This window comes from Hakea prostrata, chromosome 3 (genome assembly GCF_041222555.1).
Source record: "Hakea prostrata isolate BN-2017 chromosome 3, UWA_Hpros_2, whole genome shotgun sequence".
Lineage (NCBI taxonomy): Eukaryota > Viridiplantae > Streptophyta > Magnoliopsida > Proteales > Proteaceae > Hakea > Hakea prostrata.
Window position 1 is genome coordinate 22,913,318 of NC_142602.1, and position 112,212 is coordinate 23,025,529.

At 37.1% G+C, this 112,212-nt stretch overlaps 8 protein-coding genes and 1 long non-coding RNA gene across 10 annotated transcripts; 5 read left to right on the plus strand and 4 right to left on the minus strand.

The window, feature by feature from the left end:
* The first annotated feature begins 4,292 nt into the window (after positions 1–4,292).
* LOC149021661 (uncharacterized) lies at positions 4,293–8,452 on the plus strand. The gene is made up of 3 exons (XM_089149887.1): positions 4,293–4,453; positions 5,114–5,314; positions 8,027–8,452. The coding sequence occupies exons 2-3, from the start codon at positions 5,133–5,135 to the stop codon at positions 8,211–8,213; spliced, it is 369 nt and encodes a 122-aa protein (XP_089006013.1). The 5' UTR covers positions 4,293–4,453; positions 5,114–5,132; the 3' UTR covers positions 8,214–8,452.
* Positions 8,453–9,367: 915 nt separating this feature from the next.
* Positions 9,368–23,232, minus strand: LOC149021662 (ferrochelatase-1, chloroplastic-like). Its single transcript, XM_089149885.1, has 10 exons — positions 22,835–23,232; positions 22,297–22,421; positions 13,072–13,378; positions 12,811–12,954; positions 12,507–12,608; positions 11,624–11,727; positions 11,391–11,517; positions 11,067–11,219; positions 10,798–10,898; positions 9,368–10,219 (listed from the first exon to the last, which is right to left on the minus strand). Exons 2-10 carry the CDS (start codon positions 22,389–22,391, stop codon positions 9,901–9,903), a joined length of 1,452 nt encoding a protein of 483 aa, XP_089006011.1. The 5' UTR covers positions 22,392–22,421; positions 22,835–23,232; the 3' UTR covers positions 9,368–9,900.
* Positions 23,233–24,982: 1,750 nt separating this feature from the next.
* On the plus strand, positions 24,983–29,371 carry LOC149021663 (uncharacterized). Its single transcript, XR_016172351.1, has 3 exons — positions 24,983–25,400; positions 28,043–28,083; positions 28,156–29,371. It is a non-coding gene; the product is annotated as an uncharacterized LOC149021663 (long non-coding RNA).
* Positions 29,372–31,620: 2,249 nt separating this feature from the next.
* LOC149021664 (dof zinc finger protein DOF1.7-like) lies at positions 31,621–33,294 on the plus strand. The gene has a single exon (XM_089147157.1). It carries the CDS (start codon positions 32,151–32,153, stop codon positions 32,778–32,780), a length of 630 nt encoding a protein of 209 aa, XP_089003283.1. The 5' UTR covers positions 31,621–32,150; the 3' UTR covers positions 32,781–33,294.
* Positions 33,295–37,358: 4,064 nt separating this feature from the next.
* On the minus strand, positions 37,359–50,272 carry LOC149021665 (ubiquitin carboxyl-terminal hydrolase 7-like). The gene is made up of 18 exons (XM_089149888.1): positions 50,159–50,272; positions 46,881–47,026; positions 46,666–46,701; positions 46,467–46,574; positions 46,203–46,303; positions 45,912–46,038; positions 43,180–43,239; positions 43,023–43,090; positions 41,816–41,866; positions 40,347–40,455; positions 39,389–39,477; positions 39,150–39,219; positions 38,853–38,933; positions 38,607–38,702; positions 38,444–38,489; positions 37,856–37,963; positions 37,690–37,764; positions 37,359–37,615 (listed from the first exon to the last, which is right to left on the minus strand). Exons 1-18 carry the CDS (start codon positions 50,166–50,168, stop codon positions 37,506–37,508), a joined length of 1,491 nt encoding a protein of 496 aa, XP_089006014.1. The 5' UTR covers positions 50,169–50,272; the 3' UTR covers positions 37,359–37,505.
* Positions 50,273–53,803: 3,531 nt separating this feature from the next.
* Positions 53,804–63,815, plus strand: LOC149021666 (CDP-diacylglycerol--inositol 3-phosphatidyltransferase 1-like). Its single transcript, XM_089149889.1, has 11 exons — positions 53,804–54,024; positions 54,330–54,451; positions 54,629–54,713; positions 54,794–54,843; positions 60,536–60,575; positions 60,720–60,764; positions 60,879–60,944; positions 61,985–62,099; positions 62,188–62,244; positions 62,345–62,443; positions 63,622–63,815. The coding sequence occupies exons 2-11, from the start codon at positions 54,391–54,393 to the stop codon at positions 63,673–63,675; spliced, it is 672 nt and encodes a 223-aa protein (XP_089006015.1). The 5' UTR covers positions 53,804–54,024; positions 54,330–54,390; the 3' UTR covers positions 63,676–63,815.
* Positions 63,816–64,184: 369 nt separating this feature from the next.
* On the minus strand, positions 64,185–70,706 carry LOC149021667 (small ribosomal subunit protein uS8my-like). Its single transcript, XM_089149891.1, has 3 exons — positions 70,504–70,706; positions 67,373–67,533; positions 64,185–65,938 (listed from the first exon to the last, which is right to left on the minus strand). Exons 1-3 carry the CDS (start codon positions 70,631–70,633, stop codon positions 65,840–65,842), a joined length of 390 nt encoding a protein of 129 aa, XP_089006017.1. The 5' UTR covers positions 70,634–70,706; the 3' UTR covers positions 64,185–65,839.
* Positions 70,707–72,166: 1,460 nt separating this feature from the next.
* On the plus strand, positions 72,167–89,539 carry LOC149021668 (Amino acid dehydrogenase family protein). Of its 2 annotated transcripts, XM_089149892.1 has the most exons (16): positions 72,167–72,602; positions 72,738–73,393; positions 75,397–75,526; positions 75,642–75,843; positions 76,601–76,687; positions 76,802–76,861; positions 76,966–77,052; positions 77,843–77,914; positions 78,039–78,094; positions 81,750–81,835; positions 83,636–83,726; positions 83,838–83,995; positions 84,088–84,179; positions 86,560–86,640; positions 87,607–87,680; positions 88,782–89,539. In XM_089149892.1, the coding sequence occupies exons 2-16, from the start codon at positions 72,853–72,855 to the stop codon at positions 88,855–88,857; spliced, it is 1,893 nt and encodes a 630-aa protein (XP_089006018.1). In that variant the 5' UTR covers positions 72,167–72,602; positions 72,738–72,852; the 3' UTR covers positions 88,858–89,539. The 2 variants fall into 2 exon arrangements, with proteins under 2 accessions (XP_089006018.1, XP_089006019.1); XM_089149893.1 differs by having other exon boundaries at positions 72,167–73,393.
* A 300-nt stretch (positions 89,540–89,839) lies between these two features.
* Positions 89,840–110,432, minus strand: LOC149021669 (uncharacterized). Its single transcript, XM_089149894.1, has 11 exons — positions 110,301–110,432; positions 109,503–109,568; positions 109,319–109,386; positions 107,556–107,589; positions 107,316–107,385; positions 97,639–97,696; positions 95,936–96,064; positions 94,426–94,517; positions 90,912–90,996; positions 90,603–90,681; positions 89,840–90,471 (listed from the first exon to the last, which is right to left on the minus strand). Exons 1-11 carry the CDS (start codon positions 110,305–110,307, stop codon positions 90,431–90,433), a joined length of 729 nt encoding a protein of 242 aa, XP_089006020.1. The 5' UTR covers positions 110,308–110,432; the 3' UTR covers positions 89,840–90,430.
* Positions 110,433–112,212: the final 1,780 nt, after the last annotated feature.

Sequence of the window (112,212 nt, forward strand, 5' to 3'; positions counted from 1 at the left end):
ACTGCCTTTATGCAGGAAATTTCCTATTCATCAAGAGGTGCTTGATGTTGTCATATCCATAACTAGAATTAGCTTTGTTCTTATAATGAGCTTTAATTAGAAATAAACTCACAATTGGTCATAAATTATAGATATATTTTATATAGATAGCCTATGATGTAAGATTGACTCACAAAGTGCACTAGAAAAACAACTTTTCTGATCATTTTTTTGGGTTAGAATTTATCTTATTCTTCTATGATTATATATTATCTGTTCTTGTTCAAGTGGGGTTGGGTTTAATTGTTTAAAAGAACAAATCCAGCTCTGTGCCAACCCACTAAGCAAGCTAGGTTTAATTATCATTTATCACCACCAGGAGTTGCAGAAGCATCAAGATCACCCCTTCAACCACCACCATCTTGCATTGGAACTCATGAAAACAGCTAGTTATATATTCAAATATGCTGGAGGCAGATTGCCTCGGAAACAAACTAAAATACATATTCCTTCTCTAAATAATCTTTGTAGAGAGAGAAAGAGAGAGATCATATGAGGACAACAGCAGTAGCAGATGCAAGTTGATCAAATCATGTCACTTGTTTCATTATGAGATGTGAAGGTTTAAGATCACTAGCTTACGGAGAAGTCAGTAACTGTAAATGAATACTCAACTGCAACAATTTCTGGGCTCATGCAGTAGAGAATTAAGATGGGTAGAAATACATAAATTTTGTTAAAATTCCACTGCAAACAGGATGGAATGGTGGAAGGAACAGTATGAAATCAAGAACTTCAATGGATACAGAAAAGAACGGAATTTGAATCCACACAAGAGTTTTTGCGGTTAAAATGGATTGTTTATCTTTAGGGTTTGGTGAAATCTGTGTTTCCATGTCAATAGGTTATTGTTATGCATTACTCAAATTTTTGTATTCTGCTTCAAAGATAGACTCAAGCTGACATACTATATATGGTGGCCACCCCAAATACTCTAATTTGTGAGATCAAAGATGGACTCGGACTTGGGCCAACCCAACTAAAGTCTATGAATATGTACCCCTATTGTTGACTTGTTTACCCGATTAAAGTCTATGACTATGTACCCTATTGTTGACTTGCTTACCCGATTAAAGTCTATGAATATGTACCCTATTGTTGACTTGTTTACCCGATTAAAGTCATTGTGAGATCTGTTTTCGCATAAAGGTTTTGGGTAAAAGTTTTTGTAACGTTGTTCTGACAATTGGTTGACCATATCTCGATTGTAGTATTCTTCTTATAGAATGAAGGTTCTTCTTTGTCCGTTGATAGCATCATGTTGAGTTTTAAACCATGTTAAATCTCTATACTATACTTAATTCTTGATTTCTTAGGGTTTGTTTTAACCATTACAGTTGTTTATCCTCCTATCAATCATATTGACTAAGGAAAAAAAAGGTCATTGGAACAAATATATAGGAAAAACCCTATGTAGATAATTTACTAAATTATCATATGGCAAACTACTATAATCTTCTCGTATGAAAGACTCAATATAGATAATTGACTAAGCTACCATATGGGCAACACTTGTGACCTCTTATAGAAAACACTAACCCATATAATTTACTGGAATATAAAATGGTTAGCTACTATGATCTCTTGTAGTCCTTTGAAAATCAAACTCATTTATGCAACTTGTGGAATGAGAATGAATACACACTAACATGATGTGTTATGTTTATTGGAAATAATTTTTTTTACTATGTACGAAAGAAGATTACGACAAAGATTAAGATTTTTTTTTTTACTATGAACGAAAGAAGATTTCGACAAAGATTGTTAGAATAATGTTACAAAACTCACTCAAAACCTTAAGGTGAAAATTCTCAAATTTCATAGTAAAAACTCTACAAAAGAGTGAATAAGGTAACTATTACATTGCAATAAGCAGACTTCGTCCCAACTCTTGCAATCTAAAGGAGAAGTCCATTTGAAGGTTGAAGGTTTTGAACATCAAAACTGCCCAAGCCCAACCTTGGTTTGGGCCGGGATTAGGTTTTTGAGGTGGGCTGGGCTGGGTGGGCTGAGAATTGAACGACTAATCCTTTTGAAAAGATTTTTCTTTTTTTTTGATAAAGCATTTTGAAAAGATTTGCTACCCAAGCAATTAAAGTCTGGATTACCTCCCCGTCAGTCATAGGAGAACACCGGCTGCTTTGAACGTTTTTTACTCCATTATAGTGGTCGGCCCACCTGTAAATATAAAAAACAATAGAAATTGGAAACCACAGTGGGTCCCATGTAAGGCCTACCCACTATTAGGTGGTTCAAAACCGTCAAGGAAACACGTTGTCCTCCCTTAAACGAGAGGCAATCCAAACTGATCTAATATGATTTTTGACTGAAAGACTGAGACCTTCACTTCCTTTTTTTGCCATTGCCTTCAACCAAACATGGCCCATGACGCATGCGAATCAAGTTTACATATATCATCATTACACAGCCAAAGTCCATAGATGACGCTAGCCCATGGATCTGCTGCGTCCAATCCATCCAACGACTAAATGGAGACAAGTGGACGGATTTAATCGCAACCGTCACCAAACATGGTAGTCGTGGTGCGCGCAAGCTGGCCCGGATGAACCTCATTCAAAAAAAAAAAAAAAAAAAACCCATCACCTAACATGTGTTCAAATCCGACAATTGCAATTAAATTTGTCCGCTTGTCTTGTCATCCATCCAATGGTTGGAAGAACTAGAGGCATGGAGGGCTGGATGCAGAGGATTTGGATCTATGACCATATTGGTAATGATGACCATGCGAATTGGGCCATACAAATATAGAATTTTATCAGGTCTATTTATGACAAGGAAATGAATCATCAATTTTTCTTTGGATGAAGGACACTTGTTCATCAATCACATTCAAAGGTTGAGATTAATTTTTTTTTATTTTTTATTTTTTAAATCTTAACTTAACCTTTGGATATAATTGATGGATAGGTGTCATTCATCTGCAGGAAATAAATGGGTCCATTTCTAACATACAAGATACAATGTTGATATCAATCAGATTTAGTGATTTACAAGCATAGTGGGAGTTCTCGCCGAGATTTCACGAGATATCTCGTTTTTTTACATAAGCGAGACGAAAAGGAGGTCGAGACTTGAGAGCAAAGAGTTGGGATATCTTGCCATCTCTCTTTTTTTTTTTTTTTTTTTTTTTAGATTTTGACTGGATGTTCACTTGCAACTACTCTAAGCACATCTATAACATCGAAGGAAGATCAATCATTCTCTGCTTGTCTTATGAACTTATGATTTAATGACTTATATAGAACTTCTATTGGTTGTATAATTTTATAATTCTATTCTTGAAAATTGAGATCCTGATCAAATCTCTGGATTCACAAATGGGAGATTTATACCCGTTTGGTTGTATGAATCTCTGAATTCATGAAATCTAAAGATTCACATTTTTACACTAAAAACGTGAATATGTAGATTTATAAGGATAATGTGAAATCCAGAGATTTCATCTCTACAATAAAAATGTTAAACATTTGAACCATGACCTCATAAATGTTTTTTTTTACGATGAATCTATAGATTTCATTCTAACTATTCAAGCTAACCAAACAGTTAATTTTATGAACCATGACTCCATCGATTTGAAATTTATAGATTTGAAATCTATAGAGTTTTAGGTTATTTGATGCATTTGATACACTTGCTATTCATTTATATGCCTTAAAAGTTATATATTACATGTCATATAATCTTGCATTCCCTAATTTTACAACATTTCGGTTTCACACTATGGGTAGACTTAGAAATCATGTACACGGTTGTTTTCTGTCAAATCCAAGACAACTAGTGTGTTTTAAATGCCTTAAATAGAGTAAATACCAAGTTTCAGCCCAATTGGGACCCTAAAACCCACCGAGATGGGTCACCGAGTTGATACCAAAAAATTGTATATCTCGACGAAGATCTCGCTTTCGAGATCTCGCTCGAAAGCGAGATCTTCTACCATGTTTACAAGTGCATCTGCCCAAGCCCAAGCCAAGGGTAAAACTGTCCAATACAGATGATCTTTGCAGCAGCAGAAATCCGAATGCTGATCCATATATAGTATATCGGTATTTATCGGTTTCGTGGGGCACCCAATCGTGGGGGAAAGAGGACTAGGAACTTATTAGTAATTTCCTTGGATGAAAGACTGAACTGAAGGGTAGACAGTGGACTAGGCACTGCAGTTTCGTTAGGTTTGTAGCTGAATTGACAATAAAGCCCCTCCTCAGAAATGAAATCGCAAAGGAAGGATAAAGTCAGCCATCTTCGCCATTCCTCTCAAGACTTGCTGCTTCGAGCCTTCAACGAAGGGTGTATGTGGTGAGAAGCTTAAGGCACTTTTTCCTAATTGACGTCGCTGCATCTCTCAAATCATCTTCCATTCCTCCGATTGGTGCAGGAAGAACAAGGCAAGGTACCCTCATTCTTCCTCTTGTCAGATTTGGAATGCGTTTCTCATGTTTTCTGTATTGGATTTACGATTACTTCTAATCTAGGGCTCTTCTTATGATTTTGAAAATTTTAATGGGTTCTGATACAGTTACATTTACTTTGATCCAAGCGCTTGATGTTGGTATTCCACCGATTTGATTTTGAGATTTCTTTGATCTGCTTCTTTTGACCATCTCGATTGGGTTTAACTGAGCTAGGGTTTTTTGTTTGATGGATGGATCTTATATTACGATATTTATTTGTTATGCGGTGAAGTTTCATCAGCATATTCACTGATATATGAATTATATTAGCTTATAAACTCATCATCCGTTTTGTCTCTAGATTGATTGCTAAAGGGTGTATAACGTGATTATGTTGGGGGGGTAAACTTTTTATATCTAATTCTGTAGGTATTCATAGCCTTTTCAATATCTGCGTTGATAAATTGACCATTCAAGAGGTGCAGCAAAGTTTCATTGGTGGAAATTCTTAAGTACCTGCCAATGCTGACCAACTCACTTAGAGAACTTTTGTGTGTGGGGGAGGGTTGTGTGTCTGACTGCTGAAATACTGGCAGTTTGTAGTATGATTTTGCTGAACTGTTGATTTGGCAATTACAATGTTTATTTAAAATTTTCAGGTTAGCTTTAGAGGAGGTCATGGCGTCGAAGTTTCAACAAATACAGTCTAAGGTTGTTGAAGCTTCAAAATTTGTGGCCAAGCATGGGTGTGCTTACCAAAAGCAGTTATTGGAGCAGAACAAGAAGTATGTCCAAGAGCCACCTACCATTGAGAAATGTAACGAGCTGTCGAAACAGCTCTTCTACACCCGCCTTGCAAGGTTACTATCTATTTCTGCTTGAGCAAGGTTTTATTTATGCTTTAGGGCTGCATGTTTTACTTTGTTATGACATTATATGTCTCTAACACAGTGCAACAATAGTTGTTCAATTATTTATAATACATTTTGTCACCAGTGCCGCCTCTTAATTCATATAATTTTAACAACAAGAATCATGTTTGATTCAACCTATGCACTTTTTCGTTTCTTTTCTTTTTCTCTTTTTTTTTTTTTGTTGTGGGTTTGGGGGGGGGGTTGTGGAGTGCAGTTGGTAAAAATAATAATGAATAGATGAACCTATACTTGCAGCTTCTTATAAAAACTCTGTAGCTTTTTGTGTTACTGTTTTCATTCATCAACAAAATTTATGCACTCTATTGCTATTTGTGTTATTTAATTAGTTACTACAGACATCTTTGTCTACTGCTTTCTGCTGAGTCATTTCTCTTTTGCATAATTTGTTCTGTAAAAGAGTGACTTCTGCATTATAGGTGCACATCTGAACTCTGGTGTTTTCCATATTGTTATTGAAAATTGACAATTTCTTTTATTGACACTTCCAACATGTTACCACGAATCAGTGTATATTGGTTTTCATCATTATTTACGACAACATCATAATCGGTTTCAGGTCCTGCTTATTCTGTGTGGATCCCATATACTGTTCTATTATATTTGTTGCTTTTTAATGTATTATTATATGATTAGCATGTAAATCTGCATTAGATTTTATTGCCAATGTTACACATCATACTACTAAAAAGTGGTTCTTCTTATTAAGGCTAAATTTTTTCCCTGTTCTCAAATGAACAATGAAGTACGTTATTTAAATAGTAAGTATTTATGCATGTTTTTTTTTTTTGGTAAAACAAGTATTTATGCATTTCTGTGGATAGTCTTGGAGAGAAGAGACTTGGGAAGCATGTGAGTTTCCATCGATGGTATGATTTACCATGTTCTTTGTGGAGCATGATACACATTTTATAAATACTATAATGAGGGGTTATGCATATTAATGGACTTTCTTGGAGAACTTTTCTCCTAAGGTAGCATGGTAAGGAGCTCTGGCTTGGGAGCACTTAAGTTTCCATGGATTGTAGAATTTGTGATCTATGGAATGGTGATGCATGTGAAAGACACAATTAACCATGAACCACGAGTTGGTCATTTGTAGAAGCAGAATCACAATATCTGGACCTTCAAAGGCCCACAGGAAAGTTATTACCCCCTCCCTTTCAAACCCAACTAGTTAAGCATCAATTTCTTCTAACATTTCTCAACCCCCTTCACTTGTGTAACTGAAATTTCATTGTTCATCCTACCTTATAGTATATTTTGAAGATACCCCCTAAATAGACCAAGAGAACTCAAAAACATTCCCAAGCTTCCATTACAACTGTTAGGAGTGATCATTACAACTGTCAAGAGTGATCAATCCACTTTAATTTTCAACTTTCTTGTCCTAACATTTTTCACAATACTAAAATTTTATAAATCTTAACATGGTAAACATTGCTAGAAACCAAAATACTGGTAAAATATTCATTTTTTTGGTTATCTAAATAAATATTTGCATTAGGAGTGTCTTTTGACTACATTCACATTGACCAAATATACTTTGACAAGAGTATAATATAGTAATACAAGTCAAATTTGAGCAATCTAAGAAGTGTTGGAAGATCTGGTTCTACGCTCTACCTAATATTAAAGGTATCATAAAAATAAAATCATATGACTAGTTGAACCTCTTAGAGAACAACAGCATTCATCTAAGTTGAGAGTGGTTTAGTGTTGATTTTTATTGGGGCGACCATGGCGCAATGGTTGGAGGTTAGTGTAGATTTTTTTATGAATTGATTTGCTATATTGATTTATAATGACCAGATATGGCTTAATGTTGATTTATTATGATATAAGATACATATTATAGCATATTAGATAATGTTAGAAAAGGTGATATGGCTAAAAACATTGAGTGTTTCTTGCAAAGGTGATATGGCAGACAATGTAATATTTGTTGGTATTTGGGCACTTAGGCTTTATATTGCATCCATGAATGTGAGAGAATCGTTATTACCATGTTTGCAGTAGTTCTTCAAATGTGGACTCAGCGTCTTTCTGTTCAGATTCTAATATTAGAACTGTATATAGATCTGTTAATGTACTTTGTTATGGGACATTATTTTGCCTGTGTTGGTTGTTTTTGGCTAGATAGGAATAGATTAATTTTGATAGTTTATATGTAATTTTTTAGTTATCAGTTGAAACTACTCCTTTATGTGCTACTGTCATAAATATGTGACCAAGTTGCTAATGGAGCAAGCTATTCTTGTTAAACCAGAGCTCGCCAATAGATTGCAATTGTTGAATCAACGGAGCTGATGCTCTGCTTTCTGTTAGAATGGCCAACCATAAAGATACCATAATCCATGCTAGAGATGTATGCAGTGAATATGTTGTGCCAACTTTGACTCCTTTTTTCTAGTGAAACTAAATTTCTTGCTTCATGCCTGAGATAAGTTTAATCTCAGTGATTTGTTGGTTTAAGAGTACAACCATGCAACCTTATAAGCTGTTAATACGGTTCATTGCAATATGACATACTGCGTTAGAGCACCCCAGGACTTTGAACATTCTCAACAGATAGTCAAAGTCCATGTTTTTTCCTGTGCTAGTTTTTATGCTGATAAACCTTCTGCTTAATTTTGACAGTCTTCCTGTTCGTTACGAGTCTTTCTGGAAAGAACTTGATTATGTCAAGCAACTTTGGAAGATTAGGCCAGAACTGAAGGTTGAGGATGCTGGCATTGCTGCTCTGTTCGGGCTGGAGTGCTATGCCTGGTATTGTGCTGGTGAAATCGTTGGAAGAGGATTCACATTCACTGGCTACTATGTCTAAGCACGGCAATCTTGACAAGAACTACTTGTTGCTTTGATTCATAAATTTCTCATTGAGAATGATTCTTGTCACTTGCCCAAATTCTAAAGCCAAATTTTGTTTTCCCTGCAAAAATTTGAGGCTGACGAGTCAGCTTGACAAGTGTGGTAGCATCAATGATCCACCAAGATGGCTATTTTCTTTTCTATGAAGTTGCTGGGTATAGACCTTCAATTAAATTTTACCTGTCAGTTTCTGCCGAGATTTATACTGCTGCTATTTGTGAATAAACTTGGTGAATTTTTTTTTTTTTTTTTTGTGGATCAACTTGAGTTGTCAATAAAATAGTTGTGGATGCATCTGCCAGGAAGTTGGAGTCTTTTTAATTAAGCATGATGATACGGCTTCTCAATTGCATATATATTGAGGGAAAAAAAGAAGGGAATTTCTTAGATTAGCTCATGCCGGGATGTTGAAGGTCGGCAGGATACAAACGTGCAATTGGATCAGTTGCAGGTTACCTATAGAGGTAGACATATTGAAACCGTAAGAAGGCTTGAGAATTTTATAGATGCAGTGACAACGATGATACTTTATTGAAGTAATGAAAAACTAAAATATGAAACCGTAAGAAGGCTTGAGAATTTTGAATAATGAAAACCGAATTCCAGTTCAACAATGAAACCATGAAACTAAGAAAGCTCAATGAGATTCAGTATGAATGGAACCCCGAATTAATTATGGCCCATGGGATTTTCTTTCATTTACCCAAAAAAGGATGGCTAGCTTGCCAAGTCACTGACCCACCACGCATGACACATACCATAAACCTCATAAACCTCAGATTGATGAGGATGGGTGTGGTTACCTCATCTGAACATTAGGTATTCAGAAAAACTAACGATCCCATGAACCTCAGATTTCAGACAACCAACGATTCCGTAAACCTGATTTTGACATTGGCAATGGCTTTACAAACAGAAGTTCAAAATCATACCAAATCCCCATAACTGGTGACTTGACCAACGTTGGCAGAATCGAATTGGGATTTATCTTTATGTACAACCTGACCTTTTTCAACTTGACCACACATTCTGTGTGGTTGCATTTCTGAATTATTTTATCAATTTCAAATATGAATTCCACACAAAATGTGTGGCAAAAAAAATCCTCAAGAGTGCTCAGCCAACGGGAGGTGATGGAATCACAGTAACCAATTATTTATCCAATTTTCACAGAAAAAATCAGTATCCAATTTTCTTGACACCTATTGCTACCATGCGTTTAGGTTTTCAGTATCAGAAGCATTCATCCTAGGCCATTGAGGAATTGAGAACCGGAGGGCCTTTAAGTCCTTCACTGGACTTCTTTAGAATTTGAGGATCCTGAAAGCAGGCGACCTTTAAATCCTTCAGTAGTCTTCACAAGAATTTGGGTTCCTTCAAGGGCAGCCACAGCAGGACCGAGCGGGACAATTTAACCCAGAAGACCATGCTGTAATCCAAAAACTGGAGTCATTGTACACGTATGTAACACAAATTGCACCTGTAAAGCATTGCAGGAGAACTACCAAAAGAAGGCAATTTTATTTCTCTGAATTCATCCTGGGTTCAGATCACCATAAATTTCTCTATCCATCACTGTTTTGCATACTCGCTCTATCTAAATTTTAATACGTACAAAACCAATCTAGGTATCTTATGTTCCCTCACACAAGGTAATTCCTGCATGCTGAGATCAGCTTTGGTGACAAAAGCAAAAAGAAACCTAAAATTGAACCAAAGAACAAATTAATCGCATATCTCACTATATCGGTTTCAGCTTCTTTGGTTGTGCTTTCTTTGGTAGGCATCATGGCAGTTGCTGAAGGCAGGGCTTCAAGCACAGCATCTGCAAGATCAGAGATGAAGGAAGAAGTGCAACCAAGGGCAGGTACACGGCCCCAATTCTCAATTCCGGATTCAAGAGCCAATTCCCTGTACTCCATATCAATCTCTTCCAAAGTCTCAATGTGCTCACTTATAAAGCTGAAATTGAAATTAGCTTGTCAGAATCTTTTTTATTCTTTCATCAACCAAACAAGGTTTACAATCAAAGAAAACTTCCTTTTTGCCTGAATAACACAACAGACCATCAACTGAGGTCCACAATAGGATGAGGATGAACCAAACATTTTACAAAATTTTGTCTAAAAGGCAAAATCTAAATAGAAATCATTGAACCTAATTTTGGAAAACAGTTGACTAGCGAGTAAGCCAGCGAACAAGTTGTCAAGTATCGACATGTATCAACCATATTGGCATGATACACAATGGTGGTGGCATGACGGAATTGGTTGGAACTTCTTATTGGATTCTATCAACCCATACTCGTTCACACAACTTGAAACAAGTTGATACTTCTTGATACAGGTTGGGACAGACTTGCAAAACAGTACAAAACCTAGTGTTGGGGGTGAGTATCTTCTTGGAGCTTAGATCTGCTCAATTTGAGCGAGAAGCCTTCTAGTAGGACTAGAGGAAACAAAAATGTTGAGCAGCATGAATCACAAACCCCAAAGTAAATTATAGGTTCAATGTAATGGTTTATGACCTAAATATAATACCTTATTGGGATTGCTAAGAGACTCTTCACGCCTTTCTGGCCAAGCTCAACAAGAACTTTATCAGTATAGGGCTTCAACCATTGCACAGGTCCAACTCGGCTCTGGCATATCATAAAAGTGAGAATTACAAAGCTGAAAGAAGCTGGTCACAGTCTAGCAACATATGGGAAAAAAAAGGAAAAACAGAAAAGGCATGGCCAAGTATGCCAGTAAAGTGTGAGTAACTGAAGAAAGATGACAGAAAACGAGAAGTCATATTTCAAACTGACCTGGTAAGCAAGAGTGTGTTCATTGTTAATTCCTCTGGCTTTCAGTTCTTTCATGATCAAGGAAACACATTCTTCCATCTGATCTCTGTATGGATCTCCAGCATCCTCAACATAGGTAACTGGTACACCATGTGCACTGAAGAAAACCATCACCTGCCATTTCACTGTAAACATAATGAACCCATCTAGAGCAGCACCAAAAGAATAACCCAAAAACTAATAATTTCCATTTCCGCAAACTGGCAATACAATATCAAAGACAAATGAATAAGATCAAACTAACGCACTACAATAGCAAAGACAAATGAATAAGAGCAAACTAACCTCCCCAGGATTGGAGAACTTATATAGTTCCTTCTCTATCAAATTGGCCATTGACTTGATATAACCCTTTCGCTGATACCATGACTCTATTATAGCTACTGGCAGTCTTGAAAGATATGAATCCTCACTAACAAACAACTAAAATTCAGTGGAAGTTGATCACAGTGATCAAGCATAAATCTTCAATTATAAGGACAGAAAGATGGGAGTTTATAAATTGGAAGTCCAACTACCTGAAAATACTTTGGAGAAGACGAATGCTTGATCCAGTTGTGGAGATGGAGTACTGAGGATAAAGTGGTAATATAACAAGCCTTGTTATCCTGTCCTTCTTAATCTGACACAGAACAAACCTTGTCAGTAATGATGATCCAACTTGTTCTGAGACTATATAGCACTTGTTAAATGCAAGCCTGCTATCCCAGACAGAACCTCAAATTCCACATGAAAGTAGTCATTATTTGTTTCTTCTCAATATCACAAACAGAAATAGAATCCTCTGTATAGTTTCCAAATCAAGTATCTCTGTTGGAATCTAATGAATTGATTTTACATTGCAGACCAACCTAACAGCCAAAAAAGATAACCTACAGTATTAGTAAAAATGTAAGTGCTTTTACAAACACAGCCAAAAAAGATAAACTACAGTATTAGTAAAAATGGAAGTGCTTCTACAAACATATTTAGCTTGTCATTGACCACCCTCCTGGCTGAGGTACTATATGTTAAAAACAACATAAGATCTCAAATAAGGTTAGATGATTCATGCAATCAGGTATCCACAATAATTTGCATCCAACTTGTTAATGATTAGAAGAACCAACTGACTTTAGAACCCACAAAGAGCCTCATTGTTCAAGAAGCTTATTATGCAACTGACTTGATTGACCTTTTTAAATTTAATTTCTTCAATTATAACATGAAACTTAGATGTCTTTGGATGCTAGACACATAGAGCTAGTTATTGTTTTGGTGCTTAAGAAAACACATTTACCACACCTATGCTTAAGAAAATGCATTTTACCACACTATCAAGGTAAATCAGAAACCAGATACAAATATTTTGCAGTATAGCTTAGTTATATATATATCACCGAGAGAGATAAAAGACCACACCTGAAAAACTGCCTCCTTGGTAAATGGGTGCCAATACCGCATTGCAACATATACATTTGCAGGCATTTGCTTTGATTCCAGAGCAATTTTCAGTGCTTCTGCCTGAGATATATTTAGAATTTTCAGTCCTACAAACAAGAAAAACCACACAAGCAGGACAACAAAATAATCTCCTAATGCAACTCAACTATACATTATTTGATTTGCCTACAAAGTAACTACCACTTTAACAACTGACATCAAGCAATGGTTGTGAACTTTCATTCACTGAGCTATCTGATCACATAACAGGAAAACGACTCACTTGCTCATCCGTAATTTTTCGCAAAGGTGATCCTCCTCCTATGGCAGCATAACCTTCTTTACTTTTTGGAGCCCTGAGAACTGAAATCAGTTGAGCCAGTGGACGTTGGAGAAAACGGAACAACCTGGGAAGTCTAATAATATCCTGCCATTAAGCATTATTGGATTAACATTCATCGTTATTCTTGAGACTTATAACCAATTTATTATCTCTATCTTTGTTGTCATCTAAGTATATTGCAAAGAGGATCAAGCAACATACAGGATCTGCAAATAAATTGAACAAAAATGGCTGAACATCATGAAGTGTCTCCGGTCCCCCAAGATTCAAAAGCAGCACCCCAACCTTGTCATTTGTGGCATAGGAAGGAGTTTCCAAAGCATTATCACCTAAGGTATAGATCCCTGTACCTACAGAACAAAATGTTTGCGCAAATGGGTTTTTGTGTCCATTTGTTTTCTCAACTGAATTGCAATATGAGAGCCGACCAACTCGAATTAAAGACTTATTGAGGTGTCCCAATCCATCAGCTCTTGCAGATATAAATGACTTCAATCTTCGACATGCTCTGCAGATACAAGCACCATTAGGTTAAACCTTATAGGGAAGATGAGCAAAGTCACCCGTCAGATAAACAGTCAGAAATTCATGTCACTGTCTCCATAGACTGGTTTCATTGAGAAAAAGAGAAAAAGGAAGGGGGATGGGGGATGGGGGGAGCAGCTCGTGAAGATATTAGGGGAAAAAAAGAGAGCAAGTTACTCCGGCACCTCAAAGCAAAGGCCTTTAAATACTAACACCCCACTTTATCTTTGAAAAGCAAAAGACACCCAAAGTTGGACGTTCATTGAACACAATAATCCAATCCGATACTAAATGTTGTTAAACCATCACTAGTTTTTTAAATCCCAAAACAAGCCTTTTGTATTATATGAGATCAACTAAATACCTTTATGAAAAGAGAGGAAAGGAAAGAGAATGGGGTGAGAAGGAAATCATAAAGAGATGTTGGAGAATAAGTCTAATAGAGAAGGGTAGATGAGGAATTTTCATCCCATTACACATAACGGTATAATGGTCTTTACAATTCTAGCACTAACTATTACAACACAACTCTGAGCCGTATGCTTTTCAAAGATAACTTGAAGTGTCAGGGTTTAAAGGCCTCCATTTTTGGGTGCCGGAGCCACTTGCTCTAGAAAAAATTGGAATAAATTAAACTGTTGCCAAATACAACAGCATATGTAGTCAGAATAAAACATATGGTTAGTAACAGACTAACATTTGATTTCAAATACGCTGAATTAACAATTCTTTGGGGATAAAATAAGAAGCTACAACAAAATGTACCATTAAGCTACTAAAAGTAATAAAATCATAACAACGACAAGAACATATCACATTATGAAGCCTAAATAAATATACATCAAATCAACCCAATAACCAGCTAAGTAACACGATCCAATTTTGATTAACCTAAAAAAAATTTGATACTGAGATTAGAGAACCAAAAGGAAACAACACAAAAGGGATAGCATGGGCTCACAAGGTGCCATCACGATTCGCACTACGATGACGCGAAACAAGAGAGTTTTGTAGCCATGGTGGGCGCAAAGGAGGTCAAGACCAATACTTCTTCAGATTGGTGCTTATGAAATTCATTGACAATTTATAGGAAATGACGAAAATGGAGGAGAGCATCTTAATCTGGAGCTCGACGAGGATGATTTACTTGATGAGTAAAATCGTTCAAGGCTAGAAGGAACTATTAATTGTCCATACAAATTAAATAGTTTATGTAGAACCTTAATTTGGTTTAGATTTATTCTAAAACTCATGATTCTGGTTTAAAGTATTCATTTGAATTAATTGGATATTATTCAATTTTGGAAAGTTATGAATGATTCTGTATTGAGTTTAAACATTACATTTCTGGGACTAATGCTAGAGCCATATGTAGAACATAAGAGGAGATTATTGAGGTATTTGAGTCATACCCAACTTATGTTGAGGTACTCAAGTTATACCCAACTTATTGTTGAGGTATTTGAGTCATACTCAACTTATGTTCTAATATGGGCCATCAGATTAGTTACGATCTAACGGTGTAATGGGCCTTAGTAGGAGAGTCCAACTAACCGTAGAACTTAGTGTTAGTCTATAAATACTACTGGATGCAACGGTCTGGGTATTCCAATCTAGATACTCAGGGTGTAATGCTTTAAGCAACCTCGTGCTTAAACCCTAACCCTAACAATCTTAAAGCATTAGCTTTTCTTGAGAAGTTCTTATTCGGAAAAGGTGATCGAACGCTGCTTGAAGTTTTTCGTGATTCAAGTAATCAGTGAGTAACTCTTCCATACAAGTAAGTGACTCTCTTCATCCTTACTGATTTTCGTTTTGAATAAATTACTTCGTTCTTAAGGTTCGAACGTCGAACGAAATTGTAAGCGTAACAATTGGTAACACGCTTATCTCGTTTTTTCGAGAATTAAATGTTCGATTCTGTGCTTTGATCGAAACATGAAGTCGATGAAGTTTTTCTTTGACTCGTTTATCGAGACGCTTAGAATCACGTTGGCCATGACTCATTATTTTTTGAGAAGATAATAAGGTTTGAAAATTCTGCCTTTTAAAATCGTGAAGTCACGTTAATGTCATCTTTGATTTTTGTTTTATCCTTTGCATTGAATTCTGATAAGGAAAGGTAGAGTGTAATCATCATCTTTGTCCTTTTGTTTTATTCATTGTTTTTGGAAACGGAAGTCATAGAAGTATGTTAATTTTGTTTCGGTACATTTGTTTACTTTATCTGACGATAAATAGTGATAGAAAAAAGCAAAAATAGACATTGCTTTATTTCCATCTCTGGAGAAGTATTGGTCTTGACCTCCTTTGCGCCCACCATGGCTACAAAATGTCTAGGCTCAGTGTTATCAGTCATCATGTTGACTTCTTTCTTTTTAATGTGTCAATCACTCCTGTTTGGCATAGTTGTTAAGGCGTTGCCTAATTGTCGCCTCGGCGTCCAAGTGCCTTCGGAGCACCTCAAATCGGCGTCGCCTTATTTTTAGCCATATAGCTTTTTTTTTCTTTTTTAAATCACATGAAAGATGCCAAATTGAAGGCATATATTGAATTACTTATTAGATTCCGATTGTAAAGTATCTATTGTTTGAACCTATATGCATATTTATAATGACACTACATGGAATCAAAATAAAAAAATAAAAACAAACAAAATCGAAAGAGAATAAGTTAGTGACTCGAATCTCACACTCACTCTCACTCTAATCCTAATCTCTTTCTCTTTTCCTCTCTTCTTCTCTTCGATTCCTGCGACGACACTCCTGGAGCAATGTGGCACCCCAAATAGCGACTTCTTCTCTTGGTTTCTTCCCGCGACTTTTTATTTGGGACCTACTATGTGTGGTTTGTAGTATGTTGGATGACTTGAGGTAGGGTAATATTAATTTTTTTTATTATATAAGATATGATAGATTTATAATGGATTAGAGTGAATGAGATGTACACTAAAAATTTCACTTAAAACGCCTCAACCACCTTAAACATGCCTCGGAGAGCGCCTCGTCGACTCATCGCCTCAACTAGCCTAAACCGCCTAGTATCGCCTCGTCGCAGTGATAACTATGTTGTTTGGTAGTCTACAGTCAACCGCATAGTGTCCCCATTTTTCACAGTTGTGGCACTTGCCCTTCTTCTTGTGTAAGATGGTCTTTTTGGCCTCCAACTTCTTGGGTTCGCTATTGTGTGGTTTGGTTTGCTTAGAATTATGCTTGGGATGAGTGACCATATTCGCAGTAGATTTTTGTCTATTCACCATCTCCAAGTTATTTCTATGTCTATTCTCATCTTCGATTCGTATGAACCGTTTGAGATCATCCAGCCCCACCTGTACCTTTTTCCTATACATCTCAGTTTTAAATGAGTGTCAGGTCGATGGTAACTTATAAATAATTGCCCCAATAAGAAATTGATCACAAACATTTATTTTTTCTGTGATTAGTTTGGATCTTAGGTTTTCAAGATCTTTAACTTGAGAGAGTATTTCTTTGTCTTCAACAAATTTGAAGTCCATGAATTTGTCCACTAAATGAGTTTTGGACAATTCTTCCTCCTTATATTGAGCATCCAGGTTGTTTCATATTTATTTAGCATTTTTAAACCTACTATAGGTTTCTGCAAGTCTGTCTGACAAGACATTCAACAAATAGTCTCTGCAGAAATCTTCATATCTTTTCCAATCTGATTCATCGATTTCTTAAACAGTATCTTCAAAAGAGGTTTGTACCGTATAAAACACATTCAGATACTTTAATCCAAATTGTGTTTTCCTTTTCCAAGTATTAAACTCAAATCCATTATGATCCTGGATATAATAAATACAATTAATCAAAGAAGATACAAATAAAAATTATTAATGATCGGACTTATCGAATCATAATCGAACTTCCATTAAATTATCGAATTACAAAATTAAACATCATCAAATCTTGCTTTTCCTAGTTATGATGTACGGCCAGAGAAGAGAAAGAAATAAAGCAATGTCTATTTTTGCTTTTTTCTATCACTATTTATCGTCAAATAAAGTAAACAAATATACCGAAACAAAATTAACATACTTTTGTGACTTTTGTTTCCAAAAAAAATGAATAAAACAAAAGGACCAAGATGATGATTACACTTTACCTTTCCTTATTAGAATTCAATGCAAAGGATAAAACAAAAATCAAAGATGACATTAACGTGACTTCACGATTTAAAAAGGCAGAATTTTCAAACCTTTTTATCTTCTTAAAAAATAATGAGTCATGGCCAGCGTGATTCTAAGCGTCTCGATAAACGAGTCAAAGAAAAACTTCCTCGACTTCATGTTTCGATCAAAGCACAGAATCGAACATTTAATTCTCGAAAAAACGAGATAAGCGTGTTACCAATTGTTACGCCTACAATTTCGTTCGACGTTCGAACCTTAAGAATGAAGTAATTTATTCAAAACAAAAATCAGTAAGGATGAAGAGAGTCATTTACTTGTATGGAAGAGTTACTCACTGATTACTTGAATCGCAGAAAACTTCAAGCAGCGTTCGATCACCTTTTCCGAACAAGAACATCTCAAGAAAAGCTAATGCTTTAAGATTGTTAGAGTTAGGGTTTAAGCACGAGGTTGCTTAAAGCATTACACTCTGAGTATCTAGATTGGAATACCCAAACCGTTGCTTCTAGCAGTATTTATAGACTAACACTAGGTTCTACGGTTAGTTGGACTCTCCTACTAAGACCCATTACACCGTTAGATCGTAACTGATCCAATGGCTTATATTAGAACATACATTGGGTATAACTCAAATACCTCAACCTTATTTGAGTATGACTTAGATACCTCAACAATCTCCTCCTATGTTCTACATATGGCTTTAGCGTTAGTCCCAGAAATGTAATGTTCAAACTCAATATAGAATCATTCATAACTTTCCAAAAGATAATAGTATTCAATAAAATCCAAAAGAACATTTTGAATAAAAACATGAGTTTTAGAACAAATCTAAACCCAATCTAATTAGAAGTTCTTCTTGGAATTGAATTACTTATTCTCACAAAGAACAATACAATTGTTCCTTGCATCCTTGAACGATTTACTCATAAAGTGAATCATCCTTATCGAGATCCATCCTGACAGCATTGAGTGATTTTTCTTGTCAAGTAAATCTTCCACTAAGCCAAAGGATTGGATTCGCTCCTCCATTTTTGTCATCCATTGCAAATTTACCAAAATATGAATTTTATAATATATGAATTCAATTATTTGCATAAGTATCTAGTTCAATCAAAAGAACTTAGTACAACCCACATGATGACTGAAGATCATTCGCATTCTCACAAGTTTCTATATAAGAACAAGATCTAAATGGTTTATTTTACAAAGAACTATTCCATGTTTCTATTTGGAATGTTAAAGTTATCATGTCCAACATAGTTTGCATTCTCATCAAGTTTCTATACAAGAACAAGATCTAAATGGTTTCTTTTACAAAGAATCATTCTATGTTTCTATTTGGAATGTTAGCGTCATCATGTCCAACATAGTTATTGGTTATATCATCAAATTTGGAATGATAAACCTTTCTATGGAAAACATATCATCAGATGTGAAATGATATAAAGATAACAATAACATCATCGAAACATATTAACAATTTTGATATCCTTGAATGGAATAATAAGGTAATCAAGCTTCATACAAAGGTTGATATATCATCAATGTGGAATGATTTCACAAACCTCTATACTCCACAATCTTGCCAAATTATCTGAAATATGTAAAAGCCATAAATGCTAACTATGGTTAGATGAAATTCAAACAATTCAAAATAACATAGAATTGGATTAAGACCTATCCATACCTATCCATCTATATGGTCTTTAACCCCATCTCCCCCACAATTTTGAATGTTCGGTTTGTATTTCAATCCCTTTGTAAGGGCATCTGCCATGTTCTATATTGATCACACATCAACTAAAGTGATCACTTCTTGTTTTATTAGATAATTTAGCACAACCTGCATTAGCCTAATTTGTCTCCTCTTACCATTAAAGAGTGAGGTATTAGCTATCATTGTTGTTGTTTGATTATCACAAAACAAATCTTTAAGTTAATCAAAGGAATATCCAGGATCAGATCTTTTATCCACTCTCTGCCTTATCTCCTCTTGAGGCTAGAGAATATAATTCTAATCCCATAAAAGATAGAACTCAAAACAATATATAGTTCATCTTGGATTTCCTTTCAACAACCACTTCACCTAATGTAAAAATAATCACTAGTAAATTTGTTGTTTCTATTTTTGAGCAATAAAATGCATCAGAATTATCCTTCCAAAATTTGAGAATGTCCAATTTAGAGAAGAGCATAATTTAAAGTTCCATTAAGGTATCTCATTAGCCTTATAAAGGCAAACCAATGCTCTCTACTAGGATTACTAGTGAATCAACTCAGCATGCTTACTGTATAGGCTATGTCCGGCATAATGCAACTTATTACATACAAGAGACTACCAATCAGTTTAGAATAATCTAACTAATTCATAGCTTTACCATCATTCGGTACAAGCTTTTGTTATAATCATATGATGTCTCTACTAGTTTGCATTCACTGTATCCTCATCTAGAAAGTAGTTTTTCAATATAGCTAAATTGACTAAAGGTAATTCCTTGCCTAGAAAAACTTACTTTCATGCCAAGAATGGTATCTACAACACCACGATCCGTCATGTCAAATTCTTTAGCTAAGGTTTCTCTAATATCACTCACTACAGAATGATCAGAACCAAGAATCAACATGTCATCTACATATAAGCAAATAATTATGACCTTATACAATATAGACTTATAGTAAAGGCATTTATCAGAGTTATTCATTTGAAACCCAAAGCTCTTTACTTATTTTATCAAATTTTTGTGCCATAATTTAGGTGCTTATCTTAGATTAAAAGACTAAATTAAGTTATAGTCTTTATGTTCAAAACCCCTTCATGACATACCCTTCAAGTTTGTTCATGTAGGTTGTATAATAAATACTCTTTGTCCATATCATTCACTATCAGAATTCACAAAATTTAAAACCAATATGAATAACTTGATATGAAACAAAAACTTAGAGATATGTCCTTTTATTTACAAGACCAAGAATTGATGAGACAAGAATCATAAGACTGAATCAAAAACACATTAGTGTTCAATAGAACAAATTTAGACTCTTTCATCCAAATTTTGTTTCTCTTTCTTGCATTGATTTTAGACCCAATGAAGGTCTCTAACTTGGTCAAGTTAATTGGACGCATATCTCCATTCAGGTGTTCTCTCTCTTTTGCCCTCCTTTCTTTTTTTTTTTTTCAAAAAAAAATGTTAAAAAAAATCTTGACAAAGAGAGTAAGTGGCAATTTCATCCTAGATTTCGACAGTGACAAAGCCATCACTTTGTTCACTTTAATCGAATCCTTTCTTTTTGTATACTAACATAGAATACATAGCAACCCAACAGGATGGGTCTGCTATTTCAGCTTTCATGGCTTTAGGGTCTATGTAAATATTTACCATCTAATGCCATGCAAAACAGAAAATGTTTTTGATCAACAAAAAAATCAACTACTAAAAGAAACCATGTTCTAGATTTCATAATCAATTTTCCCTATATAAAAGAAATTGAAGGAGAAAAAAACAAAAGAAGCTAAGCAATTTTCTAGAGTAAGCTTCACTGCAAACTGCAGATCTTTTCCACTTGAGACTTAACTATAGGTCCACAAAGTCCAAACCTAGATGGAAACCCAGTGGCCACTATAGAAACGTTAAGCAGTCGATGGTGTGGCATCTTTTAGCCATCACCCCTTTTCTTTTCCTTTATTATTATTCTGTATCAAATTCCTTTTCAATATAGCTAAATTGGCTAAGGGTAATTCCTTGTCCCAGAAAAACTTAATTTCATGCCAAGAATGGTATCTACAACACCACGATCCGTCATGTCAAATTCTTTAGCTAAGGTTTCCCTAATATCACTCACTACAGAATGATCAGAACCAAGAATCAACATATCGTCTACATATAAGCAAATAATTATGACCTTATTCGACATAGACTTATAGTAAAGGCATTTATCAAAGTTACTCATTTGAAACCCAAAGCTCTTTATTTATTTTGTCCAATTTTTGTGCCATAATTTAGGTGCTTATCTAAGATCAAAAGACAAAATTAAGTTATAGTCTTTGTGTTCAAAACCCCTTCATGACATACCCTTCAAGTTTGTTCATGTAGGTTGTATAATAAAATACTCTTTGTCCATATCATTCACTCTAAAAGAATAAGTCTAATAGAGAAGGGTAGATGAGGAATTTTCATGCCATTACACATAACGGTATAATGGTCTTTACAATTCTAGCACTAACTATTACAACACATCTTTGAGCCGTATGCTTTTCAAAGATAACTTGGGGTGTCAGGGTTTAAAGGCCTCCATTTTTGGGTGCCGGAGCCACTTGCTCTAGAAAAAATTGGAATACATTAAACTACTTGGGGTGTCAGGGTTTAAAGGCCTCCATTTTTGGGTGCAGGAGCCACTTGCTCTAGAAAAAATTGGAATAAATTAAACTGTTGCCAAATACAACAGCATATGTACTCAGAATAAAACATATGGTTAGTAACAGACTAACATTTGATTTCAAATACACTGAATTAACAATTCTTTGGGGATAAAATAAGAAGCTACAACAAAATGTACCATTAAGCTACTAAAACTAATAAAATCATAACAACGACAAGAACATATCACATTATGAAGCCTAAATAAATATACATCAAATCAACCCAATAACCAGCTAAGTAACACGATCCAAATTTGATTAACCTAAAAAAATTGATAGTGAGATTAGAGAGCCAAAAGAAAACAACACAAAAGGGATAGCATGGGCTCACAGGGTGCCATCACGATTCGCACTACGATGACGCGAAACAGAGAGTTCCCGGCAGGGAAGTATCACAGTGTTTGTTGTAGCAGACATGGCTTCCATCTCGAAAAGATCAAATCAATAATTTCGTACCTGCAATGGGATGATTATTCAGAGGAGACTACTGAGAGAAGAGGTAGATCGATAAAAATCCCATGAAAATATGTAAAAGAGTTACTTAGAGAGCAGTTTGGGAGGAAGAACCGTTTAAGGTTCAGGAAAGAAAGAAATGAGGTTCAGAAAGGTAGGATTAAGCTAGTAAGTTCGGGAATAGAAATCAAACGCGTGAGGAAACACAACAAATTGCATACATTGTTACAGGTGCTGGAAATTCTGACGACGCAGAAATTTCAAAATTTTATTCAGAAAACTCATGACACCTAGGTATGTTTGTTATTGAAGTTGGATTTCAGAAAAACATTTCCTCACGGTTACTATATCTGACAAAAAACTTGCAGGAGAGAGGCGCTGGTTGAATCAACGAAAAGGAGAAGAAAGAGGCTCACCAGAGAAGAGGACCAATGAATCGCTTTCTGCCGCTGCAACAATCGATGGAGTTCTGCAATCTGGAGCTTCGATTACCGCCAATGACTGAAATCACACGGAATCGAAGCCGGATTACAAGGGGAAAAAGGCTAGGTTCCAAAATCTAACTCGAAAATTATCTGCTTCAACGCTTGATTTCGTATTGCGAACGAACCAGAATAGGGTTTAGGGGTATAAGTAATAAGGCAGTACTTTCATTCCTTTTCTTCCAAGACAAAGAAGAGGTGAAGCTGGGGCAGATGGAGAGAGAAATAGTCAATATAGAGAGAGGTTCGTTCAATTCTTCAGACAGGTTGGCTACCAAACTCTTCAGTCTTCTCTACGAACGAACTGCGAATTTTCTCTCTCCCCTGAAATGTCCTGCCTATCCCTGAAATTTTCGTTCTCCTCTTCTTGACCCGTTTATGAATCCGATAACCGAACCTAAACCAGCTTTTTTCTTTTTTTTTTTTGTAAAAATCTAGGCAGTCGTTGCCTCGTTGGATGGTTTTAATTTTTTCTTTTGTCCAAATCCAAATAAATATTTATTTTCGGTATAATTTATATTTATTTAACTTATTTTTATTTATAAAAATATTAAAATATGTTTGAAATCTGTTTTAAATTTTCTATATGATGAGACTAAAAATCGTTCAACCCTCAAATTCCTGCAAAACAACGTCATATGTAGGCCGATTCAGCAGTCGAGAAACCACCTCCGAAGGTTGAGTCCGTAGTTGGAACACCACAGAGTCCTGGCTAGTTGCAGAACTTAATTGAGAGAAAGAATGAAAAAAAAACGATTTAATTACCTCTATTAGGCATAAAGTTTTAGTTTATAAAGGATTTACCTCTCTTCCTTGACCTTCAGATTAATCATTGAGTCTTGTTTGTGACCGTATGATCTTAGGATTTTACTTCCTTAATCCGTGTTATTCCACATTCTTTCATCGGCACGATCGTCTATCCAGATTTTGGTGGGATTATATCTCTTACCATAGTAGTTTGATATTCCATAATGGTTAAGTTTTTTCATGTTAAACTAACATTTGGGTTAACTATTCGCTTTGATCCTTACTAGGATGAATCGATTGACCATGGTTCGACTCAGCTGGTCTATTATTATTATTTTTACTCATCACTATGAAAATTAAATCCAATTACATTAGTATTTAAAACGCATGTGTTTCCAATAGATACAAGTATATAATAGTAAATTCCTCATTTTTTATTTTTATAAACTTACAATGTAAATTTCTCTCTTCGGTCTTTATTTCTCCATAAAACTCTTTTATAATTTTAAGAAAGAAATATCAAATCAAATGTGCTAGAGTGGAGTTTGATTCTGAATCTTTTGAAGTTTATTACATTAAAAAAAAAATTAGGTATTCTTAGAGGAGTCGAGATCAAAGTGCTCCCTGACGTTTTCCACCCCAAAATATAGGGGGGCCAGGGGTGGGTGATGGAATTTTTTTTTTAATATTTTTATTGTGGAGCTACCGTTTTGTGGGGACCGTAGCGCGAGTGCTCCCGCGGAGGTGATGATCCGAATTCTTCTTAGTGATCATCTTTTGATGAGTCCTTGAGAGATGTCAAGGCGACCAAAGATAAAGGACAAAAGGTGTATTGCCTCCGTTGGTGACTCCAACCATATTGATTACCAAATGGTTTTTATATCTAGACTTAAAATGATTTTTAAACATTTTTAAGTATTAATAATAATTGTCAAAAAAAAAAAAGCATAAACTAAAAATGAAAACCATAACAAAGAAGTGTTCAAATCAGCGGATCCTGGGACTGTTTGGACGTTCTTTCAGTATGCTTTCCTAGAATTAAAAGAGGTCTTTCAGACAGGCAGATCATGTTTTGTGTATGGCTTAGTTTTTCCTTTTCTTCTGATCTTTACGACTTTACCCCGTTTTCTTTGTATCGAAGAAAGAAAAAAAAAAAAAAGGTGAGTGAAGCCCCTGATCGGGTCGGGTTAGGAAGGAAATGGTTGGCACGTTCGCGGGGGCAGATGTGGAATAATGCGTTACGATTTGTCTCATCCCTCAACTGAAATTGAGGGAAAAGTCATAGAAGGAGAATCGGAACGAAATCACGGCCGACGCGGCAGCTTTGGAGAGAAGATGAGGTGGCAGCGCTGGGTTTAGATCTCTGGAGGAATAGCAGCCGACGTGGCAGATTCGGAGAGGTGCTGCGTGTGGATCTCTCTGAGTGGCCACGTTATTGAGTCACTGAAGCTGTCGTCTCCACACGCTTCGCCGTTGCCAATGTTCTCCACCCATGTCGGAATTCACAGGTTCACCACGCTCTCGCTTCGATCCCTAACTTCTGCATTTGTTCGATTTTGCCATTGTTCTCCAGCCCATTTGGTTTCTGAAACCCTAATGTTCCGCGGATTTATGAATTGGAGGTCAAAAGCAGTAAAAACTTTTGTTGTCGTGAGCTGAGGAAGGTCCATAGGATGCCCCTCAAGCTCAGCTTTTGGTATTCGTTACAGCAAATTTTGTGGAGTACGATGGAGTGGTTGTCAGCGGAGAAGAGGTAAAATTTTCTGCACGAGATATCCAGGGAGATCATATTCGCAAAATTCGTTATGTGATACTCTTTCTCTTTCTTCAATCTTCATCATGGCTTTTAGAATTTTCTTAGATTCGTCATTGGATGACGGGTAAGATAACTGGATTAAGTGGACGAAATAGTACTTTTAATTCTTTTGTTGTATCGTTAGCTGCTTCAAGACATCTTTGTGGTATCGATCTGCTATTTGATCGTTATATTGGCTTGTGCGAATTTCTCCTTTTCTTTCTGTATTACCTTTAGGAGCTTCTAAAGCAAGAGTCGTCAGACACGGATGTAAAGCTTAACTGATTTAATGGAGCTAATCGGAGTCTTCAATAGTTTGAATGTTCTTTGAAAATCCTTGACCATTATATTTATACTCTAGATTTGGTTGCTTCGATTTTGTTTGTTGGGCCTATTCTTGTTAGTTTCAATTTCGAAAATGATAAATAAAAAAATTAAAAAGGGGGGGGCTATGATAAAGACTCCAAAGATTTTAATTTTGAATGCAGTGAAGCCTCAATATATGAGTCTTTCTACATGAAATGTGTTCTGCATTTCATTCTGCTGCATATGATAAAACGAAAAGGTGTTCGTATAATAAATGGGATTATGAACACCAAATTGTATGTGGATGTGAAATGTTTTTTTGCTTAGAGTTTATTTCGACACAACTTTATAACTAAGCGTTGTCCCTAGTGTTCAAGGTTGCTTAGATAAATCTTGTTGAGCCATCATATCCTATAGGAGACCAAGTCCTCTGTCAAGATAACTTGAAGTGATTCCACCAGAATATTTTTAAATTTTCATATATTTATCGATGATCTGATTCTGATAGTGACCCCAGTTGCAATTATCATGAACTGAATCATTAGTTTTATAATTTGTAATAATTGAGGAACTTGATTCCTCAATAGTTTTGTGGCACATTAGATTATCAGTTTCAAAGATGTACTAAACTGGCAAGGTTGCCTGTTTAACTGAGTAGGCAGCCTTAGTGAGGTAATTATTTCTAATATTTTAGATATTAGTGTGGGGCACATTGATCGTGGGTTTCATTGTTGGCAACTTGTGTGAGGTGGTTGAGCGGTTCAATAGAAAGGTTCAAATCAAATTGGACTAATGCCAGTTCAATGATCCAAGAAGGAGTTTACAAGCTGAACAGCAACTTGGAATAGAGCAGTTTAACTAGTAATGAGTTTTTTTATTTAAATATAGTTTGATATGTGAACTAGGATCTAAATTGTTGAGTTCCCTAAAACAGATTGACATTGAGAAATGAAGTAGCAAGAGAAAAAAGCTGAGACCAATTAGAAGAAGGGAATGAAGATGGGAACCTTTTTTGGGGTTGCTTAGGTAAATCTTGTCGAGCCATCATATAACGAGCAATAAGTTTTATTTTATTTGAAAGGTTCAACTTGAGTTGGGTTGAAGCCGGTTCAATGGTCCAAGCTGGAGTTTACAAGTTGGACACCAACTTGGAATAGAGGAGTTTAACGAGCAGTAAGTTTTATTTTATTTTATTTTATTTAAACATGGTTCTATACGTGAACTAGGATTCCAATTGCTAAGTGGATCCCTAAAACAGATTGACATTGAAAAGTGGGGCAGCAAAGAGAAAAGACTGAGACCATTTAGAGGAAGGGAATGAAGATGGGAACCACGAATCTCTTTTATTAAGGGCAGTGATTCACTCAAGTACAAACTGAATGACAAACTGTTAGGGATTTGATTCACGTGAAGATTCTAAAACAGAGAAGCAAGTTGTGGGGTTTGAGAGAGTTATTTACTGGGTCTTCCATATGGTGTGTTGACTATGAATAGAAAAAAACAATGAAGGCGCAGAATTCTTGTGAGAGAAAGAAGAAAGAACACAGGCAATAATCTGCGGGATTACACAGGTGGAGGTAACCCATATTAGCAAGTTCTTAATTTTTATTTTTCTAGGTTGTGTTTAGTGCTGAAAACCTAGATCATGGATGTAACTTGGGGAACTTGAATTTTCTATTTTATATTGTAACCTAGCAAGTTGGGACTTGCCTAGGGGTTTGGGGTTGTTGACCCTGTTTGAGTTGCATCTCAGATTGAAGGGATGGAGTTCATGGACTATTGTTGCCGTGCAGACATTGAGGAGCATCTTGAGTAATATATGAAACCCTAGGTAGGGTATTGGACATAGGTAGTGTAGCTGTACCATGTAAATTTGGTGCCTTGTGGCTGGGTTACTTTTCATTGCATATATTGGAGTGTTTCAATTGCAAAGTGGTGGCACTGTCTATTAGAGCCAACCACATTATTGTGTGTGGTGGACATGTTTGTATAAGGTTGGTAATTACGAGACCGTCCCGATCAATCTTGACTTGCAAGTAAAGAAGCACTGCCACATTGAAAGGGAAATCTAAAATACATGGGTTCACAACACACACAACCCCCCCCTGGGGCAGGTGAGGTGAAGTGTCAATCTGGGAATAACAATAGTATTTATGTCAGCCACACCTTATTTTGTATTTGATTTCTGCTTTAATTACTTTGCTGCTGATTTCACTCTTATCTGGGAGCCAGGTCATGCAGTTGTTGATAATGTTTTGAGTTGTGAGCTCATCAAATTGATTTATATTGTGCAGGAGAGGCAAATAGCTCTTTCTCTACCACTCAGACCAGAAATGTATGCAATTTTCTTTCTCTTAGACTAGTCATTTCTTCCGGTCATGATAGAAAAAAAAAATATGTGGTGCAGGTTGAAGATCTTACACAAATTGTCGTTTCAAACTCCACCGGTGAATATTGTTTTGGACCATGGGAGGTAAAAGGTAAATAGTGGCAGGATTAATGTATTTTGATCCACCCTACAGAAAGAAGCTGGTACGATTCATGGCAACAAAACTATTGTATCATACCTACTGCCAAGATATTCATTCTTCAGTCCTCCTTTTTGAAGATGAATCTTCCAAAGAAGGTGATGAGTTTCTTTTCCTCTTGTAACCCAGTGAACTAATAGTCCTCCTTTTTGAGGATGAATCTATCAAATAAAGTGATGATTTTCATTTCTTCTCGTAACACAGTGACCTATCTGGCATATCTTCTCAGATTCAATTGGGTAGATAGCCTTAATACTCATACAAAGCCAAAGCAACAGAATCAGACATGCACCTTCTTTGAGTTCTGCAATGCAGAAGAGGGCATGCTATTATGTACCAATGTTGCTGCTCAGGCCTTGATAATCCTGCTTGGATATATTTCTATGCGCTGCTTGTCAATGGTTGGTTGGGACAGAGAATATTGATCAGCTATAATTGTTTTTTCCTTTATTCCCCATTTTTCAACTAATAAGACTGGGTCGTGCATGTTGTTTCCTGGGTTTTAGACTTATCACTGTGCACCCAGAGCTGACATGGTCCCCCAACCCCCCTCTCTCTCTTCCTCTCTTAAGAGTAATAAATTTTTATTGATACAAAAAAAAGACTGGATCGTGCAGTTTGATCCTCCAGATGATCCCTAGCTGCCTAATTTTGCTTACCACTTACACAGAAACACATTGTGGATCCTTTATGGTCTGCATATTCATCTTGTCGGTCAAACATCATGTGGAGGTGGAAGGGGTCACACACTACTTTTTTTGATGTGGAAGAGTTGCAATTAATTTCTTCGCTATCTTATGCTCCAATGTTTTTATGAGTAGGATTGCTACATTTCTCATCTCTTGCTTAGGAAAGAAGTTTGAATAATAATGTTTTAACCATGCATGAATGTCCTCTGTTTACTGGCAGGCTGCTAAAGTGCCTGATGAAGAATGTCAGTTTCATAGAAAGAACATGCTGTTCCAGAATACTGGATCTGATACAGGAAACACTGGTGACTGAAAACTATTGTTTGAATAAATCAGCTAAAATTGCTTGTAAAGATTGACAAGGAAGTGTGTCGAATTTTTGGTGAATAGTTTACCAATCGTGGGAAGTTTTAAGTTTTGTACTTAATAGAATTGTCACAAAGCTAGAAACGTTGGGTTTGAGACTTTTGAGTAGTTAAAACTTACAACTAGAGAGAACGTAGGGTAGGGTTTGTTACAATAGGATTTTCAAAATTATAAATTTCAAATTCAAAATCTAAATTTATTCACAACGTATTCAACGTTCATCAGCTCAATCGTCAGGCGTGTGTATTTGTCACTTAACGTTGCTGAATTGACTCTTCTTTTGGATTATGCTGGACAGGAAATTGCTACATCAGTCGGCTTTTCCAAGTCCTCCCAGGTTTAACCTGAGTATAGACAGCAGCTCGTCCAGGTTCAAGAAGAAGATCCGTGAAGTCAAAGTGACACTAAATGGGTTCAAGTGAGAACAATGAATTTGGATCCTTTTCACATAGCCTGCCCATATAGCTACACACACTTACATGAGTGTTAGGCCTATGAATGTGGATGTATGGGCAGAGTGGGTGCGGAGGATTTGGATTCAAGAACAATCCTAATAGAAGGAAGTCTTGAAGTGGAAGACGCCAGAAAGACAGTTTTTTCTGATATTATTTTATCAATCAAATACAGAAGTGTTTGCCCCCTCCCCTCCCCTCCCTGGATCAAGGTGACACTTCTTTAAGTGCTGCCTCCAATTTTGGTTTTATTTCAAGTGCTGACTAGTGACCCTAAATTTGTTTCTAGTAGAGTGAAATGAACAGGGGTAAAGTGAAAGGAGGGATTAAAGAGTGTTTTGCTTTCCTGGAAGTGGGAAGTGTGTGTTGATGTATATGAAATGTTTCATCAAAAATTTCCTAATGAAATGGCTGGTAATCAGAGGCCTGAAGAACACAGCGTGTCAGTAGAGAATATTGGGTTCAACTTCAATGTTGCATATGGCCACGATCGAACCGAGGGGTTGAGGTCGAAATCTCGACCACTCATTTTGCATTTTTTGTTTTTGGTGCAAATAAGAATGGTTGAAAAAAAAAAAAGAATGGTTGAGATTTTGACCTCAACCACTCATTCCATTCATCATCATACATAGCTTAGTGTTATGCATTAATTGCGCAACATTGAAGCTCTAATATGAGAATAGTGTGTATATTAAATTTGCTTTCTTTGGCAATTTGCTTAATGAAATGCTCCATTATGTACTAGAAGAGAAGAACGAAAACTATAGGGGGAAAGTTTGACATTCAAAGCTTATGATAAGATAGAATGTAATTACTATAAATGAGTAGAATGTTTTTTTGTGAAATGAATCTACGAATACACAGCCAAGAAGCATTAATAAGGATGGCATTTCCACAATTTGTGAGGGTGAGGTGATCGTTCTCCTACACCAGTTATGAACCTATCCTTTTATTGGTGATATTTTTCACCCTAATTGTGGGAAAAACTCTTCCTTTGTTTTTTTAAGGATTCGAATCATCTGTAAGACTCTAACACATATCAGGCAAGGTCGCCTATGTATACATCACAAGTTCCTTCAGCAGTTGGATGCATGTTGTGTTAGGGTTAAGGTTTAGGTACAAAATTTACTTGGTATTACAATTTGAGTGTTTACTTTAGAATATTCAAATTGTTGCTTTCAACTAGTATTTATAAACAATATAGGTTCTATAATTAATAATTAATTGAATTCTTTCAAAAAAATTGTCACACCATTAAATTATTATCATACATTAGATGATAACTCGTGTATAACTCAAATACCTTTAACATACTGGACCCTCCAGTATTTCAATAAGAATTTGTAAAATTGAACTTCAAGCTCAGCAAAATAATTGATAAACCAAGTAAAAATTTGTGTTTAGTGTGAAATATAAGGATACCCAAATCACCAAGCCAATTTCAAAACCACAAACTATGAATCAGAATATGAACGTGGAAAAATGTGCTAGGAAACCAAGGAAGACAAAAAGAAGCTTCCTTCCTTCTTAGAATAGAATAAGAATAAGGTGAAATAATAAAAATACCAGTCATGATGGATACTTGGACTAGTTGGGGAATAATTCTGTGGGTTTCACTGTTAAAGAGTCTTCATGAGAGCATCCAAAAATATTCCAATGCAGTAGAGTGTAAATTTATTTCTTTCTTCTTCAGTGAATTAACCATCAATACTGGCAGGATCTGATGGCCCACCACTTAGATGCTTTGATGAATATTAATGGAAGAGATGCTGGGTCTTCCAATATGGGAGATGGGTCCATTGGAAGGATGATCAGCACGGAAGAGGATGAAAGAGAAGTCAAAGAGTCTAGAGAGAGAGACAGAGGGAGAGGAATTTTAATCTGGATTAAGGAGTAGGCAATCCTAGATTACAGTTAGTGGAGATAGTTTTGATTCTTGTAAAAAAGCTTAGCCAAGTATTTTAAGGGTCTCAATTCCCAGACAAGTTGAGAACATAGCTTCCACTTTTCCTGAAGCTTCAGGTCTCTGATGGTCACAGAGAGAGATTGATCCTCCACTTACAAGATCTCCACTTTGCTTCTGAAAGCTACCTCAAAGTTCGTGTCTTACAGTCGCTCATGGGATGTTGGGTTTTGGTTTTAGCTCTTTAGTTTCTTCAAAATCTCCTCTTTAATTTGGTTGTGATAGTTCTTTGTTTCTTTTGTAAGCCTCTTCTTTCTAGTTCTCAAGTTGCAGATTTTGGTTACCTTTTGAATCTTCAAAGGAAAACCCAGTAATCAGTTCATAAATCCTGGGAGAGAGATCATTATTGAAGCTGAAACACAGAACCCAGTTTCTGTATCCGACCAGTTTGTTCTGTTATCAGAATGCAAGACCCCTCTTCATTTCAATCTCTACAACCTCATTTTGAACAGCAAGAACACCTTAAATGTCCCCGCTGTGACTCAATGAACACTAAATTCTGTTACTACAACAACTACAATCTCTCCCAACCTCGTCATTTCTGCAAGAATTGCAGGAGATACTGGACTAAAGGGGGTGCCCTTCGAAACATTCCGGTGGGTGGTGGCACCCGCAAAAATTCAAAGCGTTCCTTGAATTCCAAGCGCTCTTCGTCTTCATCTGTGTCGGCTCAGAATGTAGTTCCGAAGCCGGAAACTTCTTCCAGTATCTACTCGTCGGTAAGCAACATAGATCAGGATCGGCAAATGTTAAACGTCACAGACAATTTCAGTTCTCTTCTGGCCTCAAATAGTCAGTTTGGTAATCTGTTTGAGGGTCTGAATCCAAATGGTTCAAGCATTAGAACAGTGCAATTTGGAGAATTTGCAGAGAATTCAAGCCCAAGCTCGATTGGAAATCCAACATTAGAGTTGCAGAGCAACAATACCCAAGAGACATTCCTGGGTATTCAAGGAGGTGATTCAAGTTGCTGGAGTACTGGAAATGGGTGGCCTGATCTCGCCATTTACACGCCAGGTTCGAGCTTTCAATGAATTTGAAAGAACAAAACAAATTCAAATCAAATCAAGGAATCTCTTATCATTATGCTTTGTGGTTTGCTTATAGAAATCTGATTATTATGAATATTTTCAAGTTATTAATTTTAGCATTGATGCCAAGGTGACATTGGTTGTCCTCGGTTGTTATCTGTGGATTTTTTTTCTTCTTTATTCCCTCTCCTCCTTTTGGATTTTTCCTTTTTGGGTTTGTTTAGTAGAATCTGATGTAGCTATTATAAAATTTAGTATGATATATGTATACAATAATATATTAGAACAAGTTTTATGGTTGCTTGGGTTTTGTTTAATTGTTGACCATTGCTGGCTTGATGGATTATATAACACATTCATGTATGTGGTGTTGATTTAGGTCATCAATTCTTGTTTATTACATTAAAAATCATGGGTATGTGATGATATGAAAACAGAGAGCTCAAGCCCTAAGAAAATCTTCGCGATCTGATTTGCTTACAATTTCATATACTCCAACAGAGGCCGACAAACAAGAATTCTTTTTCCCTACCCTTTTGTCTCATATTCTTAAGAGTTTTTTATCACTTTCAATAATATGAAAATAAGCAACATGTGGTGGTTCTTCCATTGACCTTATTTCAACTAATATTTGTTACTATTAGATCAAAGTTTTGGGTTTTTAGTGATGAATCAGAATATTAGACCCACCACCACCCACCCCAAGTGCATGCTTTTCCCATCTTTCAACTACTCAGATAAGTTGCGGTTGCTGCTGCTGGTGGCGGCTCACTAGCTCTGGCCACAATAAAAGACAACCCTTTCCTTGTACCATACTAAGAGGCAGTTGTAGCATTGCAATAAAACATTCTTGGTGTCCCTGCAACCATAATGTAGGCCAAAAGTTACTTGAGATGACTTGCATACTAGAAGATGGATGGATAAAAGTTCGAACCCAAGACCTCCTTAGACTTGCTGCTTCTACGTACGAGGCTGCAACAACTATTCTATCTTACATTTCTAGGGATGGGTTCATGTAACCAGGGTTTTATCAGAATTTCCAAAATAATCTACCCCTGATTGTAAAGGTCACTTGTACCAGTTGAAAGAAAAAAATGGATAATTGCGCGAACTGCAGGCCTGCAACAGGTAATTCTTCCTGATACATAAGCTTTTGGAACTGGTTCACTAGATTGAGTTTGTGAGTCTGTGCTAAACTAGTTGCAGTAAAAACAGTAGCTAAATTATGCTCTTAGTTTTGTTTTGAAGGCATTGTTCCAAAGTCAATAAAAGTTGGTACAAAGTCATCATCATATTTGTTCTACAATCATCAAGTCATTCCAAGCCCCCTCATCAGAAAACTGTTTCAAAACCTAGCTAGGAAGAGCTTGATCCCTTGAATCATAGCCCTTAAGTTATGGTAATAAGGGGAGGGGTGACTCTTATGTTAGTCTAGCTTTCTAGCTACATTGGAATGCTGAAACCTATGCGTGCCTAGTTAATGTGACTTATAAGTTGATCCAAGTCCACAACCATCCAAGACCCTATTAAGGTAGATACATAGAATTGTTTTGATTCATGATGGACCACTCTAGTGTTTCCATTTTCATGTCATCCAACTACAAGTGAGTTGTTAGCTACTGAAGAATTTAAATTCAATTATGGTTTCTGGGGTCGGAGTGGTTCCAGAATTTGATCATTTGGGACATTGAAGGAGTACATGTGCTGAGATCAATCCCAGAGTAAATAAACTGCAAAGTGTTCGACAGATGAACTCAATGAAAACAGATAGACCAAGGAAAATACTCTTGCTTGGTCTCAGGCTCTAAGTAAGTTCCTTTATAAAACTCCAGAAAATTAGAACCCCAAGGCCTCCATTTCCTGGTCTCTCTCTCTCTCTCTCAAATTCGAAATAGGAAAATACAAAAAGTGGAAGAAGATATGCAGGGGGAGAATCATCAACAGGTGGGTGGTGGAGGGCCACTTCTACAAATGGTGGGCACCTTATTCTATCATATCTTCACCTTTGTGCCAATTGCTGGGCTCTCTCTCTCTCCTCTCTCTTTCCTCTCTCTCTCATATTCATGTGAGTCAATCACTGCAGGCACGCAGAGACGGCAAAACATGACTTGGGTTGCACTGATTATTATTGTGTGTTCCCAGGAATAAGACCACATCACTAGATTTTTGTATAGTTGGCTCCCAATTGCCGACCCAAGCATCATTGCTTGGGGATCCAAGGCCAACGATGGTTCTTCAGCTTTCACTTTCAAAGCACCTATCACTTTGTCAAATCTGAGAGAGATCAATTTAACGGATTACACGGGGACAGAAAGTCCCATGGAGGAGAGGATGAGTGAATGGTCCTTCACTCAACCTCAGTACTATGAAATTCTTATTAATGAATGGCTTAGATAAGGGCAGATGAATATGTTGGTGAAAAGAAGTTCTGTGGTTGTGAGTTGTGACCACCATCTCCATTTCCCATCTCCATCAACCTCACCAAATCAAACCTTTACGCTGATGCACATCTACTACTGCTGCTATGCTTCCTTACAAAATTCTATAAATGGGAGAGATGGGAATCATGGGATTTGGAGAAACACTGAGGTCAACGATTTTAATTGGCCTTGTTGATTTTGATTTGCATTGAATTGAGTTGAGTTGCAATACCTTTCAAAACCTAAAATTGGTCTCTCGTATCTTAAAATTCAACATTTTCGTGCTGAAAAACCCTAAATTCGGTCATTACGAAACATCCGAAATTGTAATGCCTTCCACATAAAGAATACAGGTATGATAACCCCCCATACGTAACATATACTTACAAACCATTAGTTTGCTGAAATAGAATGAGTTGAACAAAAAAGAGTGCAACAAATATAATGTTTTCAATGAAATTCTAAAAGCTCACTTTATTTGATTCATTAAAGCAAGAAAATGAGCAGACAACCTCCTTAAGAAATCCATGGCTTAACTTTTCTATGATTAAAAAAAAATCCCAACCATTTGGGTGAAAGTTTGTGGAGAAGTTAAATAGGGATATGTGATCTAGTGCGCATCATCTATAGCAAAATGAAAGGAACCAGGCAGCATGGCACTAGTTTCCATTCACGCGTAAAGGAAAATGAATTCCACTCTTGTGAAATAAAAATCATCAACTCTTGAGTCAATCATTTTATTTACCCCTCTGGATCTGGAGAGAGCTCAGGAGTCAGGTCGTTGTTCATGTTCATGTTCATGCATTCACATGGTATTTAATGGCCCTAAAATATCAGCATCATCTTCTATGGGAAAAGATTCCATTTTGCTTTTATTCTTCCCCTACTCCCTCAACCCCAAGAAAAATACTAGGCTAAAGACCAATAAGTGAAGTTACTTCTTTGACATTCCAATCCCCAATCAAACTGTCATAAGATTTTCAACCTCAGCAAATCTTTGGGACCAAAAGTCCTCCGTGTAGGGTTCCTAAATTCAATGTACTGAACTTGATTATCTGACTCCTCACAGAAGAAGAAGAAAAGAAAGAAGAAAAAAACCTGCTCTGTAACAGTTTTTGCCAATTAAAGGTATAGAAGTGAAGTCGCAATACATACTGTATAATCCATTTAAGTTGGCCACATATTACAAATTTTATTATTATTGTACTAGTAAAATAAAAAATGAAAAATAATATGATTTTCTCAAGAACAAAGTTTTCTAGGTCAGATCAGCAGTGCATATATCATTCACCTGCACAAAGAATTTCCAAGACTCATATTTCTTAATAAAGGGATTATAGGTTTGACACTCACATATGTTATACCCCAACCCCTATACGTTAAATCCTCCTGTTTCCAAAAAAAAAAAGACCTTTCTCGAATGTGGATCATCTCTCCTGATGGGTGTGCTCTCTTGACAAATTTATAACCACAAACTATGTAAAACCCACAAGTAAAAACTAATAAAACATTAAAAAACCACCCTAATCTTGTGGACCCTAGTAATTTGTGGTCAATAGCCGTTGGGAACCCCCCCCCCCCCCCCCAAAAAAAATAATAGTAATCAATTGTATCGATTTTTTTCCCTCTCCTTCCTTGGTAGAAGCTAACTTGTGACTCATTTACGCACCCATCAGTGGAGAGCTGAAGCCATCAGGAACAGGTGTTTCCCATGCTTCAGAGGTAGGTGTCTTCAGCTTCCTAATTGAATCTGACACCTTGAAGATTGGTCAAGCTCTCTCTCTACCAAAGTACTGGTCAGTTCTGTTGTACTAAAAGAGATGTAAACAGCATTGCCAATATTACCCCCAAAAAACAGCATTGCCAACACCCTAGACAAGAAAGGCCTGTCCATATGGTGCAGAGCAAGTTGACTACATTCCACTCTGGCTTCATCAACTTTGTGGAAATGAAACCTCCAGTTGTACCTGACCTTCCTGAATAAATTTCCCATCAACAAAAAGTCTTCCCGGCTGGACAGATATTTGAAATATAGACCCATTGAAAGCAATTGAAAAATACACTCATTGTAACAACTTCAACTGAAACAGAAACCAGTCAAGGGGGAAACAGAACTTGAAAAAGAAAAAAATCTTCACTTAATGTAATGAATAGACTTGGGTAAACTAGAGGGGCAAACTGCAATAATATATGGATATAACATCCACAAACATTGGGTAACTCCAGATCATTCTACACATCATTCCACTCCAAAAGTACAAGGGTGGTACCTTTCTAAACTACACCAATTGGCTGATACAACAGTCATTCATGATGCGTCGGATAAATCAACCGACTTCCCAGCTGTAGAACTAGAACTTGAAGCGTCAGACACCATACGGGCCTTGTACATGCAAATATATGCCATATGCCAGTCCCCTGAACAAACCAAAAAAACATCAGTCATTGAAAAACTTCAAAATTGACCTACAAGAATCAATAGCTGATCTTACCTCCTCCAGAGAGCTTAGTGATGTCTTCCTCCCTCTGTGGAGTTGGATTGTCATCATCATATAGAATCCATTTCCCTGGAACCATGACCATTTTTAAATTATCAATCTGCGTCATGGATTTCTAACTTGGAAAAGGGCAGATTTTTTTCCAAGGAGCATGACTAACCATTTTCTTGTTTGACCCAAGCAACATAATGCCCAGAGTCCGCACTCCTCCCCTTGTGGGTAAGCACAGCAACCAAGTCATAGACTCCAGTAAATTGGACTTGTTTATCTGATGGAACACCAAGTGTGAAGAACTAATGTTGGCAATTGACAGATAAGGTGATAAGAACCCAAGAATTGAACACAAACACTAAACAGATTTATTTATTAATAAGCAAAATTGATACCAGTCACCCCCACAGCATAAGTTGTCCCTCAGCCATAGGCTGCCTAACACCCACATAAACATTCTTTACCCTCTCCTCACACTTTTCCCCTATTTATAACCCCAAACCAACAATAACCGATAACCCTCCACATGGCATTTAACATAAGGTAAAATACAAATTCTGCTGAAGAGATAGAACTGGCCTCATCAGCTCCATCATAACAAGAGTACCACGTGGATTAAGATAATGTAATAAACACCCCATCTTCAGTTTCTAGGAGAGGGTGGGAGAATAGAATTTTATGGACATTTTAGGCAAAGAACAACCCAAACAAAGGATGCTTCCACTAAGAACTTGCAATCAATGGTTAGAGTTATTACCTTCCTGGTTTGTAGCTGTCGATGGTTCACCTCCATTGGGTAATCCCTGTGGAAAATGGACAATCAATATAACACGTAAGCATTGATAACATTTTTAGTTACCATTTTCTATTTGACCAGTATAAATATGAGACATGCCGTATAGCAGGAATGGTACAGTAACCTCAATGTCGAGCATCTTTACATCGTTCTCTTTGGAATTGGTATTCTTCTCACTGGTTTTCAGCCCAAACTTCTTGCTCTCCTCATCTCTTAGAATCTTTTTTTGGAATGCAGGTAGCACCAAGATATGCCAAAAGAGAAAGAGAAATGCTGAGATATGAATCAACCAAATCCACTGTGGTTCCTCAATGCTAGCGGGAGTTCATCACAAGAAGAAGAAGAAAAACCCAAGGGTAGTAAATGATACCTTACGAGGAGCTTCCAACTTTTTGCGGAGTTCATCAGAACATAGGTCATAAACATCCAACTCCAACGGGTAATCAACTTTCTGAAACAAAGTTTTTTAGATTGTTCAATACTAACCTACCACTAGATACAAAACAGAATTGAAGTGCACATCGAAATAGATAAACGATTCAAGATTAATAAACATTTTGTTCTACCACTGTTCCATAATAAAGCTAATATTCTCACAAAATATAATAATCCAAAACAATGATCTTTGAACTCATCAATTATTATTTTGTATCAAAAATGAGGTTACCCGCAAAATCTTTGCCTTCTGATTTGACTCCCTTTTCCAGAAAAACCGAACAAACTGAACAGTCAAGTACCTGAAAAACTGTGTGAATAAGCTTTCTCCCAAAAAAACAGATGTAATATAATAAAAGAGAACTTTTGTTTTCTCTAGTCAACACAGTTGTCGACCATAGTTGGTTTCAGTTGATTCTCATGAGATCATCTAGGAAGAGAAGGTCTTGATTCGAGAATGCAAGGTCTTGCCTTGGTAAAGAACTAATACGTGATTCCTTCAAGTAAATTGCACTACGGCCCAACGAAGGAGAGACTTTCTCCAGCTCCGACTTTAGTGCCTGCATGATCCACCAGCATTAACGGTAGCTCTAAGCAGGGAAACAGCTCATATAACCTTCAAATGCATTTAATTTGCCGCATGTGTTATCAAGTACTACAATGGATCATAATGGGCAACTTATGTTACTTCACCAAAAAAAGACTGCAACTGCCACTAGTTGAGAAAGGTTAAAAACAAACATATCCAGGCAGTCATGCATACAAATACGTGAATCAGTATTAATTCTTGACAAGTTCAAATGTCCCATGCTACCTAGTCAGGTAGTACATCCACGCCCAGGTGCTCTGGTTGACTTAGGCACCTTGGTAGACTAGGTAGGCACCTTGTATGTGTTGCTCACCTAGTTGTTTTTGCCTTGCATTTTAACCTTTTTAAATGCCTTGTTTCACCTTGTGCCTTGACAACTATAGTCATTGGGCAAAGTTGTTTTCCAATTGGTTATGTGAATCAGTATTAATTCTTAACAAATTCAAACTTCCATTGTTGCTCTGGATGTGCCATGCCGCCTAGTCAGGCAGTGCCTTGGCATCCAGGTGTTTTGGTCAACTTGGGCACCTAGGACGCTTTGCTCACCTAGTTGTTTTCGCCTTGTATTTTTGCCTTCTCCAACGCCTTGGTTTGCCTTGTGCCTTTGACAACTATGGTGCCATGGAGCACGATTGTTTTCTAATTGGTTATGTGAAACAGTATATATTCTTGACAAATACAAATTTCAATAACTGCTCTGGATGACACAAACACAACTGGTCTCCAACTGGAATGTTAAAATCCAGAATTACCATGTCACAGAAAGCAAATCACCCCAAGCCTTCTTTTTGCTCTTCTTTTAAATGTGTCAGAAGCATTTAAATTGGAATTAATACTTACATGCTTTAAACCCTCATGCAAGTGGTTGACCTCCTGAGATATATGGCATTTAAGAGAGTATACCGACTCCGACTCTGAAGATTCTTCACTACTTTCTGCACAGTGCACCCTGGTAACACGAAAATTTTGTGAATTCCTTCAAGTTTCTAGTAGGAAGCCAAGCCCGTATAGCTCACAATACAGCATGCAAAATAAACTTGCAATAAAACTCCCAATGAAAAGGTAAACTCTTCAACCAACATATGCACAATAAGATGGACAAACTAAGATCCTCAATTTTCATTCATGAACATTAGGGGTGGAAACCAACAATGGTGATTTATCCACACAGTAAGATTAGCAGGATTTCGAGACAACAGGTTCACTGTACAGTTCTCGGCTTCTTGAATACAAAGTTAAAATCTCCATACTTGAACCAGTCATCTTAAGGCAAGAAAACTTAGCCAGCACAGAGGGTGATGTTATCAACTCTAAGGAAACCTCAAAAAGGATAGAGAAAGTTTGACAGCAAACGCATTAAGCATGAAAGAAGCCTACCACCCTAACTTAATGGATGATACCAGCTAAATGAATGCATCACGAGTGGCCCAAGGAATTAAGTCTCACGAGTTACTAACAAAAAAGATGATGGACAATGACTGACTCCATTTGGTATTTCTAGTTTCTAAATTTGTATTGATTCCCCATTTAGTTGGGACAAGGCTTGATGATGATGATGATGATGATAATAATGAAACTTGTATTGATTCTTCCCCAGAACTGACAGAGGGATTGAGTAGTCCATCTGTCCAAGCCAGGATGGGTTGATCACCATGATGCGCCCCTAGTGTCTCAAGTGTACACCCAAAAGTGTAGGAAGTGTCACAGGGGATCAGCTACTCCAGCAAAATGAGGGAAACCATGAGAAAACCAGCTAGAGACAGTGTACAAGTGGCAAAGGCTGATACAGAGGCAGCTACACCCAAGTACTGACGTACAGGTCTGATTTGGTGCAGGGAATGTTGGCCCAGGTGTCAAGAGTAGGATTGAAGGAGTGTGGAAGTTTGGAGAGAGTTTGTTATATTTTGAAATAAGAGGAGAAGAGAGGTTATGTCGAATATTGTAAGGGCTTTTGTAAGGTGAACTTGCAGGTGAGAGCTGCTGCCCTCGGGCAGGTTGTAGGAGATGGGTGTTGCTGAATCAGCAGTATTTCATTCCCCTTTTTATTGCTGATTAAGTGGTGTTGTGTTCTGTTTTATTTGAAGACTGACATTATTCTCTTCAGCTTAATCCTACTATTGCTCTATTTTGCTGTGTGCTTGTGTGTTGAGTGAGTATTGAGTGAAACGAAAGGGTGTTAGCCTTTGTTAAGCTGGGATTGGGAGCTTAACACACCATTTTCCCATGAAGCAGGTTTTATAAGTTACCGACAACTAATCTCCAAAGACCAAACACAGAAATATGAGGAATATTTGGAGAACATTAGATACCTGCTGACCAGATCAATACCAAAAAGAGCCTTGACAGTTTCTGGATTCACTCTGCAAGGGAGCATTGTAGATTTAGCTAATTTAAAGGAGCAGCAAATCAGCAATCAGATAGAAAAATAGATAGATGTAAAATCCATGCTATCACACAGCTCAAATTTTAGCCATACCTTGCACATAAATGTCTGAAGTGAGTCTCAAGTTCTCTAAAATGACAAGATAGTAATTGATTTAGGCTGCGCATGGGGTTGGGCAAAATGACAACCATGCTTTCCCTCCCCCCCCCCCTCTTCTCATTTTCCTTTTTCTTCTTTTTTTTTTTGGTTGGGGGGGGGGGGGGGGAATGCCCACCCATGTGTCTGGGTGCAGCCTGGGATTTTGCAGAGAGGAGAACATCTACATTAATAATTTTTTTCCTGCTGTCTTTTCAATCAATATTCCAAAACCCAAAATCCCACACCTTTTTTCAGCATTATCCAAGTTTACTAGCCACATCTTTCAATCTCATTTCACAGCATAAAGTAAAACTCAATAGTAAGTTAAAAAAGGACCATTCAAAAGCAATGTGAAAAAACTATTTCAAATAGGTGCAAACATGAGTAAGATCAAATAATTGCAACCTAGAAGCCTATGCTCAAGATCAAGTTCAACATGTCAAATACTTGGGCAAACATAGAGTAGTTAACGAACAAGGGCAGCCTTCGGCATTGAAATGAAGCCTAAGCATAGCCCATGCATTGAGTTTCTTTTCACAACTTTCCTATTTATATTCAGGATGCTGGAAGAAAAGTTGGGGGAATAAGAACTTTGCATTAGCTTCATCCAAGATCCAGCTTCTCATCTTTCCTCTAGCTGATAATGCGACAAGAGGATGAAAAGAAAGTGGGGAGGGGTGGAAAACAATCGTTAAGAAGTGGCAATCATGATCTTCAGTATGCTTACCATCTTTCTTGTAACATCAACCATGCAATCTCACTTTCTAACAACAGAATTTGATCAAAAAAACAGAGAAAAAGAATAATAATAAATGGCGATGAATTTAAACAAAAATTCGGAACATAGCAAACAAACTGACAAAAACCATTCAACTGAGAGCAATTAGTAAGATATTATTACAGAAAAAGGAGGGAACCACTAAAGTTTCACCTCAGTAGATATTAGGATTGCAAATGAGTCATGTTGATATGAATCATGGGTAAAAGAAAAATACCTGGAATCTGGTGATCTAAGAGACTGGGAAAGCGTGTACAGAAGTTGGGTCCAACATTCTTCTGCATCCTGTTATTTATTTCAAAAGAAAATACATAAAAAAGAAATTGAACTTCTTTAACTACTATGACCATTTGGAAGGAATGAGGTAAAATAACCTGCTGCATGTAAACACCATTATGCAGTTGGCCAAATTGGGGATACTTTTTACGCAATACCTGCAGCAACGAAATAAAGTCAAAAATCACAATACAAATATGTGGCCATAGTTAAAGCTATGTATAATGGTGTAGTGAATAGTGTATGAACTAGTTGGGTTTCTCTTTCATATGAGAACTGGGGAATTTTTCTTTACTCCTTTTTTTTTCCTTTTTCGCGGGGGGGGGGGGGGCGCTGAATTCACATAGACATGTAAATGGATAACCGAAATCCGCCTCCGAATTCGTGTTCATATTCGTTTAAGAGTGTCCGAATCCGAATTTTTTCTTACCGGAAAATATCCGTATCCGTCCGATTACTAAACGGATTCGGATTCAAATATTTACTAAACGGACCGGATAATATATTATCCATTTATAATAAAATATATATTTTTGATGAGTTTAATTAATAAAAATGATTTTGAATTTGGGAAAAGTTCCTACCAATTTCTTCACGCATTTTAAAAGTTTTCTATACAATCACTTGTTACATCATTAAATGAATTAAATTTAAAAAATTAACATTTTTCAATAAGTTTTTATCACATCATTAAATGATTTAAATTTAAAAAATTAATAGTTTTTGATAAGGTCGAGTGACTTCACGAGCATCAAGGGCTGTGTTTTAAAAAGTTTTAAAAAACAATTTTTCATCATAACCATTACCGACAATCACTTGTCACATCAATAAATAACTTAAATTAAAATTTTGATATTTTTGGAAAAATCTCGAGTGACTTCACGAGCATCAATGAAAGTATTTTAAAAAGTTTTAAAAAATAAATTTTCAACATAACCAATAGCAGATACACTGTTTAAGGAGTGTGTGGGCTGCAGACTTGCAGTCTCTCTTTTCTTCTCCTTTTAGCTTTTTTGGCTTGGGAACAATCTAGACGGCGTTGCTCAAAAAATCAAAATGATGAAACCTCATGTTTCAGCTCTTCCCGTCAACTAGCGGCAGCCGGCAAGTAACAGCAACCAGCTTACGGCAGCGGTACGAACGTGGCTTTGCATCTTCAGGTACCTATATTGGTGATTCTCATCAAACCCTTACTGTTCTCCCGTTTCATGGGCTCTTGTGCATCTTACGGCGCCGGTGAGAACGTGGCTTTGGCTGTCTTTGAATTCATCTTAAATGGCCGACAGTGGTGGTCTGACTGTGTTTGTTGGGTGATCTCAAAGCCGGCGATCTTCCTCCGTTAGATGCTCTTTGAATACATCAAAAATGGTCAACGATGGTCTGGCTGTGCTTGATGGGTCAGCCCTCAAAGCAGACGATCTTCACCACTTTGCCGAAACTTAGGTTCTGAGATCGCAGTCATCGGAACTTAGAAAATGGCACAGTGGCACAGTAATCGGATGGTTTTGCGGATCGGATAATAATCGGATGGTTTTGCAATAGAGTCACGTATTCGAATTCGAATACCCTTGAAAAATATCCGCCGGATATCGGATTTACTTATCGGATTCGAATTCGGATGGCGGTGTATCCAAGCCAAATCCGATCCGTTTACAGGTCTAAATTCACATTAACAGTTGCTTATAGGAAGGATCAGTTTTAAGGCTATATTGTTTACATTGATCATAGACAAGCTGAAGAGACATCCAAGATCAAATCGCTGGGTATATGTTTTTTGCTAATGGCATCATTTTAATGGAGAAAACAAAAGAAAAGATGAATTCAGAGTTAGAGAAACGAGATCAACCTCGATAACAAAAGGTTTTTTAAGAAGCATAAAACAACAACGAGGTACATGATATGTATCTTTAATATAAGTCTTGTATGGGATGTCACGACAATTAATGATGGGAGAGGAGACACTCAACACAAAAAACATAGATGTACTCAGGTTCACTCATAAATAATGAAGAAGAAATAGAGGCTGACGTTGACCAAAGAGAGAATACGGTGGACAAAATGGAGAAGACCATCTAAAGTGTATCCTGGTTCTATAATAAATTTTGCAACCTATGACTAAAACTCTCATACCCCATCAAATGACTATATCCTCGAATCTGATCTTATAACCTAAGATTTTAAACCTTTTTCCCTGCACCTCAGAGTTCTACTCAAACCTCCTTTACAGCTCAAACAAAAAGTTGTCCAACTCTCGACTCCTCTTTCGCTGGCCTAATATACCCATGTTTATGTTCACGTGAAAACTTGAACTACCACCTTCCATGTTGATAAATCCATTTGAAAGGAAACAAGAAGGCTATACAAAAGGGCCAAACAAGTGACCAACTATAGCAAGTATTGAAATATATATATCCAACAATACTTCTGCTCCATCTTTCTGCAGAAAAGTTTTATATTTTAATCATTGTGTGTTTCTTACTTAGAGCCCATTCCAATTACCTAGCCTTGTAACCCAAAAACTCAAGCTGCTAAGCTAGGGAAACAACAATATATATCAACATCATTAATTATCATAGTCAGGTAATCAACTATCAGCAAATTTCAATTAACAGTTGAAATACTAGCCCCCAAAAAATCAACATTGATAACATACTTTGGTGTTCACAAACACAAAAACCATCATCATTCAGTACTCAGTAAAATTACAGAAATTTTAGACCCAATGACCAATGTCATTCCTTGGTTTAAGAGAACTTGATTGACATTCAAGGAGAAAATAAGAGGAAACAAAGCACAAAAAAATGAAGGAAGAAATACACAGATAACTAACCGTCAAAAAATGCATTGGGGTAACGGGCTTGACATTTTTATCAAGATCAGTAAATAGGTCTCTTGTCGCGATGGTCAAGAGATGTGAAGACTGATCCAAGTCGTTGCTTCTTCCTGAGTGGGGATACCTAGTCGGAGACGTCATATTGAAGTGCAGGAGTTAGTTTAAAGAATAAATGCAACTTTCTCAAGTCTTAAAGCAAACATAAAGATTCTCCCATTCCTAGTTTTAGTGTAATTCCTCGAGGAGTCTCTCTAAAAACAATCGCAGCATAATACAATAATCACTCACGAGAGTAAAGCAGACTTCAACTCTGGAACTGAATGCAGGCACTGTAATGTGGAATTCATGTAGCAGGTATTCCCCAGATTAAAAAGACCAGCAGTGTGACCCTTGAAAACAGAAATTGCGTCACTTCAGAGGATAGAACAATGAATAATGATCAAGAGATCCCATATACACTGGATCTACCCATGAATAATATTTTTCCCCTCGAAGGAGGAATAGGGAAACTTCAGCTATAACAACAATTTGACGAGCAACCATTCAACTCACCACAGCGACAACTTGCTCTTCCTCTGGAAGGTCCTCCATAAAAACAGGGCCTTTCTCGGGGGCTTTTACAATTTCATCAGCAGTTCCCATCATCATCAACTTTTGACCCTAGCAACGTTTGTAGAAAAGTGAATATTGATTACTAAATGTAGAATAAAACATTTCATAAATTTTGGAACACTAATGAAAGATTTGTCACCTCTTTCACTCCTACTGTTGACCAGTCTGCATCATCCTGCATTGTCACAGTGGAAAATATGGTCAAGTATGAATCTGGTTTCCCTCAGAGTACCGTAATACCAACTCTATAACTTGAAAGTTAATATTTGCCAGCTCTATAATACGCAAATCAACTAAGCTGATGTTACTCATTATCGAACAAGAGTAAGCAATCACATCGAATATTTCAGTTACCTTCAGCAAACCACCTTTAACCATAATCTTCTGCCTCTCAGGGGGTACCCCAGTTAGATCATACAACTGGCATTTGAAAACTAAAGGGGGTTGGTTTGTGTCGATTTCTACAGCTGGGAAGACCTCCTTTTGCCATTTCACACTTACTGCACAGAGTGTAAAAACTTCATCTGTAAGCAACTTTCTTGGTGTATGTAAAAGGAGAGAACTAGTAAAGAAGCATGAACAGTGGCGATAAACTGCAAGATTTCTTTGCATTAAAAGATAATTTTTCATGATAATTACAATAACAAACTCAGCCTTATCCCATCTTAATGGGGTTATCTGCTTGGATCCAAGCAAACAAAGGAAAAGCAAATTCTAACCAGAAAAAAGATGGGAAAAGAGAGGAGAAATAAATAAATAAGAGAGATAAACGAGAGGTAACAAGAGGAAAGAGCCACAGCCCATCAAGACATTCAAGTATTCAAAGATATGACTACAGTGGCTTCATGGCAATGACAAATTATAATTGACAAAACTTTGTCAGTTTAAACCTTATGATGTCCAATCACAGGATTGTGGTCAGACATCACACAATCCAAGCATGTATTATCTGTGAAAACATGGTCACAAAATAAAGTCTAAGAGAAGTAAAGCAAATATTATAGTAGATAACCTTGTTGGGATATGCAGAGAAGGATACCCTCTGGACCTAAGAAGAGAGAACAGCCTGCTCCATCTCTACTTCACATCTCTGCCTCATTGAACTCTCTATGGGCATGAAATCACCACATCGTGGAAAGTTGCAACCAGGCCAGAAAAGATGTTTATTTCTCTGCTACAGTATGGTGTGGTATTCTTCATCCAATGGTCCTAATGCACCATTCCTTCCAAGTATTTTTTGCATTGACATTCATGCAACATGTAAAACCTTTTCTTACAGTTGGGCCATATTAAATGGTCCACCTTCAATCCAAGAGCATACACCATTTTCATGAGCTTTAACAACAACCACCTCAGCCCTTTCCAAGGAGAGGCCAGCTGTCGGTTAGTTAGGACTGTTGTATGTAGTTGTATTCTTGATTCCCTTTGGTTGGCCAGCTAACCATATACATGTAACTCTACGCAATGAATATATTAAGAAATTTCAGATCTTATCATTGGTATCATGAGCCTATTCTATAACTGAGTGTCTTTTCCAGTTCTGTTTGACTGCTTTTTCTTCCTTTTGCCTTTCATGGCTTCCAACCTATCTGGTTTGCTTCATCCCTCTACCGCTTCCTCTACTCCCATGTCAACTATGATCCAACATAACCGAAGTGTGGGGAAATTGGTTTGAGGCAAGAAAAAGTTTCCCAGGAGAGGAGGGTGAGGATGACAGGGAGAGAGAAAAAAAGGATGGGAAATGACAATAGAAACTAGGAAAAATAAAGAGAAAAATAACAGCAAAGGTGAAACTAAAAAGAGGGAAACATAACCCAGCAAGTCAAGAGACTCTCAGAAAGATGTGTCTTTGCCCTCCAATAGGCCCAATCTGAGATATACTTGGCACAGGAGCTAGACTACACATGCACTTCCTCACAACTTCTCCTATGGTCAATTTAGGCATGCTACTAGATCTTCTAGCTCCCTCAACAGAATTCGCATCACTTCTCCCTAATGGGTGTCTGGAAGCAATCATTAGACATCCGACTCCAGTTCATTCATATATCATACATAAACATATATGGATAATAAGCTAAAGTCCAGACTCCCTAGTTCAACTCTAGCGTTGTTGTTTCAAGCATACAAGTTGGCATAATCCTGTTGCACAACCCCATATTCACCTCCGGATATTTGTTGGAGACAATAGAAAATTGTTTTATCAGTGAATTCTTCCTACAACATTCAACTCTTGTAAAACAGTTAAAACGTCTTGCTTTCTGCAGGCTATGCAACAGTATGAAACAAGCCAATAAAAAGTCGCTGACCTAACCAGGAAGCCAAAAGTGTAAGACTAGTGGAAGTTGGAGTAAGGGCACCTAACCCACTGCAACAGAAGATATTAACACACGGTCCACACTACTGTAGAAAACATTCTATGTGGCTCTCGGTGCTAATCATGCTATTACCAAACAGTCCACACTTCTGTAGGAAATGTTCCATGTGGCTAATCATGCTATTACCACTGCTGCAGGGATCCCTTTCCAAACAGCTCTTACTTTAAACCAGTCTTTTGATACCTACAGTTGCATGAGGAGTCCCATGTCTCAAGAAAAGGTCAAATCAAGGCTCATAACTGAATGGGATGGTGGAAAACAACAAAGAGCAACAAACCTTGGACTAAATCATGCAAATGTTGGTCTTGCAGTATAATGGAATAAAGCCCGGACTGTGGTTTACAAATGTTAAGAGACAATCTGAGTAAAGCTATACTTCCGTCAAGGCACCTAAGCTATATGACAGAGGGCCTGCTTGCACCACTTCATCTCTGCCAGCCAACACACTAAGCAAGAGCTTGACATCCCGTGGATCGTGTCCTATGTATCAATACTATATGAACCATAATAAATTGATTAAGAAGGATCAAAAATAAAAAAGGAAACCAGCATACAGAAACACATTGATGCTTCCACAAGTTGACCAAACTGCAGCCCTCCGCCCAGTGATGGCTAGAAAAGAGTATGCTGGACTTGGAAAAGCAAACAGCTTCGCTAGACAGAAAGCCATTCGCACATACACTCCAGAAGCCCAAGTTAAAAAAATCACATTCAATCGGGCCATAACAAGTAACCCAGCTTGGCACCATAAAAAGTTGCGATATAGTATAGTTGAGACCAATGAATAGCTTCAAATCGCATACTTGGGTCCTTACAGTTAATATAGTACTCTGACCCTAAATTCCAGGAAGAACTTATTAAAGACGTGCAGCTGAAAGATTTTATCCATGTTATCACCCCCAAAGCACCACTAAGCTACAAAACTAACGGGGGAAATAAAGGCAAAATCCAAAAAACCCAGATCGGTGGGCAAGTGAAAACCAGCAATGGCGCCAATCGAATCGCTAAATTTTAAATAAAATGGAATAGCGCTCCAATTAAATGTAGTGACAGAGTCAATTCTTCGCACAATAGAAAATTTAATAACAAATACCAAAGAAACAAAAACGGAAACACAATTCGAGATACATAGACTTTAATCCGCGTTGCACAGATTGGTTAGCTATCGTAATACCACGCAAGGTTAAACTCATAGATTTTCTACAATGTTCATGAGATTACAGAAAGTAAAAATAGTAGTAGTTTGAAGGTATCTACCGGTAGGCATGATGGCTGATCTTTGAGTTCGTCTCTAGAAAGCAGATGAAGAAGAGAAAAATGTGAAAATGTGTCGCAGTTTGCTTGCGCAGGAGGACAGAATAGCGTCTTCTGGTTGTGTAACTCCATATATAGAGAACATTCGGAGCGCAAGAAGTGCACCGTATATAAGGGTATTTTCGTCATCAGACTTTAAATTTTGCTTGAAGAGAAATGTAAAAAGGTATTTTGGTCCAAACGATTTCATATTTGATAGTATAAATATCCTAAAGTTGTCTTGCCTCTTAAACCTGATTTTATGGTGATGGGGGTAGGCATAGAGGTTCACATCCTCTACAATTCCTATCATAATTTCTTGTAATTTTTAGCTATAATTGTAACACGTGACTGTTAATTATCCAAGGGTCATAATTATAATCCAACTAAGAATTGAACCTAATATATCCCTAAAACTAAGCTTCCAGAAAAGAGGATACAAGAAAAGAGAAGAAACAAAATTGGGAGAAAATTTAGGGATTTATTAAGTTCAATTCTTTGTTGGGTTTCTAATCATGACCCTTGAATAATTAACCGCCATGTTAGAGGATGTAAACGTGTAGACATAGTGTATCAGAACTAGAGTTGAAAACTCTTACCTGGTCATGTGGGCTCTTCAACAGTAAATTTAAATATTTAGACTTCTTTGTCTTTTTTGCTCAAAAGGCAAATTAATAGGAAACAAGAGGGGAAAAAATGTATTTCACCCTATCCCAGCCAACCAATAAGGTTCTACGAGTAAGAGATGTGGTCTTACCAAAAAAAAAAGTAAGAGATCCCGGAGGATTGACAGGGGGAACTATAGTTTTTAGATACAAGATATCCATCCTAGTCACTATGGATGTATTTGCCCAATTGACACGTTGAAGGAATCAACATTGGACTTATTGTGGAAAAAATATAAACGAAAATGTCAAACTTTTTTGAAACATAAATTATGAGTACCAACTGCTATGTAATCTGCAAAAAGATTAATAGATATATTTATAATATTGAAATAAACATATTCAAAACCTGAACACACCTTCAATTTTTTTTTATTTTTTCATCTGACGTTCATCCGGCAACTTGCGCGCACTTCGATTACATTATCAGAGGGAACTTTGTCGTCTACAAGGGTCGAACCTATGACCTCTCCATTATTAATTAATAAACATGGATCTTACCACTCTACCAACCTTGCATTGACCACCTTCAAAATTTTAGCTACAAGTTTCTTAGTTGCCGGATCACACGAATTCAACTTGCTATTGAGAGCTTTGACCAGGTGGATGTAAATCCACTTCAGCTATAAAGTGAATCCTAGGTAGAGGCTGTCCCTCATAGTTTCAAGTTCCATAATTGCTGCACAGGTGATGTAGTTCGTGATGCATTTCAATGCATTAAAAGTCCGACTTGGATCCCATCGAATGATAACTCAAATTTGACATGTAGTCAATTGACGGATTACTTTCATGCGTATTTGTAGACTATGTATGAATACCATGTGTTGTGGTCAGACCTGTCGAATCGGAATTCGATGGTCGGGTTTGGTATGGTCAAAACGTCTGGTTCGACCATATCACATTGCTTCGAATCGAACTCAAGTCGTAAGAAGCGAGAAGAGGTATCCATATCAAACTCTATTGTTACTATTCAAACGGAGTTAGACTAACCTAAGAAAGGTCTATTCATGACACAACTCTAAGCAATAACTCCATTAACAACCGACTAATCATAACTATATAAAGCGCGACTTATTTGCGTCATGTGAAGTAATGATGTTTCTAAGAGATATACACCTCACAGTTAAGAAGATGTGAATCAAAATCCCATTAGGGCCTGGCGCAATGGTGGAGTCTCTCTATTGTGCGTTGGAGGTCACGGGTTCAAATCAGCCTCTCTGCAAAAAAAAACAGGGGTAAGGCTGCCTAGAAAGTCCCTTCCCCAGACCCACAGTGTGGGAGCTTCGGCACTGGGTACAGACCCACAGTGTGGGAGCTTCGGCACTGGGTACAGACCCACAGTGTGGGAGCTTCGGCACTGGGTACGCCCTTTTGATCGACAAAAAAGGGGATTGGAACTTATTCTATTAGTTAAGATATTAAGATTGATCATTTTGTTCTGACTAAACTAATTTGTTTGTCGGAAACGATACTTGACCACACCACATTTTTGCAAGTTTGAGTGTTTGACCAGAAGAGACTGAATTCTGCAACAACACCATGCATTTGAAATCCTCCTCTCCCTCTCTTTTGGATATGTAGGCCCTAATGAGATTTTGATTCACATCTTCTTAACTGTGAGGTGTATATCTCTTAGAAACAACATTACTTCACATGACGCAAATAAGACGCACTTTTAAGAAATTTATTTTTCATAGAAGCTCTACTTGGTGGTTGTAATTATTGGTATATATTATATTATATGGAATGGTGTGATCATGTATGGGATAATTGGTTATGAACTACAGGTGTAAGTTTAGCTCTAGTAGTCCAAACTTGCCATAATTTATTTTTCATAGAAGCTCTACTTGGTGGTTGTAATTATTGGTATATATTATATTATATGGAATGTTGTGATCATGTATGGGATAATTGGTTATGAACTACGGGTGTAAGTTTAGCTCTAGTAGTCCAAACTTGCCATAAGCTGCCTTCATCTTGAATTAAAATGAGTGTAGACTCAACATTTTGGTCATAAAAGCAAATCAAGTTTGTAACCTCTAGCTGTAAATTAGGGTTAAGGTCCAACATTTTGACCCAATGCAGTGCAACTCTGCTACAAATAAAATATACTTTTGATAAATATATAGGACAATAATATGTCATAATTTAATATATTTGCAGTCAAGACAAGGTAAAAATTAAGATGTAGGGCTAAGATTCAAATTTTAGTTAATATTCGGGAAAATTAAGTAATTATCTAATTTTAGATTTCCCTTCACAAAAGTAACCACTTAATATTTTACTTAACAAAACTAACTAAAACTTATTTTGCATTTACAAAACTAACAAAAATAGTGAATTTTCATCCCTTTGGACATTTTTATCCTTAAAATAGACCGTACAATATATGAGAGTGAAAATCTCCAAAGGTTATGAAAAATTAGTGAATTTCATTTTGGACAAAATAGTATTTTTTTTCTCTTCAATGTGGTTAATTTTAGGGGTTACAAATATCCAAAAGGATAAAAAAATTGCTATTTTGGTTGGCTTTGTAAACCAAATTCAGTTTTAGTTAGTTTTGTTAAGTGAAACATTAAGTGGTTATTTTTGCAAAAGAAAACCTAAAATCAGCTAATTATGTAATTTTCTCAACATTTAATATGATGTAATCTAACGGATCATGGTCAAGATTAGGGTTAAACTAAGACATCATGGTTGGAGTTAGGGTTTGCAAACTAAGTGAGAATCTGATAATCTTTCTTTGTAAAGGGTTAAAGATCTTTTGTTTGGATGATAAAAGAAACTTAGGGTAAGCCGACGCAGAGGTGTTCTAGTGGTGAAACCAATACTTATCAGTGAAGGGGTCGTAGATTCAACTCCGTTGAAGTCTATTAACGTCCCACCTCCCGGCTTAATAAATAGGTAAAAAAAAAAAAAAATAAATAAATAAACTTGGGGTATCTCTTCCAGTTCAGGGAAACTGCGTGTAGGTAGCGTAAAAGGACTTCCGCAAGAACTTTAGCAGAGAAACTCAATTTTGCTGGTTTCAGTTTCGTTTTCGTTTGATTGGATGAACTGCAATAGAAACTCTGGAAGATAACTTACTCGTACCGTTTAAGCTTTCTTCCAAAACGAGGATTCCAGTCTCTTCTCCTTCCTGTCACATCAAAATATTGTTAGCAGGTAATTCCTTCATCTGATACAGGTTTTATGTTCTTCACCTTAAATCACCTGATCCACCTAAATGACTTCATTTATATTACGAATCTTACATAGTTCTTATCAAACTGAGTGTTTAATGTCTTTTATCATAATAGAACGTAGAAAGAACAAGCATAGGGATTGATGCATTAGGCATCGTGAAGTAAACTCCAAATCATTTTTGCTATCCGCCAAATATGTTTGGTTGTGCAATGAAATTGGTATCTTACAATGGCAATTAGGTTTCAGAATTTTTAAACTTTTTGATTCTGTTTGTGTGCTTGCAGGAAAGAGGGTGACGGTGGAAGGTTGAAGGTTTTATGCACTATTTTGCAATCTAAATATACAATGGCTAAAGTTTCCACTCAGAAAACGTTGTCTGTGTATCTTTACATCCCCAATATCATCGGTAAGCTTATAATGGTTCTGTTGGGATTGATGGTGTTAATGTCGACGCTTTATCTACATCTGGATGCTGTTGTACTATTAGATTTGGGGGAATTAAGATTTTTCCTGATCTGTTTCATAATTTATAAATACACGTTACCAGTTCAATGGGTAATCTCTTATTTACATGTAAATGCAGGATACATGAGAATCATATTGAACTGCATTGCGTTCGCCCTATGCTTTTCCAACAGAAAATTGTTCGCTGCTTTATATTTTATCAGGTTCTAATCATATTCTTGAACTATTTTTCTGAATTCTATAGCTATTTCCATTCTTATAATCCAAGATACATGGTTTTCAGCTTCGTGGGTGATGGCATAGATGGTTGGTTTGCCCGCAAGTTCAATCAAGGTATGGTTAGAGCCATTCTATCACACAAAAACTGCATGTGTTAAAGTAAAGTTTCAGATTTCGGTCTGGAATAGATCTTGTAAGTTCCAAGATTGGTAATTCTTTTTATGGCTGTCGGGTTAATCAGAAGAGCCTGCTAGTTGTATAAGTTTTTGTCCCTCAGTTATAACTCGTTATAACTCAACGCAAATGATAGCATTGAAGAGGAAACTGGAAGAGATAAGTGAATCCGGTCAATGGCTATACATGTAAATTTTATTCTTGCCATCACATCCCTGAAAAAACGCTGAACTTTAATTTATTGTATAAGATAAAAAGCTGATCTGGTTTTCTGAGAAGAACATACTCTTTCTAGCTTACCAAGCTTAATCAAGATTTAACCTTTCTTTTCTCGAAGCTGCATTTTGCAAAGACTTTGTTTGATATTCATCTGTTTTTATATGTCATCTACTGTTTTTGAATTTAGACGTATTATGCGTGTGAGCATGTTTGAGTTGGTATAGTAACCAAATTCCAAACTATGATAATGGAAAAATTACTTCTCTGGAGGTATAGGACGATTTATTGGTTTTCATTTTTCCCACACTTTATGATGGTTTAATAGCAAGCTAATATGTTGTTTTTTCTTACTTTCAAAAATCAAATATGAGTTTTCTTGTTACTGACCATCCCAATTTGATTGTTGTGCCAATAGGCACAAAGCGTAATGTTTTTCACGTGTTCATTTAGGATTCTTGAAGAATTTCCAAGCTATTGTGGTCTAGGGTTTATGAATTAGTCAATCAATATTGTCCAATTTGCCCCCATCTGCTCCTTATCTTCAGAGAAACCTGTTGACTTCCCACCCAAAATGGTATATTCACCTCTGCTTTTGTCTAGAACTTTGCCCCTACAATTAGCCATAGTTTAAGACCTCGTCCCATCTCGATATCTCGACCTTATTGAGATGGTCAGATACAAATATTTGGGCCGTAATCTCGCCAAAATATAGTATGAGGTCTATTTGATTTAGGTGGCGTGTTTCAATGAGTTTTAGCCATTTTTTGGGTTTGATTCTTCTTGGGTAGTTTTAAGTTCTATAAACACATATCCATGGTTAGTTTGGTTAAAAAACAATCCACAAAGGTCTTTTGGATTTGCACTCCTTGCTTGTTTGTATGCAATCAAATCTGAATGTATTTTCACACATGAACATTCTTGAAGTAGATATTTACATTAGTGGAAACCCTATTTTAGGCTACACACATTTAAACGATCAAGTTACCTAAATAGATGTTTCGGATTCAACCTCGATTGGCAGTTTGCCATTGAATCCTCATGCATAATGACAAATTTATAGGTTGTTTAAGTACTCAAGAGCATAATAGTAAGCAATTTAAAGTTTTAAACAAGTGATACTTCAGTGTAAATAGTAAGCAATTTAGAGTTTTAAACAAGTAATGAAGTGTATTATTATTACTTATTGTCAAAGATTCGTAATTATTAGATACATAATGTTCAAGAACATCATCCCCTCACACTCTCCTAAAGTCTTGATACAATTGTTTAGTACTTTGTGAAAGTTTGATTGAACTAACATGCATTGTGCTTTGAGTACCTATTGTACGAATGGATCACCAAAGTGGAAAGAAACGCCTTGCTCCATTGTGATAAGTGATATGACGCCACTGGTAAAATGAATGGCTGGCGGTTGGGTAGAAGAAAATGTTGTCCACAAAAGTTTATTTAGTACATCCTTGCGACCTAATTTTCAACGTTCATGAGATTTTAACTGAATTTCAAGTTTTTGGGTCCAAATATTGAAAATTTCCAAAATTTTTGAGCTTTGGTCCACTCTTTTTTTTTCTTTCTCCATCTCATTTTAATCAGGTCAAATTACTGAATTCTACCAAAAGTTCGACGAGATTTAGTACCATGCCCCTCGCCCCTTGTCCTTTGGGACCTGCTAGTTTAGTTATATCCCTTGGCATGCTTTCAAAGTTTGGAGAACCTTAACCCTTTTTCCTCCCTACACATCTTTTCCTAATCCATCGCCATATCCAAGCCAACCTGAGATGTATTTCGTGTTGGTATAGTGTTGAAGAAGTTGATCAACTTTTCTTCTCTTGACCCTTCCGGCAAAATTTGGGACTAAACTTTTATTTTCCATCTGATACCGCTGATGCCTCTCTCATCCCTTTGCTCAAGAATGGTTGTGAATTTTGAAAACCATCTCTGGAAACTCCATTTGTGACTACACATGCTAGATGGTGTTCTGGGCAGCTATTTCACACACTTGGTGGGAATGCTACCTTAGGAGATGAACCCCCAAATCCAGGACAGTGGACTTGATTTGGAAAGCCTTTTGTTTTGATGTTTCCTTTAAATCTTAGTCTTTGCCGTGACTACTCTTTTTGGATACCCAAGGAAAAGGCACATTGTTGTTACGGGGGTCTGGGCTTTTAGTGTTGTTGCCTCCACTCTAGTTGGTTTCCCCACCCCTTCTTTGTCTTTTGCCTTTAGTAATAATTACTCACTCACCAGAAGATAGTCTGATTTGGAAGTGGGTGCTTGTAAGATTCTGTGGACAACAGCAGCTTAGGCCCATTGTGCCATTGGATTGCTTTGTTTTTTATACAGCTGTAACTAATTCAATGGGTCTTGTTTATTCCTTAATGCATAACATGGTCTCATCCAGGATAATCATATCATAATTCCTAATAGATGATGCCATGTTCTAGCCATGTCTCCCCATTGATTTGATAGGAGAAGGCATTTTTTTTTTCCGTTTCTTTTTGTCATATCCAATACTTGTGTTAAATTTGCAAGTGTTCACCACACCCTTAAAAAGGAGGAGAAGCAAATTTCTGTTGTAGAACACCCGCTTCACCTCTTATGAATTTGATAATTGTTCATCTATTACACTTTTGAGGGACCGTATGATCCTAGAGAAGCTGTCGTGTAGGACCCCCTTACTGATTCCGTGATTCTTATTGCCATTTCCACATGTTACTTTTTACGTTCCATATCTTGAGAGCTTATTCATCCTTTATTTTTGTTCCCATAAGCATATATCATTTGCCACCTTATTGGCCCTTTTCAGATAGATCCCATGGAAGACTTTCTCTCTTAATTGATGAAGTATTATCTTTCACCTTCAGTTATGACATTTAGTATAACTGTTTTGTATTGTACCTAGGTGATTGATTCTTATAGCTTCAGGTAGGTGGCGTGATTAAAGGGAGTGGACATGAATTGAATTTATTAAGTCAGAAAACCAAATCGTGGGCAAGAAACTTATTTGTGCATACATTAGGATTAAGGATTGAAGGGCGGGCCTGGCGCAATGGTGGAGTCTCTCCATTGTGCGCTGGAGGTCTCGGGTTTGAATCAGCCTCTCTGCAAAAAAAAAGCAGGGGTAAGGCTGCCTAGAAAGTCCCTTCCCCAAACCCCACAGTGTGGGAGCTTCGGCACTGGGTACGCCCTTTTTATTAGGATTAAGGATTGGGTTCGTTTTTGAATTAACTGCCAGAAAAAAAGAGAAAGTTCTGTTGGAAGTTTGTGGTTTCATTGAAAACCAATATTGTTTTTCTGTGTTTTTTTTGGAAGTGGGGGGGGGGGGGGGGGGGGGTGGTCTAGATAGGTTATAATTCTTTAGTATTATTACTCCTATTATTTGATGCAGATCAGTGGTTGTTGTGGTACACAACTGCTGTGAGAAGCAGCCTGGTCTGATGAAGTGGCAGGCTTTTGTTGGTTCGATGGAGCATCATATAGGACAGCTCAATTTCAGATTGAGTGGAGATCTGGTCATATGTGCAAACCTTGTATATGTGGTGATGTAGATTGAAACATGAAGAAAAAAATACCAAAACACTGTTCACTATTCACACCAACAATGTCATAGTGAATATTTGCCTTGTTTGAATCTATTAATGTACTGTCCTTGAAGACCTCCAAACAATTAATGAATGAAGTTGTGTTGCTATTAGCAGTTTATTATCCTCAGAGAGGATAAGAGGCTGAGATAATTAAGATCATTATTTTAACTTCCAACAGCTGAGGTAGCTGGTGGTGAGAGGCCCAAGGCTGGGACAGCCTTCCCTACCTTTCTGTCCATTTTCTGCCTTCTTATTCTTTGTTTGTCTTCTATTTATTTAGTGGTTGAACTTCCACTACAACCTATCATCAATCCCTATTATAGAATTACGTATTACTTCTATGGTATTATATTTTTATTTCCATATCCAGTTTTGTTTGTTTAATTTATCAGAGTCCTGTTGTTTTAGTTCCCTAGAATGAGAAGAGTTGTTTCAGTGGTTACTAATTTGCTGGGGTCTTTTCTCTATATAGATTAGTTACCAAAATGATTGATGAAATTTAGCTGAATGAATTATTGAGGTTGCTCTATTTCAGTTGCTATGTATGACCTGGTTTCCAGCAGTGGTTGAGACCTTCTGGGTTCCCTCCTCTGATATCTTTTTCTTATTCCTTTATTTCTTCTAATATTCTTATATTCCCCTTTATTTTTCTACTTCTTCCTCCTTCCTGCTTTGTGATAACATTACTTGTGGCCCCCCAAGTGTTGGCATCAACCTCTAGATACTCTTTATATCAGTTTGGGATTTTAAAAGATCCTACCTCCACATTTTAGAATTTAAAGTCATGATTTGATCTCTGCTGGAACTCCAATGTTGTTCCCTGTAACACCAGACATTTGCTGCAGAATTTTCGTTTGTCTTTGGATCTCCTTTTTAGTGAGGAATCACCGAAGATCTCAGGTCAAATGATGGTCATATTATTCCCCCGAAAAAAGAAAATGGTCATATTCCATATGAAGGGGAACTTTCACCCTAATCTTCCTCCTGCACTGGTTCATTGCCTTCATCATGAGATTGAAGATGGGCAGACCTCTATAATTACAAATAAACCTCTCACTGTGTTACTTAAGAGCCCTTTATTTCTGTGTTTTGATTTATTTCGTCTTTTTTTTTTTTTTTTTTTTGGGTATTCCAAACATAAACTTCCTTCTAAATTAAATAGCCATCTTACCCTAAAATCTATTTAGTCTTAGAGGTTCTGAACTTCCAGTAAATCATGAACTGCCATTGAACTGTTGAGTTAGTTTTTCTTATGGGTCTCTATGGATCCCAAACCAGGGTTTCAAGTCTTCAGATTATGTTACATGGGCTCCAAATGATACATATATTTTTTTTGAATTCTAAGAACCTTAAAATTGAAAAGTTATATTGGAAGGAAATGGTTCTTCAATTCTAAGCACCTTTAATATCAAGTAATTACTAAAAATGATCGGATTGTGGCAATAGTAACTTCATTTCATGGCAACCTGGTGGTATCAGGTCCTAATAAGGAAAAGCCTCTTCGTGTAGTGGAGGCATGGCTGCATACGCATCTGCCCCTCTCTAGACCCCACAGCAGTGGGGCCTTATGCATGGGGTTTGCATTATGTCTTTGTGTACTTATTGTGATGTTTCTTCTTGAAATCTTACAAATTAAAAAGAATTCTAAAATGATCTTTTGTTTTCCTGTGTTCCTCTTTGATGTGGAGGGTTTATATTTCTTTACCGTTTGCAAATTATAAGTTCTTTTATGAATTATGAGCCTTCTATAAATTTCCATTGCATAGATGAATATTTAGAGGGAATATTTGAGAATTGCATTTGACCTCTCTCTCTCTGATTACTTGATTCAGTTTCAACTTTTGGAGCTGTCTTGGACATGGTAACTGACAGGTGCTCTTTATTGAATTTTTTGTTCCAAATAAAAATCTGATTCTACTACTATTCACATAATCCACAGAAAAAAAAGAAAAAAGAAAAAGAAAAGAGAAAGAGTTATTTAGAGGCAGTTCTTGACTTTTGAATTTTCTGTTACAGGGTCAGCACTGCTTGTCTGTTAGTAATCCTCTCCCAATTTTACAGGTTGATATATTTTTTTTAAGTTATATCTAACTTTTTGCGTTGTATTTCATAAAAATTCATAACTTGACTGAGTTAATCAAAGTGTTCAATTTTCCCCCCCTCTTTATTTTGCAGGCCGGGATTGGTTTTCTTGTTCCTGCTTGCTTTAGATATTGCCAGTCATTGGCTACAAATGTACAGGTATTTTTTTTTTATAGTATAAGCCCACTTTTTTTTTTTTTTTTAAATAATAATTTAATGTATTCAGAGGTTATCTAAACAATGGAAACTTTCTCCTGTGGAGGGTTCTACCGAGCAATACATATTGGTATCATTTTATCTCAATAGGACACCAAATGATAGGCCTTTTTTACTTTTCTAAGTCGTAAGTGTATCAAGTGTATCAAAATGTATCAGCTGATACAGTACAATATGCTAGATACGGTCAATACAAATCATTTTTAAGCATTGTTTGATGTTTTGATACATATCGACAATACAGTATAATACACTCCCTCTGTGTTGATGACACAATACAATATGATAGCTCGATATATGCATAGAGATGTATCAGTTGGTACGGCTCAATGCAACAGGATATCTGTCACATCTCGATACGCTTGATGCATTCAAGATAAACCCCCCTTAAGTTGCCCAGAACATAAACCAGCAAGCTTTTGATGGGAAAAACATACTGCACACCCTAGGGAAGACACTAAATCTCCCCTTATAGCTTGTTTTTCCATAAGTTCTGTTAGGACTTCCATCCAAGACTTGAAAACTGTTTGAATAGTGAAGAAATTTCAACATTTGCATCACCCAACAAGTGATCATCAACAATTGAAGGGTTTTTGAAGGAAAAGGTAAGTTTTTGAGAAACCTTGGACCCCTTAGATAACCCACTTGGAGCTGTTATTAGTGGTTTTTGCTTTGAAAAATATAAATTTTGGTCAAAAACCTTTTGATAAACATGTTTCCTTTCTGGTTATTTTGGAAATAAAAATTGAAATTTATCCCTATTTATGTGTCAAGAAGCAGCTTTGACAAAACACCCAGTAGTTGTTTTGTCTGTTCCTTGAAATAAAAATTGAAGGCGGAAGGACTTTAAGTGAAACAAGTTGTAGTAGGGTTTATGATGTTCTTTTTCATCTAAATATGAAGCTATTTTTGTTTCTGGCTTTGCCTTTCAGTCATCTTTATCATTAATTTTAAAAGCTACTTTTGTTGCTGGCTTGCTGCAGTACATTCCTATCAGGTAAAGCTAGCCATAAAGATGTTAAAGACAGTACTAATTGGCTATTCAAAGCATACTATGGAAACAGATACTTCATGGGTTATTGCTGTGTGGCATCTGAGGTGATTAATTCCGTTCAGCTCCTAAAGAAAGTTCTCTATCTGCTGTTTATTACTTAAAGCAAGTGGTGTCCACTGTCCAATGGTGCAGGTCATATACATCATCCTTTTCCTTCTTGCTGAAGGCCAATCTGATAGTGTGCTTGATGTAAGTCAGACTTGTTATTAGATGTACTTTTGTTCACAAGTGGATATCTGAGGCAGATATTTCCTTGATAATTTTGACTCGTTGTATTCTTTCTTTTCAGGTTCTAGCAAATAACTTGAGCAAAATTTCACCACTTTCTTTTCTAGTCACTTTCGCTTTGTTTGGATGGGCAATCAAGCAGGCAATTAATGTTATACAGGTATGATGTTTAGCTTAGTTTACAATAAAAAAATAGAAATAAAAATTTTGAAAAATCTTAGTTCTGCTCACTTCCAAGTGCCTCTAAGTCTTCCTCATTGCTTTTTGATTTGGGAATTTAGTTCCAAATACAAAAACTTAGAATGGTCCTGCTCCTTTGATTTTTGGTCAAATATTTAGCTGATGCCAAAAAAAGAAAACAAAATAAAAACAAATACAAAAAATAGAGTACTTATTTTGTGGAGATGAGCCTAGGGTGGTGGTTTTGACCAGCCAGAAGTCAGACAAAACTGGCTGAAACCAGGGACTTTTTCCCACCCAACTCAAGGTGGCGGTTTCGAGGCCCAGAATTTTTTTATTTATACAATCAATCTTTTACAGTCAAAACTCAATGCATGAACTATTTTCACTGTTGGCAGTGGAGTTCTCCGAGTGGTGCTTGTGGTTTTTCAGGTACACTTTACACTAGTGATATCATAGAACCAAGTTCAAACCTAGTCGAAGTACAATAATACCAAATAATTCATGTGAACCCAAAAAGAAAAAAAGCCATTCACTATACAACATTTACTCGATTCCATGTGGAATAATCTACGAGCTGTGTACCACCTAAGATGTTGCCGGTGTTTCTCTGATTGTACCACTTATGTAGCCCATGACATGCCAAGTTAATTGATAGTCCATACTTGACTAAGATACCATGGCTGGGATGCATACCTCAAAAATACTATCAACAATGATGAACTAACACCTGACCCATCCACATTTCTGTATAGAACAAAATATGTATCATGGTCACTTGCATATCCAAATGAACAAGTGCTTTATAAGGATGTTCTACGGGCATATTCACCATACAGTTCATATGGACCATATCCAACATATGGTGCCATCCAATGCTCTTCTATTGGAATAAGGGTCTTCGCAACGGAGGATGTCATTTACCAATGCCCAGATCTTTAGTCATTTCCAAACTCATGATTTCCATCATGTCTGACAAGCTCATTATATCCATCCCAAATGCTGTAGGTCCAAGTCCATGCTTGCAAGTGAACTGTAATCTCTCAAAGAAGTGCTCATGCTGGTGTTTGAGTTTTGAAGGAAATAAGTTACTTATTAGATTCATTCTTTGCTAATTAATCACTTCACTGATACTTGAATTTTTTTTAATGGTTTCAGATGAAGACTGCAGCAGACATGTGTGTCCTCTATGACTTAAACAGAAAACAATGACCCGGATTTTTCTTAATTGCCTTCTGTGTTTCTAGGTTCTGGATGAGGGTTTTTTGTGTTACATTCCTACCCTCAGTTTTTCTATCAATTGTATATTACACTTTTGTGCTGGAACTACAGACGTTCTTAGTATTCTAATATGGATGATCGCAGCCCTTTAGAACACAATTTGCAGTTTTGGTGTCCAGTCATTGATCCTTATGCCCCTTATAAATAGCATGCATACAGGAGGCACAGCGCAGTTTCCATGGAGCTTGTTATGCATTGAGATTTGGTTGCGGTCAATGTTCAGTGATTTGGGCTGAGCTCCTCTTTTTTATGACCAGTAATTGATCTTGGCAAATCTGTGAGACAGATCTTGCGTTGAAACAGAGGTAGTAGTGACTTGTATTTTAGGGGTTCTACATATACAGATTTGGCTTAAATCTAAGCAGGGAGTCAAGGACAGGCCCAAATGCTTTGCTTATCCAATTCTGTAAAGCGAAAGTTCATATTTGAACCTTGGGGTGAAAACCCAGGCCACTTAAGTGCATGATAACACAAAGGGTTTGCTCAAACTGACCGAGCTGTGTACACTTCAGGATGTTTATTCAGAAGCTATGACTTTTCGATGCCTTACTCTTCTCTAGTCGAAGAATGTGGATGATATGCGTGTGATTTTAAAGACCATGTTCGTTTGAAATATGCTAAACCACAACTGGACATCGCAAAGATGTGTTTGATTATCAACAGTCTCGTATAGATAAAAGAGCAGAAATATCACATATTTTTGTATGACTCTTCTATTCTTTGAATATTTCATGATATCCGGTATGATAACAGGAAATGGAGATTCGTTGATCTTGAGCCTGATGTAGTTGAGATCCTCTACCCGTGATGTACCTGATGGTACATGATCATCCTCACTCTACATTTCAATCATATTTTTAAGAGGACAATCCATCTTTGAACACTGACAAGATAGATTAGAGGCGAGTCACCTGCTTAAACATATGGGAGATGGGTGTGAAGGAAGCATAGTCCTCTACCTCAAGCTCTATAGGTAGAGGAGGTGACTCAATTAAAATGTCATGAATTACCCCCAAAAGAAGTGTCATTTAAAAATAAATAAATAAAATCAAATTTCTAGATATTTCAATCGTTTAGTTTCTTTCTTTTCTATCCATTTATCCAACCAAAATAGCCTGAGGGCTCTCCATAAGACAATACCTAACACAAGAGAGGAAAAGCAGACAATGTCTAAATTTTTTTATTTACGGAAGGGAAATATACTCATACATTCACTTCGATTGGATGGTGAATCTTTGGGGGGGAAAAAATTCCTAGACGTGATGGTAAGATTACTTCATAGTGATTTACTGGTTGCAAGACCAAATCCCTGTACAAAACATGAACATCCTAAATATCAATCTTCTTCTTCTTCTTCTTTTTAAGCTTACACATTAGTTTTTTCATCTCCTCCTGCAAACTGAAGTTAAAATGGGGAGATTTCATTTGAAAGAGTAGCTGTGGTGATATCGCTTTCCCTTCTCACTAAGAAAAGAAAACCCTACCTTCTGACTTCAAATGTGTTAGAACCGCTTGTTTCAGAAGCTCTGGCGTTAAATAAGGGCCATGACAATGCATATCAACACATAACAAGAATATTATCATGTGTCATGTCTGTCACATTCACAGTAAAATATGGAGACTTTATAAGGTCTAGTTAATTTTCATTTGAACCCCTGAGGTTTGACCCATGTCACTTTTGGTCCTAAAAAGGTGATCTTTTTTATTTGCCTCCCTTGAGGTAAATCCAAGTTCATGCAACCCTAATAACACAAGTTTTATCTGAAGATACGAAAAAAGAGGGTATTACCATAATACATCAACATTTTCCATATTGTTGACCGCCAAATCCCAAAGAAGCAATAATATTGAGAGAAGATCCATTCTGTTCTTATTTTCCAATTAAGTTCACATAAATCACTCAAGCAAAAAAATCATACCTTGTATACCATCATCAGTTCACATGAAAATATCATCATGCATGAAAACAGTAAGCATGTTGTGAACTTGTGAAGCTAAAATTTTACCAGAAGCTTCAGTCTTACCCTCAATGACCTACATAACAGTCTGTCACCCTCTCTCTCAATTCCCGTCCGAACAACGACATGAGGGTTGTTTAGTAAAAATAACCCAGAACCTGACCTCCAGCATTTTGTTTAATGGCCTCCTCATGATCCAAAACACCACTGGGAGTTGTAATCACGACATAACCCCACTGTATAAGAGAATGAGAGTACATAAAAAAGTCATCATTTGTTTAATACTACTTGGAATATGATTTTATAAAAGACTGAACAGACATTTAACCTATAAATGTGCTACAACAACAGAACTATCAACAATGTCCCTCATATTCACTGGATAGATTTAATTAGATTTTAAAATAGTACAAGGTAATTTCCAAGCGGCAGTAACTATAGAAAAATAAAGCTAATGATTTGCACTATGATACCATGGAAGGTCACTGAATCTCATTTGGGAAGAGAGCCTCAACCTCATCCTCATATCTCGATCAACTAAGTTGGTTTTGTACCAGATAGACCCATGACAGAGGTTATCTAATTATTGTAAAGGCTCATGGAAAGAGACAAAAGAGAGTGCAAAAAGGATCCACATATTTATCAACCTAGAAAAGGCCTATGCGACTCCCTAGTGATCTGTTCTGGCATGTTCTAGTGAAGAAGGGTGTCAAGTAAATATGTAGATGTCGTCAAAGAATATGTATGAGGGCATATTGTCTAGTTGAGATCGGTGGAGGTGAAGGCAATGAGTTTCCAACTATAATTCAGTTATACGAATCAGTCTTGAACCCTTACCTTATTGCACTTATAATGGAAGATTTAACCAAGAGCACTCAAGATGAGGTACCATGGTATATGCTCCTCTCTGATCAAATCATTTGGTCGACAAGACAAAAGAAGGGGTCAACTCTTGGACTTTTGAAGGTTAACATCAGAAACAAAAAGGCTTCAAGATAAGTACAACAAAGACACAGTGTATGATATGTAATTTTGGTCCCATTTCTATGGATAACGGAATGGTGTCATTGAGGAAAAATAGATACCACAAAGTGATTAATTTGATATCTAGGATGGAGTTGTATGTGTAACACCGATCATGCTCTCTGTATACATACTAAAGTTTAATGCATTAGGGACAACCTAAAGCGGTTAAATTGGTGAGTTTGATATTCTGATAACTTATTGCTTGCAATAATTGATATCAAATAGAAAATTATTGGATTCAGAGCTCAAAGCAGGCCATTTAGTGGCATAAACATACAAGGGGTATATAGATTACAGATTCATAGCTCAGACCAAGCAATTCTAGTACAATGTAAAAGTTTTGCACCTTTTTTCTCTACATTTTCCCCATCTTAAAACTCATTTTTTCACTAAAAATGGTAACCCTTTACTGACTGGATTTAACATGACCTAAGTTCAAATAAGTCAACATAAAGAAATTCGTCACCAGTTACTCATTTTTCTGAAGAAAAGAGGTTGAAAGGCTAAAACAAGTAGAATATTAATCACATACATGTGTTCTCAAGGTTGTGGTTCTTTGAAGATGAAACTAAATTATGAACAGGAAAAGGAAATAACAATGAACGACTAAATTGGAGAGCAGTAGCCATAATAAGTAAACACACCTGATGAGTTGGAAGCATTCGTACTCTGTAGTCTTCAATATCTTTGGTTTTGATATCTTGCCTATATGTGAGTGCTCGACAGTCCTTTATCCTGCCAAGCAGTTCAACAGTTATCTTACCTACTCTGTGTGGGTCAGATACCTGGAAATCTTTTATATAACCTGGAGAGCAGAATAAAATAAGGCAGTTTGACACCTTAAGTTTCAGTTAGCATTCAAAATGACTGGCATGTGAATTGCTTCAATGGTAAAACACGTAGAACTAGAACTCTGCATGGGGACACATTTGAAGACTAACACAGGATAAACACAAAAAACTTTTAACACTTGGCCCAACTCAGCTGATCATTATTCTTTCCACTTAGAGCAGCGACATGAATACTCTTCTATGGAAACAATCAAAACAAGTCAAACAAGGTTACCTGAACTCCTATGGATTAATAATAGAAATCCAGTTTTAAAGGTATCGGGATATAAGGCGACCACGGCAACCAAGCCTACTGCCTAAGTGAAAGTCATGACAACAATGAATATGACACAACCCTCCTCAGTTATCTACGATGGGATCTTGATAAGCATGCATTTATCATTATTTATTTGATTTAATTTCCCACACTTAATTAATTAAAGAGAGCTAATTGAGTATTTTTTGTGTCTTTTTCAAGAATAAGGTGATTTTGGTTATTACAGATAATATGGAGCAAAGTTGACAAATATATTAGATATTGGTGGATTTTAATCATGGGATTCAATTTGGCTACCCAAGAAATCATGAATGCTGAGATCCAACTTAATTAATGCAAGGAGAGCACGGATCTTAGCCAAATTGGAAACAAGAGGAGGTCCAAGGGACAAAATGGTAATAAGATCTGAAAATCATACGAACATACCCACCTTGAGTATTTTGGGCATATCTCTCTCGTCTAAACTCGGATTGCGGTGATTCAAGATGCTATGGAAAGATAACGAAAATATCTACAACTTCCTAGTTTTCAGTTTTCCTAGAATTCGAACGAATAAAGGTCGAATTAATGGGTCAAGAGGACAAATTCATTGTGTGTGGGATATATAAAAAAAAGAAGCCAACCACAATTAGGGTAGAAGACAGCAAACACGGATCTTGGCTTTCATCTCTTTCTCTCATTGAGCAAGAAGAAGACCACAACCCTCTCTCTAAATTTCATTATTATTTGTTTTATGAGCTTTGTTATAATGAGTAGCTAGTTCCTTTTACTTTGTTGATGAACCCTTGCTTATTTCTTTAATTTGATAGTTCTATGCCTTCTAGTTGATGCTTTTAATTTTGTTTGAGTCTGGCTAAAGATGCTCTATAGCTAAGCACACTAAGCCTGCCAAGCTTCAGCGAAGGACGGTAGTCTTGCGAAGATAAGGCACATCTAGGAAAAACCATCTTTTGTTTTGAAGTGTAGAGTATATCGGTTAGTGAAAAACATTGAGGATTTGAAATCCCAAAGATCCACACTTATTCATAGTTAAAGTTTTTGCATTAATTAATAATTTAATTTCTCTATTTTTTTTAAGTAGAATAAAAACAATTCAAATTCACTTTAAAATAGGTTTTGTTGAATTCAACCTTAGTAATTCAGCCTCTTAGTTCCCCCTAGTTCGACCCAGTATTTTCTGCTAGCTAGATTAGTATAGGATTTTATTGGTTAGCGACACGATCAGATCTGGCAAGAAAGAAAGCACCATGTCTTTTCTCTTTTTAAGAAAATTGTTAGATTGCTTGTCAATACAGAAGTAGATGAAGAAAAGTGGATTTATTTTTACTAGCAAAAAGGTTCCAAATCAAAATAACCTCCTATTAAACCCCATGAGTGAGAGCTAATAAATGCGGAAAATGAAGAGAATATTATGAAACATCTATAAGAGGTATTTGCAAGGCCCAGCCATTGCCATTGCCAAGTAAAATAGAATAAATTTAAACCTTCCTAACATTAAAACCCAAAAGATAGAAACAACAATAGCAGCTGGTAAGAATGCAATGGAATCAGATGGTCTCCCATCAAAAAGCACCTATTAACTAAATACCTGTTTGTTATCATGATTTTCTTTTGGTTTCCATTTTTGTTTTTGTTTGTAAACCAGTGAATGCAACGATATGAAACCAACAGGGCAAAGCGATACAGATTAAATGAATGAGATTCTAAAAAAAAAACCATTTCAATTTGGAGCATAAGCAGTGCGTGTCCCAACAGCTGTGATGTATGTCTTGCTATAGTTCCACATGAGAACCATATTTTGAAATTTGAATGGCACGGTTTATAGCATTGGTGTGAAGAAATCCAAAAAGGTGACAGAAAATAACCCAACGATTACCTGCAACACTCAAGAAAAATATTTGTTTGTTCTTGATTCAATTTTCAAGGAGAAGCCAGAACTGAGCTTGAGGATACAATGATGAGTTTGGCTTTTTTTGGGGTCAAATATGAGTTTGGTTAACAGAGCAACAAAAGAACAAATTTTACCACCCAGTTCTATAATTTTCTTACTCTTCAGATGAGGTAAGTATTGTAATAACAAACACCAACTGGATCTTCAAGAACATGGAAACGCAACACAGAAAATCATGCACATCTCATGATCTCCTTATCTATCATCTAGGACAACACTTTTATCCTCTTTTTACGGTTCCCTGCCTTATTTCTCATTTTGTTGAAGAAAATGCGAAGTTGTAAGCATCAGCATCTGCTCTGCTTACAATTAGTACATTTCTCGTCAGGTTTCACCTAACCCACAGGTTCACTTTGATTGAGAGCTTTGATTTCATAACTCCCCCAACCATGTATAAAATTTAAACAATAATAATCTAAGACAATTCTATAACCCAAAGTACAGACAGAACTACTGAAACAAACAAGGGCCATCTAATCCTTCAACCTACCAAGGACGTCTCTGGGGTAAATCAAAACTAAAACTGCTATCTCAAATCAAGCAAAATCAGCCAGATTTCTTTCTACAGAAAACCAGAGCGCAGAAGAAAACAGCAAGTATAGCAGACAAAACATCAATTAAAACAAAACCATATCAAAATGAACATTTGTAAGAGATGGGTACCCCAGCAAAAAAAAAAAATATATATATATATAGCGGCAGAGGGTGATCGTTTACCTCGATCTTTCATTATCCGGAGAAAGGAAGACATAACGCTGGAGATAGGCTGCAGGTTTGCAGTTGCTTTGCCTCTTTTCTCCGCATTTACAATCGTTCTCAATGCGTCGTTCAGTATTCTCCTTCCCATCTCCCTTCTCTCCCTCTCTCAAATCTCAACAGTGTATAAAGTTTCAACCAGAGCTCAGGCTTGCTACCAAGAAACGAGAAGACCAAGGCAGGGGTACTTTGGGCAAATGAAAGAGGTATATAAATAAATTGTTTTTATTTTATTTAATTTTATTTATTTGAGTATGAATCAACTTCTTTCTTTCAACCTTTTTTTCTTTTTCATTTTTGTAAATAGCAATTTCATAAAAGCGGCAAGGCCGAGGAAACAGGGCTACAAAGCGACTGCAACCAAGGAGCTGATATGGGCTAATAGATCATGCCCGCAACTAATCTGGCTCTCCATTCTAGGTGGTTAGCTATACAATTGACATTCATAGGAACATAAGAAACTTAACGTTCTCCAAACCTATTACAAATGTCTGCAATTAGGGGTTCAGTATCATCAGATGGCTCCAGTACTTGATGGCTTTTACAAAACTTCACCAGGTTCAAGCAATCTAACTTGAAAAAGGCTATATCCACTCCCTCCCCCAAAGCATGCAAAAGAGTTGTGTGAAAAGCCTATGCTTCAGCCATAATAGTAGAGTTAGCCACACTATGCTTAAAAACAACAAGAATGGGCTCCCCCCTCGAGTTTCTAATCACAAAATCCAAGCCTGCTTGGTCGGTTTTCGAGTCGAAGGCAGCATCCACATTGATCTTATGGGTCATTCTAGGTGGTGGGCTCCATGATTGCTAGTGGCTACTTACTTGGGCTCTTATTTTTCTTTTCTTTTTTAATGCCTGGGCTTGAAGGAACTCATCTGCAGCTTCCCAAGTGACAAATCTCCAAACTCTTGAATAATTTATCGTTTCTTGCAACCCAAATATACCAACACAAGTATAAACAACGAACATGTAAGGTTTTCTAGTCATCTTTAGCTCTCAAAGGATATTACATAACGTGCCCCACTCACCATGAGATTATCATATTTTGATTTTCAGCACCTCTGAAGCCAAGTGGGAAAGCAAACCAAGTAGCTTGCGCAAAAATGCAATCAAACAATGTATGTTCAAACCTCTCATTTTCATCTCCGCATTTAGCACATGATGTAGCAAACTTGAATTTTCTTTTCCTCATACCTTCGCTGTGTGTGGGCAAACCCTCTATTAGTAGACTATAAATCGAACTTTTATGGATTTGTGAATTTGTTTCAACTTGAATATGATTGAAACAACCTCAACCCTAGCGAGACATTTCTTTTTATACCGATTGAATGGCTTATATCTACTCTTTCGCTTCAAGTATTATGTAACTCTATTTTCTCGGCTTAGCCGCTTCAATAAATTGATCTTACCATTCAAATGAAAAAAATCATATTTTTAGGTAAATACACAAAATTATACAACACAGAACAGTCTTGTAGAGAAAGCTTTCCAAAGAAAAAAAAAATGTGGTAGAGGAAGTGGGTAGTGGGTGCCGTTTAGATGTGACGGATAACCTCAAGACTTTCAATATAAGGAGTAGCAGATTCACAACGGACCTACCAATCTACCATAGTTATTGTCAAATCATTGGACATTCTTAATAGTAATATCTTTTATCGTATCTTTCGGACAGCTATTTACCAAAATACCCAAATAGATAGCTATGTTCGATGGAGCTAGTGTGAAGTGATTAGTGATGATGAATTGGGTCCTTTACTCTGAGCCTTTCTATTTCTTGAATTTTCCATCTGTGAGCGTACGATTAATTAATCACTCAATCCAAAATCGTGAAAGTAGGTTCCTTTTTATTTATTTTCGGATTTAATTTGGTCACAGAGAGTCCGATTGAAGGCGCTCAGACGAATCTAAACTACCACCGAACCCCATGGTAGAGGCTCAGAATCGCAGTCAAGAGTTGAGCAAAACCACCCATCAGAGCCGTGGTAAAAGAGGTGTTTAGACTGAAAATGAAAGCTGAAACTTGAAACTGCAGTTTTCGCTCTTCCTTCTTCAATTTGGAGGTATGTGTTCATTGGGTTATTATTTTAGTTGATCATTGTCGCTGATTTCGATGATGGGTAGTGATAAAAAGTTCAATTTTTTTGGGGGACCGGGGGCCTTTGTGATGTGAATTCCTTAATCTGTTGCCGCCTCAGTTCTGGATTCCGCACGGAGTTGTTGGTAATTTGAGCTATCTAGTGTCCTTCTGCGCGGAGGCGATGGAGGGTTTTGAGACGTTACGGTGAATGGTAATACCTGGAGTGTTTAGGGATGAATTCTGCAATGGATGATATGAACTTGCTTCACCAGGCGCAGAGGCATCACTTGGTGGTGAGGGAAATAGGGGAGGAGATTGATTTGGAGATTGGGCATGGAGATGATGACCCTTCTTTCGCAACCTCAACTCTAATGGTTGTTCCCCCACGAGATCCATCCGCTGAAGAACAGGAAGAGCAAAAGCAGCTTATTATGGATTCTCAGAACCAGAATGAACTCCAAGAAGGGTCCAAAGCACCATCGACTAAAAGGAAGAAGAAAGTTGTCAAAAGATGGAGGGAGGAATGGGCTGACACCTACAAATGGGCTTATGTCGATGTTAAGGAGGGTACTGCAAGGATATTTTGTTCCATTTGCAGGGAGTACGGGAGGAAGCACCGCAGGAATCCGTATGGAAACGAAGGAAGTAGAAATATGCAGATGAGTGCACTGGAAGAACACAACAACAGTTTGCTTCATAAGGAAGCCCTTAGGCTTCAGATGGCCTCCAAGGATAAAATTTTAACAATTGCTGACAAACCTATTTATGTAAAAGGTAAGTTACATGCTTTGAAATCCTTTCCACTAAAATTGAAAAACTGTAATGATGAACGACCATTAATTGTTGTATTCAGCCTTGCATATCACGGATGTTTCAGTTGATATGCAAACACTTCTGAGTGCATGGATAATGCATCTATACTAGTTGCTGGAATTCTTGTTGTAACTCTCCTTGTATCCCCAAGACGTTGAATTTAACATCTGAACAATTGACATGGTGTATGATGGTGGTGGCTGATAGCCTGATAGAGTTGCTTGCCTTCAAACCGTGGTATCAAATCAGTCTCGAGCAGGATATTTATTTGCTGGTCTTAGGAGAGAATTTGTCCCTCAATTCAAAATATTGATACATAAGTCACGGTTATTGCTAGAACTTGTTGCATATTTTTCCAATGAATCTATGTGAAGCAAAATTGTTTATCTGCTGGTGTTAGGAGAATCTTTCCCTCTATTCAATAGATTGATACATAAGTCACGATTATTGCTAGACTTGTTGCATACTTTTCCAAAGAATCTATGTGAAACAAAATTGTCTCTTCGCTAAATTGATCATACTTTACCTTGTTGTCTCCATCTCAAATAGGTCAAGGAATTTACTGATAAATTGAAATCAAACTTAAAAAAAAAAAACAAGAAAGAAGAAATGAGACTCTGTCATTGAGATCAATCATTTCGTGAGAGTAACAACTTCCTAAATAGTCACTATACATCAGATGTCTTGAATAGAGTGATGGAACTAATCAGGGATTATTCATTGAGTAAATGCACATAATTGACATGATGTAAACTCCAAACTCCCCCCCCCTAACAGAAGCCCCAAGAAGCAATAACCGTCACCGAGCTTTTGTGCAACCCTTAGGGGTATTTTGTTTTTTTTCTTAAAATTTAACTTCCTTGGACTTATCTTGTTGGATTCTTTTTAATTAAATGAATCCTAATTGAATTATTTGTAGTCTTCTATTATTTTCAGATTGAGATTTGCAATTAGGAGTTAGAGTTCAAGTCTAAGTCTTAGATCATTCTGGAAGTAGGACCCCCTAGTATTAAGTTCTTGGAGTCCTTATTGTTGGCTATAAATTCAAGGCCCAGAGATGTAATAGATCAATTTTTGATTTTTTGGAATGAAAAAATTGCCGAGAATTTCTAGCCAAGGAGGTATCAAGTAGGGTTCCATTGAGGGGAGCTTTTGAGAGCCCTTTTCTTGATTGATTCTTGATCAGAAACTGCAGTAGCAGTTCATCTCCTTTTTCTCCTTCAAGAACAGTAAGTGGATACCAAATTCCCACCCCCATACCTACCCCTAACCCTTCCCCTAGCTCTCATCTTCTTCACCTAACCTGTTGCAACCTTCTGGAATTTTCTTTGCTGCAATTTCAAGAAACACCAGTTCCTTCATTCTAAGACCTAACTCTCATTAGGAATAGCCTCCCCCATATCCCTATACCCTTCGGTTGAGAGAAGCACCCCCATTCCTCCCCTGGAAATCCTAGACTTGGTCCCTAAACCCTGTGCAACCTTAACCATATAAATTGCTGCTAATCATCCACTGCAGTAAAGTTAGCCTTCCCCTCTCTTTGGTTTACATCAATTCATCATGTCTAAAAGTTGGTTCTTGATTTACTTATTTGTGTGTGTGTGTATATATATATTTATTTATTTGTGTTGGTTACTGTAGTTCTTGGGATAAGGCCAAGTTTGTTATTGTGCTATCAGTTACTATAGTTTAAAATACATACCTTTCTCTTGACCCATGGCTGCTGGCTGTACACATCTGATATTTTGGGGGATCATGATGTGATTGTTTGATCTTTTCCTTTTACTTTCCTTCAACTGTGATTTTGGATGAAATGCTGATAAAGGCTCTTCTTTTTAATTTTTCATGTTACATTCATACCCCAGTACCTTCCTTAAAGTTTATTGGTATTTTTTATTCAGTATTTATCTCTTCAACTGATTTCCTTCTATTGGCATATCTGGGACATGTTTCTTGAAATGAAGCTCTTATGTCAAAGACGGCTGGGTCAATTGTTGAAGCTGTCTTAAGAAGGGACCCAAATGAGGTTGAGTTCATACAGTCAGTGCAAGAGGCTGTTCATTCTTTAGAACGGGTGATAGCAAAGAATACTCAGTGAGTTGACTTGAAGGAACACACTAATATTTAATCAGCACAAGTTCATATGAAGTAATACAATTTCATAGTGAATGCTATGCAAATCTTATTAAGTGACTATGCTGTGTTCCAGTTATATCCATGTTCTGGAGCGCTTATTAGAACCTGAGCGTATGATTGTCTTCCGAGTTCCATGGGTTGATGACCGGGGAGAGACACATGTAAATCGAGGATTTCGTGTTCAATTCAGCCAAGTCTTGGGTCCATGTAGAGGAGGTCTTCGTTATCATCCATCCATGAATTTAAGTACTTCCAAATTTCTTGGCTTTGAACAGGTACTTTTTATTCTCACTGTTTTCAAATGATTTATTACTCACAGAATCCTTTATTGTAGTAGAGTATAACTTCTCTTTTTATTTTTTGTTATTTTTTTTTATATTTAATATAAGAGACAAGATAACTTATATTAGGATTCAAAGGTACAATTACATCCAGCATGAGTCATAGCCTTTAAACAAGGAAGTCCTGCAGGATCCCTTCTTGTAGTAGAGTATAACTCAAAATATCCAAGTTTCCTCACCCTTCTGGTAATAGGCTTTTCAGTGTTCTCTTTGTTACCCTTCTTTATTTTTGACAGCTGTCGTTGGAACCGTATCTGATTGCTATATGTTTATGGATTCGTTGGTGGTCATTTTGGATATTGGAGTAACTGGAGTGGTCTTTTACAGTGGGTGGATGTCTGTAGATTAGTATTTCAGTTGATTTAGTTTGATTTTGCTATGACTTTATTTAGGGAGAGGGTTGGGTAAGCCCACCAACTCTAGGCAAGCTAGCAGCTGTGCAAAATAGTGAGGGTGGGAGGGAGATAGACGGGCCTTTTACCCTTTATTTATCTGTGAAGACCAGTATGTGCTTCCAGTATCTTTAAGTTACTCCAAGCTACATCTCATTTTCTTTTCAATGAGTTCCCTATTGAATCTGGGTTTTGATCTAAATCTAGCTCCCTGGCATCTGTAGGAGAATGAGAATGGAAACACGTCCTTCTAGTTCTAGATCTGCTTTAATTACATTTCCTAACTACTTCTGTGGCAGACATTAAAAAATGCTTTATCACCATACAAACTTGGAGGTAGCGGGGGTGGAAGTGATTTTGATCCAAAAGGAAAAAGTGATAACGAGGTATTTCATGTTCTGTGTGATTGCCTTATATTGAATGAAGCTCCTCCATTCTTTAGGGGGTTAGTCTCTACATTGAAGAGGTTCTCATATTGTGTCTGAAATGCATGTTGGCAGATTATGCGTTTTTGCCAAAGCTTAATGGATGAGTTACATCGGTATTTGAGTCCTGATCGGGTAACAAGAAAAGACTGTCACTATGTGGTTTACAAGTGATTTACCATATTCAAATGTTCAATTTCTAAGACCTTTCAATCTGGCATTTGTGATGAACAATACAGGATCTTCCTGCAGAAGATATGGGTGTTGGTCCTCGGGAGATGGGTTACCTTTTTGGACAATATAGGCGTCTAGCTGGTCATTTTCAGGTAACTATGACTGAAAAGGAGTTAGTGTTATAAGTAGCAGCATCATTTTCTGCAACTTGTGTTGGAATATGACATCTATTTACTATTGTTCTTGTAAGCAAGAAACATCTTAGTTTGACATGCTTCACTGTAGAATTCACTACTTTCTGTTACTGAACAATGAGCCCCTATTATGGACAGGTTTCTCCATATAAAAACAGATATTATTGTAGTGTCATCAGTATGATATGCCACTTTATAAAACTATATGTGCAAAGCTTGGTTAAGTGGCCTACCTATCAATTTCTATCTGGTCAGCACATGTAGTCGTGCCACATGGCAAGTCTGGAGATGCTGAAATTTGGTGGCATGTCAAACCTAAGTTAGGCTGCTCCCCTGCCAAGTGTCAGGCTGAACAGAGTTGTCAACATGATAAATGAAGGCAGAAGCGGACAGACAGACATTAATGGAGGATGTCGTATCGTTGTTCTGTATTTTATTATGCCTAACCTCTGATTGTATGGTCAATGCTTACTATATCAGGCAGCTGTGTCTTTTCGTTCACCCATTACTTTTTCTTTGGATCTGTTGAGATATCAGTTTCTGCTCCTTAAAATTTCATTCTCAATATATAACGTTTGTATTGAGGGGGAAATTTTTTTATCTTCAGCTAATGTTGTCTGCTAAGATGTTTTGGCGTCTGTTAAGTACTCAACTACCACTTCTTTCCTTCCGTTTTGTGAATTTAACCACTGATTGCAAGTTTTTGGTCTTGTCTTTAGGGTTTCATACGGATGTTTTACTTATGCAGGGAAGTTTTACAGGGCCAAGGATATTCTGGTCTGGTTCTAGCCTTCGAACTGAGGCTACTGGCTATGGCCTGGTTAGTCATTTCTCCTGATAAAATTATTCTTTTTTTCAGTCCCCCCCCCCCCCCCATCTTATTTAGTGTAAATTGTTTTCATGGTACTTGCTTCTCATCTCACAAATTCATGTGCCTCATGCAGGTTTTCTTTGCCCAACTTATACTTGCAGATGTGAATAAAGAATTGAAAGGATTAAGGTTTCTAACTTGACTTTCAAAGTTATGCAAGATATTTTTAGGAGCTCATAGGATCTTTATAGATGACCATGGCATAAAATTCTTGTTTGTTGATCTTTTCTTCTTTCTTTTTCAAAAGGATTTTATCAGGAGGGAGGTTTTGGCATGTGTTTTCAACTTCAAACATATTTCTTCCAAAAGACTTGAGGTCCAGTGGGACCAAATATACAGTCAGAATCAAATGAAGTTTACAAAATTTAGAGTGTATTAGTTAAAATGTACAATTAAATCTGAAACTCTAGGGACTAAAATAGTTCTGTTTAGGCTGTGAATGGGTTGAGGACAGGAATTGGTCTCTGAATTGTTATAATATCTAGAAGATATCTTTTTATTTTCATTATTGTTTTAATGTGTCAGCTAACTCATTCTGTTTTCACATCACATAAGGGATGTGCCTCTGGCTTTTGATGTGAATCTGTGATTGTGGTCTTCTTTTTCAAATGGAAACTTGAATCTCAAATCATGCATTATTTTTAAACACTAGACATGAGGCAAGTTATTTAGTCCTAGGTTTGATTTAGCAAACTAGGAACCAAAAATAATCTTTTAGACAAAGTGAATTGGTTTAGGGTTCAATTTGGTTTTATTTAGGGCTAGGGTTTTATGGGGGGTTTAGGGTTAAGAATGGAAGTTATATTGGTGTGTGGGGGGGGGGGGAAGAAGTGTTAACAAAATTAGCAGCGGGGACTTTTGAAACTAACGAAAACTAGGGTTAGGTTTGGAAAGGTCTAATCTAGTTGGGAGGATTAGGCATGTCAGAATTCTACCAGATTTAGATTTAGTATCTGATTTGGTGAGGGGATAAGCTGAATGGAGGGTTGGATTGTTTCCAAATTCCATGGTTAGTTAGGTTGTGCTGGTTGCAGAAGATAAAGAGAACAGAATGGCTACGGTTTGGATCAGATTTGAAGTAACTTTACTGATGACAATTAGCACTTGGCGGCAGCTTGCTTGACTGAAGAACAGTAATGGAGCAAAGCAGAGAACCAAAGAACCTCCCAAGCTTACTACTGCAAGTTGTCAGTTGGATCAAATACCAATTCCATCAGCCTTGATCAAACACAAGAAGAAATCTTCAACATTGAAGATAAAGTTTCAACCCTCCCCCTCACCCTCTTGGTCAACTCTATTAGATATCACACCCTTGCTTAAAAATATGGGGGAGGCCAATTGACTCTTTTTTTTTTTGGGGGGGGGGGGGGGGGGGGGATGGGGGGTGTTCATTACCAAAAGGGGGAACGCAGAGAAACAAAGCTCAAGGCGATTGCAAGACCTTGCAAGCTCCACCAAAGGGGAAGCCCTCCAAAGCACCAACATATTTTTTTTTTTTGGGGGGGGGGGGGGGGGGAAGAAAAGAAAACCTGTTCATAACAAGGCAACTATACTCAAAACTCCACAAGAGTCCACTACGCGAAAGAGTAAAGAGGCCCAATTTACTGTGGCAGATGGCATGGTCTCTAATAGCCATGCATGGGCATAATCTTGTCATTGCTTAACTAGGAGTACACCATGTAAGGCAGCTTTTTACGACAAGGTAGGAAGCTAGTAACCCCAGTGGTACACACAGAAGGTTTGGAAGGAACTGGGAGAGAAAAGGGCCTTGGGCTGGAAGCTGGAAAACAGGCCCGGGGTCAAGAGAGATGTCCAAGTGTGAAGGGTTAGATGAAGAGGTTAATAAGCCAACAAGGATATTCGAATAGGTTGATGGGCCAAGCAGATGGGCTGCCCCAGAAGGTTCACAAAATGTACAAGCTGAAAAGGGGTTGGGAAGTGAAAGAAAAGAGATAATGGGGTTGGGGGGGCATCCTAGGGTCAGAAGTGGGCAGGCTTGGAAGGGAAAGAGAGGATGAGATTCTCAAAGAATTAAAGCCCTTGCAGACACAATTGGAAGGTTAATTGACAGAATTAGAGGAGGGGTCATCAAAGGCATAGAGAACATCAATGAATAAACAACAGCTAAGGTTAATGCGTAGGGCGGAACCATCGACAGTTAACCAGCTTTTGAGGATCCAGGAAGAGAGGTGACCTGGCGAGACTAATCACTTGAGGAGAGGAAAAGATGGTTGCTACAGATGATGGTATTAGTCATAAGAATTGGGACCAGAGCCACCAAGTAGAGGAGTTGCTACCATCTAATCTTGTTAAATTAAGGACCAGATGGGGAGGATTTCATTGCTTTGTGCCACAAGGCGAACCAGAGAAATACAGTGATTTCCAGTCGTAGAAGACGTTTTGCTTGAATATGAAGTCCTCACCGTCGGAGGTAGTAACTGAGGAAAGAAGGGGTTCATCTGCTGATATATCCACTCAGATATGCACAAAGTGAGGTGGTCTTTTTTTCTTTTGGTTTTCCATCAGAATAGAGAGTGGCGTCCAGAGTAGATCCGACATGACTGAAGACCTTAAAGTGCCAGAAGTGCAAGGGAAGCCAAGATAAAGAGATACAAAGGGGAATTGATGTGAACTTGCAGACAATGATCCCAGTGCCTGACGATGATTGGTTGGCAGCCAACTTGCAGGACCACTTACAAGGACATTCAGCTGGTTACTTTCCTCAGGGTAATTGAAACTGAAAAACTCCTTATCTAACAAGTGAGTCCAAATTTTGCTCTTGAGCTTTTCATTGCTTAGAAAGGGAAAGCTTGACAATGTAGAATGGCGGTCAGCTTCTGATGAAATGGCTGACCATAGAGTTAAACCAAAAGTTAGCTTCATTTGCTTGGAGTTCATGGGTGCAGTTTCAATTTTTGAGTTTCCACTGATGAAAGGTGGAAGAAGATGGAGCTGGAGAGCATCTCCAACTGAAAATCTGACCAAGTCTTCCCTCATTGGCAAGATGGGGAGACAACAGGCGAAGCAAGGTTAGGGGACAAAGGGCACCACCCAGCCATCACACTAAGTTCTTAAGGAATCTTTACTCTTAATTCAGTTGACTCTTACACATCTTAAAGAGTATTTATTTCAACTTAAATTTAGCCTCTGGTTCAGACCAGGCTGGCTTGTTCAAACTAAAAACATTAAAACACCAAAATAAAACTAATTATACAAACCTACTAAACTAATTGGACATTTGGACGACTTCTCCTCTTCCTTTTGTGGATTTAGGTCTTAGGATTTGCATAAACTTAATGCTTCAAAATCATGAGGTGTAATCCTTGTGACCGTTTCTTTGTGATATAAATACATGCGATGATGTAATTTTTAAACCTATATTAACATAAAATGTTGGTAAGTGTTCTTTGTTTTTCTGAATGATAAAGAAAACTCCTCTGTGGTTTGTGTGATGTATTGGAGTTGGGTTTTCCTCACATTTGTTTTAACTTGAAACTTTGAACACTACGTTAGTAGAAAAAGGTATCAGTTTTTTATAGTGATTCTCTGGTATTTTTATCTTTTTTCTTAAACACCTATGCAAGCCCTATTTGTTTGCTCAGCTGTACGGACAATTAGCTCATATAATATTTTGTTGTACTTGTTTTTTGAGTGATTCATTTAAGAATCTGGTTTCCTTATTGGTCCGTGAATGACGAGCATTATCTTATTGTTTAGACTTCAGCTACGAAGAAATCTGCTATATTTAGTTGTTTCTTGATCCTTTTTTGAACTTCTGTTGCAGATGTGTTGTAAGTGGTTCTGGAAAAATTGCAATGCATGTCTTAGAAAAGCTTCTTGCCTATGGTGCTGTCCCCATTACAGTATCAGGTAACTCCCTGGAGAGGGAAAGGGTATTCTACTATGAAGCCAAAAGGTGTTAAAGTTGTTTTCCCAAATAATAATGGTGAGGGAGCAAGAAAGGAGAGATGGTTGATATCCTGAATAGCCTCTACAAAGGGCACATGAGAAAGGGGGGGGGGGGGGGGAACTGGGATATGACGGCGCATTCAACTTTAGGCATCTCACCATTTCAAGGATTATTTGATTTTTTAAGCGTAAAGTGAGATTGCATGATATTTTAGATGTGTCAGGGGGGCAAACGCAGTGTAGCCTCAGCACTGCGAGGTTTGAGGAAGGTCACATGTATCGTATGAAAAAAAGAAAGTAGGGACTATTTAAATTCCTTCTTTAAACACAATTCTCCTATAGTCTTTATAGGAATGAGGATTTAGTTTTTCTCTCTTTGATGATTATCTACTGCTTTTTTCGAAGGGTAGATCAAGACTTGAAATGAAGAAAGAAAAAAAACTATCCTTTTTGGAACTTTTGATGACTTCCACATCAGTAATTATGGTTTTGTCTATTTGATACAGGACTCCACGCCGTAGTTGCCAAGGCGCTAGGCAATCCAAGGCATTTGAGGTCCTTCCTAAATGCTTAGGCAGCACCTAAGTGGTGCCTAGGCAGCTTACGTCATGTTCCAATATTAATTTTGGATATGTCAGTCATATATGATCTATATCATAAAAGATCAACACTAAGCCACATAAATCCATTAAAAACCAACATGGAGTCGCATGAAGTCATAAAAACTTATTTATACATCAAATCATCAAATTTCTTCATTGAAATAAAAGACAGCAAATTTGAAAAGGCAAGCTATTGGAAGTCTGGAACAATCGAAATATATTGGTTTGTATTCTTGGACTTCCTTGTTTTCAAATTTAAGTATACTTAGTCTCACATTTGGGTTATGCTGTTCTTAGAAAATATGATTTTATCAATAAGTTAATAAATTGCTTGCGATTTAGAGGAATATTCTTGTTATCTCAGAAATTTGAGTGATCATCTGATTTTTACACGAGACTTTTTGTATTAGGTAGAGCACAAAACAAGCTTTCCAACAAATCCTGCATATGGCTGTTGGACATATTTTGTTATTGGGATAATTACTGTTGCCCCCCTATATTATAGCTTAATTACTAAAAAGACCCTACTCTTTATGAAATTACTGTTGCCCCCCTCAGTTCTAACAGTGTTAAGAGACTGTTACATTTGAATGTTTAATGTCTATTTTGTCCTTCTGGAATTAAGAATACCAAATTTGCACTTGTATTCTTATCATTTTGAATTCCAAAAAAAGACTACTTAAATCATTGTTTTTTTGGGTTAAGAAAAAGAACTTCCTAAAATTGGTAACGTCAAATTAGATAGTAAATAAATGAAAACCTAATGGAGATAAACTTCCTAAAATTGATAACATCAAGTTGGAAAGTAAATAACAAAAGCTAAAAAATAATACCAAATTGAAAATTAAATCTAAAAATCTAAAAAATAAGGAACTACTAAAATAGGGTTGATTTTTTCCTAATCACTAAGGTAATAGTGTAATTTAATGTAAAGTATAAATAAGTAGAATAAAACCTTGGGGTTATTTTGGAAATTTTAAATAAATAAAAACTGCCACGTCATCATTTAATTAACAGAGTTTAACGGTTGGGGGGCAACAGTAATTATAGGTAAAAGTATAGGGGATAAAGTAGTAATTAAGCTATAACAGAGGGGGGCAACAGTAATTATCCCTTTGTTAATTTAACTATTAATTCTAGTGCTGTGTTTTCATCGCAGATTCCAAGGGCTATTTGGTTGACGAGGATGGATTTGATTATGTGAAAATATCAGTCTTGAGGGAAATTAAAGCCCATCAAAAAAGTTTAAGGTGTTTATTCCCACACCATGACATTATTCTGTTACCACATGGGATTTCTTGTAGGCATCTTGATTATATTAACTGCTGGGCTTTTTCTATTACTCTTTCTGACGTTTACAGAGACTATTCAAAGACTTATGCTCGGTCTAAGTACTATGATGAGGCAAAGCCATGGAGTGAAAGATGTGATATTGCATTTCCTTGTGCTGCTCAAAATGAAATTGACCAATCTGACGCTGTCAATTTGGTTAATTCAGGTTGCCGTATATTAATAGAAGGTAGAAATCTTCACTTTGTGCTTCGCACCTTCTGGTGCTTTCATTTTTTGCATTTTCCTGCTTCTAATCCTATGCTGCCACCTGAGTTACAGGTTCAACTATGCCCTGCACCCCTGAAGCAGTTGATGTATTGAGGAAGGCTAGTATTCTGGTTGCTCCTGCAAAGGCTGCTGGTGCTGGAGGGGTATGGTTAGCGTTCTTTGCCATTTACCTGGGTGCATGATGTAGGTTTTTCAGAGAGCTACTTTAGTAAACTTAGCAGGATATGAAGCTATTTGGACTTTGGAGGCAGATGAAGGGCTAATTTTGCCAATCAAGACAATTATATATTAATGGGTTTTGTATTGGCAACTTGTAAAGGTCTGTTGGTCCTTCATTAAAATGGTACAACCTGTATTAGACTGTCTTCTATTCTTAGCAGTCTAAATGCTGAACTTCCTTAGTTGAAAAAGGGCTTTATTTTGCCAAATGGGAGAAGTCCTCTGAACCAAGTTATCATGTATTTGGGGCAAGGTGCCCTGCCTATCATGCTGGTGCTGGAGGGCTACAGTACCTGTGTTTCTCCTTCCACCAAAGCTGCTGTGTAGCAGATATGGAGCTCAACTGTTCAGCCCGCCAAGCCTGGCAAGATATAGGTATCCAAATGGAGATGAACGAGGCCTAGTTTTGGTCTTTGGCTAGTTAAATATTTTAGAATGTTTACTTCTATTTTGGGATTGACATGCAATAGTTTTAGTAGGAGATAGCTACTAGGATTCATTGTCCTAATTAATTTGGGTTTCCAAATTAGAGTAGGTTTCCTTTTCGTGTTGGATTTCTCTTTTTATTTAAGTACTGTGCAATTAGAACTCGGATTCGAAGGATCAAAGAGTGAAGTGTTTTAGTGTGCCTGTGTGGTTTTGGCGTTTGTAAGGTCCTCCTTTTCCCATCACTTTCTTCTTCCTTCTCTTCCCCTCCCGTAAGACCCCTCTTAGGATTCCTTTCTTCTCTAGAGACCCTCCACCATTTTGGCATCTGAGGTGAAGGTATCCACTCATTCCTGCTGTGGTTTGTCAATTCTTTTATTAATTTATTTCTTTTCTTTTGTTACTGTCTGCCAAAGGTACCAGCTGTGCCTTTTCTGACTTGTTTCCTCATCTTTTGCTTTTTGGGGGGGGGGGGGGGGTCTCATAAAACAAACGCAAATAAAAAATACTCAACCCCTATGTCTCAGTTCTTTTTTGGGCTGCTGCCCCCATTGAAACGCACCTTCAGTTCTTGTAGTCCACTCTATCCCCATGATTTCCAGACCTAACCCTCACTATCCTCCCTTTTACTTCCTGGGGCTCCAAGCAGTGAAGTGTAGAGAATGTGAAACAGAAGAAATCAATGAACAGAGAATAAAAAATGAATAAAAGGGCCATCATAAGCAACTTGTTGGACCGAATTCCTCCCTGGCTGGGCCTTGTTCCCATAGAAGACTCCATCTTGAACCCCGCCTTCCTTGCATCTCACCCCTTGATAGTTGAAGTTGGAAATTGCAACTGCAGTTGTATTTTTATTTGGACTTGAACTCCATTGCCTCCTCTGTGGTCCTCCGCAAGGCTATATTAAACTGTGGTCAAGTCCTAGGAGGTTACCATTCGTGTGAGCAGTGGTGTGGATCTCACTTGAACAGCTTGCATGGTTGGATTGAGAACATCTTTTGTAGTTTCTTTTCTTCCTTAGTAGTTTATAAGTTTCGGTTTTTCAAGTATATTTTATTTCACTGTAATAGGATGTCAGGAATAGGTTATTATTCCATTTATGTCCTAATTTGTGGAGTGGAGGGAGGAGAGAAAAATCTAGTCACAATTGAGCTGTTGGCGGAAGGCCATACATGTACTTCTATTTATGTACTTCTATTTATCTTGCAATGCAATCTTTTAACACAATAAAGGGGTACTATCTCCATCAGTTTTTATTCTGAAAAAAGAAAGTTATGCTTTTTGCTTAGTGAGTCGGTGGCTCTGTGAGACACCGCAGGTGAGAGGCACTTCCCTATGCTTTCTTATTCCTGTCCTCTTTCTTCATCATAGATTCTTATCTTCTACTAGCATGTCTACAACTATCAACTCCAGAAAACATTCAAAGGGAAAAAATTCCATCCCTGCGGTTGCATGGTGTTCAACTCCTCTCATGGTTGGAATCATCAGACATCTTAAGCAGCTATTTAAGTATTTTTGGAGTTGTAAGAGCTTAAATACCTTGTTTCTGGCCTGATATTAAGTACTGCTGTTAGCACAGAAAGATCCAACAGTAGTATTAATTCCTACTTGTCTAGCTGGGACTGGTTTACATCACTATGTAACGAAACTATTCTCCGTGTTATTAGCCACCAAACCAATTTCCATGTCATTTTTTTCTGTAAAGACCCTGACATGTCAGTTAGCTTTTCTTATTTCAGTGAAGAAATTAACTCAACGCTTTAATGAAGTTTGCAACATACCGTGAACAATGACTTTTATTGTGGACCTGTTCCAATCTATTTTCCCATTCATAAACCATTAATATTGTTCATGGGAGGTGCTTTGCTATGTTTGTAGGTTGCTGCTGGAGAACTCGAGCTAAATCATGAGTATAATTTAATGCACTGGTCTCCGGAGGACTTCGAGGCTAAATTACAAGTAGACTTTCCATGACTTTTCTTCCAATTATTCATATAATGAGTTCCCATTTGTTTGATTCCCATATGGCATATCATCAATGTTTGTTATAGATACTGAGTCTCAATCTTTCTCTCCATAGAGGACACCAAGCAGCGAAGTTGTTGATGCTTTTCATCTGCCATTTTTAGTGTGTGAACTGTAGTTCTCTTTACAGATGTCATTTTACTGTCTTTAGCTTAGAATATTCTCCTTCCGTCGTGCACAGCTCTCCTGTTATTGAGCAATGTAGGAATTTTATTACTCTAACACATGGCCTCACTTTGTCCCCATTACCTGTCAGAAATTTATGGGGGACTAAACATTCCCTGCATTCATGATGCAAGTAACCTAAGTGTGAGAAACCAGTCTTTTTAGGTATGGTTCAACATAGAGTGGCATAATTCCTAAAATCCTTTTTGATATTTAATCAGAGAACCTTTTTTCTGTCTTCTCCTTCTACTCCATTTTAAAATGTTCAAACTCTTCCTCTGCCAGAACCAGAAGAGTAGGAAAAAGATTAAATCCACACATGAAACTGATACGGCAGTTTGCAAAACCATTTCAGTCAACCCAACAGTCCAAAAGAGAGCCCGTAGAACAGAACTTTTACCATTTTTCCAATGTGAGGGGTCATGTAGGGGATTGAGTGGTGTTTTTGCCAGGACACTCAACCAAAATCTGTCAGAGTGGAACTAGAACATATTTTCATCTATCTTCCTATATAGAATTAGACGATCGTTGCATTTTCCTTATGCAAATCTGCTTAAGAGCTAGTACATTCAGTGGGCATATCCTCTCTTACTCTTAGAAGAAGAAAAAATGGAAGAGAACTCCTATGGGCCTTCTTAATTTTACTCTTGTTGCTAGCTTTACTTCTTGAGTAGTTGATTTTTAACTTCTTGTGAAGAAATGGTAATCCATCGTCCTTCTCATCCTTCTTGGCAGGATGCCATGAAACAGACCTATCAGAAGGCCATCAAAGCAGCAACTGATTTTGGGTATCAGAAAGAGAGCCCAGAGTAAGTGTTCATACTACTGAATCACCTCTTGGCATGATAAGATGAATATGTACCATTATGCAAATTCCTTAAATTACTACGTACCTTATCTGGCAAGTATGGTTGAGGGATGTGGCTGAAATCATCACTCCCAAAAAAGAGTACCAACGTGATAGTGTACCAAAGTGGGCAGCTGGGTCAAGAATCAACCTGAATAATTGTCCTGCGCAAAGGTAACAGAAACAAGAGGTTACTGTGTGGATTGGGTTTGTGGTGTGTGTTGGAACTTAAATGATCATCTGATTATTTATTTATGTTTTTTTCTTTATTTAGTTGGTCCCCAAGAGAGTTGAACTCATGACCTTTTCCTTGCGAAATGTTTGTATTTGCCAATTAAGCAACCCCTTTGGAGATGGATTAGGTTCTCTTAACTAAATAATCAATTTGGTCTCACCATTCTGGCTTTGACGAATATGGGGACGCCTGCAGGCAAGCTTTTCTTGGGGCATCTTAGAAACACTTGCGATCAATCTAGCTGCGGTCCAAATTCAAAATTGTCACCGAACAGCAGACTAGACTGACAGAAGCAGCAGATATTCTGTTAACTGTGACCCTCCTCAACCCACACCCGTAAAAAGGGAGTGCAGTCTAGTTATTTACTTACTACAGGATATTTATTTTAGAAAATAAATAAAAAAGGGCAAGAAACCTACCAGGCAACGTTTCCCTGTCTGCCAAAGGAAAAATCGTCTCAAAAAAGTGGCTTTTCTTTTTTTTTTCTTTTTAAGTATTCATTTACTACAATCCAGCAGTTGCTTAATTTTTTTGTTAGTAATAACATTTTTATGGCATCAATGATACATTATTCATCTGAGGGTGGGCCTTGGTGCAATGGCAAAGGTTATTGTCGTGACAAAGTATCTACAAGTTAAAAGAGTCTGGAAATGGCCTACGTGAACACATTGGTATAGGCAGTGTACATTGTGACCCTCTCCTTGTGCACCAAGCAGACCCCTTTTTTAGTAATATTTTATTATTTTTTAGAGGATCCTATATATATCGAGTTAGAATTCAGTTCTCTTGATGGTGTATCTTTTTCTCTCTCTTCTTTGTACTTGACAGGGCATTGGTACATGGGGCAACCATCTCTGCTTTCCTAACACTGGCTCAAGCAATGACTGATCAAGGTTGTGTGTAGAACATGGACATAGCCCCAACTTATTCTGGTGTCTGGATTATTGAATGGCTGTCTGGCTGTTAATGATAGTGAGCCTTTGCTGCAGCCAAAGGAAGATAAGTAAGAATACCCAGCCGGCTGTCTGCAACTTTGATCTATCTTTACTCACATACCGGAGCTGATGAAATGAAAGATTTAGTAGCTCAGAGGATAGCTTTCATCATGTTGTAACCTTTGTCTGATGATCTGTAATCTTTTGGACAAAGCTATTTCATGGAAGATCCTAAGAATTGCATTCCCATGCACAGGAAGATGCTTATAAGGCAGTGTCAGTCGGGATACTGTGGCAAGGATTGGGAATTCAATGCTAGAAGTGCTGTTCTAAGTCTACCTAAAATGCACAGTAAGCCTTGAGAGTACAGTTAGGAAGTGCTTCAAAATAAAATGTAATTCTTTGTGACAAAATGATAGCATCTGCATGCCGAAAGAATTAGTTGTGTATATTAAACCAAATGCTCGGTACAATCTGGTACCCTTAATAGTTTCTGGGTGTTAAATCACATTTTTGCTCTTGATTGTCTCTTTTTTCTTCTTTTTGGGGCCAAGGTGGGTGTGTGGTATTCAGTTTGGCTTTTGGCCGGTCAAATCGGTTTTGTCCAGTACTCGGCCAATCCGATGAGGAAATGTTGAACTGAGCCGTGATTTGATTTTGTTGTTTGGTTTCGTTTCAACTTTGTTCTATCAAACTTATACGGATAAAAATTCCCCCCCTCTTTTCTGTCCCCAGGTTGAGAAGTCATGCTGACAATTTTCAGAAGCAGAGTGTTGGAATATTTTTTGTTCATCAATTTTTACTCCATCAAACCTTTTAAACACTTCTGTCATAGATGACGTCTTAACTGTACATGCAATTTTACATCAGCTTGAAGGAAAGTCTGGAACAACAAATGAATTTCAGTAAATGCAGGGCTCTCTACAGTAAGCAAAGCTCAGGAGTGCAATGACATGGGCAATGCCATACGGGCTGCAGCAAACGAAGGATTATGGCTGGACATCAGTGATGATTTGGGAAAGACTGTAAACTAGTAGCTGAATGGTTCACACAAAGTATTCAAAGTGGTTGTGGTAATTGGAGAGGTTTAGTCTTCTGTTGGATGTAAATTTATAGAACGGGAAAGTATCAGGGCTAGAATGGAGGAACTGGGACTAATAGTCAAAGATGGTGTTTGTGAATTTCGTTTCTGCTGATTTATAGTTCATGTTCACTGATAAATTCTATCAGTTTCTCCATGTAAACTGAACCTCGGATCAATTTTTTCAAAAACGCATAGTATTTTGATAGAATGAATCCCAGAAGCAAAAGGAGACTGAACTTGGAAACCCACCTTCCAAATTGTCTTTGATGTTTCCATAAAGGATAGCATCGTAGACCAAAAAGGCCAAGTTGTAGATTGATTTCCCAGAAAATTGGAGATTATAATCTGGTAGAATCAATATAATGTTACAATACCATGCTTTAAAAAATTGTCCTATGGTTGAATGTTTATAACACATCTTTTCAGCTGCCTCTCCTTGAAGAATGTCTCGAGGAGTCTTACTTCTCTGCCAAATAGTGCTCAAGCATATCTTCATCATCTGCAATTCCAACATCTTGAAAGTATCAGTAAAAGTAATCAAATGGTTTACAACAAAAGAATATTATTAAAACAACCAGCCATTAGTTTCACTATGTTAAAGACAATAATAAATGACTGAGGAGAAATCACCTTCAAAATCCTCATCATCAAAATCAATATCTTCCTCATCCTCCTCTTCAGACCCTTCAGTGACTTGCATGGCACCTTTCTGTCGTTGGCAAAAACAAGGAATGCTATTAAATGTAATTCCTTTTACCAGACTTTGAGAATGGTTACTGAAAGCTAGGGCTGTGTTTTTATAACCCCCATTTTTGGGGAGTGCGTTCTGAAAGCTTGGGCAGTTGAGTGAGGTTTTCACCCTATATTAACGTGCGCACATATTTTTTGCCTTGGGGATCATCTAAGATCTTGTAAAACACACTGGGGAAGCTGACATACCATGGAAGCTCTGCCACTTTCAAACCATTGTCGCCCACCAAGCTTCTTGTCCTTAGTTACCGAAAGTGCAGACTCGGGCATTAACCTGAAAGTCCAGCGGTAGTTGGTCATGAAGATTAAAGTTCACAACAAGAAAGTAAATAATTAGGTAAGAAAGTAACTGACAAGGTATGTCATTTTATCACAAAAGAATACTGGCAAAACTGTCTTTCAGCATAGACTTCTTTCCCGATTATACAATTTCACTCTTGATGCAAAAGTCAACCTCAAACAGGAGAAATCAGAGGGAGATCGAATGCCACCAGGATTTATATACTGATGAAACAAAAGATAATAACTAGGATTCTTTTTTTCCCTTTTTATCGTGGAAGGATAAGAAGAAGGGGGTATGGGGTGGCAACCTCAACCCCATGTCTCCCACCCACTGCTATCTCAGCTGAACATGGATTCCTCCCTAAGCAATAGCAACATGGCCTGCAAATTTGATTTCTCTAAAGTCTGATCTTATATTGCAATTAGAGGGCCCTATGTATAGCTTAAATAAAGCTTCACAAGAAAAAGAAACTCCCTGAACTGAAAATAGGAACTAATAACTTGGTGACTAGTGACAATAGAATCTTATCAAAAATAGGTAACTAACTAAAATTAGAAACCACTAGGCTTTATAATTCAGCCACATGCATAAATATCTAAAATAGAAACTAAGATCCCAAATCTTCCATGAATAAAATCTTCATGTAATCTGATCTTGGGCCCCACAAAATCCTCTATGAATATCCTCCAACGTGCCAAATAATGGACTGAGACTGTTCGCAGGAACAACGTGAACAGTGTTTTGGCCTCTTTCTGGCCCTTCTAAAAGACCATGTGAACTGAATGGGCTAGCTTGAGCTAGCCTGGTCCATTGCTGGCCCACTTGGTCCCAGTTCCATGGTTTTTCTTCTTTCCAGCCTTTGATTCTACATCAGCTCTCCACCCTAAGTCTTCAGTACAGCTTCATCCCTCCGAGTGTTTCTATGACTTCTGCAGTGGCGATGACAACCATTATGGTGGCAGCAATTGTTGAGGACGACAACCATGAAGTGGACAACAACAAAGCAATCCATTGGTAATTTCTCCAGGAATGAGCTTTCTATACTTATTTCAGTCTCCAGTAATCTCTTTTCAGCCTCTGGTGAATCGGTAACTCCAACCATTTTGGGCTTCAACAGTACCAAAGATTTTCAGGTTCAGGGAAAATCAAGCTTAGCGTTTTGCAGCCTAAGCTTTAAGATTTTATGATGTAAGGATGAAAATTGTGATTCCAGTTTGATGTTTTAAGAGTTTATAGTATTCGCTGGCAGTTTTTCGGATTAAGGTTAGAAGTCTTTAAGATTCATGGTGGCAGGGGAAGGAGATATGTTTTTACATTTTGCGGAATGGACCCACAGCCTTAGAGAAAAGGATGAATCAAATCTATTTATGAAAGTCACAAATTGTTCTAACACGTAATCCTTGAATATTATGACTAGCAATTATAAAGTTAGTAATAATCTGAAGCACAGCTGTGACCAAATAAAGGCCTACCCAATGCACAAAATCCCTAAATTTGTGATCATGATACATAAATAGAGTTAGTAATCATTTAATAAACATTAACTTTAAAGCATAGAAAATCCAGCAACCACAATCATCTAGACCAGAGGATATGATTTCAAATCAATGGCAACAGAAAGCTGGAAATATGATTCCCACTTTAACTGCTGAAGATGATCACCTTTCAAGTCACACTATATATATATATATCATACTACTATTATAAAAGCATGTACTCTTCTTTTTCCGCAAACCTTTCACTTGACTAATGTATCCTCGTCTTTATTTAAATGTCATATTTTTTGTATTAGCTTATTTGTCATTTTATTTTTTACTCATAAATTCTTGGTACCCTTGTTATATATTTTTTTATTTAAATGCGTAAAATCAAACCGAAAAAGAAAATTTTCTTAGGAAAGTGATAAACCAGAGTTTGAGTGAGAGACAAACTCTTTAGTTTAGAGTTTAAATTATATTTCACTTGGTTACTTAAAAGTTGGTATTCTGTTAAGTTTGTTTCCCTGTATATCTCAACTTCCTATTCATGTAATTGATTACACTATAAATACAATACTCAAGCTAATGTGAAGTCTTGAACATTCAAAACCAAATATCAGTGCTCTTGGATGTTCTTTCAGGATGTTCCCCACGGGTTGGAGGAGATCCTTCAGGCGGATTGTGATGTTGCTTCCTTTTAGTTTCTCTTTGAGTACTTGACTCCGTTGTTTTATTATTGAAAAAAAAACCAAATATCAGAATTATTTCATGGTATCACAGCCACTGATCCTACAACCCTGCAATTTTTTTCTTTTCTCTTCCCTTTCAAACTTCTCAATGGCAGTAAAGAAACCATAATGACGTTGTTCAAGTCGTATGAACAACGCTTGCCAATCTATTGGAAATGCCAATTATGGTTTCCGATTTTCATGGGCGCCTTCACTTTCGTAGGCATTGCAGTCACATCCACCACCACAGTAGTCTTTGGTCGTGTGATTTCGAATCCAATTCAACTCCTAGGTCAGATTGGTGGGTTCTTCACTGTGATCCTCGCCATCATTGGGATCAGTCTCGCAACACTCACCACCAACCCAAGTAAGTTGAAGCTTCTCCACCACCCATCACATCCTTTCCCTCATCTTCTCCCCTATTCACAAGACACCCTGCCCTTCCCCTGTTCTGCGCATAGTAGAATTTTTTCCCCTTTCCCATATAGTCCCCGATTTTGACCAAATTCTGAAAAACAGAATTTTCAGAATTTCAACAACATCAAACCTCCTGAAACCTGAGCCTAATTCAGACCTTGTCCATGCACCAAAACCATTAGAATAAGTTCTGAATCTACACAAACAACAAGGGCAGAGCTTGGCCTAACCCTAGCCAAACCTTGTTTTAAATCCTAATTTGGTTTCTAATTGAAAATTCTCCCCTCCATTATTCTGGAGCTTAAGGTCACCTGAGGTAATATACGTATTATTTCTCTGTTGTATTCGTATCAATGTCAATCTTAATATCTTCAATTCACGGGTACTACAATTGTTTCTTCTCATCGATGGCTGAATTGTTTTGAATCTTCAGATTCTCTCTCTCTCTCTCCTTGAATCAGAAGTTGATATTAATCTCCGAAATTACCGTGGACAGGTAAACCAATCCAATCAATCAACTTGATTTTGTTGTCCTTATCATTTATTCTTCTTGCACTAGATTAAATTTTTCTCTCCAAGTTCCTACTTTTCACAATGTTAGTTTTAGGCTATTTAAATTTGATTTTGTACCCTTCTTATTCAATTTTTCTTCATATATCACTACGTGCCATTTGCACGTGCGTTTTTTACTATATATATATATATATATATATATAATTTTTTTATTTTTTTGTTGGGGGGGGGGGGGGGTCGAACATGCAAACAAACCGTTTGGTACAATTCATGTAAAAATTTACCTGGCTCGTTCTAGGGCCAACTCTGCTTCAAATCGTTCTCTCCATGCAACAAAAGTTACGAGAGTAACTGGCTCTCCATGCGGTATAACTATCTGAAATTGAAACATGAACATGCTCATCAATCAGAAGAACAAAAGGCATTAATAAACTTGTGAAGGCCCCATAACATGCACCAAAAAGAAAATAACAGATCATAGGACTTCATGATGAGAAAACCCACTTGTCAGTTGTTGGTCAAAATACAATATTGTTATGAAAAACTATAAAAGCCTAGAAGATCAGACAAATGAACCTATTTCAGATCCATAACTATCAAAAGATTGCTATACGATAGCAGAAGAAAATTGCATCAGACTACGAAGGAATAAAATTTGTCATGATTCAACATATCTACATTATGTAAAGACAATGCTGTCAAGCTCTATCTAACAGCTATTAAAGAAAAATTAACTGCCTACGTCTACAAATACAAAAAGAGAAGTGGATTTTTTTCTCAGTTGAAGACATATAACATATAACATAAAACAAGAACATAGTAGGGATGACCAAACTAAGGGTTATGGATCACCAATAGCAGATAATGAAGCAATTAAGTAATATGTTCTTCGACATTTCTTCAGCAGCCATTTTATGGATGAAAGAACAATAAGAGGCTAATTGCCCCTTTATTTGGGTAAGCAGCGAGTTGTAACATACCAATCTGGATCAGGATTCAAACTACAATCCTGGGTCCAGGATTATCTTAATTCTTGAACATATTCATGTGCATAAATATGGAATTTTTTTTTTTTTTTTTTTGGGGGGGGGGGGTTGGGTTGGGGGGGAGAGGAGGGAATCAAGGCTAATTTCTGCAATTGGCATTGCTATTGTGCCTCCCAATCATTAGCAGTGGACCAGATATTGTTGTTGGCATGTTGCACTCTTCGACCATCCAGGCTCTTACAAAAGGTAAGCCAGTGCTAGGACCTAAACTACAAAATTACACTGTGGCATCATCCTGAATTCCACATCCCTCCAGGACCAGGTAAGAAGCTCAAGCCTGGGATCAAAACATTAATACACATAGCCTTATCCCAAGCATGTTACAGGATCTCAGTGAGTTTTTGGAAATGCTTTGGTTTCATGCTTGGGTGAATGCAACACAGGTCACTAATGGTGATCCTAAAGATCACATGCACTTTAACATGAATTAATTTTTATAAAAACACTTCTCGTGAATGTTTAAAAGAAATTTTGTTAAGTTGGCATCTACCATTAGTTTCAAGTAAATAGGATTAATACACTACATCTAAGCACACAGACAAAGATGAGAAACATTGACATCACAAATTAACTGAATACCTAAACACCAGATAAATGTTATTAAAATTACGCATGACCAAATCCAATAGTTTCCAGCAGCCAAGGAATACACAAAATATAGCTTGGCAACATCAACAAAGATCACACCTGCAATTCAGAAAACACAAGACAAAGCAGAGAAATTCACAGGCAGGACAAACAGCCATACGTCATCTTTGGCCGTATCTCCTTCTTCGTCATCTGAAATCCCAGCATTTGGATCAAATCTTTCATTCAACCACTCTTTAGCCGATGCAACAAGTGTGTATACCATTGCCATACCAAGATTCTCGGATGCCTGTTAAAACATAGAAGAGTCGAAATCTCACTCAGCTAGTTGAAAAGACTTCTGGGATGCCTATACACATAGAAGGGTCAGAATCACACTCATCCAATTGATAAAACTTCTCAGATACCTGTTAAACATAGAATGGTCAAAACCATACTCATCTAGTTGATAAAACAAATGCCGGAATGAAAGCCACCAAAGATTCCTTCGTAGGATGAACCCATTTGGAATGGATCGGTATAGATTGGCAATTCACAATCTATCCTTAATTGAGTTTCGATGCATTTCCCTGAGAGTTTGGATGATAAAAGAAGCCTACTAATCATGTTCACTGCACCTTAAACTTCTGCCTCAGATTATCAGCTTGGGCTGAAAGTTGGCAGAACACCAGATTTATGAGAACTGAGCCCTAAGGCTTGAGTCTAACTGGAGATTTTATCACAAGTTATGATTGTTCATAAGTGTACTGATCTCCCCCCCCCCCCCCCCAAAAAAAAAACCCACAAGAAAGCAAAAGAAGTTTTTGGGAGTCATGTAAAGGGTAAAACAGCTGCCAAATGCTTCCACACGACCAGATTCCGCCACACAGGGGTGGGTGGTCAAGCTCTTCTATGCATACCCCAACAATTTTTGCTGGAATGCTGTTTCGATGCCTTGACCTCAGGGCCACAACAGTGGTCCACCAACAGTTGCGCCAAGGTCCTCCCCTTTTGGGAGTCATGTCCAACATTTTAATTTTTAAATAATTTATGATACTGTCCATTGATCAAATTATTTCATGGATTAGATTTCACTTGACTGTCAATGGCTCCACTGCGTGTGCTTGGGGTGAAAGTTTTATTTATGTTTGCTGTTTTGCACCCAAATTGTTTTGCCATTAAGAACCTAGCCTTTTTCTTCTTCTATCATCCCTTCCCTGCATCTACCAACAATATCCTATTTCATCGAGTCCATAAATCAAAATTTGAAATTTAAGCACCATCCAGATCAAGCAACACCATGTAATTTCCAATAATCTTGGTTGCAAAGAAGGAAATATAAACATAAACAAACCATCATACCATCAAACTACTATTATAAAAGCATGAAATCAAAGAACATGGCTACATTTTACTACCTAAAATGCCCCCAAAAAATTTGGGCTAATTTCCTTATATACCCCCCTCTGAGACTTACACTTCTTAGTAAACTTCAATATATTTCTTTACCTTTTATTACCATATTCATTTCCCTAGGTTGTAGCTAAACAAATGCTTATTACAATAATTGCATTAGTCAAATACTAATAACATATATCAAAATAGTTATAAACATCTTATTGGTAGGTGCAATAATTAAGGTACATCTAATGTCTAGTATAAATCATTTCAATTAAAAAAAGATGGAATTTGTTCAAGTTTGGTCTAGATAATATGCAATTTAGAATTGCTTTGTATAAATCATTTTAGGTAATTCATGTTTGAATAGACACCAATACATGCATCTGCATGTGTAACCTCATTAGTTGTATTAAAAGAAAATAGAAAACTATTCAAACAAAAAAGGATACAAATCAATCAAAGTAAAATTAGGAAGAAAATAACCTCTTGATCAAGCTTTGACTTCAGAATTTGAAGGTCATGTGTGTGTATCCCTCGAACACTGCAATAGATCAATATCACCAAAGTTAAGGAAATAGAACATCATCGAGACCCAGTCAAGTAGAGGTATTAATAAAACAAGCAAAAAGAAAGCATTTGTATAAAACATACAGGGCTAAGTCCCTGTTAGAAGTTCCACAATACAATGGATCATCTGTAAGTTTTACATTTAAGGATTAATGAAATCACTAGCATTTCATAATCATGACCTTCCTTCCCCCCCCCCTTTCTTTTTTTTTTTTTTTTTTTTGGGGGGGGGGGAATGGGGGCATATATGTAGTGGTCTTCTGATGTTGGACAGAATTACAACTAAAAGCCCAAGGAGAAATTTAAAGAATTTAGCCAATTATCTAAAAGATTGAAGGCATGTGATTCAATGACATTAGAAATCTTAACCAACGTCACTCTCAACAATGCAAACATTATTCACTAGAATAGACTGGATTCCTCAAGCCATTTTCTTCTTGTTGAAACCAATGCAACTCGTATTTAATTTCCATCCAAATTTCTACTGTTGCGCTCATGTAATCTATTTTCCAGTAAGAAATTTTTCCGAAACTAATTATTAATTAAATTCATTTAAGTCTCAATGTAGATTTGTTTGGAGTTTTTCCTTCAAATAGACCCGTGGTGCAATGGATGGTCGGAGTTGTAGCCTAAGGCCAAGGCATCCACACAACCTCTCAGCAAAAATTATTAGGGGTAACACTGCGTAGGAAAACTGCGCCCCCCCCCCATAGTTGTCAAGGCGTCGCCTTGGCGTCCTGGCGCTAATAGAGGCCCTGAGGCGAGCAGCACCTCAGTTGGAGTCCATAAAGCGTCGAGACGTCAACTCGGACACATTGAACCCCTAGTCGCCATTGTGGCTTTTAAAAACCACCATTTTTTTTCTTTCAAATCAAAGGCTAAAAATGAATTGGAAATTAGATTCCAATTGGGAATCAACTAATGGTTGAATGTTTATATAGTGTTACATGGGATCATTTGTAACATTTTAAATCATTAAAAAAAGGGGAAAACCAAGAATTTTACTCAACTCAGTCGAGTGAAATCCCCAATTTCGAGCCCTAACCCCTAACGTCTCTCTTCCTCTCCCTCTGCTACTCTCTTCCTCTCGATCGACGACGACAACCAGCGTCACCGGCAACAGCCAACAACAGCCCTAACCCCTAACGTCTCTCTTTCTGCTTCTTTTATTTCCCCCTCATACAAAAACCACCGTAGTTGCAGGCTTGCAGCGGCAGCACCATACTTGTCGCTCACTTTCTTCTTCTTTCTTCTGCCTTTTTTTTCTTTTCCCTAAAAAGTCTGCCAATTACAAATCCCTTTTGCAATTGCAGGCTTGCAACAAGTTGCAGCGGCAGCTGAATCCGACAGGTTTTTGAATTGTCTCAAGCAAAGGTTGGGATGCTTCTTCGTTCTTCTGCTTTTCTTTTTCTTCTCTATTAAGTGTTAACTGTTAACAGATTTTGTTAACGCCTAAATCAGTAAACTCCGGTGATTTTGTTCACCATCTCAGGCGACAGTATACCGTCGCCGGCGTGCCTTTTTTTTCTGTGTTTTAACAATGTTATAAGTTGCTACTCGTTTAATTTCTGTTTGGAGATTATTAACTGATTATTTACTTCTCTATGACTTGCAAATTCCAATTAAAGTTTCTGTTGTGGTTCCTGTGACATAGCTACTTATCTTCCCTACAATTTCTGAGTCAAGGATATCTACGGGTCTGATCGGAGATCTAGTCTTAGAAATTTCACGTGGTTGGTATTCATGTACTGTTATGATGTCATACTCTGAACCTGCTATCTGGTTACTGCATCCTACTCCTCAAGTAATATTTGATTACTGTTGTTTAAAGGCATTCATCTTTCTTATATTGGCCTTTTTCATCAGGATTCAATATTAAAGATCAAGCTTTTATGGAGGTTGCTAGTTCAGCAACTTGGTAGTTATATTGATTCCTAGTTTGACAAATCTTGACCTATCCTATTGTCACGAGGTACCTTCCATGACTTCAGGTCCAGCCATTGGATCTAGGTGAGGTTTCAGCAGTGATTGTATTCTCATAAAATGGCATTCAACCATAATTGTTTGCTCATCTATTCCTTTGACCAAGTTCTATTTGACTAGTTCTGGAATCTCTCTCTCCCTTGGATTGTTCTCTTATTGGGGACTTATAACTTGTTAGTATAACCGAGACCAGTTAATATTAGCTTGATAGCTTCTAGCCTACTGATTATTGTTGTTTATTAGCTTCAGTGTATTTTTTTCTATAATTTTTTCTGATTTTTCAGAATAGAAGCTTGATTATCAATTTATCATCAAGTGAGATGACTAGATGAATGCATAGGATTTTTATTGTGGTGTGGTATGGTGTAAAATTAAAATTATACAGGTATCATTATCAATTTTATTATTGTTTTTTATTTTGGCTGATTATATGTGTATGTTTCATGTTTTTTATTGTAGATATTTACTAGTTATTTACAATGACCTCAAGGCCCTCAACTGATAATCCAGCAGCTGCTGCTAGTCAGCTTATTCCTAGTGGGGATGAAGGTAGTTATGATCCCTCGAAAGACCCGAAGAGAAAGGCCAAGTCAAATGACCCAGGGTGGAAATATGGGTATTGGCCAAATGTTGATGATAGGAATACAATCAGGTGCACTTTGTGCAACAAAAACTTTAAAGGAGGAATCAGAAGATTGAAGCAACATCTAGTGGGTGGATATGGGGATGTTGTGAAGTGCACTAAGACCACTGCAGAAATTGCCCAAGAGATGAATGTAATGTTGGTGAAAAATAAAAAGAGGGCAGTTATTACTGATTTGAATAATGAGGAGTATGATGGCATTCAACAAGTAATTGGAGAAAAACATCATATTCCTTCTTCTACTGAAGGAGGTACATTACCTTTTTTTTTTTTTTTTTTGTAGAAAAGGGTCTATATATTAACGTGTGACCCACGCAAGGCATCCAAGAAACCCAGGATCTAACATAAGCCAAAGAGTCCAGCACGCTACGGACACAACCTTACCAGCTAGGAAGTCTGCTACAGCATTACACTCCCTTTTAACATGAAAAAAAGAAATATTTGGAAGCCTAGAGGAAAGATTCACCACATCCTAGACTAAATTTTGAATGTCCACCTGAATCAGTTCCCTCTTGGTCACAAATGCGATCGCCTCCGCTGAATCTGATTCCACCAGGACATTAAAAAAGCCTTCCTCTAGAGCCAACAAAATACCTTCTCTAATAGCCAGCATCTTGCCCATCAGGACAGAGTCAAAAAAGGCAGGGATCGCAACCCCTAAGATGGGTTTTCCATCTAAATCCTTGCAAACAAGGCCCAGCCCACTTCTGCCCTCACTTAGAGCTGCATCAACATTAATTTTGACGAAGCCCATAGGAGGAAAAGCCCATCGTACCATCGTTCTGGGCGATTCTTTCTGCTGAAGACGATCTACAACCCGAGGAGAAGAGGTGAAGCTTCTGGAATACTCTGCTGCCTCCATTGCTGCTTTCTCCACCACCTGCTCACAAGACCATTGTAATCCCTTAAACACCAGGTCATTTCGGGCTTTCCAAATTCTCCAACATATGTATGCGATGAGAGATGATGCTTCTCTAAATTCTGATTTCTCCTCAGGTAGGCATCTCTTCCAATTTGAAATCGCATCATGCATCAAAGGATTCACCGGAGGAGAGAAAGAAAATGGAGATGCAAACCATACTCTTTGGGTGAAATCACAGTCCAATAGAAGGTGATCGATTGATTCCAAAGCTCCACATCTGCTACAGCACGGATCAAAACTTTTGATTCTTTTGGAAAGCTCCTCCGCTGCAAGTAAAGCCCTAGCACACACTCTCCATAACATGTTTTTAATTTTTGGAGCCACATGACATTTCCATATATTTTTCCATACTTTAGAATCAATATTTGTTCTACTGGATTCTCCCGATGTTGAGGCTTGTTGTACTTTTTCTTTCTCCCTGATATTGAGTAAGTGATGGTATGCTGATTTCACAGAAAAGCTTCCATTCCTCGCAGGACCCCATACAATCTGTCCTCCCTAGGAGTTAAGGAAATCTTCATCTTCAAGATAGCCTCGGCATCCCCTTGATCAAACACCTCCTTGATTAAGACCTCCTTCCAGGTTCTAGTCCCTTCATCAATTAGATCAGAAACCCAGCAAATATCTCTATGATCTCTATTATAGCTTACTAGCTTCTCAGTTTGAAATTTGAACTCGAGATGATCCACTAGTCCTCCCAAACTCGTATAGAATTTCCATTCCCCACAACCCATACTAAGCCAGATTTAAGTATTTTCCTTCCTTCTAAAACACTTTTCCATGCCCAAGAGGGGTTTGTGCTGCCAGGGGTAGTTAGAAATTCTAAATTTGGAAAGTATATCTGTTTAAGAAATTTGACCCAGACTGGCCTCAGATTGCTCCACACTTTCCAAGCTAGCTTACATAGAAGAGCCAAATTCTGCAAATATGGATCCCGAAGACCCAAACCTCCTTTGTCCTTAGACTGACATAGTCTCTCCCATGACACCCAGCAAATCTTCCTCTTGTTTTCCTTTTCTCCCCATAAGAAATTTATGGCATCCTTCCTAATCTTGTTATGATGAGATTTAGGAAGGATAAAATGGGATTCTGCATAGTTGTTTATGTTGAGCCCAACAAACTTCAGCAGAACTTCTTTTCCAGCCATAGATAGAAGGTTAGATTTCCAACCCTGCATTTTCTTACTTGTCCTTTCTTGTATTTCTCGGAAGTCTCCTTCTTTGAAGCTTGAAACTCCGAAGGGAGGCCCAAATACTTTTTTGGTGGACCCCTATAAGGAATCTTCACAATTCTTGAAAGCCATCTTTTGAACCTAGGAGCAATGTTAGGGCTGAAGTATATAGATGACTTCTACTGATTTATTTGTTGGCCACTAGTAGCACAATAGAGGTCAAGACATGCTTTGATATTCTGGAATTCCTGTAAGTTGACCTCTGAAAACAGCACAGTATCATCTACAAATAATAGATGAGAAATTGGGGTGGTCTTGTTTTTGACTCTCAAACCAGAGATTAGATTTTCGTGAAGGGGATATTGGATCTCCTTGTCTAATGCCCCTCGTGGGTTCAATGAATCCCCTGGCAGCTCCATTAACTAAAACATTGTAAGAGATTGACTTGATACAAGACATCACTAGAGACACCCATTGATCACAGAATCCCAGCTTAGATAAAGTCCCTTCGACAAAGTTCCATTCCAAACTATCATAAGCCTTCTTCATATCCAATTTAAGGGCCATAACTTTCTTCTTTCCTCTCTTCTTATTCTTGATATAATGAAAACACTCATGAGCCACTAGAACATTATCAGAAATACTTCTATTGGGAACAAAAGCTGACTGAGGCACACTGATAATCCTATCTAGAATCCCTTTCAGTCTGGTAGCAATAACTTTAGTTGCTATCTTAACAGTAACATTGCACAGACTGATGGGTCTAAATTGATCAATGGTTTCAGGCTAGTTGCATTTAGGAATTAAACAAACATAAGTAGAGTTTATTTCCTTAGGCATGCTACCAGAAGAGAAAAGTTCAGAGACAAACTTACAAATATCTTCTTCTACCAAATCCCAATAATGTTGATAAAAGGCTGGGGGGAGTCCATCCAAGCCAGGGGATTTCAACGGAGCCATCTCCACCAATGCAGCCTTAATCTCCTCCTTTCTAGGAGGACTCATCAGCATGATGTTATCTTCCTGAGTAACTTTTGGATCAATCAAGGAGAGAACACTGTTGAGGGATTCCTCATCAATACCTTTAGAGCAAAATATTTCTTTATATTTAGCCACTACTTCACCATAGATTTCATCTTCTGAACTTGACCATCTGCCACAACTCAATTTCAGCTTTGAAATTCTATTTTTGTTCCTTCTCTGAAGAGTGGAAGTCTGAAAAAATTTTGTGTTTCTATCCCCAGCCTTTAACCACAATTCTCTTGATTTCTGGGCCCACATCTCCTCCTCTTTCTTCAGTTCTATTTCCAGCAATTGATGTAATTTCCCCTCTTCCTCTTCATTTCCTTGTGAAGGCTGTTGAAGAACATCTTCCAGCTTCTTTAGAAGATGAGATATTTTTGTTTGCACATGGCCGGAAGTGGTTCTATTCCACTTACCTAGTGTAGGGTCTGAGGTTGAGGTGTGCTCCAAGATACCAAGCTCTGGGACTGCATCAAAGAGACTGAAAAGTGCCCTCAATAAGGCACCAGTAAGGGGTCCCATGGATATGCATGTTAGACGCACTCCTGAAGAAGTTGTTGAAGAAAGGAGGGCAAAGGGTGCTACTCAAACAACAATCTTAAATAGAATGAGATCCGCCGAAGAAAAACATCTTCCAGCTTCTTTAGAAGATGCAGATTTTTTGTTTGCACAGGCCGGAAGTGATGGCATTCCACCGTTCCGGGGGCGAGGTTGAGGTGTGCTCCAAGATACCAAGCTCGGGAAGAGCAAAAGCAAGAAGGGTCCATGGAATGGTGATGGTCAAGTAGCAAAGTGCACAACAATAAATATGGATCCGAGAAGAAGCGAGTGGATAACCACCCCAAGCATTACCATGCTAAAAGCTTTGAGGTGATGGTCAAGTCTATTGCACTATATGGTTCGGGGTATAAGCCCCCAACGTGCAATGAAGTCAAAGAGCTTTATTGAAGAGATGCAAAAGAAAGAATGATAAGAGAAATTTAAAGATATTGGAAGATGTATGGATGCACACTCATGTCTGATGGGTGGACTTACAAAAAGGGTAGGCACCTCATCAATTTTCTTGTCAATTGTCCAGAGGGAACATTCTTCCTTGGTTCTGTGAATGCATCTAGCCATGTGCAAGATGCAAAAATGTTCTTTCAGTTATTGAATAACAAAGTCGAAGAAATTGGGGAAGAGCTAAGTAATTCAAGTGGTGACTATAATGCCTCAAATTACAAAGCAGCAGGGGCATTATTAATGGAGAAGAGGACTACATTATATTGGACTCCCTGTGCAGACCACTATCTTGATTTGATGCTAGAGGACATTGGGAATTTGAAACAATATAAGAAGTGATAATTCAGGGGAAGAGAATAACCACTTTCATTTATAGACACACGGGATTCCTGGAGGCCTTGAGACAAAAGACAAATGGCAGGGATCTTGTGAGGGCTACAGTGACTAGGTTTGCCACTTCATTCTTGACATTGCAAAGCTTATTGAAACACAAGGATAACTTAAGGCACTAATTCATTTCTAAAGAGTGGACAAAATCCAATTTTCCAAGACAGAAGCAGGGAAGAAAGTAGCTGAAACAACTTTTTCTACAACTTTTGGCATGGTGTGGAGGATTGTATTAGAGCATCACAACCTCTTATGATTGTATTGAGGATTGTGGATGTTGATGAAAGACTCACGCAGTGCCTAAAGTGTTTGTAGCCATGCAAGAGGCTAAGAGAAGAATAAAGGACAATTTTGGAGGCAAAGAACGACTCTGGAAGAAAGTCATACAAATAATTGATAAGCAATGGGAGTGTCAGATGGAGAGACCTCTATATGGTGCAGCCTTATTTTTGAATCCTAGGAAGTTCTACAACTTAAATATTGTAGATAATTATGAGTTGATCAGTTCTCTCCAAACTTCTTTCAATGAAGTTGTTGGAAGACTAGTGCCTGATGCACATCTACAAGATAAGGTATTGTCCTGGGCAAGTGAATACAAGTAAGGTAGAGGTCCTTTCTCCACAGCTATGGCTATTAGACAGCGTACAACTATGAGTCCTCATAAGTTTTTACTTGTATGTTTTTTATTTTTAGTCATACTTATTTGGTTTATAACTCTAGCTTTTATGTTAATCTATTTTTTTTATATACTATAGTTACATGGTGGGATACACATGGAGGAAATGCTTTTGAGCTTACAAGGATTGCACGAAGGATACTAGGCCTTTGTTTTTCTTCCTCTGGTTGTGAACTGAATTGAAGCACATTTGAGTTTGTAAGTATTAAGTGATTCAAGTATTTGAAACATTTTTAAATTTAAATTTAGAAGAATGACTTGGGATTCTTTTCAATTGCTTATGAATTCAAATTCACACCAAGAAGAGGAATAGGCTGGAACATGAGAGGTTGAATGATCTAGTTTTTATTCAATACAATCGCCGTCTTCAAGAAAGGTTCAATGAAAGGCAATTAAAGAGTAGAAATTATGATCCACTACTCTTTGATGAGCTTGACTAGAGCAATGAGTAGATGGTTAATCAGCCTGATGATTTAGCCCATCTTGAGGGTGATCTTACTTGGAGCACTGTTGATAGAGCTATAGGGGCATTTACATCACTTGAGGGCCAGAACAGACCGAGGAGATGTCAACCAAGTGAATCAACATCTACTGGAGTTAATATATGTTACTCACGTCGCAGGTCTTTGGAGAGAGTGGTTGAGGAACATGACTCTGAGTCTGATGGAGACATGGGAGAAGTGGAAGATTTGCATGATGATGAGAACATTGTAGATGATTTTGGTTTGAGGTCTACCTCTTTGGAGCAACAACAATTTCGAGAAGATCTCCCACTTGCTACCAATTTGCTTTATGATGATTATAACTAACTGACTTATACTTTTCTATTGGGAATTTTGGAAATGGATTGTGGATTTTTATTGGAAATTTTGGATATGGATGTGTTGTTATATTTGGGATTTGGACTTTAGATTTTAGATATAAGTGGGATTGTTTGCTTAAATATTTAAAACTTTTTATTTAGATATTTGGCTATATGCTTTGTTTCATTTTCTTCTTTTACTTGTGAGGATATTTGGCTACAGCTCAACAATGTAGAAGAGGTGGAGTTATAGGTGCTAGTGGAGGTGGAGCTGTGGAGTTGTAGGTGGTGCTAATGTTGGTGACATTTAATGAAGGTATGTTGTCTAGTGTCTATTTGTTTTGCTCATACATCTATGTGTTTACTATTTAGTCACATTTTATCGTATCTTGATTCTTGTTAATGATAGTATGAATATATTTAGAACCTACTATGTGTGGTTTGTAGTATGTTGGATGACTTGAGGTAGGCTAAATGGCTAATATTACTGTTTTTATTATATAGGATATGATAGGTTTATAATGAATTAGTGTATGAGATGTACACAAAAAAATAAAATTTTCACTTAAAACGCCTCGACCGCCTCAAAAGCGCCTCGGAGGGCGCCTCGTCGACTTATCGCCTCAACTAGCTAAAACCGCCTCGCATCACCTCACCGCCGTGACAACTATGCCCCCCCCCCAAAGACTTTGCTTGTGCGGAAGCCCACAGCACCAGGTTCATCCTTTTTTTCTCCTTGAATTAGATCCATCCATTGTCGGTCATCTTGGGTCCATTAACCCTTCCTACATCCATATAGCCCTCTTAAGACTACCATTACACATCTATGTCAGATACAGAACATATATTGTGAAGAACGTTAATGTTTTTCATGAAATGAAGATAATGTAGCTTCACTTTAATGACATAAGAGAAAGAGTTGGCAATATAGTACAAAAAAGATTTAAACAAATGACACTTAGAGAAGGTAATGCATTCACCAACCTTTTCACAATCAAAAGTGGTGGCTCATCTGGATATTTTTCGGTATGTGAGAAAATTAGAGCCAGTTGAACTGCCAAAAAAAATAAATTAACAGATGTCAACTTTTGTAAAAGAGGTGACGAAGGTAGTACAACCCAGCAGAGATCAAGCCTCAACAAGGAAACTGGAGATGTCAATGATGCTGGATTTCTCTACTTAAAAAAAGACACTAGATATTTTCGACTTGGCTAATTGAGATACCTGGAGTGGTTATTGATTCATCAGCATCATCATCCTGTTATTGAATGGAATGATAAAGATCAGAACAAGTAAAAGTAGAACATGTCAAACAAGAGAGTATTGATATAGATTTATGGTCGTGGGCAGCAATCAGCAATAATATGTAGTATGAACAGCTTCCTTCCCCAACACCCCCCCCCCCCCCCAAAAAAAAGGGGTCATCCTGGCATATTCAGGAGGGTTATCGATTGCTCACTGCCGTCTCATCCGAACAAAAAAAGGAATAGAATTCAGGTTTTCTGTGGGACCATTGCCAGCTTGCATTAGAGAAATATGCTGCTAACAGTAGCCAAATTGCATGAGAGAATTTCTGGTGGGCCCAGCTTCTTACAGATGAGGTGGTTTCCTTATTTAGGACCTGAGTCACATTTCTTATATAATCCTTGCTTGGGAAAACCAAACACAGTTGCTACTTTGGATGGATTTCTTTCTTCTAAAGGTAGCTACTGGTTCATGACATTTTCTGTTTTGTTAATTAACTAGATTTACTTGTATTTTCTTTCCAAATAAGATGATGACCAGGACTATTTTCCACACAAGGAAAAAACTCAGTTTGCTACACCCAGTTGCTATTATAAATAAAGAAGGGGCTATATCCTGCCTTCAGTGATTTGAATAAAAAAGATGTTGATGCTGGTTTCAACCAAAGACCTGCAAGATAGATTGGTGATGACGAGAAGACTATACCAGTGACAGGGATACTTGATCCAATCTTTTACCATCTTCTCTATTTTCTATTTCAATCATTTTTCCTTCCCCTTTTTTTTTTCGGTTTCCCTGCAAATCTGAGATCAACCAAGGTTCCAAACTACTGCTGTTATCTAAAATTTCAATAGAAAATTTCATGCCATCATAGTTGCTGATTGAAGAAAGACTTAAAAACACCCATATGGAAGTGGCTGTTCAATGAGGACTTCATGATTGTTCTGTAGATTGATTGTAGCCTACCTATTCTACATCAGTAATCACGAATTTAATCACTAACTAGCACCAATTATCACATAACCTACGCAGACTTCCCACTTCCCACAAACATAAATGTTTGATAGAACTGTCAACCCCAGTATCCTGCCCACCCCCACCCTTCCTCCCATAATCTGACCACTGTGATGCATGTTGCCATAAGCTAGAAAAGTACTTGGATAACTACAAGAACTCAAAATATATATATATATATATATATAAGAAAATAATGTCATGTAAATATGATTCCATGGGCATAAAGACATCTAACAGTTCAAAATAAAATTTCAACCAAAAGCTTAGATTAATTATTCTCCACCAAATGTCTTCCCCTTCTTTAACAAAATAAAGAATGAGACTCCATTAACAGAGTATGCTTTAAAGCAAAGCAGATTTTTAAGCATCAGGTAGAATAATCAAGTCCACCTATAATATTTAACTTATTTGTGAGTATCAGCCAAACAAAATTATATTACCAGGACATAAAGCTCAAGTTATACACTGATGGTACATCCAAAGATTCCAAAGGCATAAGAGATCAATATAAAATTTACCAAGTGTCCATATAGTTAGAAGCGAAGAGAGTGAAACTGAAATAAAATCAACTAATTTTTCTTCATGAACAAATACCCATTTGCATATCATCCCCCTTTGCTTTAATTTACAAATGGAAACTTAATCAAGCTTACTTCCATGCAATTCACTTCTAAGCATGGGAAGGCACGGAAAAAAATCTTATTTCAATCAGGGATATTATGTACCTGGGGAGATAGAGTAATTTGAAAGCAACGATTTGATGTATTGAGACCACTCTCGTGAGATCCAATTTCTGGTGTGGGACATCAAAGAGAAAGGTGCCCTTGTTTATGTGGCTGGAGAGAAAACTTAAAAGTAATATGCTACATAACAGCATAAACGATAATCTGAAACAGCCACAACGCAAACCTCTGAAGTCATCCATAAGAATGGCTTGCAATGCTTCAATTTCCATCTCCTGCTCTTGTACATGGTCTGTTGGAAGCTGATTGTAAGAATGACGAAAGAGGGATACATTTGCAGAAAAAAATATGTTGTTGTACTGAATAGTCACATTCTCTAAATCAAAATCCTACAAAAAGGTATCATCCTTTGTTATTTCTGGCCCATGAAGTAAACAAATATGTAACCTACATTTTAATATTGAAATACAAGAAAATAAAACCCATTAAAAGAATTTGAGGCCAGTGAGAAAAATCTCCTCTAAAACTCCACCAGAATTTATCAGGGACCAAAAGAATGCATGCTGAAATAATTCGAAGTATTTGAGACCAAAGAAAGCCAACAAGTTGAAAAACACCACCTGAATCAGATAATCTAACTCATTGAGATCCCATAATATTTAACATAATTAATTTTTCCCACCTCCAGAGAATCACAGATTAACCGAAATTTCAAACATATCAACAAAACACTCAAAGAATCAAACCTGTCCAAAAATTAAAAAAGGAGGTACCGTAAAAAGATGCAAGCTCTCTATTATAACTAACATCAAATCACACAAATAAAACCCAAGATGTTATGATTTTTTCCGAGACATGTTAACGAAAGATTAAGTAAGAAGATGGCAATCTGGGGGAGAGACATATAATCTCGAAAGTGCAACTTCTCTTTTGGGTTCCATTGGAACTAAACGGGTAATCAATCAATTAAAGGCAGACACATCAGAGAAATGGAAGCGTATGAGATAGAAAAGTGTGATTATACCAGTCATGATCGACCCCTGCAAAGCGAATCCTCGATCTCCCTCCTTCTCCGCTTAGACTTCAGGGTTTAGCTACTTCGAGTTTGTTTGGAAGGTAAAATCGAACGCATGCCGTACTCGGAACGTTAAACTATTGTTTGGATGTCGAGAAAATAAAACTTTACAACTGAAACTAAAATAAAAATATAAAGGCGGGAGGGAAAGCTACGGGGTTTTTTTATTATTATCTTTTCTTATCTTTTTTCCCCAACTTGAAAAATGCTATGGATTAATAAATTACATATAAATAAAACATAATGAGTGGTTTAGCACTAGTTTGTAATCTTTGGAGGATAAATTGCATATAAATAAACTTTAAGGGGGAATCATTGAATATTATAATTATTTTAGATTTTTTTTCCGATTTTCTTTCTTTATATTTAAGATTTTAAAAAGTTAATACGGGTAAATATGTCTCTCTTTTTAAAATTAATGATATTGCAGATAATGAATATACAACCAAAAAACAAAAAAAAAAAAGAGGTGTAATTGTATTATGTAATAGTTTATAAATCCTTGGGGTATTTCATTCTATTTTATGTTAACATTTTTTTAGTTTTTTTATCCATTATTTTATATGGAAAGTTTAAATACACCGTCAATTTGACCAAAATCATCTCGTTGAAGATGACAAACCATGTTAGATACAACTTTGACAAAAATAATACAAAGAAGCATGAATATCATAAAATGTGTTAAAGGAGTATAATATTCTCTAACATTCTTAAATATGAGCTTTCTAAGTTGATTTGCTGACATGGATATTGAGACAGGGAAGTAGAACAATATGAAACAACTAAACGATTTTGCATTTTTTTATTGTAATATGGTTGGGTCCAATGGTGTATTCTTTGATGCCTCGTTTGATGTAATAAATCCATGTAAAAGTTTTACCCCCCAAAAAAAACTTACGTAAATGTTAATGATATTGTCTTATCAAATATTGATAAAGTGATCGGGACTTGTTTATGAGTGGGATTTTTAATGCACGACAAAACTCTTTTTTTATCAAGTTGACTTTTATACTATCTGATGTGACAATTGGCATATTGTCCTCAAATAATTTGATAGTACACATGTAAAAGGTAATTGACACAATAAATGATTTGCTCAAATAATTGGTTCCCAGTTATCACGACCAATTAAGAATCGAAACCGACAATGTATTGAGATATTTCCATATGAAATAGTATAAGTTGACATAATAAAATGATTTGCTCGAATAATTGCTTCCCATATATCATGACCAAATAAGAATCGAAACTAATTTGTTGCTTATGATTAATAAGGAAACATTTATATTTATCCAATTAACAAATAGTTTCCCTCATAGTCTATCAATATTTATTGCAAATATCCAACATACTATGTGAAAAGGCCATTCCCATGTATAAGGCATTTTTCCTCTCTTTTTCTTTACCTTCGGCATCCAACAATCGCTTAATTGCTAATATGATTAGATTGAGACAGGGATGTAGAACAATGATTTTGCAATTATTGCAACATGGTTGGATCTGATGGTATATTCTTTGATGCATAGTTTGATGTAATAAATCCACTAAAAGTTTTTAATCCCCCCCTCACTCAAAAAACATAAAATAACCTACATAAATGTTTATGATACAGTGACATATCAAATTTTGATAAAGTGGTCCGGAGTCCGGACTAATTTACAAGTGGGATCTTTAATGCACGACAACGCTTGTGTTACCAATTTGACTTTTATAACACGTGACAATTGACATATTGTCGTCAATAATTCGGCAGTACACGTGTAAATGTAATTGACACAATAAATGATTTGTTCAAATAATTTGTTCCCAAGTATCACGGCCAATTAAGAATTGAAACCCTCAATGAAATTTGTTGTTTGTG

Bases quoted from the DNA above. Each gene is read 5' to 3' on its own strand.
- LOC149021664 (XM_089147157.1), top strand. From the start codon at position 32,151: ATGCAAGACCCCTCTTCATTTCAATCTCTACAACCTCATTTTGAACAG.
- LOC149021665 (XM_089149888.1), bottom strand. The intron at 39,220-39,388 runs GCAAGACCTTGC...ACAGTTTTTCAG, and splicing joins CGTATTAGTTCTTTACCAAG to GTACTTGACTGTTCAGTTTG. The intron at 37,964-38,443 runs GTAATAACTCTA...GTGTTCCATCAG, and splicing joins GACAGCTACAAACCAGGAAG to ATAAACAAGTCCAATTTACT.
- LOC149021668 (XM_089149893.1), top strand. From the start codon at position 72,853: ATGAATTCTGCAATGGATGATATGAACTTGCTTCACCAGGCGCAGAGG. The intron at 75,844-76,600 runs GTACTTTTTATT...CTTCTGTGGCAG, and splicing joins AATTTCTTGGCTTTGAACAG to ACATTAAAAAATGCTTTATC. The intron at 78,095-81,749 runs GTTTCTAACTTG...CTTCTGTTGCAG, and splicing joins AAAGAATTGAAAGGATTAAG to ATGTGTTGTAAGTGGTTCTG.
- LOC149021667 (XM_089149891.1), bottom strand. From the start codon at position 70,633: ATGGGAAGGAGAATACTGAACGACGCATTGAGAACGATTGTAAATGCG. The intron at 67,534-70,503 runs GTAAACGATCAC...TCTGCTCTCCAG, and splicing joins CCGGATAATGAAAGATCGAG to GTTATATAAAAGATTTCCAG. The intron at 65,939-67,372 runs GTGTGTTTACTT...TCTCTTATACAG, and splicing joins GAATGCTTCCAACTCATCAG to TGGGGTTATGTCGTGATTAC.
- LOC149021661 (XM_089149887.1), top strand. From the start codon at position 5,133: ATGGCGTCGAAGTTTCAACAAATACAGTCTAAGGTTGTTGAAGCTTCA. The intron at 5,315-8,026 runs GTTACTATCTAT...TAATTTTGACAG, and splicing joins TTCTACACCCGCCTTGCAAG to TCTTCCTGTTCGTTACGAGT.
- LOC149021666 (XM_089149889.1), top strand. From the start codon at position 54,391: ATGGCTAAAGTTTCCACTCAGAAAACGTTGTCTGTGTATCTTTACATC. The intron at 60,765-60,878 runs GTTGATATATTT...TTTATTTTGCAG, and splicing joins ATCCTCTCCCAATTTTACAG to GCCGGGATTGGTTTTCTTGT. The intron at 62,245-62,344 runs GTAAGTCAGACT...CTTTCTTTTCAG, and splicing joins AATCTGATAGTGTGCTTGAT to GTTCTAGCAAATAACTTGAG.
- LOC149021669 (XM_089149894.1), bottom strand. The intron at 107,386-107,555 runs GTATCTCAATTA...TTTTTTTGGCAG, and splicing joins TGAATCAATAACCACTCCAG to TTCAACTGGCTCTAATTTTC. The intron at 97,697-107,315 runs GTTGGTGAATGC...GATCTATTGCAG, and splicing joins CCACTTTTGATTGTGAAAAG to TGTTCGAGGGATACACACAC.
- LOC149021662 (XM_089149885.1), bottom strand. From the start codon at position 22,391: ATGGAAGCCATGTCTGCTACAACAAACACTGTGATACTTCCCTGCCGG. The intron at 12,955-13,071 runs GTATGTTGCTTG...GCTTAATGGCAG, and splicing joins TCAATTTATTTGCAGATCCT to GATATTATTAGACTTCCCAG. The intron at 11,220-11,390 runs GTTAGTTTGCTC...GTGAAATGGCAG, and splicing joins AGTTCTCCAATCCTGGGGAG to GTGATGGTTTTCTTCAGTGC.